The 121896-nt window shown below is 36.8% G+C and overlaps 13 protein-coding genes across 13 annotated transcripts; 8 read left to right on the top strand and 5 right to left on the bottom strand.

The window, feature by feature from the left end:
* The first annotated feature begins 299 nt into the window (after positions 1-299).
* On the top strand, positions 300-3961 carry ABCF1 (ABC transporter family protein). The gene is made up of 6 exons (XM_089629815.1): positions 300-485; positions 585-805; positions 1311-1384; positions 1503-1713; positions 1802-2036; positions 2517-3961. The coding sequence occupies exons 2-6, from the start codon at positions 599-601 to the stop codon at positions 3566-3568; spliced, it is 1779 nt and encodes a 592-aa protein (XP_089485941.1). The 5' UTR covers positions 300-485; positions 585-598; the 3' UTR covers positions 3569-3961.
* Positions 3962-7668: 3707 nt separating this feature from the next.
* On the bottom strand, positions 7669-8520 carry LOC149382154 (SAUR-like auxin-responsive protein family). The gene has a single exon (XM_089601903.1). It carries the CDS (start codon positions 8429-8431, stop codon positions 7988-7990), a length of 444 nt encoding a protein of 147 aa, XP_089458029.1. The 5' UTR covers positions 8432-8520; the 3' UTR covers positions 7669-7987.
* A 6580-nt stretch (positions 8521-15100) lies between these two features.
* Positions 15101-19409, bottom strand: LOC149382153 (phosphatidate cytidylyltransferase family protein). Its single transcript, XM_089601635.1, has 14 exons — positions 19080-19409; positions 18781-18893; positions 18443-18643; positions 18244-18348; positions 18054-18124; positions 17878-17952; positions 17581-17795; positions 17152-17341; positions 16976-17041; positions 16670-16758; positions 16463-16577; positions 16048-16099; positions 15860-15948; positions 15101-15616 (listed from the first exon to the last, which is right to left on the bottom strand). Exons 1-14 carry the CDS (start codon positions 19259-19261, stop codon positions 15503-15505), a joined length of 1677 nt encoding a protein of 558 aa, XP_089457761.1. The 5' UTR covers positions 19262-19409; the 3' UTR covers positions 15101-15502.
* Positions 19410-25801: 6392 nt separating this feature from the next.
* On the top strand, positions 25802-26452 carry LOC149382152 (receptor-like protein 9DC3). The gene has a single exon (XM_089601461.1). The coding sequence runs from the start codon at positions 25802-25804 to the stop codon at positions 26450-26452; it is 651 nt and encodes a 216-aa protein (XP_089457587.1).
* Positions 26453-27681: 1229 nt separating this feature from the next.
* LOC149382151 (uncharacterized) lies at positions 27682-32743 on the top strand. Its single transcript, XM_089601460.1, has 5 exons — positions 27682-28852; positions 29199-29304; positions 30021-31974; positions 32098-32298; positions 32705-32743. The coding sequence occupies exons 1-5, from the start codon at positions 27682-27684 to the stop codon at positions 32741-32743; spliced, it is 3471 nt and encodes a 1156-aa protein (XP_089457586.1).
* A 2661-nt stretch (positions 32744-35404) lies between these two features.
* On the top strand, positions 35405-37844 carry LOC149382150 (UDP-glycosyltransferase 86A2-like). Its single transcript, XM_089601944.1, has 2 exons — positions 35405-35998; positions 36518-37844. Exons 1-2 carry the CDS (start codon positions 35470-35472, stop codon positions 37411-37413), a joined length of 1425 nt encoding a protein of 474 aa, XP_089458070.1. The 5' UTR covers positions 35405-35469; the 3' UTR covers positions 37414-37844.
* A 526-nt stretch (positions 37845-38370) lies between these two features.
* LOC149382149 (mediator of RNA polymerase II transcription subunit 10b-like) lies at positions 38371-39956 on the top strand. Its single transcript, XM_089602047.1, has 5 exons — positions 38371-38720; positions 39039-39119; positions 39206-39308; positions 39399-39488; positions 39555-39956. Exons 1-5 carry the CDS (start codon positions 38527-38529, stop codon positions 39624-39626), a joined length of 540 nt encoding a protein of 179 aa, XP_089458173.1. The 5' UTR covers positions 38371-38526; the 3' UTR covers positions 39627-39956.
* A 1101-nt stretch (positions 39957-41057) lies between these two features.
* Positions 41058-44025, top strand: LOC149382148 (UDP-glycosyltransferase 86A2-like). Its single transcript, XM_089602046.1, has 2 exons — positions 41058-41653; positions 42927-44025. Exons 1-2 carry the CDS (start codon positions 41137-41139, stop codon positions 43832-43834), a joined length of 1425 nt encoding a protein of 474 aa, XP_089458172.1. The 5' UTR covers positions 41058-41136; the 3' UTR covers positions 43835-44025.
* A 42-nt stretch (positions 44026-44067) lies between these two features.
* On the bottom strand, positions 44068-48389 carry ABCG3 (ABC-2 type transporter family protein). The gene is made up of 12 exons (XM_089602045.1): positions 48138-48389; positions 46916-47510; positions 46754-46833; positions 46373-46659; positions 46088-46259; positions 45862-45975; positions 45614-45742; positions 45344-45535; positions 45158-45244; positions 44805-45077; positions 44615-44722; positions 44068-44524 (listed from the first exon to the last, which is right to left on the bottom strand). Exons 2-12 carry the CDS (start codon positions 47403-47405, stop codon positions 44267-44269), a joined length of 2190 nt encoding a protein of 729 aa, XP_089458171.1. The 5' UTR covers positions 47406-47510; positions 48138-48389; the 3' UTR covers positions 44068-44266.
* A 10147-nt stretch (positions 48390-58536) lies between these two features.
* LOC149382146 (uncharacterized) lies at positions 58537-60690 on the top strand. The gene is made up of 4 exons (XM_089601126.1): positions 58537-58684; positions 59954-60111; positions 60238-60386; positions 60499-60690. The coding sequence occupies exons 1-4, from the start codon at positions 58639-58641 to the stop codon at positions 60584-60586; spliced, it is 441 nt and encodes a 146-aa protein (XP_089457252.1). The 5' UTR covers positions 58537-58638; the 3' UTR covers positions 60587-60690.
* A 4656-nt stretch (positions 60691-65346) lies between these two features.
* On the bottom strand, positions 65347-67362 carry LOC149382145 (high affinity nitrate transporter 2.4-like). The gene is made up of 2 exons (XM_089630850.1): positions 66454-67362; positions 65347-66326 (listed from the first exon to the last, which is right to left on the bottom strand). Exons 1-2 carry the CDS (start codon positions 67344-67346, stop codon positions 65669-65671), a joined length of 1551 nt encoding a protein of 516 aa, XP_089486976.1. The 5' UTR covers positions 67347-67362; the 3' UTR covers positions 65347-65668.
* Positions 67363-84244: 16882 nt separating this feature from the next.
* Positions 84245-85938, top strand: LOC149382144 (high affinity nitrate transporter 2.4-like). Its single transcript, XM_089630839.1, has 2 exons — positions 84245-85153; positions 85281-85938. Exons 1-2 carry the CDS (start codon positions 84261-84263, stop codon positions 85936-85938), a joined length of 1551 nt encoding a protein of 516 aa, XP_089486965.1. The 5' UTR covers positions 84245-84260.
* Positions 85939-105366: 19428 nt separating this feature from the next.
* On the bottom strand, positions 105367-106546 carry LOC149382143 (5'-AMP-activated protein kinase beta-2 subunit protein). The gene is made up of 3 exons (XM_089600871.1): positions 106335-106546; positions 106090-106145; positions 105367-105992 (listed from the first exon to the last, which is right to left on the bottom strand). The coding sequence occupies exons 2-3, from the start codon at positions 106117-106119 to the stop codon at positions 105684-105686; spliced, it is 339 nt and encodes a 112-aa protein (XP_089456997.1). The 5' UTR covers positions 106120-106145; positions 106335-106546; the 3' UTR covers positions 105367-105683.
* Between the last annotated feature and the right edge of the window lie 15350 nt (positions 106547-121896).

Raw genomic sequence — 121896 nt, 5'->3', positions numbered from 1 at the left:
AGGTGTGATTAAAATATAAAACCGAACTCTCTGCTTTAGTTTTTTAAAGCCCAAAAGAAGTTCCATAGAGAAGAAGCCCAGCCAAGTCAATATTCTGACGTGTCAAGAAACGACAACGCATAGCTAAAAAAAGTGTTAAAATAAGAAACACACACGAACCGACCAGGCGGTCTGCCTTTTTTGACCTAACGAAATTGTGATAGCATACGCAACTTAACACCGAGAGCCCTAATACTCCAACCAAGTAATCGCCAATAACTGGACACGTGTAATCAACTATCTCATATAAATATATATCTCCTCTCTACTCCCAAAACCCTCTAGAACTCGAACTTCCATTGGGTTTTTTCCTTTGGACTTTTCTCGAGAAACAACCACAACCATAAAGCAGGGAAAAAAAAAAATCAGAAACCCTAGATCTGATAATTTGCTATCGCGCTAACTCTGCCGATCGCCGCCACTACCATCTCGAGATCTTTGAAAAGGTCAGATTAGATCCGATTCCAACCGATCGGACCTCCGTGTTCCTTAGATTTCGATTTTTCTCTGTTTCTGATTCGTTTTGTTTTGTGTTCTCGTTACAGGAAATTCTATAAGGATGGTGTCTGACGCGAGCAAGAAGAAGGCGGCGCAGAAGAAGGCTGCGGCGGCGGCGAAGCGAGGAGGCAAGGCGGCGGCGTCTTCCAAGGCGGCCGTGGCGGAGAACGGTGCCGATAAGTTGTCCAACGGAGTCGAGGCGCTTCAGATTTCCGATCGGAATTGCACCGGTGTGCTCTGTTCGCATCCTCTTTCTAGGGATATCCGCGTAAGTCTTAATATGCCTGTAGTTAGGGTTTGAAGTGACCTAATTTTTACGTTTGTTTATTGAGCTTGTGTTCTATATGTTAATATGTATCTGTGAGGAGACTAGACACCTATTTGGTGTTCGAAACATGTAAACCTCTAAACGGTATTTTTCACGGTTTGCACTTCTAAAATTGATTATGTTCTAATATTTAGAAAATATTTTTATCAATAGATGTAGGATTCAAGCGTGCGTTTGTATTTTTTATCGGTTAATGTTTGAATTCGGTTAATATGTTTACTTTGTCTATTATAACGTCAGATAATAGATCTTGTTTCTCGGGATGGTTTTTAGACATCTCCATTGATTGTCGTTCTGTTTTTTACTTGTTTTATGTTATTATTTCAGTAACGGTTGCGAATTGCGGTAGAAGTTATAACTTTAAGAGAAACAAATATTTCAACTATAAGTTTCCTGAACATTGAATTCAGTTTGTTTTAAAGCTCAATTGTTTATTCTGTTGCAGATAGAGTCTCTATCAGTTACTTTTCACGGGCACGATCTCATCGTGGATTCGGAGCTGGAGCTAAATTATGGAAGGTCTGTTCACGCTGCCTAGTTTCAGTTTTTTCATTAACACACATATCTAATTTTTTATTTTTATTTTATTATAATCTATGGTATTGGTCAAGTTAAATAATTTATCGTTTTAACTCAGGCGTTACGGTTTGCTTGGACTGAATGGATGTGGTAAGTCCACACTTCTCACGGCAATCGGACATCGTGAGCTTCCAATTCCAGAGCATATGGATATCTTCCACCTGACCCGGGAAATTGAGGCCTCGGACATGTCCTCGCTCGAGGCTGTGATAAGCTGTGATGAGGAGCGAATCAAGTTGGAGAAGGAAGTTGAAATTTTGGGCGCTCAGGTTAGTTAAAGTCATATGCTTTATAGAGGCATAGTTAGAAGAATAACGCACATTCTGAATTTTTGTTTTATTTTTGTACATGGTTTAGGATGATGGAGGGGGTGCACAGCTTGAGCGTATTTATGAGCGTCTAGAAGCTCTGGATGCTGCTACAGCCGAGAAGCGTGCAGCTGAAATATTGTTTGGACTTGGATTTGACAAACAGATGCAAGCAAAGAAGACTAGAGATTTTTCTGGTGGCTGGAGGATGAGAATTGCATTAGCCAGGGCTTTGTTTATCAACCCAACCGTTCTCTTACTTGATGAGCCTACAAATCATCTTGGTAAGCGCGTTGGCAATATTGCTGCATATACATATATATATATATATGTATATATATATATATATAATATAATAATTCCTGCAATTTAATGTCGAAAACAAGTGAAGTTTAGCTCAATGGTAAACACCTCCTCCTGTAGGTTTGAATCATGATAGTCTAGAAAAGTCTATTAATCTTTAATGTTCTTTGGTAATTTTTTTTGTATATCCTTAGAAAATATTGAAATCTTCGTCCATTTAATTGTCGTTAGCATATTTTAGGTCATGTCTGTTTTTCTCTTGTTTATCCTCCCTTACATGGGCAATGCAAATTTTCCTTGTGCTTATATCATAATCGTTTTCTTTCATTGTTTTACTCTGAAAAGATCATAACATTTATGACATCAAGTAATGGGATTTAGATCGCTCGGTGTAATCTCTTTGTTTTTTTATGTGCATTGTAATTCCTTGTTAGTAATGTAGTTAAACCTTTTTGTTGCAGACCTGGAAGCCTGTGTGTGGTTGGAAGAGACGATGAAGAAATTTGAACGCATTCTGGTGGTGATATCACACTCCCAGGATTTCTTGAATGGTGTTTGCACAAACATCATCCACATGCAAAACAAGAAGCTGAAGCTGTACAGTGGTAATTATGACCAGTATGTTCAGACTCGGTCAGAGCTGGAGGAGAATCAGATGAAGCAGTATAAATGGGAGCAGGAGCAGATTGCTGGTATGAAAGAATACATAGCCAGGTTCGGTCACGGGTCCGCCAAGCTTGCTCGTCAGGCTCAGAGCAAAGAGAAAACCCTGGCCAAGATGGAGAGAGGCGGCCTCGCTGAGAAAGTGTCGAGGGACAAGATTTTAACCTTCCGTTTCGTTGATGTTGGGAAGCTTCCTCCGCCAGTGCTTCAGTTTGTGGAAGTAACCTTCGGTTACACCCCCGAGAATCTGATATACAAGAACATCGACTTTGGTGTGGATTTGGACTCGCGTATTGCCTTGGTTGGACCCAACGGAGCTGGAAAGAGTACGCTGCTGAAGCTGATGACCGGGGACTTGACACCCAATGATGGCATGGTCCGACGCCACAACCACCTCAGAATCGCTCAGTTCCATCAGCACTTGACCGAGAAGCTCGACATGGAATTGTCCGCTTTGGCGTTCATGATAAAGGAATACCCAGGAAACGAGGAAGAGAAGATGAGAGGTTCGGTGGGTAAGTTTGGGCTGTCGGGCAAAGCTCAAGTGATGCCGATGAAGAATCTGTCCGATGGCCAAAAGGCTCGTGTGATCTTTGCCTGGCTGGCATTCAGGCAGCCCCAGATGCTTCTGTTGGACGAGCCGACCAATCACTTGGATATCGAGACGATCGACTCGCTGGCGGAGGCGCTGAACGAGTGGGACGGCGGTCTCGTTCTTGTCAGCCACGACTTCAGGCTCATCAACCAGGTGGCCAAGGAGATCTGGGTCTGCGAAAACCAGGCTGTGACACGGTGGGAGGGTGATATTATGGACTTCAAGGCCCACCTGAAGAAGAAGGCAGGTCTGTGAGCCCGCTTTTTCCAGGGCTTCCTAATGGTTTTGGTCATGTTCTTCGTCCGAAGAACACCCCAACGATCCAGGGAAATTGGCATGGCCTGTGCCTGATTCTGATTCTGGCCTGTGCTTATCGGTAGTGTCTTCTGGGTTGTGTGGATTATGACGAAATCCAGACTGGTAGGGTTAGCTTGTGACATGACAAGCCTATATATGAGCCAACATACAATTCTATGTTTTTTTATTTTTATTTTTATATGTTTTTTTTAGGGGAGTTTTTCTATTTTTCATTCGACTATTAACCAAGCTCGTGTTGCCACCGGCTTGGATCTTTTTGAATCTGTTGAACAATATATATGTACTCTAAAAGATTTGAGAGCATAATTACAACATTATCATTATTGTTTATCTCTTTATTTCTTTTATACTCGAGGTTGAAACATGAAGATAATGTGAATGCGTAGATGTGTGTATGAATGATATCTTATCTGGCGACTCTCAGTTGTTGTGAAGCATCTTTTGAGTTGGTCCTGCTAACTCTGAATGCTTTTGACTTTAATTACTAATGCCCGTCGATTATATTACTTTCAGAATGTACAAGTCAATTCGAAAATAGCAAGTATGAATGAGTGGTCGATTTTACAAAATCCACTTGTCAAACACCAAGATTACCTCTGTTTTCGGATTCAAAAGAGTACACAAACACAATGCTCTGATGATGGTAGGGTGTCAAGGAGATTTTGGTGGGCTGGGGCGAATTCAGAGGATCGGTTCCTTGCTCTCGTGGAGTGGGATTCCATTTGTCAACCTAAGAGCCACGGCGGATTAAGCATTCGAAGACATAAATAAAGCTTTTATTTTTTGGTTAAGTTAAGGAATTCGATGAAGGTGAACGCTATGCAACAACGCTACTGTACGAGCAGGGAGTTTCTTCATGTAGAGGTGAAGTCTGGGGTCTCTTCCGGTTTGGCGGGGTATTTTGTCCTCTCAAATGCTCATTAAGAATAGGTCTCTGTTCATTATCGGATATAGTGAACCGCAACTGGATTCAGAAAGAAGGGAAAGTGAATGGAAGCCGAAGTCTGTGATTTTCTACTTTCTCACTCTCGACATTGGATAACTCTCAACTGAGGAGCTGATCGAGAGCCTGAGAATTAGACTGCAACCGAATTACAGACCTTCTAATCTGCTCTGCCAGTGAAGATGGGAGTTTAGCACCAAGTCGGCTTATTCTCACGGGTGTGTGTGTACTAGATGTGGTCATGCAGAGGAAACTACTGCTCATTTGTTTTTCAATTCGATATTGGCCAGAGGGTCTGGTTCGGAGCTTGCTTTGGCAAGCGTTGCCGATAAGCTAGATGGTCTCATGATTGCAGAAGAAGCTTCTCAACGTCAATGCGAGTAGGAATCAGAAATAGGCTCAGCTTTGACCTTAATTGGATCAATAGAGCCAGGAATTCTGTGGCATATCACATCACCTATGTCAATAGGTTTAGCTCAGGCTTTTAAAATCTTTTTTTTTTTTTTTTTTTTGAAGGCAGCTTCGCTGGAGTGGGGATTGAAACCACGACCTACAGACAGGAGCACTAGGCTATCCTAGGTACCACCAGGCTTTTAAAATCTTAATGGAACTAGTTTTCTGTTTTTTTTTTTTTTTTTTTAAGAAAAAAAACAACAATATGTATTGCACTTTATCAGAGAGCATAGCAGGCCAAAATAATGACAACAGCCTAATTACTTACAAGCCAAGCTGCAAAAAGGAAAGAAAAATAGAGCAAAGACAAACAGTTTAAAAAAATCACTCTTTGTGTGGTCGGAAAAATGCTAACATAGGTACGACAAAACAATTTTGTTACAAAACAACATTATTGTTGATCAACGAGCCTTTTTTTTCTTAATTATACAATAAAAATATTTGTTTGGCTCTCTTTTGTAGCTCTGAACCATATTGGCGGTGGTGGGCCGGGAAGCAGAAGAAGAATCGTTCTGCATAGAACTATGAGTTGAAGGACTTTCTCTGAGTGTTTTGTGATTGTGACTCAGTTCGTTTGTGTTTTAACTTCTGTATATGATGTGCCCTATATATATATATATATACACGTTCGTTATAGGATGAGATTTAACGTTGGAATCTCTTTTTCACTGAGAGAGAGATTGAGAGAGAGAGAGAGAGACTAGAGTCAAGACCAGTGCATGTGAGTGGGTCATTATTACAAGTTATCTCCGACCCAAGTCCCACGAAACGTCTCTTCTATCTATAACAGAGTTTGTCGTTTCTATGATTTTCGTAATCAACATATATAAGATTAAAAAGAATGCGATGGTACTTATAGGATCGTTCTCATTTGTCAATATGATTTCTCTCTCTTATAAGATTAGAATGCGATAGTACATAAGTTCCATCACGTGCCCTAATTCCATCTTAGTTATTTAAATAACAAAATATTGTCTATATAGTACATATATATACTTAAATCTACATTATGTGTGTCGATAGGTAACAATAGGCCCAGCACATTGTAGCTAATAAAGTCTGGATACGAGTTCAATTCTCATGTTAAAACTAATAATCACAGTTTTTGTAAATTGAATAAATGTCTATTTTATTTTCTCATGAAATCTCTAAAAAAAAATGCATAACTCATGATATCTAAATAATAAAAAAAGTCACAAAAAGCACATCTTAGTCCGACGATTGAAAAGAGAAAAAGTGCAAAACAGTTGTGACCATTTGTGGGGTTTCGAAATTAGCTGTCACAGGAAACATATATTTCGAGAGAGAACATGTCAAGAAACGTATAAGATGCGTGCTCTTCCGTCTCCAACAATGTTTCTACTGCCTTCTAGCACTGACATGCATCGCTTCACTTAAAGTTGTATTTATAGTTTTTTTTTTATTTTTTTATATTTTTAAATAATTGTATTTATAGTTTTATTGAGTTGTAAAAGCTTTCCAAAAATTAATATCCTATTTTTAACAAAATATATAAAACTATTTGACATTGTACCTTAAAAGTCAACACATGTCGTTAAATAAGAAAATTTGAGAAACCAAGATGGTTAAGGACTAAAGGTACAACATTTGAAATTCATGTATATTTTGTGTATATATAAGAGAAATTAAAGTTGTACATCTCAAAGTACAAAATTACCCTTTGACATGAATAAGATTCGAGCAATTTTTATACAATATATATATATAGTTTATGTGAACAATTTATAGTTTAGATTTTTGAAAAATAAATAGTTTTGTTCGTAAAAAAAATCATCAATTTTTCAAACTCTTGAATAACTATTTGAATTTCTGCGCACAATTTTTAAAATTTTGCATTACATTTATGAACTCCATTAATAAACAAAACTTAGCAATTTTTGAAGTTTTTAATTTTTTTTTTGGAATTTTCGAAAGACAATTGCAACAACTGACTCCAAAAAGAGTTGCTGGTGCAAGTGAATAAAATGTCCGTAAATAAACTAAAAGAAAAAACAGGCTAAAACTCTGAAAATCAACTAATAATAAATAGATTCAGACTTCGTAAATGCTAATCATCTAGCAATTTTTTTTTTTTAACTTCAAAGATATAGTGCAAAATTACGAAAACAAACCATAAGTTTAACTACAAATTATTCACGAAAATGCAAAAAAAAAAAAAAAAGTGCTCTAAATTTTATTTATATACTAAAGAAAACTTGAAGATCATTAAAACAACTTCAAACCGTAGCTTTTCCTAGAAATCTTCATGAGTTTAAAAACGTAAAACATCATTATTTTTTAACCCATATTTTGAAAGTTATTGATGTACTTTCATATAGACAAAATTTTAGTTTCTTTTTAGTTTCTCTACAAGACATACATTAGTTCTCAAATATTACATCTTAACAACATTAATTTCTCTAGGTTTCCCTTAAACTCAATAGATATAAGTAATATAGTAAACGCAATACAATCATATTATGTGCAATATATATATATATATATATATATATATATATCTTTTATTATTAGATGAGACTAGAAAGAGAGCTAGTTTAACAACACTAGTGATGTCATATATGTACACCATATCTTAGTAAACATGATATCATATTGATAAACATCAGCGACATCTGCCGCTGATGTTTATCACCGCTCTTTAATACAATCCCACCATCGTAATACAATTTTATCGACCAAAAAGTGTAGGAAAAAAAAGATGACAACCCAAACAATATGTATTTTAACAAACTTTTTTAGACAGTTTATATACACACACACATATATATATATATATATATATATATATATACAAAAACTCCTCAAAAAGCCGTTGATGACATAGACAAAAAAAGAGATAAGATAAAAGGTTAAAAAATTAACTATTTTCTGGTCGGAAAAGTGCTAAACAGAAATTATTCTTCTGTTATAAAATTTATGATACTCTCATTCGTTTTGTTTTAGTAGCTTCGAACCATGTTGGTTCTGTTGTAATGGGTGGGCCCGGAGGAAGAAGAGTCATCGTCCGTGGTGGCGCATCGGCGGAGGTCGGCCAATATCCGGTGGAGTTCGGCGGCGCGGCAGGGAAGGGCGAGAGCACCGCGGTGGTCGAAGCCGTACTCGTCGGCGGCCATTTCGAGGAGTCGCCGGAAAGTTGGGTGTGAGAGGCACGCCAGTGGCATCACGAGCCTCGTGCCGTCCATGGCCGTCACGGCGAAGTGACCTTCCTTGACGTCCGCTGGCACCGACGCCGACTTTCCTGGTCTGGTGAGCGACAGGCTCTTATGGAGCTTCTCTGCCAGACTGTTCAGTTTTATCATCTTTTTCTTTCCGTGACCACCACTCGACGATGGTGATGATGATGATGATGATGATGACGATGATGATGATGAGAGCTTTGCCATTTCACTTCTGTATATGTTTCTGATAAGAAAGAGTGATATTGAGAGCTAGAAAGGAATTTCTTAATTTGAGTGTTTTGTGAGTGGGTTTGTTTGTGTTTAACTTGGAAATATAAGGTTTTTTTTAATAATATATATAGATAAATATCGAGAGAGAGAGAGAGAGAGAGAGAGAGAGAGAGAGAGAGAGAGAGAGAGCAAACTAGATAGGTGTGTGCGTTGAACTAATGATTATCTCCAACTCCTGAAATAATAATCAACTTAACCTACAATGTAAGATTTTTAATTTTTTTTTTATGGTAATATATATAAGAGTATTATAACTTATACCAGATCAATTATAGATGAGTTTATAATGATTTAACAGTTTTCGGTATATCTTGACACTATTTGGAGTTTATTTAGGAGAACTAGTGTCGGTATGAGATAGAGAATCACTCAAAATGACGATGATATGTTATGATTTTATCGACTTTCTTGTTACATTGCTGTTGGCGGACAAAATTAGTACAACAATTGTCTCACGAAAAACACTTGGTTTTGAGTACATAGTCTTGAGAACTTCTAGTGTCTAGACAATATTATCTATAAATACAAACGAATATAATAAAAGAGAGTAAGTAATAGAGGGTGCTAAATGATAGGTGAACTTTTGACATGTGCTTGTGTGTGCAAAAATGTGAATGACTCTTTCCTGCCATCTCTTCTTGTATTTATAGGCCTTGGGGTCGAGTACGTGAGATGATCAGTCTCACGTCTCTTGCGGTTATCAAGTCCCAGAACATGGGTAGTGGGTGATTATTTTCTCGCTTGCTCGGCACAACCGTCAAGGTGTGCGCGTTTTAGTAAAGTTTCAATTTGTTTACACATGTTTATATTTGGTTTGACTAATCTTTAACCTATCATCTTCTCTTCTTTTCGAAGTTGTGCTTGATAGAGTTCGTTCTTAACTTATGAACGGGTCGTCTCTTATCCTTAGTGAGCCCTCGGAGCTATTTGACTCGAGTTCGGTGCTGGATTTCTTATGTTCTCGGTGCCTTCGAGCTCATGCTCGAACTATGCAGATTATATGAGTAACATACGCCATTTGCAAAAGTTGGTTAGTAAAATGTCATCAAATATTATCTGAGTATGTACTTAAAGCAATTCAACCTTTTCATATAATTAATTTAAAACTACAGCAACTTAGGGATGAGGCTAAAAAAATCCTTAGTTTATGGGATGATGGGAATTAAGGAGGCGTTAAGCTGGATAAATAAAGAGTCGGATGAAACGTGTGGGGTGAATATCAAATATTTTTCCATTTACCTTACTTATCGCGTAGTGTAAAACTTTAAATATTTCATTTGTGAAACGCTCTATCAACTAGACGGCACATTTTGTTGCTCGTCATGGGCTTTCTTCATATTGCATTTTTCTTGTGGATTTTTTTAGTGTGCTTTGTGCCTTGTTTGGTAGAGGAGAAAAGAAAGAGAGGATTGATTTTTTTAGCTGATGTGACATGCGCTCTTGTTTGGTAGGAATGAGGGAAAGAAAATAGGAAGAATTTGGAGGGATTAATGATCATCGGGCCTACCATTTTTAATCCTTCCAATTTGGAAAAGAAAGAAAAGTGGAGAAGAAAATGTTTTTTTTTTTTTTTTTTACAAATATACCCTCAAAACGACTCCATCTTTTTTTACCAAACATAGTTAATAAATTATTTAATCCTTTCTTTTCTTTTTCATTCTTTTCCCTTGTAAAAGAATCTATCTATTTCCTCTTAATCCTTCCTACTAAACACCGCTGATAAAATTTTTCGAGTAATGAAGACAATTCTTTCCTTAAAAAAAAAAAAAAAAAAAAAATCCTTCCGCGTAATAATTTGCAACTTGTATATATCTTCATATCAAGAAGGTATACTTTAATGGTCGGTGGCCTCATTGCTAGGGTACACTATTTTTATGCATTAATTCACCTTTTTTTTCGGTGGTCCTTGAGGCTCTCCAGATCTTTCACTACATCTCAATCTTATTAAGAGTTCTATGTGCAATTGCATAGTTCACATTAATAGTGACAATTTTTTGGCATATGCTTGGAAATTTCATATCTCTATATGATCCTATAAATTCAAAAAGCGACAAAAGCACCGCTTAGTCGGATGACTGAAAAATAATTGTGAGCATTGTGGGGCTTAAAGAGCTGCCACAAAAAGTTTATTATCAAAACATATAAGATGTGAGCTCTTCCATGGGAAACATATAATATGCATGGTTACTTAATGATCGTTATAGATTCTCCAATATAATAAGGGAGTAATATTATGGTCACACGTTTTAGTGTTCAAGTACATATGTTTAAGCTAAAGGGAAACGGGCTTAAATAAAGCCAGCATTTGGAAAACTAGATGATGGAAGGTCTGGCAATAAATAATCCTGAAGGGAAAAAAAGGGTCATTTTGAAGGCATCCAAAGGAAGACTACTGAAAAAGCGAGATACATGAAAGATGGATATATATATATATATATATATATATATATATATATATATATATATATATAGATATATAGTCGCCTTAATTATGAATATAAGCAAACAATTGGTTTACATACTAATTAACAAATGAAACAATGTTGACTACAGACTGAATTAGAGACCAATGATTAAGACTAAAGCCAACTAAACAGAACCAATCAAACGTCCACGGAAGAATCCGAGGTCAAAATTGTCTCGTCAAAGCTCCGGCGAGCTGACCGAGACAAAAAGCCTAGTGATCCACTTAAAAGAAGAAACAATGTAGGATTAAGTGGGAACATTGTATAATTAGTTCAAAGAGAACTTTGATGCGCGATTTTTCTCTATTGGTTAGATCATGGTTTTTTTTTCTTCCTTTAGAAATTTGAGATCAAATACATCTAAACAATTCTCTTGAGATTAAATTGGACTCGAGTACCTCTAAATCTTATCTTTTAGTGCAATTATCTTTCTAACGCAAATATGTCTTCAAGTAACTTTTCTATAGATTATGAATGATAGAGAATTTCAAGACACAAAACAAAATTACTATTGATTATTAAAGGGAAATCGAAAAGTATGGTTAGTTTGGATCGTGATAGAACTAGAAATTTTTTAATAAAAACATTTAAGTAAGTTCATCACAATAAAAAAAAAAAGAAAAAAAAAAGAAGCCCAATCGCCAAAGCACGTACTTCACATGCTTTAAGGCGAGAAGACATTATCTTTAGAATTATTGCTCAATTTGATCGCTGGAAAGACTTCTTGGTTTTTGTTATTAAATATCCAAGTGTATAAAAATGTGACAAGACAAGACACTTGTGTTGCGATGAAGGATATCAACATGGAAATACTTGTCTCCTTCAGAATTGAAAAAAAGACACAGAAAAGGCCCTACTAGCTAATTGATGAACATTGCTGTCCGATATGAGGTAAAAATACTATATAATTACTGATTAACGTATCATATACGTACATATTAACACGTTATGCATGTATATACAAGCATACATATATTAATATATATATATATATATATATATATATATATATATATATAACTCTTACATTGATATATCTAGTAGTCAACAATTTTCCCAACTTAGGTTTTTGATGTATCCGTTTTTAGATACAAAAAGTAGACTCTATTCATATGTTTTTTTTTTTAGTTTTGTTAGAATTCAAACAGAAATTCCATATAGTATGAGAGATCAATACATAGCTTATAACATAGTGCGCAAAGTAGTGAAACTTTTATAAGCTGTCTATGAAGAGTCAATATAGAAATAAGGTCATAAATTATCTTCATTAGATCTATTTATTTTTGGCATGTTTAATATTATGTAATTTATAGGGGTACCCGATTCATGGGAAGATATATTTGGCATATGAACAAGTCAATTTTGAAGCCCTTCGATCTTCACTAAAAATGGTGAATCAAAGCTTTTTTAGTCTTTTTTTTTTTTAGATCTGTCCGGTTTCCCTTATGGTCATTAATGATCAAGACTAGTCACACACAAAAAACTGGCTCGAGGACCTTCAAAAACTGAACGTTTTATGAAAAAAGCTGTGATCTTATCTCAGCACTTAAAGCCTTGTTTTTGTGCATGGCGTGGCAGAACTGAAACTACGTAAAATGTGTGACCATCATATCTCCAAAGCCAGCGCTGAAGAATAATGCTTTGTTTGTTTTATCATGAACAAAAAAACGTTAGTGACACAACATAGTTATAAAGTCATGTCCGCATCATTATTATATTATCGATTGAATATAACACCGAGGATATTAAACTTGCAGCTAATTGGATTATTAGAAGTTGCTGGGGGACACTGAATACTATTTATTATAGTTATCTTTACAAAAAAAGTAAAATACCAAAAAATATCAATTCAAATAAAAACACGTTTACATGACTAACGAGTATGTATGGGTAAGTGGGGCTTAAGCAAAATAATAATTATTGACGTGAGAAAATCCTTCTTCAGCCACGAATAACTTTTGCAAAATTGGATTCATATAATTTTGTTGTGAAATATCTCAAACTATCATCTATAAATGATAACTTTATGTATAAGAAGGTAAATATTTAAATAATAGTAATCATCTTTAAGGAATGGATAATAGATGATAACCTTATTAATTGGTCGTGTATACTATACAGAGGGGTTGCTGATAGCTCAAAAGCTTGATAGATAAAAAATTGAATGGTATAGCTCAATACATGATGATTAATTGGATGCCTTAGCCTGAAAAGAATGCTTCTATGCTTAGGGATTTCAAGCGTCCAATCTCTTGTGTATTGCAGAAAACCCGTCACCATTGAAATGTTCCTCTTCGACCAATGCTTGATATGTGTCCTCCTTGACCGGACCATGGTCAATGATTTGTAATGGCCTCGGGTTTCACTTTAAGTAAAATATTTTGTGAGAATAGCTCTTCTTTGGTTGCTTCCTTGAGCTCGAGAATGAAACATCCGAGATCAGAAACAATTATTTTGTATATTTATCTGGCTAGTTTGTACATAGCAGCCAGATAAATATTGGACTAAAACTTTTAGCCACACACCGCAACAAAACATAAATTTAGGCATGTCTGAAAATAACCGAAAACTAAATCCTAATTAACAGCCGCGTCAGTTAGGATTTTATCCGCGTCAAGTCGTGGCTATTTGAAATAGCGACGATGCTTTAGCCATAACTTTTGTCGCAGCTGATCAAGTCCGCCATGACTTTTTAGGCTTTAGCTGCGACAAATGTCGCGACTAAAGCCTTTATTTCTTGTAGTCAACAATGTTCATAGGATGGCTAAAACATAGTAATAATTCTCAAGTTGCAGAACTACTCCCTTAATTAATGGATCACTTGGATAGGCCAATGTACAATGAACACGTATTTTATTTTATGAAATATTAATATTATTAAAAAAAAAGTCTCACAATTAGAGAAACACATGTTGCCATACATTAGTAGCTTTCATGTGTATCAACATTTATCAGTGTCGCGTATATAGCATTACGCATTTATAATTACTTGTTGAAAATATTAAGTTTGACCATGATTAACCACGATAAATAAATAGATTTACGTGACAACATGCATACACATGAGCAAAGGTTAATTACACAGTTTTAATATAATGTTTGTATTATGAATTTATAATAACATGCAATAAAATTGTTGAAAAGATAGTATTCGACGTACTATCGATGTCCTACTACAAGGAAAATTATTTATTTCGCACGCGTTGTGTAGTGTATCGTGATTTGTCTTATCAAAGCATCACAAAGAGAAGAAAAGAAAAAACGAAACAATTCAATATTTGTAGGCCCATACAAATATAATTTAATCACGTCTAGTCTCTATGACAACACGCGCACATACACACACTAGCTAATAACTGGTGAAGATATATATAATATATCACAGAAGCTGTATCGCCGGGGTACACAGTCATCAAGATTTAGATCCGAGTTTGTGAGAGAGGAAAGAAAAGCATTTTCTAAGAAATCTGACGTCATTTCTGATCATTAGTAATCGGGGAAAATATCAACAGTATCCCTCGTGTTTAATCGAAATGCGAGATTTATCCCCTCTATTTCTAGAAATATCAGACATATCTTTTCAGTTTAATATAAATGACATATACATCCCCTAAAAAATGTTATATTACAAATATCACCATTTTTCTTTTATTTTTTACAAAAAAATAATTTGAACTCCCCAAAATACCCTTAATGAAATAATTTTTTTTTTTTATTCTATATACAAAAAGTTTAAATTAAAAAATTTCTTTATTAAAAGTTAAGGATTTTTTTTGTATAAAGAGAGATTTTGATTTTTTTTTAATAAAATAGTAAATAAATATTTATTCTATCAAGAGTATTTTGGGGAGTTCAAATTATTTTTTTGTAAAAAATAAACGAAAAAGGTGATATTTGTAATATAACATTTTTTTAGAGGAGGTATATGTTATTTATATTAAACTAAAGAGATATGTCTGATATTTCTAGAAATAGAGGGGATAAATCTCGCATTTCGATTAAACACGAGGGATAGTCTTATATTTTCCTTAGTAATGGGAATGATTTTAGTATGTGATATTGGTTTATTAAATCTGGCTGCTTTGACTATTATTCGGACTGTTTGAAACAAATTGAAAGTAAAAGTAACTCAACAGGAGAGAGGTAATTGAATTCAACAAATACTACGTGCTTTGAGAAGATAGATACACGAAGCAGTGAAAAATCCCACAAGATTAGATGTGCTCTAAAGACTAAATAAAACCACCCGTTGCTTTGTTACGACTTGTCTACCGTTAGAAAAAACTTAAATTCAGGTAAGGTAATATGACACATATTTCTACATTCAACTCTTGTATACATGCTATTATGTTTACTCTAATCTTGTCAAAGATGAACTCATCTTAGCCTAAGGATGAAACAATGTATAACATGCTAACATGTCAGTATTGCTCTATCAGATTATTACTTTGTCCTATCTACTTGTGCGTATACCTACCAAACAAAGTAAAACCCTCGAGCCATCGGGTTTCTTGTTTGGCTAGGGAATGTTGGACTGTTCCTATAAACAAAGAAGAGCATAGAAAACAAGTGGAATGAAAGCATTATCGAGCTGGGCTGTGTACGCCTCCAATAAACCACTCACTGTCACGGCGATCATGAGAGAGAGCCAACGCTGCAAAATTATACCCCACAAACGTAAGAATATAAATAAATAAAACCGGCAAGGAACAACAAGCGCTTAAAACTTAAATCTTTTTCATTTTTTTTTTTTTTTTTGGTATGGAAGTCTAATTTTCTACAAGATAACAAGACCTTTTTTTTATTAGAGTAAATATCCTGAAGCGTAACACATCGTCATCACTTTCCACGTCGAAAATATACCATATCGGAATTAATCTAATAGGTGTACACATACCTCGGTTATGATATATCCAGTTAAGGCAAGGAGGGAGCAGATCGCCAAAACGGATATGATACCAGCTGCGGTGCCTTCAATGGTTTTCTCTGCCAAATGCACAAAGTTGATGTCAGCAAAATACTGTTAGACGCTTTAGTGTGAAAAATAACTAAAATAAATACATGGAACATGTGAAAGAAACTTACTGCCTGTTTTGCTCCATCTAAGGACTCCATACTTGTAGCCAACCAATGAGGCCTGAACATAAAGTAAGCATAAATATATATAAATTAATTGCCAACTACAAAATCAGATTGCATTTTGTATGCGGAATTCTTCATCAACATTTATCCAAGCAGAATCAAAGAGTTATCTAGCTATAAAGGTTTCCTTAGTAACAATGATCTATTTATTAAAAAGTCATTTTACACCTACTTGAAGTACATATGACCTTTTAACAGAATTCTATACCTTTGACATTAATGAATCAATATGATAACATAAGCATTTCTAAATTCATACCGGGACTTGCACATCAACAAGGGTGAGATAAAGATTGACAATTATGTTGTTGACCTATTCATAAAATTAATTAACACACACAAAAGCACATTTTCTCACAATTGAATCTCCTATTCCCAGACTCAAAATTCCAGCAAAAGGTGCAAGGGGACGATCATTGAATCCAGACGACATCCAAATGGGAAGTGCACATCCCAATAGAAGAGAGAAGTGACTGCATAAAGAAGATGTCATTTAATCAATAATACATTTTTCAAGCTACTGACCTATAAATTAAAACACTAGATCAGAAATCTTATCACACACCTGACAATCAGAATATCAGAATCCCGGTGATCCGTGAAGGCATTCATAAATTGATGCACAGGCTGTCCCAAAGGCCAAATTTTCCATACCTGACTATGAACACTATATTAATAGTACGAGATGAAGGATAGTGAAGTTTAACCAAGTTTTTTTTTTTTTTTTTTTTTACAGATTTTCGAATTTTACATGGTAGGCCGAAAACTTATGATCCTGAGTTTGAATGAACAAATTCATTAATACCAATCTTCTACTTGTAATCAAATTAGTCAATTATGCTGTATAGGATCGAGTTAATTTCTTGCTTACTCGAACAATTTCCAATGCCATGAACACTCCCAAAGCTGCCCCAAAAGCTAGATCAAGAAACTTTGGCTGGAAAACAAAATTAAGACACCAACACTTGTAACAATGCCGCCAAACAGGATGGATAAGTCATTAGCACAAAACAGATACTAATAAAAATAACTTCTTCAGTCTCACACCTGGCCGATAAGAGCTGGCAGAAACATAAAAACAGCCAAGACGTGGTAATACTTTCGGAGAAGAATCCTCTCAGTCTTGCTACTTTTTGAGATGTCATAGAATTTCACAATACATACAGATACCACAAACACCCAATAAAAGCATAGCGATAATCTTTTGATAGGTTCTGAAAAGACAAATGATAATACCCTGCAAAAAGGATATGTACGGAATATAATTACAAAGTAATAAGATTAGTGTAGCAAATTGGCGTAGTAATGATGCTTAATTCGTTTTCCAAGTATTAGTGTAGCAAATTGGCGTATACTGAAAATGTCATATATTCACTATATTTATAAGGTGGGATAGTGGAAGCCACCACACAAAAACTCTACAGTTTCCCGGTCTAAATGAATGTAACAAACTGCAAGGAAGAAGATGGGAAATACCATAGCAATGGATGCATTTGAAAATCTTGAACAAACTTCATCCACGCTGGAGCAATCACTATCATAATGAATCCGAGGGCAGAGAAGAATATAAGCGATCTCTGGATCTTGCTGTATGATCTTGATTCAGAATAAGCTCTAGTTATAGACCATTGCCATATACGGAGGACAAAATTAAAGATGGTTGGTAAAAGGAGAAGCCCAAGAACCATCCCCTGCACACAAGAAAACATGCCTTACTATACAGCTTAAACAATTTGTAAAATACTTTTCCATCAACAAAGCACAAATTTGTACCTGAACAATGATTCCAATCTCAGTTCTTTTACTTCCATATCTTACCACTTCCTCCTTAATCAACAACCTAGATGCCTGTTTGAAAAGAAACATTGTCATTGTAAATCAATACCTATAACCTACTTAATAAAGAAAGAAAAAGCAAAGTAAAAAAGAAAAAGAAGAAACGAACTAACCTTTGCTATGGTAAAAGCCAGCATATCACTGAAATAAAGAACGAGACCAGAGGTCACCAAAAGCGCTTCTCCTGAAATAGAATGAACATGTTAGTTTTTACAAACCAAATACAAGGACACATAGCAAAGATATCGCATTGACAACAAAAACGAATAGATAAATGACATAATACTGTATCTTGATACACACCAATTGAAGCGCAAGACGGAAAAGTAATAAGAAGATGTTGTATCAATTTTACAGCTGCGAATCCGTGAAAAAGCATCCACAACAACTTCAAAGCTGTGTTGAAGCCTGTAAACCGTAGAAAGAGTCTCAGCATACAAGCATTTAAACTCCATACAAATATAAAAAGAAGGTTGATAGCTGTTGAAACAATAGCACTCACCAGTTAGAGATATCGAGCCAAGAGACACACCACACAACACAATATACAATACTATACATGTAAAGCTGAATTTCACAAGCCAATCACTGTTAAGGGCTTGCTTGTTTTCACATGACCGCTGTATAACCACGCAGAGGAGTACAAGTACGCCTAAGCAACACGCCGAAGCAGCCCAATACTGCATCGTTAGGTGTTCAAACTCTACAGTGTGAACATCAAACACAAAATCATTACTTCATTCCCAAAGCATATCATATTGTTAAACGTGACAAGCTACATTTTCCAAATCAACCGAACATGATCAACAAGCACAAATCTAAATGTACTTGAGTTTTTACCTTCGATTTCAATTTCCTTCAAAGAAACAGCTCTTGACATCTGTGTTAACTTGGAAAGCATGAGAGCCGGCAAAGTAACCGCTCCCAAAAGTACGCCTGACGAAGCACCGGGCCTGAAATCAACAAAACCAGTCATTGAATCTTTCGCCCGATGCCTAATTCTCACGAAATAGTATATCTTGAAATGTGATTCAAGTCATGAAGCTAAATTGAATCATCAAAAGACATGAGAGAACTGAATTTCGCTTCTAGGGAACATAGAATCAAAATTCAGAGACAATGGAAGGAAGAATTAGAACCTGGTCTTGCAAAGGGAAAAGGAATCCGAAGAGTCGGCACGGACGTCGATGAACAAGGCGGCTAGGGCGAGGATAGAGAGAGCAACGCCGTGAGGGAGGAGAGAAGAAGAGAGCGCGAAGACGACGACGCGAGCCACAAAGAGTGTCACGACCGTCCTCTCCCCGGTCACCGGCGACGCCATTCTCGACGACGGCGATAAGAAATTTCTCGGGTCTCGCGATACCGATTCTCGAGGAGCCCCAAAAATTAATATTATTTTTATGATTTTGGTTGGGAAAAGGTAAACGGTTTTAATCGTTATTGAAAACTTGAAATCAGCCTGAGAGAGTCGGTAGTAAAAAAAGGCATTAGTAGGGATTTCTTTTTCTTTGTCGTTTTCTTATAGATAGAAATACCACCAAGACAAAAGACCAGTTGTTTATGAAGAGAGCGGTCTAAACGTCATATGAGAACGGCGTTAAATTAAGATTTCGACCATTGAATAACGCGTTTCGTTAGACAGTCCACCAAATACGAAAAGTACAATACAACTTAGCCTTGGTTTAGTCGCTTAGAAGAAATCAGGAATTGTTAAACGGTATTTGATTAAATGGAATATGGAATTAGTGTTTAGGCTTTAGCTAGTTAGGCAGGCTATCTAAATATGCTGATCAACGGAATTATGATGCGTATTAGGCAGCGATAAATTGGAGAGAACTTTTTTCTATAGCTATTTTCCAATACTTATAGTATTCCGTTGACTTGAGGAGATTACCGCAAAGAACATAAAAGTTTAAAGACATGACATTTTACGTCTAGAGTAGGGATGACAAAATACAATCTTACTTATTGCTAATAAATTTTACCATCTCTTATTTTCTCACATCTTAAGTTTATACTTCCAAACTTGGTGTTAATAGTACATGTCAACAAAGAAGTTGTCAAAAAGGTTGAACCGCTACTTTGAATACTTTGTTAATGATTAAATCATTTTTGGAGTCTGATCGGGCACGTTAAAGACTCTAATATGAGTTTGGAAATAAGCCCGCAGACCACCAAGCTCATGCCCTCTAAAAAATTCAATCTCGTCCTACCATTTTTATATGATATTGGGTAAAAAAAACTTAGGCTTCTAATGTTAAAAAATACCCGTTAGGGAATCAATTCATCGATGCTCCGTAACACCCCGAGGATTCTCTACAACTTGTTGTCGAGTCAACAATATTCTCGACCATTTTATCGACTCAACGAAGTGTATATACTTTTGAGAGATTTATTTTGCATTAACTCAGTGCATTCTTGGCCGGGATCAACCTAGTTTGTCCTTGTTCGATAGGCTAGACCCTGACCATTGACCGGGTAGTCTCGACCCCTGCTCTTCTGTAATCCTCACCCATATCCAACCCCATCCCCATTCGTGAGCGTGGTCTTGTTCGGCTAAGCCAGGCTGGATCTTAACTAGACTAGCCATCAACCAAGCCTAGGCTCCCTTGGCCCCGACTCTCCTCATGTCATAAGCCTCCAAGGTCCATTTGACACACTTACCCCTAGTCCATCTCAAGGAAATGAGGTTAGTCTCTCTCTCTCTCTCTCTCTCTATATATATATATATATATATATATATATATATCTTATAGAGACGAGGATGAGGCTATGGCCATAGGCCCTTCAGCTCACATTTTTTAACCCAACTCATGTTGAGTGCCAAAGCGCTTTATGAGAAACTCCCACTTACTCCAATACCCAACTCATGTGACAAAGGGCCAATGAACCGTTGTTTGGCAAGAAGAGAACGATCTAGCTTTTGTAAATTTGATCACGTTTAGATCAAGTGCAGTCTATGAAAGGTCCAACTCAAGCCTTAGCTAGATTAGACAATAGCTTATGGCCTCAAAATTTTGAAAAAAAAAGAAAAGCATAATTTCATAATTTTGATATTCGACTATTGAAAAATTGTTGAAGTTTAATTAAAAAAAATGCCCATGGTGTGTGTAAAATTGTATTGTTTGACTCTTTGGGCTCTTTCATACAACTCAAATTGTTAAAATTCAAGTTATATGGCCTTTCTACCATAAGAAATATCAGCAATACAAATGCGGAATATGTATATGAAAAACGAGTACGAAGATGGTGATATGAGGGCATAAAATCTAGAGAGAACGAAAACAATGAAGAACCCGGAAGATGTATATGAAAAACGAGTATGAAGATGGTGATATGGAGGCAAAAAGTCTAGAGAGACCGGAGACAATGAAGAACCCAGAAGATGTATATGAAAAACGAGTATGAAGATGGTGATATGGAGGTAGAAAATCTAGAGCGATCGGAGAAAATGAAAAACGCATACATTATTTTGATGAAATTGAAGTAGAAATAGATGTTAACATCAACATGAATGGTTTCCAAAAAAAAAAAATGCAGTAGTATGAATGCCAAGCCTACAAATATCTATAATTTGAGACAATAAAATGATATTGATAACAATTTTAGAGACATGCTAGTGAAAAAATATTCAATTAGATTTGATCAAGTTATTTCTTCACTAATGAATAGATTTGAGCAATTTCAAGCCCATTTTTGGATCTTTATTCAATAAAAAAAAATACTATAAAATCATTAAAGAATGTGTTGTAAAAGAATGTTCATAGAATCTTTGAAAACGTGTAAAAATGCAATAGACTTACTTAGATTGATGATTTTAGTTTTTTTTTTTTTATAAATAAAAATGCTAAGAGAAATCTTAATGAAAGAAAATAGTATATTTGATTGAAAGGCTTGATTACACAAAATATATGTGGATTCCTTTATGAATGCATGCACTACTTGTGGGAGGGTTTCACTAGCTACTCTAATGACGTGGCTTCTACGTAGAGGAGTTTGTAAAAGTTAAAATTAATAAAATATTCTCTAAGATCAACTATCTCACTCACTTTGAATCGTTAGCTAACTATGTTGTCTATTGAAAAAAAAAAATCGTAATTATTACTATTACTTAACCCAAGATAAAAAAAAAGTAAAATTTAGATAAATACATATTTTTAACTATTTATTTTATTTTGCATATGTGTTTATTATAGTGTTTATGGAACGAAAATGGACAATCTGAGGCACACAAAAATAAGATACGGATGAATATTTTTTGTTGTCTTTTTAAGATTATACTATCTTTCTAATATATCATTATTTTTGTATTTTTTGCTTAATTTTAGTGTTCTTCAGGGTTATATAATAAAAAAAAGTCATTAATATGCAAGGTTTTTGTTAATCGAGTCCCAACAAGGTACTCCTAAAGATGTATTGGTAACTCCTAAAGATCTAAGTAAGATATTCCCAATGATGTTTCCAAATATCAATTGGTGATTCTTTATAGCATAAACAATGCGGATTGTTCTGTTTAAGAAAGGTTCAGAAGACGGTTGCTTTGAATCTCAAATATAAAGCAAGTGAGAATTCACACATGAAAAAATATTGGCTAGCTAGTTTGAATTCATAGAGAGTCGAACATCTCATATCACGAGTGTCAAACAAGGCCACATAGGTTCCATGCGAGCAAATAGCTACGATATAACTATTATATATACACACACAAATCGAGGAGAAAACACGTGTAAAATAGAGTGAAAGACAGAAAAATCGTTGTTTGAGAGATCAAAATTTCACATGTAATGTCAGTGACGTGCATTATTTCACAGCCTGACATTCTACAGCTAACAGACGAAATAGATCAAACTACGTTGGCATCAGTGTAATATGTCAAATTGTTTTGGCATCCTCGTACAAGATACAGCCGCAGAGAAACACAACATTCTAATACTTGGAATTTATCGTCAGCGATGGGTAAATTTCTATTTATAAGAAATTAATAGTTTAGTAGAACTCATAAGCCGGTAAGATTAGACAAGTAACAGAGGAGATTGGCAAGGCTAGATGAGAAGATTAGACATCACTCAATGAAGGTAATAAACTTCGATACAACAGTGTTCGTTAATCCTTGGAAATGGCAATTCATTCAATGAAAACCGTTTTGATCACGGCAAGCTTATAATATACTGCGAAGTGGCAATTCATACAGAGTAGAGGACCCATAATTGAATAGCTACTATTTATACAGAGGCCACAGCATGTGACTATTTTACATATTTCACAACAAAACAAAAATTCTCAGCATTAAAGATACAATTATTTCCATTTCATACGTACCCGAAACTGTCAAGTTAATAGTACACGTGAAATGAAACAAATCACCAAACAAACAAATCACTCACTTTTCCACACATTCCGTGTCCCCAAAACACAACCTTGGACGCCGTAAAACTCCTTGGAAAATTCTTGCCACAACTATGATGATCGCCGTCGTCGTTTTGTCTCTTCTCTGTCACATCTCAGGCTCACAGTCCAAACCCCAACACTACAACAGCGAGCTCCAAGCTCTCATGAAGCTCAAAGCTTCTCTAACCGACTCAAACCACCAAAACCCAGTCTTCTCTTTGTGGAAATTCGATAAGAGCGGTGGTTCTTCAATTTGCAACAACTTCACTGGGATTTTACGCGACTCCGAGGGATTCGTGTCCGAAATCGACCTCTCAGATCGACAGCTCATTTCTGGCTCTCTTCCGTTCGACGCCATATGCTCTCTAAAGTCATTGAAGATGCTCTCTCTTGGCTCTAATTCCTTGCATGGAGTAATCACCGACGATCTCAAAAACTGTACAGTGTTGCAGTCTTTGGATTTAGGCTTCAATTCTTTCTCTGGAAGAGTACCAGACTTAAGTCCTCTGAGAGACCTAAAGCTATTGAGCTTAGACAACTGTAGCTTCTCAGGTCATTTTCCTTGGAAATCGCTGGAAAATATCACAGGCTTGGAGTTCTTGAGGCTAGGAGACAACCCTTTCGAGCCAAGCCCTTTTCCCCGGGAGATTCTCAAGCTCGACAAGCTCCAATCTCTCTATCTGAGCAACTGTAGCCTTGCTGTTGTTGCAGAACCTGGAAAACAAAGTATACACACATACGCACAGTAATATAAATAAACACACTGTGTTTTACTCACAAAATGAAATGGTGAGGAGAGAAATAAATATATCAAAAGATGGTATTTGGGACAATTTTCTTATCTATTTTCTCTGAATAAAAACGTACAAATGATAAGCTATTTATAAGAAAATAAAACATAACTTGAAAACCCTATATTTGCTCCATGATCTTCACAACACGTGAGACCATTTCCACTAACTAACTAACCCTAAAACCACTAACTACGTGATCCTATTTTTTTGGTGCATCAGTTGCACTTTTGACCACTCACGTTCCTAAAATCATGCACACTAATATGTGCTTTATTTGCTCATCCACTTGCTTGACCAAGTCGAGCTTATGGCTAACACTTGGTGGAGAATTACCTAAGGGTTTAAGAAACTTAACGAGGCTTGTGGACTTCGACGCGTCAACGAACTTCCTCTACGGGAGTCTTTCTGAGCTGAGGACACTAAGTAGACTTGAGTCCCTCGCATTATTAGAGAATGAGTTCTCTGGAGAAATTCCGGCAGAGATCGGCGAGCTCAGAAGCCTGAAAGATCTGTATCTATATAGGAATAAGCTCACTGGAGAGATTCCCCAGAGTATATCCTCGTGGAGCAGACTGGAATCAATCGATGTGGCGGAGAATTATCTCACTGGGAAAATCCCTCCAACAATGTGTGAAAGCGGAAAGATGAAATACCTCTTCATGCACCATAATAAGCTCTCTGGCATGATTCCGGCGAGCTACGGTGAGTGCAAGTCTCTGAAGACGCTGTCACTGGAGAACAACTCGCTGTCGGGGTTTGTTCCGGAGAAGATCTGGAGTTTGCCTAATCTCGAGGAGCTCATTCTCTCGATAAACGGTTTCGAGGGGCCAGTTTCGGCGGCGATTGAAAAAGCTAAGAGTTTAGTTTGGTTGCATTTGGTAGGCAACAAGTTTTCAGGAGAGATCCCAAATTCCGTTTGCAGCATGACATCCCTCTCATATCTTGATATCTCTGACAACAACCTGAGTGGAATTGTTCCCCAATGCATGGCAAATTTGAGTGAGTCACTGCAGAGGCTGCGGTTGAGCAACAACTTGCTGTCGGGGTTTGTTCCGGAGAAGATCTGGAGTTTGCCTAAACTCACATTGCTCGATCTGTCACTGAACAATTTCGAGGGGCCAATTTCAACGGAGATCGGAAAGGCCAGGAGTTTAAAAGCGTTGATTTTGACAGACAACAAGTTTTCAAGAGTGATCCCGAATTCCATTTGCAGCCTAATTTCCCTATCAGAGCTTGATTTCTCTGACAACAACCTGACTGGAAATATTCCCCAATGCATAGCAAGTTTGAGTAAGTCTCTCATTAGTATGAAAGCATTCAATCTAAACGGGAATAAACTTGAAGGAGAGTTACCGAGATCATTGATCAATTATACCAATCTTGAAGTTTTGGATCTCGGTAACAACATGTTGAGTGACACATTCCCTCACTGGCTAGCTTCTCTTCCGAAATTACAGGTCTTGGTCCTGAGGGCTAACAGGCTTCATGGCTCGATTGACAATCCCATGCCTGGTTATCAATTCCTCTCGTTGAGAATCATGGATTTTTCACACAATGAGTTCACTGGCGCTCTTCCGACAACATACTTTGAAAGCTTCAAGGCCATGCACAACAGTACAGAGAACGCCGAAAGGGGTTACATAGTAGGCATTTATTATTTCCCCACTGTAACATTGACTATGAAAGGCTATGATTATGAGTTGGTAATAATCCTAACCATCTTCGCAGTCATTGATTTATCGATGAACAACTTCACGGGAGAGATTCCAGAGCTGCTCGGGAAGCTTAAAGCACTTAAGGGCCTCAACTTGTCTCATAACATGCTTTCAGGTAATTTACCTTCATCATTGGGAAATTTGGGTAACCTTGAATGGTTAGACCTCTCTTCTAATGATCTTGTTGGGAAGATTCCTCTCGAGTTGGCTGATATAACATCTCTTCAAATCTTAAAGCTTTCACACAACCGTCTTGGAGGACCCATACCCCAAGGAAGGCAGTTCAATACATTTGAGAATGAGTCCTTCTCCGGGAATCCAGATTTATGTGGATTTCCACTGACAAAAACTTGCGGCGAAGACAATGATCAGCCGTCTCTTCCAGATGCTGACAAAGATGATGATGAGGATTCAAGCATCATAAATGGGTTGCTCAATTGGAAGCTTGTGATGATGGGCTTCGGAAGCAGGTTTGTAATCGGGATTTCCATCGGATACATGTTGTTGTACTCTGACGGGAAACTGAACTGGATCTCTGAAACAATCCTTGAAGAGCTGCAATACAGGACCGGATCGAGAAAGCCAAAGATATCAAGAAATGCTCGCATATCATAAAACACAAAAGCAGGTGTTTTTCTTCTTCTATATTTATGTAATGATAGTTTCCATATATGTATCTTGTTGTGGTCTATCATAAATTACCTTTTATTTTTGTTTCATTAATTACCCCTCGCCGGTGTAATTCCTAGGCTTACCAGGTTAGTCGTTTTGCTAGGTTGTAAGGATTCTCAGGCATTGCTAGTCCTGAGAATTTTCCAGCTTGTATCTCCTCTGTAACCTGTTCTTTGTTGGAATGAAATCGGTACTACCTTTAGCTCTAATGCGTTCATCATCATTTAAAAAAAAAAGAAAAAAAAAAGAGAGAGAGAGAGGTACCCTGCGGGTCTTCTGTTTTGCAATTGCAAGGAAGAAATGCTTAGTGATTTCGATGTATATCAACTCGGAATCAATTCTCCGCATCTTAGTCTAGTGAATGGTTTAGTTTAGTGATTGAACGAAGAAAGGAAGAAAGTTGGGGCTTTTTGCTGAAGCTAGGAATACATAAAATTTTGGAATAGAAAATGTAGCGTACCTGAGATTATGGTTAACGACGCTATGAATTTCCTCCGAAGTCTCAGGATCGTTCTGTTCCAATCGACGGCGTTTCTCCGGGAGGGAGATCGGAGATAGATGGACGCCGCCGTGCTAGTAGACGCCCGCCGCCACTCTTACGGTGCGGCCATCAAACACGGCGAATTAGCCTTTTTTTAGTTTAGCTATCGTTAGTGTTTAGATAATCGATTTGTTTTATGACGCTAAGTTGTATTTTTCATTTCATGATTCTTTTTTTTTTTTGCTCCGACATGATTCTTTTTTTTTTTTTGCTCCGACATGATTCATTGACTTGCTCACTGTTAAACAATAAAAACGACAGTAAAACACCAAGCTTCAGGCTATAGCTGTCGTTTTTATTCTTCCAATTCTCCCGCTTCTCCTCCAGTATTTCTTCCCGCTCAGCCTTCTTGGACACTGTACACGCGTCATCCTCACTCACTCTCGTACAAGCTACAACACTACTATTGGTGCACTCAGCTTGACGCGGATAGGAATCAAAAAGGAATATCCTATTGCAGCTGTCCTTCTTTATGCTTATCTTGTTACCGTTGCCCTACCATCACTGTATAAAAGACAGCTAGCCTATGTGCTTTCATTATCACAAATGAATATAATATAAAAAAAATCACTCCCTTTTATTATTGTTTATTCTGTCCAGCTCTCTTTTATGGTATCAGAGCATACCAGGAATGGCAGATTTACCAACCCCAACTGAGCAAAGCTCACAGACCGATGGACAAACCTCTACCCCACAAATACCCCAATCCTACTTCATAAACCCTTCAAACCAGTCTCTCACCATCAGACTTTCAGACTCAAACTATCTGGTGTGGAAGCAGCAAGTTCTCTCCAACGTCAGAGGCTATGGACTTGAAGCCTTCTTGTTCGGAAAAATACCGAAACCAGCGGAGTTCCTTGAGGCAACAGATCCAGTCACCGGCCGTCCAACTCAAGGCCAACCCAATGGTGAATATGCTATCTGGGTTAGACAGGACCAACTCCTAGCCTCTTGGCTGTTGGCATCCATGTCGGAAACGGTCCTCGTCAATATGGTCGGTTTCGAAACCTCCAGTGAAATATGGGATTCATTGGAGAAATCCTTTGCTTCTCAATCACGAGCTAGAATCATGCAATACAAGCTCCAACTCCAAACTCTCAAGAAAGGAAGTCTTACCATGAGAGAATATCTCACGAAGATGAAGTCCTACGCCGATGTTCTCGCCTCCGCAGGCCACAAACTCAGCGAAGACGATCAGATACTTCACATCCTCTCTGGGCTTGGCCATGAGTACGACCCAGTGGTCGTTCCAATCACCTCCAAGACAGAGCCTTTTCCCCTAAAAGATGTTGCAGCTCTGCTCTTAAGCTTCGAAACCAGACTCGACCCAAGCGGAGATGTAATAGCACCATCAGCCCAGTATGCTTCCCAAACTACGCACCAGCCACTGAAGAAAACTGTCTCTCAGCGAGGGGCTTCAAACAACTTCCAACAACCATCTGGCAGAGGAATCAGCCGTGGCCGAGGACGTGGCGGCAGAGCATGGAACAATGGGGGACGAGTTCAGTGCCAGTTGTGCGGCAAGATGGGTCACACCGTTCAACGATGCTTTTACAGGTTTGACTCATCCTTCTCTGGCTCTTCCTCAGCACCGCCGCACCAACCGGGCTCAGGCTCAGAAGGCACCTTCAACAACTCCTCAGCCTTTTCCACCAACATCTCCACGCCAAATGACTGCTCCGACAACTTGAGCTGGTATCCAGACTCCGGAGCCACCAACCATGTCACTAACGACCTCAGTAACTTCAATCTCGGCTCCGAGTACAATGGTGGGAGCAAACTTCTTGTCGGTAACGGTGCAGGTTTGCGCATCTCTCATGTTGGCTCAACTTTAGTCTCCTCTAAAAACTCTCCTACCTTTTTACTTTCAAACCTTCTTCACGTCCCTCATATCACTAAAAATTTGTTGAGTGTTTCACAGTTTGCCCATGATAATCATGTCTTTTTTGAGTTTCATCCTAAGTTTTGTCTTGTGAAGGACCAAGCCACGGGGGAAGTACTGCTGCGAGGGAGCCTTGATCGGGGTCTATACCGTTTTCACCTCATCACCCATCTAGAGTCCCAGAACATCGTTCCTGCCAAGTCACCCAATGATAGCTCAAAATCGTCTTTATTTTCAATTAAAAAAACTGGTCTATGTCTATCCAGTGTCGCTCCTTCCTTCCTCAAACCAAATGTCGACCCCAATGTCCAAACTCCAATGGATATTTGGCACCGACGTCTTGGACACCCAGCTAGCAAAGTTGTGCAACAGGTCCTTCAACGTTGTAATTTGGTCAAAGAAATGAAAAGTATTTTCCATTTTTGTGAAGCTTGTCATTTAGGAAAAAGTCACAAACAGCCTTTCTCAGCATCCACAACTGCCTACAATGAACCATTTTCATTAATTCATTCGGATTTATGGGGACCATCTCCGGTCACCTCAAGAAATGGCTATAGATACTATGTCAATTTCATTGATGCTCACTCCAAATTCACGTGGCTTTACCTCTTGAAAACCAAATCTGAAGTTTTTGACACCTTTGTTTACTTCAAAAAAATGATAGAAAATCAATTCAACAAATCCATTAAAACTGTTCAAAGTGATTGGGGAGGGGAGTATCGATCGCTACAACCTTTCTTCTCTAAACACGGGATTTTACATAGACTCTCTTGTCCTCACACACCGGAACAAAACGGCACTGCTGAACGTAAACACCGTCACATAGTCGAGTCCAGCCTAACCCTTCTTGCTCAATCAAACCTCCCTCTTCGGTTTTGGGAAGATGCCTTCACCTCGAGTGTTTTTTTGATCAATAGACTCCCGACGAGGACCCTCCGGCACAAGAGCCCTCTTGAGACTCTCTATAAGGTACAGCCCAACTACTCTTTTCTTAAAGTTTTTGGTTGTGCTTGTTATCCTCATACACGTCCTTACAACACACACAAATTACAATTCCGATCCAAACCATGTACATTTATTGGTTATAGCAATCAACACAAGGGTTACAAGTGCATAGACTCTCACAACCGCCTCTTCATATCTCGTGATGTCTCTTTTGATGAAAATACATTTCCATTTGCCAACACACCTACGGACCTTAGCAATCACCATATCACCGACTTTCTTCCAGCTCCCTCCTTAGTCCTAGTCCAACCTACACCACCATCTTCCGCTCCTATGACTATTGATGAGCTAGCCACTGAGAATGTCACTTCTGCTCCTTCCCAAGATCTTGTTCCATCTTGTACTAACACGGATGCCCACGAGGACATCGTTGAATCTGCTCCATGTGTACATGAACAGGTTGCCGAGCCCTCCGAGCCGCTTGTCGAGACACCTATCAACATACACAACATGACGACTCGCGCCAAGGCTGGGATCTTTAAGCCGAAGGCCCTTGCTGTTCATTCGTCGCCACCGACGCCGCGCGAGCCTCAGTCTCTCTCTGAAGCCTCTCAGTCCTCTGATTGGTCAGCAGCTATGAACGAAGAAATTCTGGCTCTTCGTCGCAATCAGACCTGGTCACTCGTCGAAGCCCCGGCAAATCGTCGCGTCATTGGTTCCAAGTGGGTGTACCGCGTGAAGAAGCGAGCCGATGGAAGTGTTGCGCGTCTCAAAGCTCGCCTTGTGGCCAAGGGATTCAATCAAGTTGCTGGCCTTGACTTCACCGAAACATTTTCACCGGTCGTGAAGCAAACCACTATCCGGGTGGTCCTCACAATTGCCCTCTCTTTCGGTTGGGATACGCGGCAACTCGACGTCAATAATGCCTTTCTCAATGGCACTATTGATGAAGAGGTTTACATGGCGCAACCCCCGGGCTATGAAGACTCCTCCAAACCGAATCACGTGTGTCGCCTTCACAAAGCCTTGTACGGGCTCAAGCAAGCCCCGAGAGCTTGGTTCGAGAAACTGCGGCTTTGGCTTCTCAACTCAGGCTTCCACAACTCGCGGTCTGACAATTCCCTCTTTCTCCGGTTTACATCAGCCTCCACAATGTTCGTCCTAGTGTACGTCGACGATATCATTGTTGTTGGAAGCTCCTCCTCGGAGATTGACTCCCTCGCTACTGTCCTTCACCAACATTTCGCACTCAAAGATCTTGGTCCCCTTCATTTTTTTCTTGGCGTAGAAATCACCCGCACAGCAACTGGTATTCATCTCAATCAGTCTGCATACATCTCCGATCTTCTCCAGCGTGCCGGTATGGACGGCGCCGCTGCCTCGCCTACGCCTATGGTCTCAAGTCTTCGTCTTTCGGCCTATGATGGTGATCCTATTGAGGAGGGCACCAAGTATCGCAGCCTTGTCGGTGCTTTGCAATACGCCACCATCACTCGGCCAGAAATCTCGTACAGCGTCAACAAACTCAGCCAGTTCATGCACTGCCCTCTAGACCAACATTGGAAAGCTCTCAAACGTGTCCTCCGATATCTAAAAGGAACGCCTAATCATGGTCTCCATATGACCCCCTCAAATTCTCTCAATCTAGTGGGTTTCTCCGATGCTGATTGGGCGACAGACAGAGACGACAGAAAATCCACGTCAGGGCTGTGCATATACTTCGGAGGCAATCTGGTTGCGTGGTCGTCAAAAAAGCAAAACACGGTGTCAAGATCATCCACGGAGTCAGAATACAGAAGTCTAGCCTCCACTACAGCTGAACTTCTCTGGCTCAAATCGCTTCTCCATGAACTCAAGGTCAAGCAAACACAGATCCCTGTCATCTGGTGCGACAATCTCGGTACAGTCTCCCTCTCAGCAAATCCAGTCTTGCATGCTAGAACGAAGCATATTGAGCTCGATCTTTACTTCGTTAGAGAGCAGATCAGCCGCAAAACTTTGTGTGTAAATCACGTACCAGCCACTGATCAAGCAGCGGACATATTCACAAAACCGTTGTCTGGAGCCTTTTTTGAAAAACTCAGAAACAAGCTCAAGGTAGTGCCGCTGGGAGCGTTAGAATTGAGGGGGAATGTTAAACAATAAAAACGACAGTAAAACACCAAGCTTCAGGCTATAGCTGTCGTTTTTATTCTTCCAATTCTCCCGCTTCTCCTCCAGTATTTCTTCCCGCTCAGCCTTCTTGGACACTGTACACGCGTCATCCTCACTCACTCTCGTACAAGCTACAACACTACTATTGGTGCACTCAGCTTGACGCAGATAGGAATCAAAAAGGAATATCCTATTGCAGCTGTCCTTCTTTATGCTTATCTTGTTACCGTTGCCCTACCATCACTGTATAAAAGACAGCTAGCCTATGTGCTTTCATTATCACAAATGAATATAATATAAAAAAAATCACTCCCTTTTATTATTGTTTATTCTGTCCAGCTCTCTTTTACTCACTAAGTCCACTCAAACTTATTGATTACTTGGCAATAACTCAGCTAGTATTATGTATATATATACGGACAGTTAATAATAAATCATGTCCAACTAATCATATGATTGTTTCTATCGCTGGAATAGTTTTTTTTATGAGAGATTTTCATCTCAATCTTGTATATGATATGTAATATGATACTAGAGCTGATTTTGTGTTCTTAAGATCAAACTGATTCAAGCTCTTCAATCTTTTTTTTTCTTCAGTTCTTTATGGGTTACATATACCCTGTTTTTTTAATTTTCATATACTCTAATTTTCATTCTCTAACGTTGTTTGCAGTGGTTTAGTTCGTTCAATTATTTTATAAAAGAGCTGTGATATGATGAGTTTTTTTTTTTTACATCTCAAATTCACATGAAGCTATTCTTGTGACGTGGGTTATCAACAGAGAGAATTACAAGTCTTATGGCCGATTAATGAAAATAGCTCTCTAAGTGAAGAACAAACAAGAGTTTGTCAATAGATAAATCACCAAACTTTCACCGCATGATCAATCTCTCAAGTTCTTGGAATTGCGACAACAACATTTTGATTTCATGAATTTTGAACTCGAGCAATGTTTCCAATAGAGTAGTAGTTCTCAAATCTTTTGTATAGACCGTCTTGTCTGTGGTTCCACAGAAAGCTGGCCAAATTAAAATATTTATTATGAGTAAATAATTTAGACTTCGTAAATAGACCGGCTTGATTTTAACTTGAAGCAATTGAATGAAAAAATAAAAATAAAAAATCTTTGATGTTATTTAGCTAACAAATAAAGTTCACCTTATTGTGAAATTAAAAAATTTAAAGAAATCACTTCATATAAACCTATGTAGTTCTATGAATTTTAATAAGTAAAAATGGGTCTTCATCCTCCCAAAAACTCAATTTTAAATTTTGGGCTTGTTTAGAGCTATAAAAATAGGTATTTCAGGAATAACTTTTCTGTTTTGGCTGTTATAGGAATTTTTTCTATAAAAACGTTATTTTAGGAATAAAACGATAATTAAGCTGTTATATTAGTTTTTTTTTACCGAGATTTCCATTTTTCCTTGATATCGTGGATATATCGGGATATATCGTTGGTATTTTGAACATTGCTTAGGTCTACACAGCTCCGCTCCTGCGTACATATAAGTGAAAAATATTGAAAGAAAAAAAAGGGAAAATAACACATTTATATCCTGTGTTTTAGTGAAATGTCGACTTTAACCTTTGGTTTTCAAAAATGTCAAGATCATACATTCTGTTTAACTAAAATGACGAAATTATACCCTGAAATGGATAATAGTGTCACAAATCTCTCTTTCATTGATGTTAACTCTTATATAAGAAAAACATAATCAAATCTAAAACAGTATTCTAACTTTCAAATTTCCAATTTTGAAATAAAAATAGCCTTAATTGAAATTAAATAATAAAATTCATATCTCCCAAGAGATGACTTCATTTTGTGTTTGAATTGCAACTCTGAATCATGGGTTCTCTGTTCGAATCTGTAATTTTGATGACTATCAACTATCGATTTTTACCCTTTTGCCTCTTTTTGCGTTCTTCACGATAAAGAGACTGTTGTTTATTTTTTTAGTTTTTAAATAAATTACATATATGACGCGAATGAATAAAGATAATTGGTGTTTACATATAAATATTATAGTCAACGTCAATGAAAAGTCAATAAAAAGAATATTTGTGGCACTGTTGTCTATTTCAGAGTATAATTTCATCATTTTAGTTAAACAGATGATATGATCTCGACATTTTTGAAAACTAAATGTTAAACTCGACATTTCACTAACACAAGGTATATATGTGTCATTTTCCCAAAAAATAATGATAGTAATAACAAGTATTAGTTACAATTAGTCAATCGTCTACTTCATTTTAAGCATTTAGTCCAAGTTTCATTGGATTAAAGAAATAGTTTATCAAATCGAGATTAATTAAATTAATTGTTCAATTAATTTTGATGAACTATTTTTTTAATCAAATGAAACTTAGGCTATTTTTTTAAAAGAAGAGTAGATTCTTGGATTAGGATTATTGGACTAATTGCCCAATATAACTATTATGACAACTCATGAATTCCTCATTTCATAAAATTTAACATTGCAAATAAAATGAAGGATGGCGATTTTTTTTAATTTAAAATTGAAAAATAAACAATTGAAGGAGAGCGTTTGAAAAAAAAAGGATGATTTTGAAGTAGTGTGATATTTTTTGATTGCCAAAAAAAAAAAAAAAAAAAAGCTCTGTCCTGTTTTGACTTTTTCAAAACGAAAGCTATTGCAAATTTTGTTTTGTCAAGCGACCAATTACTAGGAATAACATGACTCCACTCATATATACTTATGATACGGTGATCATAGCGAATGTGCATCCGTGTGTAATGTAATCATACCACATTTTGAGCAATTAGCAACGAATTTACACTTTGAGAGCAACTAGCAATGCCAATCTTAGGTGACAAGTTTCAAGGAATATATATAGAACCTTATAGGATCGAGATTTACCATTGGCTACAACGTCCTGACGAACTTATTCGAAATTCCATGCAATTAAACTCAAATGAAATTCAATACATTGCATTTGAATTTCATCACAGTCACTCAATCAGACCACGAAATGTGAATAATTTTATTTTTAACCTTCTATATATCGTTATAAAGTTTCCCATGAAAGTTTTAGAAAAACTTGAATAAACAGATATTTAAGGAAAAAATCAGAGAGATAGAAACTTTATAATATTCAATATAAAAGTTAGCGCTAATAAAATTGATGATTAAATAACATAAAATTCACAAAATCATTGCTGAATTCAATATTGCCCAGAATTTTGTACACTTGAACCGTTGATTTTAACTTTACTAATTAACTTCCCATCTATTAACCTCCGATCGACGACGCACATACATGTACACGATGCACGTGACTTGACTCTAATCTATATACTATTACTATCTATATATATACAAACAATACAGTGAAGAGTTATTATATTTGATACCATAAATACACACACACACACATTCTTTCTCTCTCTCTCTCTCTCCCTCTTAGCCATGGCCGATCATACTACTCCAACCAAGCCTCACGCAATATTCTTCCCATACCCATTACAAGGCCACGTAATCCCAGCCGTACACCTGGCAATCAAGCTGGCGTCGCGAGGCTTCATCATAACCTTCATCAACACCGAGGCGATCCACCACCAGACCGCCCGGGCCCACCCGGACTCCGGCGAAAACCCGTTCGCCCGGACCGGCCTCGACATTCGCTACCGCACGGTCTCCGACGGTTTGCCGGTGGATTTCGACCGGTCGCTGAACCACGACCAGTTCATGGCTTCGCTGCTCCACGTGTTCTCGGCCCACACCGAGGCCGCCGTGGCCGAGATCGTGGCGGCGGGTTCACGGGAGGGCTCGCCGGCGAGCCTCTTAATCGCCGACACGTTCTTCGTTTGGCCGTCGAAGGTGGCGAAGAAGTTCGGGTTGGTCTACGCTTCGTTTTGGACCGAACCGGCTCTGGTGTTCACGTTATATCATCATATGCATCTTTTGAGGAAGAATGGCCATTTTGACTGTCCTGACTGTAAGTCCAAACCCTTTAAATTATTTATAGAATAATTATACACATAAGCCGTTGCTCTATGTCAATCATTTACGCAGTCATCTGCGGAGAGCTTAATTCAGTATATATATATACCCACCCGGTATTCTTGGATTTCCCGTTACTTATTTATTTATTCGGCTCTTCGTACGTACAGCTTTTAGTCATATCTGTTAATATCATAGATAGTTAGTATAGGAAATCAATTTCATTATCAACATTTTTTTTATTCATTTATTTATTATACGAATTCTATCTCATCTCATTATGACACAGAAATAACTAAAAATGACATCCCAAGTCCCAACTATTTATTATTCGCAGACAAAATAAACATATATCATTTATAGCGTGTCCCAGTGACAGTCCAACCTTTCCCAACTTACCCTCTTTTAAAAAAAGGAAAGGATAAGGTGATACCATTATCATTCATTCATTCATCAACATCACTGCATGGTAATGTTGAAAATTGGATTAACATTTCATTTAATTAATCATCAGATCCCAGGAAAGAGACAATAGAGTATATCCCGGGCGTGAAGGCAATCAATCCACGGGACATGACGTCGTACCTCCAAGCCACGGACACGACCACCGTGTGCCACCACCTCATCGCCGCCGCGTTCGACGACGCCAGAGGAGCAGATTACGTCCTATGCAACACCGTTGAAGCCCTCGAACTCGAGACGATCCGAGCCCTCCATTCCGACGAGACCCCGTTCTACGCCGTGGGGCCCGTTTTCCCGCCAAACTTCGCGAAGAGCCCCGTGGCCACGAGCCTCTGGTCCGAGTCCGACTGCACGGCCTGGCTCGACAACCAGCCACGTGGCTCGGTCCTCTACGCCTCGTTCGGAAGCTACGCCCACGTGGCGAAGCCCGACCTGGCCGAGATCGCCCGCGGGCTGTCCCTCAGCGGGGTCCACTTCCTCTGGGTGCTCCGGCCGGACATAGTCAGCTCCGACGACGCCGATCCGCTGCCCGAGGGGTTCGCTGCTGACGTGGCGGATGGGGCGCTGATCGTGCCGTGGTGTTCCCAGATCGAGGTCTTGGCTCATCCGGCGATCGGAGGGTTTCTGACGCACTGCGGTTGGAACTCGATCCTCGAGAGCGTCTGGTGCGAGGTTCCTCTGCTCTGCTTCCCCATCGTAACCGACCAGTTCACCAACAGGAAGCTCGTGGTCGACGACTGGAAGGTCGGGATCAGCCTGAGCGGTCAAGGCTCGGTGACCAGGCACGAGGTGGCGAAGAAAGTCAACGCCCTCCTCGAAGGGGTTGACTATCGGAAAGCCGTTCGTGAGGTTAAGAGGAGCGTCGAGGAGGCCGTACGGTCCGACGGGTCGTCGGAGAGGAACCTTGACAAGTTCATTGCTGATATGAAGATGATGAGTCGGAAATGATTATTACTTTAGAAACTGTGTTTGTCCTAAATAATTGAGGAAAATAAATGGTCTAGTGTTTGTTTGCTCATTAGAGTCATTATTCATTATGAGAAAGCGATTCAATGGCATAATGATTTGTGTCGCTACGGAATGTGGGCCAAACAGCGTGGAGTGATTCTTCAGAGGTGTGTGTGGAAAGGGTTAATTGGAAGAAATAAACATGGACCCATGAAAAGAATAAACAGCCTTTTATTATTGTTCAATATTATTTACGTATAGCGATACCATATTATGAAAACTCTCTCTTCTGGCATATGCGCCTCCAAGAAAAAACCCTACTTTTTTCTTCTTCTCAAATCTCTGCCGCCACTCAGGGCGAAGCCAGGGTTTACTTTCAAGAGGACTAAAATATAAGTTTTCTTTTAGTGGGGGTGTCTAAATATAAATTCGTACAAGGTTAATTGCTAAAATAATTTTTTCTATTAAAAAAAACTCTAATACTAAGTAGTTTTCTTCATGCAATTCTAAAAAAAAAAAAAAAAAAAAATTCCTGTATAAGCGTATGTATCATGCATGCATAAAAAACAAATACAAAAATTGAGTTTTCGTTTTTTTGTTTTTTATTTTTATTTTCTATTTTATTAGCCCCTAGTAGGACAAGCCAAATTTAGTAGGTGGCAAAGGAAATAATAAAAAAAAAAAAAAACTGTATCCTACCCTATATCATTAATAATTACTTCACTTGATAAATTTTTTCTAATTTTTCACCAAAAACTTAATTTAGCTAAAAATATTAGTAAATCACTTGTACAGATACAATTTATCATCAACGTAATGTCAATGATTTTAAAATAACTTGCTATTTTGAAAAATGTGCCACCCTAAAAAACGCTATATCTGTAATTTTCTCCAAATGATATCAGCTTTAGATATGAGCCCAAAACTATTACCAATTTCAGTAATAGACCCATTATCGTGACCTCAATCCCTGTGTGATAATCTGAACTGAATTACAGTTGGTCCTATTGAACCGACCGATTGAATCCAAACCCTGTTTAGGTGTGCAATCGAGAGCGGCTTTGAAATTCTCGATTTCGAAAACAAGGTTTAGCGCGTTTGTGATTGCAGTCGATGGATTCATCGGGAAGCAGTGGGAATGGAATGATGAGCAACGAGAACGGCGCGTCGACGGCGACGGAGGAGCCGAAGCAGAATCTGAACCAGGTGATCGAATCCATACAGAAGACTCTGGGCCTTCTTCACCAGCTCTACCTCACCGTCTCTTCTTTCAACGCCGCCTCTCAGCTTCCGCTTCTCCAACGCCTGTAATTCTCCGTCTTCTCTTCGTCTGTGTTTTGATTCATAGGTTCTGTCTTGTTATTTGAATTAATCAATTAGGGTTAAGTTTTGAGTAGGCTATGTCTTTGATTAATAGGTATGTTATTTGAGAAATGATAAAGATTCTGGTTCAGGGATTGGCGAATTCTCCAACAAAACACAGGATTTAAGTTAATGAGAAAGATAGCGTAAAATTCGATCGCTAATAGTTTAGTTTCTCTCAAAAGAGAAAGATTGGCGAATTGTCATCACGAGTTTCTAAAGCTATCTTGTTGGATTGCTTATTTGGAAATATTGCGTTTCAGTAATTCGCTGGTTTCGGAGCTCGACAATATGACCAAGTTATCCGAGAAGTGCAATATTCAGGTCCCGATGGAGGTTCTCAAGTAAGTCCCGTGGATCGAATTCTCCTCTAATTATATCGTAGCCTCTTTCATTTGACTGAATTTTTTGTTTTTTTTTTGTCTTATAGCTTAATCGACGATGGCAAAAACCCGGATGAGTTCACGAGGGATGTGATAAACAGCTGCATTGCTAAGAACCAGATCACCAAAGGAAAAACCGACGCTTTCAAGGTCATCCCTTTCCATCGTCATCGAGTCTTTGTGTTACTATTAGTATTACTACTATTTTTTCGAGTTTCTAAATCGTACTTGTCTGTGAAGGGTCTACGGAAGCATCTTTTGGAGGAGCTTGATCAGACATTTCCGGAACAAGTTGAATTATATAGGGAGAGCCGAGCTGCGTCCGCTGCTGTAAGTTAGCCTCTGATTTGCCTAATGATTTTCTTAATCTCATAATTAACCCTCTTCGTTACGCAGGAATTGAAACGCAATGCACAAGCGCAAAACATGATACCGAATGGAGATATCAAGGTCAAGAGTGAGGTTTGACTAAATTCGTTGACTTATAGAGTCCTGCGTGGCACCACGGTATTCGCAAAGATGTGATATTGTATTACTAGTGATATTGGTATGGCTGAAAAAATGTATACTTTTGTGAATATGATATCCTTCTCACTTCTGAATAAAGTTCGTAGGATATAAGATGATGTTTCATGTTCTGGATTCAAATGGTATTCTGTTGATGTGGGCTTCCACGAACGAAACGAAAATGTTTATGTGTAGTCAAGAAGTGGAGGCCAAATATCTGGATGTAAAAGATCAGCTTTCAAACTTGGCTCTTTTTTTTCCCCTTTCTTTAATAGAGAACATTACTGAATAGAGATTGAAGCTAATAGAAGATTTTATACGTTGTACGATTCAGGAACACCGTAATCTTCGGACTTGTTAGTATTTCTCGAGGGCCCGAACATTCTCTTCGGTGGCTACTGGCTCTGAGAAAGCACCACATAGATGATATTGTTGCAGGAATTGGACATGAATATTGCTCTTTTGGATTTTTATATATTTATTTTTATGGAAAATTGACATCTATGAGAGTAATCCACTCTTGCTATTATGCCTCCCATCTACCCTCTTACTATGTTGGTTTTTCTTGATTCTTCACCGAAAATTTGAAATTTATTGAAATTTCAAGGTAATTATGGCAAATTAATGTTCTTCTACCCTCATTGACTGATGAAATCGAGAAGAAGAAGAAGAAATGGAGAATAAAGGGCTGATGACTCTTCGAACTTGCAGAATCTCGAGGAGCTTGTCAATTGAATGTTTGACAAAAAAAATTAATCGCATAAATAGCTTTTTTCAAATGATAAGTAATCACTTTTCTTTATTTTAGTTTTGTTTATTACTGTATATACTTTCATTTACAAGGAAACAAAAAGTTCACGGTTTGAGATATATATTATTTTTGAAATGATTTTAGACACTCTTTGGTTAGAAAGGTTTAACGTTTACAACTCTATCTTTTTAATTCGGTGAAATCAAATGTCAAATTTATAGCCCAAGCTCTAGAGAGAGACATTCTTTTCTTGAAAGTGAGTTTTGGTTCTTTTAAATCGGAGTGTCGTTTATCCTCTCTCTCTCTCTCTCTCTCTCTCTCTCTCTCTCTCTCTCTCTCTTCAAGGACTTGAGTTGGTTACTTGTCCCATAGACTATAGAGAACTCAACATGACCTGACCACTTATAAGTTATAACAACCAATTTTCGTATTCTGATAGATGATAAATTCAATTGGTTATAGGATCTCCTTCCCGCTGATAGACGATGAATATTGAACTTAATGATTAATAACAAGTTTTTATTTTTAGAAGGAGAAATAAAGAAATATTCGGATTCATTGAAAAGATACCGACTGATGACTTACGTTACGTATATAGTATACTATTACTATGTAGAGACGAGTTGACTCTAAGTCTATATACATCATATTCACACTCTGCATCGAACATTTCTTTTTTATTTAATTCACCTCTCTCTCTCTCTCTCTCTCTTGTTAGCCATGGCTGATCCAGTCAAGCCTCACGCCATATTCTTCCCGTACCCACTTCAAGGCCACGTAATCCCAGCCGTCCACCTGGCAATCAAGCTGGCCTCGCGAGGCTTCGTCATAACCTTCGTCAACACCGAGGTCATCCACCACCAGACCGCCCGGGCCCACCCGGACTCCGGCGAAAACCCGTTCGCCCGGACCGGCCTCGACATACGCTACCGCACGGTCTCCGACGGTTTTCCGGTGGACTTCGACCGGTCGCTGAACCACGACGAGTTCATGGAGTCGCTGCTCCACGCGTTCTCGGCCGACGCCGAGGCCGCCGTGGGCGAGATCGTGGCGGCGGGTTCTCGGGATGGCTCGCCGGTGAGCCTCTTAATCGCCGACACGTTCTTCGTTTGGCCGTCGAAGGTGGCCAAGAAGTTCGGATTAATCTACGCTTCGTTTTGGACTGAGCCAGCTTTGGTGTTCACATTATATCATCATACGGATCTTCTTAGGAAGAATGGTCATTTTGACTGTCCTGGTAACTCTCTAACTACTTTTTCTTTGGTTTTTATTTTTATTTTTTTTTATAAAATATCATTTGTGTACATCTAGTATACATCTAAGTATACACTATCGCACATAACCGCAGATCTATCTTCTCATTCATTAACGCAGTCATTTGCTGAGAGCTTATAGTAAATACTGACCCGGATCCTGTCTTTTTTGGGTGTGTGTGTGTGTTTTTTTTTTTTTTTATGATCAAAACAAGTCATGTCATCATTTTATTTAGTTATTAATTTATATTTATTTAAAAATAAATTAAAATTATTAAATTGATTAATTTTGACGTGAGAGACAAAAAAGAACCACAAAAAAAGATAGAGGATCTGTGTATTTACTATTTAGTAAGTACCCGGTATTATTGAAATTTTTCGTTGGTTTCTTCCAAGAACTTGAACTTTTATCGTCGTGGTATTTTGTCCCAGACTTTTTTTTTTGGCTCTTAAACTTTGTAGCGCTACCAAAAAACTTATTTTTTTTTTATTTGATGAAATTAAACACGACAACTTGAAACATATTTACAATTAAAAATGACTTGTTTATAAAAAATATTACTCTAATTTTTTTATTTAGTATAATTAGGATTAGAAATATGTATTTAATCTTTTTTTTATTATATAATATTACACGGTATTTGAGTTTGTAAATATGTTATAAATTGTTCCGGTACTGAAATTCATAATGAAAAGAAGATCCAAAAGCTAAAAAAAAATCTTATGTTTGAGGACTAAAATGTTTGAAAAAAAAAACATAAATGACACAATCATAAATTCAGAGACTATTGCCAAAAAAAAAAAAAAAAAAAAAAAAAAAAAAAAAAAAAAAAAAAAAAAAAAAAAACTTCTCATTAATTGTTTTGATATATGTTTTTTGTCCGTTAGCAATACAAAACGGGTCATCACTATCAATTCATAAATAATTAGTGTAGCAACATTTAGTCATATTTATACAACTAGATTAAGATATGTAGCTACTACTCAGTGAGCACTAGTATCAATATACTATTCCACTACACACGTAAAAAAATAAAGAAATTGACGTTCTAGAATAAAACAGAAACATGCCATTCATAGACTTGTCCCACACCTCTTCCAATTTCCAACTTATCATTGTAAAATGTCATCACCTTCATCGCTGTTTTTCCAAATGGTCCAAAACAACATTCTCAAAAACTGCGAACGAAGAATGGTCAAACAAAAACAAAAGATAAAGATAAAAAATAACATTTTATTTTATTCAAAATAAATTAGATCCTGGGAAAGAGGCAATAGAGTACATCCCGGGAGTGAAGGCAATCAATCCACAAGACATGACGTCATACCTCCAAGCCACGGACACAAGCACGGTGGTCCATCGGATCATCGCCGCCGCGTTCGACGACGCCAGAGGCGCAGATTACATCCTATGCAACACCGTCGAAGCCCTCGAGCCACAGACGATCCGAGCCCTCCATTCCGACGAGACCCGGTTCTACGCCGTGGGGCCCGTTTTCCCGCCAAACTTCGCGAAGAGCCCCGTGGCCACGAGCTTCTGGCGTGAGTCCGACTGCACGGCCTGGCTCGACTCGAAGCCCCGCGGCTCGGTGATCTACGCCTCGTTCGGGAGCTACGCCCACGTGGCGAAGCCCGACCTGGCCGAGATCGCCCGCGGGCTGTCCCTCAGCGGGGTCCACTTCCTCTGGGTGCTCCGGCCGGACATAGTCAGCTCCGACGACGCCGACCCGCTGCCCGAGGGGTTCGCTGCTGACGTGGCGGATCGGGCGCTGATCGTGCCGTGGTGTTCCCAGATCGAGGTCTTGGCTCATCCGGCGATCGGAGGGTTTCTGACGCACTGCGGTTGGAACTCGATCCTCGAGAGCGTCTGGTGCGAGGTTCCTCTGCTCTGCTTCCCTCTCCTCACCGACCAGTTCACCAACAGAAAGCTCGTGGCCGACGACTGGAAGATCGGGATCAGCCTGAGCGGGCAAGGCTCGGTGACCAGGCACGAGGTCGCGAAGAAAGTCAACGCCCTCCTCGAAGGGGTTGACTATCGGAAAGCCGTCCGCGAGGTCAAGCGGAGCGTCGAGGAGGCAGTACGTCCCGACGGGTCGTCGGAGAGGAACCTCGAAAAGTTCATCGCCGATATGAAGACGACCACGAAGACCAAGGCCCGGAAATGAGGGTATATGATATATCTAAATAATTGAGGGGGAAAAAAAATAAATGGGTAGTAGTGCTTGCTTGGTCATCAAGAGTCATTATTTCAATCAAGTTGTCGATGTCGTTGATTTTGTGTACGTTTTCTGAGAGTGTCGGAATCTTATGCTGTAAGATTGATTATTTAAAATATGATATCACTGATTCAGTCTTCTATGTGGGTCAGCCTAGAGAATGACAAAGTTGACAAATAATCTCCTCGAAGCTTTTCCAATAATATGTCCAAAACTTGCAATAATAATAATAATACAATGAAGATACATTACTAAAGCCTCAAATTATACACTTTTTTTTTTCAAGTCATTCGCAAAATTTAGCATGCCAAATATCAGCACTACAAGGGAACAGGGCAAAAAAGAGAGCTCAGTGACACTGAGGTAGATTTTTTTTTTTTTTTATCTTGCAGTTTTTGCATCCTTATTACAGCCTAGAAGTCTATGTATGAATGTGTTCTTTCCTAGTTGGGAATATAGCAAAATGAAAACGAAGACCCGATAGCTTACGGCCATGATAAACAGTACCAATAAGTTCTCCCACTTGGAATTGCTGTCAGGCGAAATATCATACGCGCTACGAATAGCCTGAATCCCAGATATCGTCCTCACTTGCCCAACCGCAAATGTAGTTCCGATGTACTCGTTCTCAAGAAGTCCCTAAAAAAACCCATTAATATTAAAACAGCTCAATGAGACGACGATTCGAGAGCAATTATGTTTTCTTTCGATGATATAAATCAAACTTGCCTGGATAGAGTATGTGTGAAATGCAATATAGGAAACTGGGTATGTCCACATTGGTCCAGGCAAAGCGTTTCGAATTCTAAAATATCCTGCAGAGAGCATCATTACGACCTGAGAAATAGAAAATAATGTATGTCAGATTTCCGAATTCGATTCATGGATTTAGGTCATATATATTTTATAAAGAGCTCACTTGAATGGATACGAGAGTGAGGACAGTCCAGAAAACGTCCTTCCACAGAGAAACGACGGCAAGGACTAGTCCTTCGTTCACCAAGAGGCACATGAAGAAGTTGAGCACGAAGTACATCAACAAACCGAACTCGTCTCGCAACCCGACTAAGAAATAGAACACGAGGCTCGAAGAGATTGATGTGAGGATAAGGAACGGGATGCTTGAGAGAAGCTGCCCGAACAGAAACACCAACACCCCCGAATGCTGGTTCGATTCTTCGCTCGCGCATACCTACGAAACAGCCAATAGGAAATTCTGGGTTAGAGTGTGAAGTTTAAACAATGAAATTTGGAGAAGAAAACACTGTAAACCTTGATTTCCTTCCTAAGCGCAGGCACTCCAGCAATGCTCAGAAGAGCCGTAAAAGATACGAAAACGAATATCGCGGCGACTCTTGTCTGCGATTGTATGGCCAAAAGAAAACACACCTTAGCAAATGAATTATTTATTTCTTGAAAAGGGAATATCAAACAAGATCGAGCTACGAGACGCTTTACCACAACCGAAGACAAAGAATGACCTAAGCCAGAGAACACCGTGCCAATGCAAAGCGCGAGAAGCATATAGAGGATGAGACGAAGCCAATAGTATTTCCATTCCCTTGACATGATCAACAATGATCTCCAAGTCAACACTGCTATCCGCGTAGCACTGCTTGGTTTTCCCTTGCTTTTGAGAACTTGACCTTCCTATAGAATCCAATATCATAAAGTCAGCATGATGTTAATAAAAAAAATAATTCATAAAAATGAATAACAAAAGCAAACCCTCTCGGTGAGTCTGAGAATCATAGTTTCTACGGAAGCAGCATCGGCTGATGATTTATACGTTGCTTCAAGAGTGCGTATTGCTACTGCGGTGTCCATATTCACCGACGAAAAGTCCCCATTGTCATCCTGTTCGTAGTTTTTGGTTCAATACAAATAAATAACATGTCCACCGAAAAATTGACAATTTGGAAGGAAACTCAAGCCTATTTTCACAGAGAAATTGCACTACCGAGTGCAAGAATTACCTGCCAGTTTTTGCACATCGCTATGATTCTGTCAAAATCAGTGTTTATCGCGCGTAGGAAATGATCCGAAGGACTTTGCATGATCGGGCACGGAAATCCAGCATTTGAAAAGTGCTTCATCACCAAAAAAAATGTCAGTGATTTTTTTTCCTCCTTCTACTTGAATCAATTAAAAATTAAAATATAAAAAAACAGGAAAAAAAAAAGAACATATTTGCAAATGTACCTGCAAGCAAGACAATGTTTCCCCAAAAAACAAAGTATTTCCATTTGACAGCAAACAAATGCGGTCAAAGAGCCCAAAAACTTCGGTGCTACTTTGACAAATGGTGAACAAAAGTGTGCATCCCATGCTTGCAAGTTTCTTCAATGTAACCATCATCAATAATGCAGAGACACTGAACAAAACAAATATATATATATATATATATATATATATATATATATATATAATTAATCCTTCAAAGAATTAAAAAAGGGAAAGAAAAAAGCTTTCAAAAGAATACCTCACCTATCGAGATGATAAAGAGGCTCGTCAATGAACAACACGTGTGGCCTCATCACCAACTCCCGAGCGATACTGACACGCCTTCTCTCGCCGCCCCTAAGGCCTTTCATGTAACAATGTCCGCCGATCAGCTTGTTTGCGTAATCACTGAGTGACATGGCACTGATGGCATCCTCGACCACACTTCTTTTCCGACAAAAAAATCCCGGAAGCTGAAGCAACGCCGAGTAATACAGAAACTCCCGCACGGTGAGCGAACCGATCAGAGTCGTTTCCCTTTCCACAAACCCCTGAACCTCAGAAAAAAAAAATACATATGAACTTCACTTACTATCAAATCAAACACGAGATAAAGCGTCACGTCAATGGTCATCTAGAACTCACATACGATCCATACGGCATTTTCAGTTTCGCCCCATTTACAAACACTTCACCGTACATCTTAGCCGAATGATCCAATCTTCCTAAAAAAAAACCATTAAATTCTCAAGAAGTACCAAAAAAAAAATGAAATACTTAAAAATAAAAATCAGGGCTTGAAAATACCCGCAAGAGCTCTGAGCAGAGTCGACTTCCCGGACTTCGGGGGACCCATGACAACAGTCATAGTTCCCGGTAAAGCGTAACCCGTCGAGCTTTTCACGACCTTGTCAGAGTACTTCCTCTTCCCTTTGATCGTGACCGTCAGATCTTTCCAGACAATGGAAGCTCCGGCGATCTTCCTGGCGGTGGCGGTGGCGGAGGCTCCTCCTCCTCCTCCCTCGGGAAGCCGCGGCGGCGGAGACGGCAGCGAAACGCTGCTGTTGAGCTTCGAGAGCGACGGAGACGCGGCACCGATGGAGTCGGCACCGTCGTCGAGCCTCACTTCGACGTCAGTGTCTCCCCAATCCGGAGAGTCCTCGAACGAGATGGGCTGAGTCAGAGAGCCGGGTTTCCGTAAATAGAAGAAGTTGCTTGATGGGACACGGCTCGTCGGGCTACTAGCCGAGGACGACGATGACCTGTAGTTATCGGACTGAGACTGGATTTCTTCCATTTTTTTTTTTTGTGTGTGTCTCTGGGTGAATTTCTATTCTACTCACAAAATTTTACTTCATTTCTTCTCTAGCTTTTGACTCCAAAGATCAAAGCTTTCCCGCGGCTGAAAATGGTTGTACATAATGGAAGTGTTTATCATTTATGAGATTGTATAAAGGGAAATGTTATTTTGCAATACACTCTGATAAGAAGCAAAATATCAGTACTCACGGCCAAGTACCAGAAAAGGAAATAAAATAACCAAACATGAATAAGAACAGCCCTCTGATTTTATTACCGTTTTCATCATTTTACAATATAATCCGGTAACTGGGAACTTTAGATAAAATTAGACAATTGAAAACGAAAAAAAATAAACCCTAGCTGATACAGACAATGAAAGCATTAAATGCACAGAGACAACAAAAGGTGAGAGGAAACAAAAGAAAAAACCCACTTAAGTTTGTCTTTCCGGTACAAAATGTCCCAATTTTTCTTTTCGGTTTGAGATAAATACAAAACCTAATTTCAGCAAGTGAGAAAAAAAAAAGATAAGAAACAAGAAGAAAAATCACAGCTTTAAATCAGAGTTCTATTTTTATCCATTGGGGCCCTAGAAAAGGAAAGGACTTTGCATTACACAAAAACTCATAAAAGCTAAGCATTAAAAACAGGCTTAAGTTCGGTCTTCTGTATGACTAATCTCTTCTCAACAACCATAAATGTACATAAACGAAGTTGATAGACTAACCTCGTCGAGAGAGAGTGCTGTGAGTTCAGAGCTTGTGACAAATTAGAGCTGTTTCAAACCCTGGATCTGAGACTGAGTAAGGAAAAAAGACTGAGCTGATTAATAATATTTCGCAGAGTAGTGAAGTGAATAACGCGAAAGCACTCAAGCAGTGATGGAGTAATGAGTGAGAAAGAGAAGAGAGACAGAGACAAAGACAGAAGAAAAGCGATGACAACAAGCGAGTAAATTCGATGGCTTTGATAAAAATAAAATAATATAAAAATAAAAAAATCAATGGCTTAGTTTAGTGGATTATTTGACCCGCTTTCCCCGGGTTATGAGTTATAATTTTAACAATATCTACTTTTCTGTCTTTTTATTTTAACTTTTTCTTTTTCCGTTTCTCAGCTGTTTTTTTCTGTTTAAAAATAATTATCTGTACCGTAATCATTTTCCCTTGCCAATACGGCATACGGCAACGGCATAGTTTTCTTCTTCTTCTTTTTTTTTTCCTTTTCTAAAAGAGGAATAACTAAGGCCAACAAGCAAACATAAACATTGTACCTCCGTTATTGGAATTTGGAACTCCCTTTGGAGAAAAAAAAAAAGCAATTTTTTTTTAAATGTTTGAGTTTTAATTTGCTATAACTCGAGCTTATATCTTCAATTAGTAGGTGTAAATATTTAATACTTATTAAGTCGCTCGGAAACAATGTTTTTAAGTATATTGAATAATGAGTGTTTGATTATTATTTATATTTAAACATAAACACGAATATGATAATTGATTTTTTTCATTCAAAATTAATTTTTTATAATATATTTGATTTCATTGAATAAATTTGGAACTCCAACATAGGGTAAAGGTAAACCACTGCCTCAGAAGTCAGACCGAAAACAACTTTAATTTATGTAGGTTTATTTTTTTAAAACTATTTATTAAGGCTTATAGGTCATATGTGTTTACTTTATTTACTTTACAATGTTTTGATTATCTGTTACAAAAAAAAATATGCTTCAATAGTTGGTATAACGGGATGAGTTACATAAATCCATTATTTGAATATGCTAATTTTCTGAATATATCAAAATTTGAATCAAACTGTGAAAAACAAAGAAAAACTTAAATGAATTGCAGAAAGTAAAAATAAAATTAAATGTTTGAAATAAAATTAAACAAATAAAAAAAAAATTAGTTATTTCCGAAATAAAATCATAAATTAGATGTTTGAATAATTAAGTTTAAAAATAAGCTACTCGAGGTAAAGTTGTCAGAAGATTTGGGTTACGCTGTGGTCTGTCCTCTTTTCTATGGCTTTGAGAACTGGGCTGGGTATGAATTACAGGCACCCAAGCCCATGTCAATTGAAGAGCCCGGACTGAGTTTGGGGTACAGGCCCTTCTTTCTTTCTTTTTTTCCTTAAATTATAACACAATTAGTTGGGTGGGAATATTTGTAGGGGCATTTATGTACAAATTAGGAAGTTAATTAAAACAATTGATTAGTTTCTAAAAAAATTCAAAACGTTGGCTAAAATGAAATTTCAACGTTTCAATTTAGCTACTTTATTAGAGTGTTTTCTTGTTTTTAATAAAAAAAATTTATCAAATTGAAAAATGTCTACATCCCACCCAATTTTGTCATTGTTAATTTTTATATTTTTTTCACCGATGATTGAATTTTCGCTCAATATCAACTTATATTTTAAACATCAGTTATAAAAAGTTACAAATGACCCATGTATATATCAGGTCAAGACTATAAATAATTAATAAATGGGCCGGCTAAAGAACTAGCCAAAATGACACCCCTACTTTAAAATTATAGCCAAACTATTAACATATTTAGGAAAATAGCCAATTTATCATGACAACATTCCAATATTCCAATTATACCCTTAGGTCAATATTCTTAACTATCATAGTAAATAATATTAACTATGACAAAAAAATTAGTAAATCTAATTAACAATAACAAAAACTATATTAAATCTTATTTGTCGTAACAAGAATAATAGTAAATCTTATTTACCGTAACAAGAACAATAGTAAATATTATTTACCATAACAAGAAAACAATAAATTTTATTTACCGTAATAAGAACAACAGTAAATATTATTTACCGTAACAAGAACAAAAGTAAATTTTATTTACCGTAACATTTTGTAATTAATCTAACAGGAAAAGTATCAGAGATGAGGACTTGGTTAATCTAAAAGTAAATACGATTTACTAATTATTTCCGTGAACAATCGAGGGCTAACAATCCGACAATAAATCATATTAATCATTGAGTAAATCATTCGTTTCTATAGTAAATATGACTAGTTAATCTAACAGTAAATACGATTTACTAATTATTTCTGTGAACAATCGAGGACAGTTAATCCGACAGTAAATCATATTAACCATTGAATAAATCATTCGTTTCTATGGTAAATATAACAGTAAATCCGATTTTATTTAGAACGAGATACCTACGATATACGTAACATTACAATTCTATTTTTCACAAAAAATTCTAAATATTTTCTCATATCAAAAGATATATATATATATATATATATATATATATATATATATATATTCAAAAGTGGTTCGGGTCCCTTAACCTCCCTCGACCGTCCGAGCGTGTAGCACGTGGGCATGATGTGCTGGTAGTTAACGATCTTCACGAAAGCCTTAACCTAGATTTCTTAGCCGTCTTCTTCGCCGATTCGCGACGAACCACCTTGGCTGGGTATTTCTTGATCCCAGCAACAAAGCAGTGACCGTATGGACGGTCGCGAGTTCCATCGTCGAAAGTGTGTAAGATCATCTTAACCACCTCGCTCTCCTCCGTTGCCGCCGAGATCTCACCGGAGCCGTCGCCTCTGCCGATATCCGCCGGTGCGCGGTCGTAATTCTGCTGCGGCGGCGACGGAAGACCAGGAGAATCGCGACTCCGACGATCTCCGCAGCGACTCGGCGGAGGAAAAATCCAGACTCGACCGGACTCGCGCTGAGAAGACGAAAACCGCCATGGAACACTTCTCCATCTCCGTCTCCGAAGACGCCGAGACCATCGATGATTTCCTCCGCGCGAAACGGAAGCGGTCCAGGACAGCAGTCGCCGCCGCTGCGGCGGCGCCGCCGGAGAAAGCTAAGCCCGACGATGGATCGGCGGTTGATCAGCGGAGGCTGTGGGTGAAGGATTGATCGAAAGCGTGGTGGGACTAGTGCAACGGACCGGACTTTCCAGAAGAGGAATTTCAGAAAATCGTTCAGAATGGGGAAATCGTCGTTCGAGCTGATCTGCGAGGAGCTAAACTCGGTGATCGCCAAGGAAGACGGCGATGGAGTTTATGACCGATTGCTGAAGCCCCGCGATGGCGATCATCCAGATCGGGTGGTCGTGTTGGTGCTCCGCCGCCGACAGAGTTCTCCAGCGAGATTGGGCAGAGAAAAAATGGGGGGTGAAGTTAGAGAAAGGGGCATTTTTGGTACTACGTGTAATATTGGCTATTTAGCTAAATAAACTAATAAATTGGCTACTATTTTAATATCACCCCTAACTACGGGCTAGTTATTAACAAATCTCTTAATAAATGGTCCTTATGGACTAGACCAAGGCGTTCGATCGGAATTGCACTTTCAATTCTGGTAGAACTCCCTTTTTGGTTCCTAGGTGGAACAAAATGTTCTGGCGGAGAAGGGCCAGAAGTTATGGTGTTCTTAGAACGGAAAAATTTTGGTTCAAAATTGGAAATCTCCAATTCTAAAAAAAAAATATGGCAGAAAGAGCTTGACACTTAGTTGGACGACGTGGATGAGAGGACGTGAGCCTTTGGAATACATTTGGTGGCCAGTAACTCTGTCTCTGATCCTATTTTTTTACCGCTGCCCTCGTCACTAAGAGAGAGGTATGCCTCTCCTCGGCCCCATACCTTGGTTATGGAAATATGTGTTGGGTTGGCGCTGATTGGTATAGAGAGGGTTAAGTGTTAGTGGTAATCTGTTTGTGTTATGTAAGGGTTTGAGTTAAATTTATTTTTAATGGTTTAGATTTAGATTTTTGTCTTAGTCTTTTTGATAGTGAACTGAGTCTTTTTTTTCTCTATAGTGCGTTTCTCCATCAAAGTTCATCTACAACTTTCGGCGCGTTTAATCGAAGCGAAGATGTTGGGTTGGTCGCCGACCTCATGCTTTCAAGCTCCCACCACGAAGGATCGCTCAAACTGCGGGAGCAAGGTTTGAGGAAGTGGTCCTTCAGTGGGAGGTTTGGAAGGTCTATGGTTGGTTGCCGCTCGAGTGAGCGACATCCTTGGTTATGTAAAATTTTATCTCCGTTTGAGAGACAGGGAGATGCTTCGGCAAATCTCAAGCAGACCTAGTCGTGTATGGTTGTCTGGTTGGTTCTTAGGCGACACATTCGGCTTGTCTAGTCGGTTTAGTTATTATGATTTTTTTATTTCGTTGTATATCGCTCATTAGTAGCATTTTATTTTGAATGAAATCTCAATGATATAAAAAAAAGGAGAAAAAGGTTCTACCCCTTGCACTTTATTCCTCTCTAAAATGCAACTTAGGGAGGTGTCAATTCATTTTTAAGAGCAAATTCTGAATTAGAACTGTAATTATGTTGTTACCATGAACCATGAATCAATTGAGCATTACAATTGCTTAAGAAACAAAATGTAGCTGATTAATAATGTAACTTTGCCATCGCAATGACTATCATAAGGAAGCCTTAACCCCACACACACCCTTAACAACACAACAACAACACACACACACACACATAATTTTATTTGTTTATCATTTATATTTAGGTACGTAGAAACGTTATAATTTCACGTAGGTTGGGTCAGATTGGTGTGCGCGCTCTTGTGCTCACGACTTTACTTCAAATACGTCTCACTCGTGATATAAATTGTTGAGGCACAAAACTAACCCTCCGCGTTTCTTAAATTTGGTTGGTGAATATCATATACCATTATTCAATTTCACACGACAGCCTGGTATATTTTTACTACATTTTTCATAGTTACAAAGAATTTACTACAAAGAAAAGAAAATAAAAATATAGAGAAAATGGAGTCATGTAATTACCAAACTATATATATATATATATATATATATATATATATATAATATAATATATAATATCATATGACAATTTTCTTCTTTTTCATTTATATAGATCTTCCTTTTTCCATAAGACATATGTGATTTATAAAAGCCAAAATACTTTTAGTTTGGCACGTAAATACAAACACATAGTTATATTGGGGTCCGAAAAATTGGCTCCATCCAACACACCAACAAAATTAATAAACCAATATCAGTAAAAATAAACAAATATCCATTGGTCATCTAAACAATAACCAACGAGTTTTAAACTCTTTTTTTTTTCTTTTCTCTCAACACTCCTATAACAAAAACACTCATGTAAAACCTCACTCTCCGATGGAAATTGCCATACGAAACCCCATATATAATATATATTATGAAAAACAAACAAAAAAAAAAACAAACAAAACCCAAGAAAACAAAACCATGTACAACGGGTAGTATAGGTAAGGCATGACTCATATGATCAGGGTTTCTTGTGACGCACGGCATCGGAGTTGCAGCCGAGGGAGCGGAGAGTGTGATAGTTCACGAAGCGGCTCGGGGCGGAGGCTCGCCGGAAGCCCTTGGGCATGCAGCCGGTGAATTGGGCGGCGCCAGGTGTCGGGCGGTTGAGCCGCGGCCTGAGGCTTCCGAAGTGATCGCGGTCGTCGATATCCTCCGCCGCCAACGGCCTCACCACCGTGCTCGGAGCGCTCGACGGGATCGACCTCCCAGCGAATGACACGTGGCAACACGATTGGAGCAAGAGGAGAGCGCACAGTAGTGCAACGCAAAGCGAGTTGTAATAGTTCATGATGATATATGAGAGAAAGGGAAGTGGAATAATAATAATAATGAAAAAAAAGAAAGATATGGTGGTATGTGTGATATGAGAATGTGAAGAAGAGAAGGGTTTTTATAAGGGTAGTGCAAGTGTGAGCGTGAGGTTGTTTAATGTTGGAGGTGAAAAGGAAAAAGGGATTTTGATCTCTTTAAATAGGCTCGTGAGAGTTGGGTGATGATATGGCAGATTTGGGCACAAACATATAATCAGTGTTGGAGGGTGTGGCGGGTATTTATTTATATAATTTTGGGCAACTATGTCATGGTAGGAATGGAAATGAGAGAGAGAGAGAGAGAGAGAGAGAGAGAGAGAGAGAGAGAGAGAGAGAGAGAGAGAGAGAGAGAGAATGCCCGTGAATGTGTTATTGCAATTTGAGGAAAACACACCAAGTTCACGTCCATATTAAATAAACTCCATTAATTGTGTATAAGCTTCGGAGCTGTGCATTTAAGGAGATCATCAAAGGGGTTTTAATCTTTGCCAACCGAGATGTGGTTGTCTTCTATTATATGATTTATACTTTATATCCTACGGTTGGTTTTGTATTAGTGCAACTTGTTTAGGTATACTCATGAGATGATGGTGATAAAAGAACGAAAACTAGTACGTACGTAGTGTCTAATAATCAGATGAGGTGTTGAAATTATTTCACGCTATATAGAAATAGGCGTATGCGTGTCTCTATGAATTATTGACTATAGAACCACCCTCAATTAAGAGATTTTATGTATGATATGGACGTGAAAAAGCTTGAGATTTTTTTTTTTTTTTTTTTTTGTATACGGAATTATGCATGACTAATTGTAGAATGGTGACAACAGACATAAACATTTTGTCAACATTTTATTGCGAATTGTGACGTCGCTGAGTTCGAATATAAATACTTGTCCTTGTCTTACTATATAATCATATGTACTTTATAAAAATTTAATTTATCAGTTTTAAAAAGATAATTAATACCATACATGAAATATTTCCCCTCTAATTATCAACCAACATAAGATTATTATTTTTTTGTCTACTCAGCTACGCAAAAAAATAACCAGCTCCGAAAACTGAAATAAATAATGTTTAAGATAAAGAAGTCACGCATTGTGAATTTAAAAAATCTATAAATTATGAGTTGAAGTGCTGAGCAAAAATGTCAAGCACATTTTGAATAGTTAAACTAAAGCGTAAAATATGATTAGTCAATATAATAAAGAAAATTAACCATAAAACACTCAAATTAATCACGATATCAACAAATAATTTTAAAAAAAAATTGCGAGTCTGATTGACCAGCATGATAAAAGAAGAAGACGGTTGGAGAAGAGTAATAGGATTACATGTTAAGAATGCTACATACTTAATTCACAATGTTTATCATGTTAGGGGGTGTTAATCTCATTGCCGAATTAGCTAGTTTTGAGACGAGTTAAAATAGTATCAAAGCTCACAAATGTAAACGACTGCCTAGAAAAAGAAAATTACGGACGAATAAGTCAAAAAAATTGCATTCTTGAAGGACATGTTAAGAATCTCACTTAAAAAAAAAAAGAAAAAAAAAAAAGATCGACTCAACAGTATGTCCTTCAATTCACGTGTTATTTTATTTTATTATTGTGAATTAGTTTTGAGATATGACCGGGATACTTAACAAATAAAGCCTCATCATATCTAACTCGTATTGGGGGACATAAAGCTCAAACAAACAATGATATAAAAAGATAATGAGATGCAATCGGAGATGAGTGATCTCCTAAAACTACCATGTTGAGAAAATCCCACGTCAAAATGGAAGTGGAACTTATAACACAAGATTCATACACTCCCACTCGTGAATTAGCGTATTCTCATTGTCAATAAACCAAACAAGATTATAACTAATGTTTTGTTTTAATTTGTTTTTGCACATGAAAAATAGGAAAATTGGTATGAAAATGTAGATCATGGTGATTAATAACTTCTCATTTTTCATTTAATTTTATGCCATAATGTAAGCCTTATGGGGAAAAGTAGCTTCTCAAAGAGTGATCGTTTGGGCTCAAGTCTTTAATGCTCATGATGTTCTTTTATTGATTGGTAGGGAAACATAAACATTTACTTGCAAAATAAATACTAGTATACGTAAAAGATTTTATTATATAATTATATCTACCCGTGAAAAATGCTCTATCTTTATCAAATAAAATTTATAGCACGCAGTTAATACGACCTTTCCATGGCATAAAGATATTTGAGTTGTGCACGATTTATATCACCATGTACAAACGACACTGCAAGGATATATTCATGCATATTGTGTACATATTGAGGTGTGCACTATTTATTACTACCATATTTTATTTATTGCTTACATCTTATAGATATTGGATATATATATATATATATATATATATATATATATATATATATTGCTATATTATATCATATATATTCGACACATTCCTTGAAGTAAATCCCATTGTACTACCGGATATGTTCGGTTGTGTACGTTAAAACCGAAGTAGGAATATCCAACGTATCAAATTTATATAAGAGAAATATTTATAAAAAAAGTGCATCCTTCATAATACATATCTTTGGTCATATTTAAGTTATTTTAAAAAAATACTGATGGTTTATTCTCATTTTAAATATAAGTTGCCATGCTAATCAAGTAGCAACCATTTTTTTTAATGACTTTTGAGTTTTTCATGACTCTAAAACCCATCTCCTACTCCTCATTTTTAAGTAGGAGTGATGTGCTTACCGCTACCATTATTAACTTATCCATACTTATCAAATATGGTTTCCTTTTAGATATGCAAATATCAATTTTTCTCGCTTCTTGAAATGTCAATTAACACGTGTCACACTCACACCACGATATATATTTGTTACGGAAAGTCACATCTTCCAATTTTATTTGTGAGAAACTAGAAAAATAATACTGAAAAAAAAACTATTAAGACAGGAACATTTCCTCTCTCTCTCTCTCTCTCTCTCTCTCTCCTTGTCAAAAATGAAAAAAATTTTAAGAAGGCAATAACAGCTAATAAATCGATTGCATTAATATCTTAGTTGATTCAAGCTCACCTAACGTTTTTTTTCTTCTTCATTCTTCATTATTGAAGACTTTGATGCTACAATATTTAGCATATGTATCCCTCAAAAAAAAAAAAAATGGCATATATGTAGTGTCATACTCATTCAAATACATATAGTAGCTCATGGATTGTGCTACACTTCTAACGCTGTCTTGTTTATGAAAGCTAATGATATAAAAATATCTTCACAATTAATCCATAGTAATAGTATGTATGATAATCCCATAGAGCTATTTACGTTAACTGTGTTATGTATAGTACAGTAGCTGAGTAATTTTAGTAAGCATGATTCTTTACTAACAAACATTAATTTTAATATCGGAATTTACATTTGAACCGTTTTAATAAATTTCTGAATTTTCAATCCAGCTCTTAAATTGGCAATATAAATATTTTCCAATAAGGAACTAAGGCATGTTAGCTCAGTATAACAAGCAGTAGTAATAGAGTGCTTTATATCTATATTAAATGAATGAACAGTTAATATTATGGCGCACTGGTTTTACGTTAGCTCAGAGGCCTTCTTAAATGATACCACTTAAAATCTATATCTATATGTTTACAGACCTTAATTATTTCCTTGAGCAACTGGCTTTACTTTTATCTACAAATTGTCCCGGTTTAATATGATCAATACGTAGGTTATATCACGAAAAAATAAAATGAGCGAAAAGAAGAAATCGATATTAACAACAGAGAAATTGAGGAAATTATTGACTTCATAACTAAATCTGCGTCAAAAATATTCTGGCCAAATCCATTTAGGCCTTACAGGAATTTAGCTCTAACTATAACAGAGCGTTATGGTTGGAATAGTATAAGAATTCCGGCCAATCGAAACTAAACACCCTATACCAATAATTCCGATATTCTTCAGGAATTAAATTTAATAAATTAAATATATTCTAATATTTAAAAAAAATTGTAGAACCAAAATGATATGTTTAGTGAATATTACAAAAACACAATTATGGTACCATGTTTTGGCTGGACCATAAGAAATCATACTCCGTTTTGTTTCGAACTCCCGAGTATATTCATATCCCAAAATGTCATAAATTAGAAAACTACAATTATTTGGACCAAAAAAGACTGAAAAGCATCGGTGCCCTTGTAATCTTTCACCCAACATGATCAATAATTGGATGGGCGTTACGAAGAGTTGATAGAAGGAGTACAATTTCACTAATGCAAGATTATAAGAGCACGGATGCTATTTTTAGGACTTTGAGGAGTGGGCAGTTACAAGCGTAAGACTTGAGGGGGAATTGTAATTAATCCTTAAAAAAAAAGAGAAATAGAAAATTATAGTTTTTTTTAAATAAATTAAAAAGTGGGGGTTATATATGTAATTATGTATAGAGCTGTAGGCAAAAGTGACATTCGCGTTAACATTGTAGGATAAGGAAACTGGTACAACCGGAAAAAAAAAAAAAAAAAAAAAAAAAAAAAAATCTAATGAATACTTGAGAGAAACAGTCCGCGAGTTCGTTAGTAAGAGAGTAAATAATGAAGCTCTCACTTCATCTTCCATCATTCCCTTCGCTTCCAATGAGTAAGTTTTCGTACAAAATGTATGTTCATATCATTACTTCTCGTCTTTATTTATTACCAGAAAAATTTATAAATTCTCAGCCGTTATGTAATCTATAAGTCTTTTTGGTCGGAAGTAAATTTTCATATCAATTTTTTATCTTTCCCTGGTTGTTGTTACATGCGTGCGTCTAAAGAAGTGGGTTTTCGTGATTGAGTTATTTCAACTACAATCATTCATTGTAATATTTAATGGAGAGGAAGGTTTGTTCTGGGAAGGAATTAGTTTCTTCTTTTTATTCGTTTATGATTTCCTAATCAAATTAAAGTATTGTTGTGGGCGTTGGAAATACTAAATAGGAAAATATGGGGGAATAGGAAATCAATGTTGAATTCAGTGCATTTACTGATATATTATGGTTTCTGTGTGTGTGTGTGTGTGTGTGACATGGTTTCATTTACTCAAAATATAACTCGCTTGGTATAGTTCAATTGGTATTGGCGGCTTTTAATGCCGAGAGAAATCTGAATTAAAGATGCGAAGGGTATGAAATTGAAGATGATGTGAGTTTTTTTTAGGTGGGAATTGGCGTAAATGCAAACATGAATTGAAGTATATTTGGTTTGTCTGATTTCACATGGTTGGTTTGGTTGGGCCTTTTGGGGGTTGTGAATCTGAGATGGATATTGAATCCAATTCACATGTGTCTTGTGGGGTTTTCTGACCTTACAATACAACATGTGAAAGAAGAGGATCTCATAATAGTAACTGGATGTAAGTGAGCAAGTACAGCTGTGTATCCGTGTACAGATCCTGTGTCTTTTTCGGGGATTTTCACGAGGCTAGTTCTCAACTTTTTTTTTTTAATGTGTTTTGATCAATGATGTAGTTGATAAAATGATTTTTACCTCTTCTGTTTGTAATGGAAGTATCAAGTGACTGAATCAAGTTTTATCATCTGTGCTTATTTGTCCAAGAACAAGACTCTGTTGCGAAGTTCTTAGAATCTTGGTCGGGATAAAATTTGATATTCACGAGAAAATAGTTTTCGGTCAAGAGGTTGGACTTTTGTCAATCTCCGAAATTTGTTTGGTTTTTTACTTGTATCTGTGTATTGTTGGTGTTTTACTGGTCATCGATTTCAAACAGATACGACAAATTCATGGAAAATCCCATAAGCTAGGGAACTAGTACACTGATTTCCTAACCATTAGCATGGTTCACAGAAACAGAGAGAGCTCTACTCAATGAAACTAGCTCATCTGATTTGACTTTTTATTGGTTGAATAGCAAGCGCGAAGTGTGAAGAGCAAGGAAAGCGATCGTCAGTTTCGGTGGTCACTTGTGCTCTGCCGGAGACAGTGGCTTCCGTGGCAATCGCCGCCACAGTCGTCGGCGCAGCCGCGACTCTCCTCGCCCAGAGAAACAAAGCTTCAAAGGCACAAGAGGTTTGATAATATCTGCTTTCATTACGTCGTTTCGCAATGTCGATTCAACAATCATTTAAAACATAGGATTACACTCGACGAGAAACAGAAAACTTGTGAGATGATTGTGTAGCGAATTGTTTTAAGGTGCCTATGAAAACGTGCGAAGCTTGTGGGGGTTCTGGGATATGCCCGGATTGCAAGGGCGAGGGATTTGTGGTCAAGAGATTGTCGGACGAGAGCGCGGAGAGGGCGAGAATGACAGCTAAAAACATGGCTACTCGATACACTGCTGCGTATATTTTACTCTCTCCCTATCTCTCCTCCAGAATTCGCATGAATAGGTTAAAAATCGTTACTTACAAGTTTTTTTTTTTTGTTACTGTTGTCACTTTTGAAATATCTCAGGCTTCCAAAGAAGTGGAGCTACTGCACAAAATGCTCTTCTGCTAGATCTTGCAGTGCCTGTGCTGGTCTTGGAAAGATTAGCCTCTAGTTTTTACGCTCACAATCTTTCACTGATGTTCCATAAGAAGATTTGTATGTAGTGATTTCGTGTTTAACTGATATCATGATTTATCAAATATGCATATAGCTATGTTATAAATTCTAAAATTAATTAGACATTTTAAAAATAATAAAACTATAAAAAAACGTAACCAACTAAACAGATTGCGGAGTTAAAAAAAAAAAAATTAAAAAATGAGCTATTTGTGAAAATTTTGGAAGTTGGCAGATTGTGGAATTTCCCCTGAATTAAATGTGGGGTTTATTTTTGCTTGGTTTATAAGCCCATCTGTAATGGGCTTTTGACTTCCCTACTACACAAACTAAACAGGGAGTTCAATACTAAAAGCAAAATGGATGTCTCAAAATACGTAGATGAAATTCCATAGATACCTTGTTTGAAGATAGTAATTCTTTGAATAGCTTATTTTATTTTATTTTATTTTCAGATGATTTTACATAAACTGCAAACAACTAGTAAAAATTAAAATGAAACTGTAAAAATTATAAAAAGCTAAGTCTATTAAAATTTTAAACAACGAGAAAAAAATTATAAAAATAAAATATTTTCAAAATAAAATGAGATATTCTGAAAATAAGAATGATAAAGGATCTCAAATTTTTTTTTTTTATTATGAGGCTGATCAGGTAATTTTCACAAGTTTTTATTATATACTAGTTGTGTAGCACGCGCCAGCGCGTCCCTAATATCTAAATATTACATTGTTATTATTATTATTATTATTGTGCATATTTTCGTTCAACAGCATATATAATTATAATTCTACTTCTACAACATCGTTAAAGGCTTAGAAACAAATGTGTGTTTGATAATGTATATAAAAACAAACATACGAAATTCAATAAAAAAAAAATATATCAATTATCTCATAAACAAAGTTAAAATATGATAGAAAGATAAAAAATTAAACTTAATTATAAAATCATACTATTTTACATTGTTGTTGTTAATTAATCCTTATATTTTAGAATTGTAAATGAATTGACCAACAATTCATGGGCCTCTCTGCAAAAAAAAAAGTTATTTAAATTGTTATTTGGTAGTTTCACACAAATATACTTAACAAAATTTGGATTGGCGGTTGTATTTCTATAAATTAAATAGATGTATTTTGAAAGCATATATAGTATATTGAAATAAAATTTGTGCTATTTCCCAACAATGTAGTTTTCGTTATTATTTGTATTTTATGATATTTTTTCTTCGTCTTTTTATATGTAAAATTTATTAATAATATGTAAGATAATATATTAGGTAAAATGAACTCAAGTTTAGTATTGCAATGGGTATTGTTTAAAATATTATTATGAGACCCAAAACATTAATGTCTCTTTGTTAAATTGCAATCGGCAAGTAATATATCAGTTTATTTTAAACGGCACATAATAATGCGTATAATAAATACGGGGTACATGATATAAGTAAGAGAGAGAGACAGAGGAGGATATGGTAAAAAAACAAAGAAAGGAAATAGAAGAAGTGGGCTTAGACTCAAAAGAGAGAGTGAGAAAAATAGTGGGCCACGTGTCAGCCTTGTTTTTTTTTTATGACGAAACGTATTTTTTTAAAGCTTCCCTGCTTTTAAAACAAGTAATAGATACGCTGTCTAAAGTCGAATCGCCTGCTAATCTCTATTTATTTTAGGGTCCTTTATTTTATTTATCAAGCACTTTAATACTCGGCAGAATCGTCCTCACTATCTTACACCTGTCCACTTCTTTCAAGAAAGATACAAATTATATAACAAAGTGTACGACTCTTCTATCTCTACTCCGATTTGGGAGGAAGCGACAAAGCACATTGATATCGTAAGCTACCAAGTATGAAATTTTCAAGAAAAAAAAAAAAAAAAAATTCTAGAATCAACTTGGGTTAATGACCAAAAAATTAAGTATCGACTTGGATTGATGCCAAACTAAAAAATAAAAAAGCATCAACTTGGGTTCAAACATTTCTAATGTCAACAATATGCTCCGTGATATCTTCAAAAACCCATGGCCGTACAGCTGGAATACGATGGAAATAAGATTCTAGAATCCTACTTTGAATATTCATGCATATTCTTCTTTTTCTTCTAGGATTGTTATCACCATCACCACGTTGTGCATGTCTGAACTTTTAGATTGGTGATTAGTCAAACCTGTGTATGTGACGCAAACAACTTGATTATATCAACTTGTGAGTTTTATTAAAAAATAAAAAAAAAGTTGTGAGTTGAGTTGTTGTCTTGTACTTGTTGTGACAATAAGATGTATATTTTCTTTGAATACTGAAATATATGCCACATTATTGCGTATGCTGACTTGATTAATCTATTATTTTCAAATGCCTGCACTGATGTGGCAAATAAAATTTGTCACCTAGCTGAATATAGTAATTATGCCGACTTTAAAAAAAAAAAAACAGTCTAATTATACACTCTCACACTCAACAAATTGTATATTGGTTACACTAATTGGACTCTGCAAGGATTATATATTTCTTAGTTCTTCTTGCTTGTTGGGTTGTATTTCTAATATAGTATCCATAAGCAAAGTCAACAATCCATAAACGTCGCTTAATTATACAAATAGCTAGATATTTGCATTTTCATTTGTATATTTTTTTTTCGTGTTTATGCACTGACTTCGAGACAGCTACATATGACTCATTGATTTATTTATGTATGCGTTTATGTATTGCATCTCATGTCTTCAATAACACTTTAATAGTAAATATATTCCAAGATTAGTAGATCCCGAGCTTGGGTGAATATACGATTATATTCTCCAACAACTAAAAACTATATAGAATCTTAGGTGTGGATGTGCTGTATGGATTTCCCTAGGCAGACATACAATTAATCTTTAGAATTAGGACGAGTAATAGGTACGAATGTAATTGGGGTATATGATGCCTTTATTAGAATTTAGAAGTGCAAAAAAAAAAAAATTAAAAGAAATCAAATCCTACTGACGAAACCCAAAAATTATACCCGAGACAAATCTATTATGTAAATATCCGTAAAGAGATTATACTTAGCATGAGTTGATCGTAATCACGTCATATATGCGTGTCCATATAGATTGAGTCTCGTGGATACGTGGATCCACACGCAAATTCTTCATCCCCACTTCTAAATAGTTTATTTAGCACTTAGATTAAAAAAAAATGAACAAGAAAACGAATGAACTTTTGGCCGAGTTGTTTTTTCTTTCTTTCTTATGTGATTTCACATTTTTTTTTGGTAGAATAGCCATGGACCAATTTTAACAAATTGTTTAAATTTATATATATAAATAAAAATATCTAATTGATTTTTTTTTCCTTTCAAAATTAACAATACTTCACTACCAATATATATATATATATATATATATATATATATATATATATATATATATATATATTCTGTAGTATTAGAAAATAGGTTCGCTCGTTTTAAATTTTAATAATTAATCATAAAAATAGATCATATGACTAGATTAATAATTATGGACTTTTGTTTTTTATTATTATTTCATAACTTAAGGCGACTTGTTGAATGGTACTAGTAGGTGCAAGATCAATTAACCATGGACGAAAAGTCAGAAAAAGCTTCTCTAATTAGCTGTGGTTGAACTTACCATGATTCGGCGATTTGAATTTAGGGCCGATTTTATTTTTAAATATTAATTCAATCTCTAATTTCAAACTTCTAATTAATTTATCTCATTGGCTGAGATTTTTTTTATTTTCTTATTTTTTTATTTTCATTATTTTTTTTCCTTTTTCTAGGAGTTAAATATAACACTATTTTCAACTAAACGTGCGCCACTGGCAATCCTCAAAAGGAGAAGATATATAATTTGGTGTTTGCCGTCCAAAGAACTTGGAAAGTGCTCACCAAAAAGTAAATGGAGGTCATTATCAATCACTTTTCCTGATACGACAAATGCTATATGATTGGTCATAAATCTCGTTGAAACTTCCAACTTTGGCCGTAGGCTAAATAGCAAGGCTGCTCCAACAATTGATTCAACACTTTCAACGCTTTCAGATTCATATGAAAAAGAAACTAATAATAGCACCATTGGCTAAATTCCAAATGAGAACGAACCTTATTCATATTTATCAAAACGAATCTAGGTATGAACAGAGTATATAAATGAATATTTTTCTGCCTAACCCAGTAAGCCCTAATAATATATGCTTACAAATTTTTACACGTTATTGTCACTGTCGCTGACGCTTATTGTTTTAAATTTAAATGATGATATATGACTAAGAAAAGCCAAGTGAATAACTTTTCCGAAAACGTATACCTAATTAATAAAAGACTACACTCCTCGTATATATAAAATCCATGGTCTAATAAATCATGTTTGGTGATTCATCACTTTTTGGGGTTAAATATTTCAAATAGGACTTGTTGTCACACACATACATATTACATACACGTATATAATTACATATTTGATATTTTCAATTAGCCTATTATGATGTCAGTTGCTAGTGCCTAGTACTACTTTGTTTATATTGATGATGAAAGCTACTAAAAATATAATTATAAAAAATGCGTATTAATTAATGATATTAAAAAATGCATATAATTTTATGAATAAATTTAAGAGCTCTTGCTAAAATATGTGGTAATAATATCTTTAAACATGTAGCAGTAGTACTTGATAAATAATTTAGAAAAAAATTCAAAGAACAAAAAAATTACTCACAAAAAGCTCTGGGTTCATATCATACAACACAGCAGATGTTTTTGGACAAAACTAATTGTTTTCAAAATTAGCACCAAACACCTCATATCACAGCCGCAAAATTATAAACAGACGATCAAATGTGGAATAAAATTATTTCCTTCATTAGCACCGAAAACCTTTAATTTTATATCCTTTATTCAGGATATATACAGTGGTGAACGTGTAACTCCAAACCTACTCTAAAAGAAAAACTCCGATCGGAATTTTTCATCATCATCATCATCATCATCAGCACGACAAAATCAAACGCAAAAGAAAAATCACAACAAAAGATATACATAGATATATGCCGAAATATATGGTACAAATTAATTTCTCAGACGTGATTCGGGGTGGCTCCCGGCGGGGTTGGGGCGGATCCGATGCGGCGTCCGCGCTCGGAGCGGCTGTTTTCAGCGAACTTGATGCTGTTGTTGTGGAGTCCCTTAGACTTCTCGTCGTCGGTCCACTCGGAACAGTAGTAGGCCTCTTCGGCGACGTCCTTGGAAGGCGGGAGGAACATGCTCCCCCACTGCGGGAAGTGGACGAACGCGACGGGAAGAGTGCAGGCCATGATCATGACTCCCATGAGAGACAGCCCCGTCCCCGTCGAGAACTTTGACGTGGAGAAGAAGACGAGCTGCGTGAGGCCCGACCCGAAGTTCCCCCCCGCCCCGGTCAACCCGGATATGATCCCGAGCGAGCGGCGCGAGATGAACGGGATGATCCCGAAGGTGGCCCCGCACGCGGCCTGGGCCCCGAGGGAGAAGAGGATCATGGAGAAGACGGCCATGGGGAGAGTGTCCGCGCGGCCCAGCCAGATGCAGAACGCTCCTCCCGCCGTCTGCACGATCCACAGCACCCACAGCCGCCCCCTCATCCCGAAGCGCTTGGCTGCCACGTCCGACGCCCACCCTCCGAAGGGCCGCGCGAAGAGGTTCGCCATCCCGAAGGAGGCCGCGATGATGCCCGCTGTGTGCAGCTTCAGGTCGAACCTGCACGATCAGATCAGATGTTATTGGTTTTGAGATGAAACCTCATGATATGATACAACTAGATCAGATGTAATTGGTTTTGAGATGGAACCTCGTGAGATGAGAAGAGATAATGAGTAATACGCACCTGTCGTAGAAGTACTCGGCGATGACGTTGTCGGTGGAGAGCTCGACGCCCATGGAGTAGCCGTAGAGGAGGACGAAGATCCAGGTGCGGTAGTTGGTGACGGCGTACCAGAGGACGCTGGAGAACTTGTCCTTGGCGACCTCGCCGGTCTTTTGGAGGGCGGAGAGGTTGCCGTCGGGGAGGTCCTGGCCGAGGGTGAGGACGAGGATGCCCATGATGACGTGGAGCCAGCCGGGGATGAAGAAGGCGATGCGCCAGGCGGCGAAAGGGGTGGCGCCGCAGCGGCGGATGAGCTCGTAGACGACGGGCATGAGGAGCTGGGTGGCGCCGCCGCCCATGTTGCCCCAGCCGGCGGCGGTGCCGTTGACGAGGCCGATGATCTTGGAGTTGAACATGGTGCTCATCCAGTACTGGCAGGAGACGAAGGTGGCGAGGGAGAAGCCGATCATGAAGCGCACGGCGATGTAGCCCCCCGCGTCCGCCACGAAGGACATGCAGAAGACGGTGGGGGCTGAGAGCATGATGAGGAAGGCGCAGCCGTAGCGCGGGCCCAGCAGGTCGCACACCGCCCCCATCACCAGCCGAGAGAATATGCTCCCCGACACCGACGCCACCCCCGCGTTCCCCACGTCCACCTTCGTCAGATTCAGGTTGTCCCTTATGATCGGCACCAGCGGCGCCGCCGCGAACGTCGACACGAAGCACGTGAAGAACGATATCCACGACAGGTGGAACGTCCTCATGTGCGGCGCCCCGAACGACAGCAGCTTGAACACCGTCGCCTTGTGCTCCGAGTCCACCGGCAGCGAAAACCCTGCCGTCTTGTCCCTCGTCACCGCCGGCGACGCCACCGAGAACGCAAAGCTCTGCTCCCGCCCCGTCACCCCGTGCATCGAGCTCCCCGGCTCCCCCGGCCCCGCCTCCTCCCTCTTGCTGTGCACCATTTCTCCCTCTGATTAATTACTGATTCTTCGGGTTTTGAAAAATATAGTACAGTAAGAGATATGTGTGTTTACTTTTTTGTAAGTTTATGAAGATATATATTGGGAAGAGCATTGAGGTATTTATAGTGACTCGGTCACCCACTATAAGCCGTTGACATTGTCCGTGTGAGATTCTCAGCTTGTGCGGGAGTGAAAATATTATTAGATGATCCCTGATTAACTAACAAATTAGAATATTCATTTCGCCGCATACACACTCCGAAATGACTCATCCTATATCCCAAAGGTTGAAAATACTACATGTTAATATTTTTATTTATTATATGGACAACTGGTTTATGAACGTTTGACGGAGTGATCTGGCGTAATTAATTGGTGAAACAGAAGCGGTGTACGTAGTACATTTCTTTTTAATATACTGATTTACAATAGTGTTTAGGTGTCTCTGGAGTAAATTTATAGACTTGTTTTTACTTTTGATTAATCTTCTCCGTCAAATATAGTGCTTACAAATACGATTTACATATATAGAATCTATACATCACAGATTATTTTACTTTGCAATTAGAATTAAATGGAAGTTGAATTAATCAGTACAATTCTTTAATCCTATTTGATCAATTTTATTATTATCTTAGCCTTTGATAGAGGTCTAATTTTACATCCTACTTACGTTTTACAACATGCCGTTTACATGGATATTACTATTTAGGGTATTATTAAGCCCCGAGCCTCCTTCTTCGCCCGAGCCTTCAAATCCCACGGTGCGGTGATCAATTTTATTTTATTTTATTTTTTAAACCGGTTGTTTCTACTATTTATTAATTAAAGGAATTAGATTTGTTAAGGAAAATAAAAATTTGATTGTAAAATTCGGCAGGTATTCTTATTTGAGCCTATGTGTTCAATTTAACGGAATGAATAACAATTGCACTATTTTTGTGTACTTATAAGGGAGTTTTACTATAAAAGAATCTCGAAGACATAAATAATACAAATTGTTTAAGTTATAAGAGTTTCCCCAAATTATCAGTAGAAGAATACTACACGCATACCCTTTCATAGCTAGTATAATAAAGTATTTTTCCAAGTTATCAATAGTATATGAACTTCATAGGGCTTTGAAATAAGCAAATGTACATATTGAAGATTCCAGAGACTTGGGATAAGCAGTAGTGCACCACAATTTAAAGCCTTGTCTCTCTTCGCTCTCAATATATATATATATATATATATATATATATATATATATATATATATATATATATATGTATAATTAGGCCTTAAATACCAACGAGGTTTTACCCTGGAGACCTGTTCTGGCATATTAGTTTCCATTCATGTATATGTATAACAGCAAATTAATTAAGATATAAACACCACTTGCCAGATATTGAGGAAGAATCGTCACACTTAACTTATAAGCCTTACACTCGTTATTATGTACCTCAAATATCTTCAGGAATGGTTACATCTTAAAATATATTGACAAAAAATTATAAGTAAATAATTATTTTATATGCGTGATCAGTGTCATTCACTTCACGTGTTATGAAATAGTTAAAATTGTAGCTCTTTAGATTCACTCAAATCTGACCGGATTTGACATCACATTCAATATTTGGTAAGTATATTATGTGATTTAGTAAAAAAAAAAAAATTGATAATGATAATTATGAGGCACTACTACAAATGTTGGATTATACAACCCACTTTCTACAACGCTTAAAATAAGCGTTGTAGAAACTAGGGATTCTACAACGCTTTACATAAGCGTTGTAGAAACATAGTGTTTCTACAACGCTTATGGCTAAGCGTTGTAGAATCTCGGTGTTTCTACAACACTTAAAGCTAAGCGTTGTAGAAACTTAGTTATTCTACAACGCTTTTGTTAAGCGTTGTAGAAGTACATAAATTTTAGATTTTCCACAACGTTTACACTATCCGTTGTAGAATCCTCGCCGCGGCACCACGTGATTTATGCCTCGGCGAGAACTTTCTACAACGCATGGTAAAAGCGTTGTAGAAGGATGGCCCTCGCCGCGGCACAATTTCAACATCGCCGCGGCGAAACTTTCTACAATGCTTGTTACAAGCGTTGTAGAATCTATTCGCCGCGGCGATAAATATTTCTCGCCGCGGCGACATAATTTCGCCGCGGCTAGAAGTATCCTTTGCCGCGGCGAGGTGGATACCGTGGCCAAGCAGTTTTTTTAGAAACTGTCTCGCCGCGGCGAGTGAGGATCCTCGCCGCGGCGAGACTTTCCTACAACGGTTATAATATCCGTTGTAGGAACACCTCGCCGCGGCGAAGACATATTTTCGCCGCGGCGAGGGTTTTTAGGTTTTCACTATAAAAGGTCGATTTCAGTTTTTTTTCTCATTTTTTCCAATACACACACACGAGACAACCATTTTCGGCCGCATCTCTCCAGTTTTTTTCTTTCAAAATCCCTCGCCACGTCCTCGCCGCCCCAAAATCTCGCCGTCGCCTTGTCCTCGCTGCCATCTCTCTCTCGCCTTGTCCTCGCCGTCACTTTTCTATCGCCGAGTCCTCGCCGTGCTTCCTCTCGCGCCTCTCTCTCTTGCCGCCTCATTGTAAGAGAGAGAGAGAGGGTGAAGAGGGGGAAGCGGAGCCCTTCCTACAACGCATAATAATCCGTTGTAGAATAATCTCGCCGCGGCTAAGATTTGACTTCGCCGCGGCGAAGTGTAATATTCGCCGCGGCGAGTTGATTCTACAACGCTTCACAATCCGTTGTAGAATGTTATCGCCGCGGCTCGGAATGTACCTCGCCGCGGCAAAAAACTCGCCGCGGCGAAGTATATTTCTCGCCGCGGCGACGTGATTCTACAACGGATTGAACATCCGTTGTAGAATATGTCGCCGCGGCGAGAAATATACTTCGCCGCGGCGAGTTGTTTGAAAATATATAAAAATTACACAATGGATTCAAACCGTTGTAGAAGCTTCTACAACGCTTAAAAATCCGTTGTAGAATCTTAGTTTCTACAACGGATAATTAAGCGTTGTAGAAAGCTGTTGGATTCTACAACGGATTTTTAAGCGTTGTAGAAGCTTCTACAACGCAGGATTCTACAACGTTTAAGAAGCGTTGTAGAATCATTCTACAACTGTTTTTAAGCGTTGTAGAATCCTATTTTTGTAGTAGTGAGGTCATAATTTTATGCCTTATTACGCTTATACGTAGCTTTGGGTGATATCAGAATTTTTATATCAATTAATTGGCTGCGTAAGCCACTCAATGTCTAGCAATTTAAAATTGGCCAACGTTTTGTTAATAATCCGTAAATAGCCTAGATGATGACGTGGAAGCTCATTTAATAAGGTTTTTTTTTACTTATTTGCCCTTGTTTGACCGATTTTGGAAGTTTTTTTTTTATGCAGTTTTTTTGTTTGAATTTTGAAAAAAATTCGGCAAGTTTTAATTACTGAATGTGCAAAATGGCAAGTTTTAATTTCAGCAAGGTTTAATTATTCAATATTCAAAATTTCGGCAAGTTTTTAGGAAGTTTTTTTGTTTGAATTTTGAAAAAAATTTCGGCATGTTTTAATTATTCAATATTCAAAAATGGCGAAATTATTGAAGAAGTGGATGCAGTTCAATATTCATATTTTCCAGAATTTTCGTGCTCAAAATATTTTCAGAATTTTTATTTCAGTTCAAATATACTGTAAATATACTGTAAATAAGCTTCTTATTTACAATGAATATACTGTAAATATGCTTTGTTTTTACAATGAATATACTGTAAATATGCTTCTTATTTACACGAATATACTGTATATATGTTTTCGATGAACAGCAACCAAAAAAAAAAAACTGTTCTTCTTATTTAATCATGTTTGTCTCTTCCTACGCGGACCTCGGAGGTCACCGGCAGCGAAGGTGACGTGACCGCTATCAAAATGGACCGACGATGGTGACTCGTTCGCGGCTTGGATCTTGGATCGGCTCGTGGTCGCTCAACAACGCTCGTGGACGCTCGGATCTATGCTTCCCAGCCATCGCCGGTTGGATCTTCTTCGCGCGCGCTCTCCGACGGTCCGACGTGACTCGATCTCCGCCATCGTCGGTCGCGGCTTCCCTCGCGTGCGTCGCCAGCCACTGCAGCTTGACCCGGTTGAGGATCTCCTTCTCAGGCGCGGCTCGAGCACCAGCCTCCATCTGCGATGGACTCGTCTTCGAGGTCTGCAGAAATCGCTGCAACAGATTTGGAGAGGATATTATCGTTGCAGCGGTTCTTCTTCTTTTTTTTATGGAAATTAATGTGGGCGGTTGTGTGTGAACGCATACACACGGTTTTAATTTACTTCCTAGATTTTCGCCAGCATTAATTACGAAATTTTTGTGCTGATTAATAATGAAACTGGGCGGGAAAATGAAAAGGGTAGTCTAGTCAAATTTTGGCTGTTAATAAATCGTCCGGGCTATTTACCACTTATTTACAGAACGTTGGCTAAAAATAAATTGGCTATTTTCAGGAGGCTACTTAGCTTAATTACCCTTTTTATATTTAACTCCTGCGAGCGTTATAACATGTTAATAAAAAGATATTATTTCGTAAATTTTTAGTATATTTCTTCTTCTGAGATATCGGTCAATATATTCGATGGCAAGTTGTACAGCTATTGATAACAATTTCTATGACGATATCAGTAATTCAGGTATTTGATATATTTGTCGATATATCCGTTTGATAAGCGATACATATGTAAAATTAAATCACTAGCATACCTATTAATATCATTGAAATTATTTTCAGTTACATAAATGATAAATATGAAATTCTTTAATTTTAAGTTCGTGGTTGAATCGTGTGTATAATAATTCTTATAATTCGGTTGAAATATTAATAATGTTTATATATGTGTTTCCAAACCGAAAAGCCTCTGACTCTGAATAAGTCTTGCCATGTCTCCCTCAATAATATCAATACCAAATGCTCAAACTGCTGAAATATGTTTTTTAATTATATGAACATACAACGTCATACTACTAAAAATGTAAAAGTCAACTTAGAGCCAAATAGATCATGGATCAGCAATCCCACTCTCTCATTAAATATGTATCTTTCTTTACAACCCACTTTTTTTTTTTTTTTTCGTTTGCGATATGGCCCACAAAACTTCTAAGTCAATCATTATTTTCCCCCCTATAATTAATAATTAGATTTAGAGGAATGATGATTTGAGAAGTAAAACAAAAATTTAAAATGAGCTAAAATGGAACAATTACACATAATACGTATTTGAATGCAATTATTCAAATACTGCTGGTTTGTCGACTACGGAAATGTCTACGGCCTATAGAAAAACAAGCTGAAAAAACACAGACGAAAACACCCTGCAGTGGATGAAACTGAAGACTAAACTTATATAAAATGATCATATACTTGTAAATACATGTATATATGCATATACATATATATTCAACTCTCTCTATATATATAACTATTCATATACTAAAATTAACTGAATAAATTAACTCTCTCTCTCTCTCTCTCTATATATATATATATATATATATATATATATATATATATATCATGGTGAATTTCTTATAAAATATGCAACTAATGTTGTGGCATAATTTTGGATGACAGCCGCTTGTAAAAAAATGACGACTAAACTCGTATTCTTTTTTTTTTCCACGAAAAATATACATTGGTTTTTAACTTGTCAAATATGGAGTTCAAAATGAATGAAAAAAACGACAATCATATTAGTTTAGTCAACAAATATAACATAGACTTGTGAACGAAAACCATAAAACTCAAGTCCAACATCGAAAAAGGTAACTAAATATGACACACTTTTTAAGGAAAACCCTAAGTGACAACCATTTGAAAGCGAATAGATTCTATATCGCGCACTCTTAAAGTGTAATTTTAGATTTGCGTACTATTATGTGCTCCCGCACGTCTTTGAATGTCGGACTGAAATTGCTGTTAAATAATATAAAAAATCTCGGGATGAAAGTGAATGTTGAAAATGAATGACAACTAATAAATATTTATAAACGTATAAGTTCTCATTTCTCATTGTCAATTAACTTTAGGATGAAACCCTATGGACTTTCGATATATATTCCGATTGCTGTTTTTGTGGTATTGTAAATGAGCATTACTATATATATATATATATATATATATATATATATATATATGTTGATAGACAAAAATGATACAATAATTGTCTCAAGAAGAATAGGTGAGATTATCTCCAACTACAAATGAATTTAATAAAAGAGAGAGAGAGAGAGAGCAAATGAACACGTTAAATGATAGGTGGAGCTTTCCAATCTAGTGTTTTTTTTTTTTTGTTTTTTGAAAAAGTGAGTTTCGTCCAGTGGCTAGTATTTGGGGTCGAGCATACCCACGTCTTCGGTGGTTATTGGATAACTGTTCTCAGAATGTGTGTAGTGAGTGGTTATTTCATCGAGCGCTCAGAAAAACCGTCTAGGTGTGTGTTTTACTTAAATTTTCATTTATTTACATGTGTTTCATTTGTTTGACTAGTCTTTTGACTTATCAATTTCTCTTCTCTTTGAAGTTTTCCTCGGTAAAGTTCGTTCTTGTCTTGTGAACGGGTCATTCTTTGTCTTATTTTGTGCTGGATTTCTCCTGTTCTCGGAGCTTTCAAGCCCATACTCAGAGTGTACAAAATATATGAGTAACAATATATATATATATATATATATATATATATATATATATATAATGACGTATGTTCCATTGATTAATCAAATTACACATGCTAACCAGTTGCTGAATCTGATGATATTATGACGATTCTTAGTTGCTTAGAAGAGCTGATTGCGATTCCACGAATATGTTATGCGTAATAACACACCTATTACCCCTTCAAATGCGCTTAGAGTTCTTTTGAGCATTATTTAACGAAAGGGTTTTGGAGAAACATGACTTGGTTTATAGCTGGCGTTGATTTTTCTGAAATGAACGGAGGGAATCAGCCGTACTTCTAGGGCTTTTTATTGTTTTTTAAAAGCTCGTGCACTGTACTTGTTAAAGAAAACGATTGTTTAGTTTTATGCATTTGACTTATGCATATCTAAGAGTATTTATTTATTTATTTATTTTGATAATTAAAAAAACACCACTATATATAAGTCCTTGTACTGATCGATTGGCAACCATGATGACGGATACGAAAGATGACATATATATATATATATATATATATATATATAAATAAATAAATATTGTGGTTCATATATTTTCAATACTCGGGGTAAATCCTGATAGATATTGTCAGCAATTACATGCATTAGATTCCAACGAAATAAAGCTGCATGTTATTTTGAATTTGTTTTGTCTGGCATAATTTTCTGAAGTACATTCTTCCCAAAACAGCAATATAAGGTCTTTTTGAAGATCATGAGATAATTTTTACTTTACATATAGAGGATGATTTTCTGAAGTACATTCTTCCCAAAACAGCAATATAGGGTCTTTTATATTTTTATATATAGGACGTTTATTTTTACAAATTTACAGGATATAGAGCTAAAAGTTAATAGACTATCATGCTAACGTGGCAAATTCTACTTTAGCTGTACATATGATAGAATTTGATAAATTATGAAAAGCATTTCTGTTTATTTGACCAAAAGTAATAATGAACGAAAGATTATATTAATTAAAATTTTAATTAAAAGCGGCTTAGCAATTTTTAATGCCATGGTTGTCCATACATATGCTACCGGCCAATTTTTTTATTAATTTTTTTTAATGAAGTTTACGAAAATGTGTGGCAAAATTGCCGATCTAGAATGTAGTAATACAACCAACCCACTGTTTGGCAGATGATGATCTCATGGTCCTCAATTTTATATCATTGTTTCAAATTTAATAAGATTAGCTGAGAGACTATTCATTAGAATATAAAATATGGGCTATAAAAAAATAAGCATGTTCAAAGTCTTCGCTGTTATATATTAGAAAATCAGCGTGGAAAGCCCGTACTGATCTGTACTTATCGTATGGCGTTTCTAACATTTATTTTCAAAGTTATCATAAGCAAGAATATAAGCAATAATTAGCATCCCGAGTTGCACTCACGAATATCCAAGTCTCTGGTAAAAAAAAAAATTGTAATTACATACATATATCGTAAAGCTCTTCACATATATCAAATTCACTTGATCTTTGCTAATCTGCAAGGGCTTAGTTATGAGCGTTATGGCAGATCAATACATACGTACACTTATAAATCAAATCTTGGATATGTAATTCCAGTCACCATGGCTGAAAAATGTTGACCAACTAACCCTAGTTTACAGAAAATGTTTTCGTACTAATTTATTTATAAATAGTAATACATTAATAAACAGACAAACCTATATGGACAAACGAGTATTATTATTTATATGACATCATTATATCGTGAAATAATAGATCTTTACAATTATCTCGAGGGACCATGCAAAAATTCGTTGCATTGACTTGCACATATTTAATAAACAATTTGTTTATGATATAAATTTCTAAATCAGATATTCTTCTTTCACCCACCTTTTTTTGGCAGGATTACGCATATAGAGTACCGTACTGGTTGACCAAAAATTCATTATTTTTTGAAAAATGCAATAATAAAGTACCGTACGGCTCTCGCGTGAAAAATTCATTATTCACGCGAGAGCCGTGCGTAGGAAGTCTCGAAACACTATCCGTGGGATCCAAAATGAAGCGGGAGAATGGGTTACGTCGGAGCGGGAAGTGCGAGACGTCTTCGAGAGGTACTTTTTGGGTATCTTTAGCTCAAATGGGGCGTCGGAGGAAGAGTTCCGCATGATCACTTGCGAGGACGTGCGTTCGCTCTCGGAGGCGCAAAGAGAGCTTACGTGCGAGGAGTTTTCCGGAGAGGAGGTGGAGAAAGCTCTTTTCTCTATGGGACCCCGGAAGGCTCCGGGCCCCGACGGTTTCCACGCTATATTTTTTCAAAAATTTTGGAAGATTGTGGGACCGGCTGTGAAAAGAGAATGCTTGGGAATTTTGAATGGGAGGGCTAGCGCTAGAGCTTGGAATGCAACAAACATAGTCCTTATCCCAAAGGTCAAGAACCCGACGACGGTGAAGGACTTCCGACCGATTAGCCTATGCAACGTCATTCTCAAGATTGTTACGAAGGTGGTGGCAAATCGGGTTAAAGAAGTTCTCCCTTTCGTGATTTCCGATTCCCAAAGTGCCTTCGTCCCCGGTAGGCTCATCACGGACAATGCCGCGATCGCTTACGAGCTACTTCATTCGATTAAGATGAGGACTAAAGGCAAGAAGGGGGTTTTGGCCCTCAAGCTTGACATGAGTAAGGCGTACGATCGGGTGGAGTGGGGTTTTATTCTTGCTATGTTGAGAAGAATGGGGTTCGGGTCGAGAGTGGTGGATGTCGTTCGAGATTGTATCTCTTCCCCGGTTTTCTCCGTGGTCATCAATGGGAGGATTGGTGGGACTTTTGCTCCGAAGCGGGGGCTTAGGCAAGGGTGTCCGCTCTCACCGTATCTTTTTCTCTTGTGTGCGGAAGGCTTCTCCGCCCTCATCCGGGGTCAAGAACGTTTAGGCCTCTTGAGAGGCTTTGCTTGTAGGCCCGCGGCGCCCTCGGTTTCTCACCTACTCTTCGCGGACGATAGTATCCTTTTTTGCGAGGCGAGCGACGTTTGTTGTCGCGCGATTCGCTCCCTTTTGGTGGTCTACGAGAGGGGGTCGGGGCAGGTGGTTAACATGGATAAATCGGCGATGTGTTGCTCGCGCAACATCACGGAGGGTGTGGCGGCCAACTTCTCCAACGTACTTCATATTCCCATGGTGGACGAGCTTGAAAGCTATCTCGGCCTCCCGGTCCATGTGGGAAGGAACAAGGTGTTGATCTTTAGCAACCTCACTAGCCGGGTTCACAAACAACTTCGGGCGTGGAGAGCAAAAAATTTTTCGGCGGGCGGTCGTGAAGTTCTCGTGAAAGCAGTGGTTCAAGCGATCCCGACGTACACCATGAGCCTTTTTAAAATCCCTCCCACACTCATCGACGAGCTTCACCGCCTTATCGCACGGTTTTGGTGGGGTGGTACGGAGGATAAAAAGAAAATCCATTGGAAGCGTTGGGAGCTCATTGCTAAGACCAAGGCGGAAGGGGGGCTTGGGTTCAAAGATCTTGGCGATTTTAACCGAGCCCTTGTGGGCCGGCTCACATGGCGCATTATACAACACCCGGAGTGCTTGATGGCCAAAGTTCTCAAGGCGAAGTATTTTCCGAACTCTTCGGTGCTTGATTTTGAGTGTAAGGACTACTATTCCTTCTTGTGCAAAAGCCTATGTTGGGGCCGGGATTTGTTACGTCGGGGTATCAGGTGGCAAGTTGGAGAGGGGAACTTGAGGGCCTTCTCGCTGCCGTGGATCCCGAGAGCGGGGGCTTTCTCGTTGGTGACTGCGGAGCCGGACGACGGCTATCCCTGGCGAGTTGCAGATTTCATTACTGATGGGAGGTGGAACCGGGGCCTTGTCACTGCTATGTTGTCTCCCTATGATGCCGAGGAGGTTTTGAAAATTCCGTTGGGAGCTGAAAATAATCAGGATCGGCTGGTCTGGCACTTTGAGGAGGACGGCAATTACACAGTTCGGTCGGGTTATCGGCTGGCGAGGTCGGGTGTCAGTGGGGGACCATCGAGCTCGGCCAGTGCCGAACCGCGGTGGTGGAAGATGCTTTGGGGTCTCCATATCCCTCCCAAAGTCAAGCACTTGGTTTGGCGAGCGTGGTTCGACACTCTACCGACGTACGGCTCTCTTCGAAGGCGGGGTGTTGAGTGCCTGCCCTTTTGCCGCTTCTGTGGGGCGTTGCCGGAAGACACCCTACATGCGGTGTGGGGCTGTGAGCGGGCTCAGGCGGTGTGGGGGTGCTCGTCTTTGCAGCGGTGGGCTGAGAAGGCGGGTGAGATCCCTTTCCAGGAGTTATGTCTGCGTGCGTTGGATGGGCTCTCTAAGCCGGACCTCGAGCTTTTCTGCGGCCTCATCTGGGCGGCGTGGTCCGATCGGAATCTCCGGCTATTCGAGCATTGTATCAAGACGCCGGAGGCCTGGGTTGGTGAGGTGGCCTGCTGGTTTGCGCGCTTTAAGGAGTGTGCCCGGAGAACAGAGTCGACCCCGGCGGACAGACCGACGCAGCAGCCGGTGTGGATTGGGCCCGAGCACGGCGGACTCAAACTTAACGTGGACGCCGCGTGGGATGAGCGGACCGGTCGTGCGGCAGTGGGCGGTGTGGTGAGAAACCACCGGGGCGAGGTCCTTGGCGTGGCGGCCTCATTTTTCGAGTCCGTGGACTCGGCGTTGACAGCCGAGTGCAGAGCCATCTGGTGCGGCCTCCAGTTCGTCCAAGCTCGGGGATGGGCGGTCTCGTCAGTGGAGTCCGATTGTCTCCGAGCTATCCAACTAGTTAATGGCAGACATCGTAATGGCATTCAAGGACCGATCGTTGCAGATATTGGAGTCTTGGTAAAAAAGCTGGTAACCTTGGAAGCGTGTTGTTGGGTTCCTAGATCCTGTAATGAGGCAGCTAACTGTGTAGCTAAAACTCGTCTCAATTTCCTGACCTCAGACTTTTGGTCGTTTTGTTGCCCAGAGTGGCTTGTTAATGTTGTTCAAAGGGACTCCAGTTCCCTGGTTTAATGAAAACTCTCTTTTCCTCAAAAAAGTACCGATAATGTCAACTCGATTCATGTGTCCATTATTGACACATCGAACATATAATCGGATAATAAGGTGCTGGGATCGTATATGCCGCGTGTATACAGTCAAAGAGTGTTCTTTCAGATAAGATTGCCAGTTACAATTTTGAACTTTTGTCGACTAGAGAAAACCAAGGCACTATCATGGTTCATAGTCATGAATAAGGATACCCAACTATTATTTTATACTCTATATTATTGCTACGCATATGTGAATCAGCTACACATCATCAGGATAAAGGAATCTATGAATTTAACACATATCTTACGCATATACTGGAATGATCAAAGCTGATATTCAATAGAAATGTTTATCCAATTTATTTATGTCACATATTGAAATTGGATGAAGTGATTACAGTTATAGGTTGGATGAATCAATAATAGAAATATTCTCTATATGCTGAATTTTAGAATCCCAAAGGACACATTTTTTTTATACTATTTTAAAGTAATTTTTTTAATTGCTTTATATATTGTACTTATTAATGTATCATTTCAATGTGGTTTAGAACTATTTTGCAATATAAACGACAATAACCATGGACAACATTTACTTGAATGTATGACTAATATAACAACATTTTCCTAAAAAAATCGCAGTCTCCATCTTGGGTGACAGACGCCGGCACTAGTCGGCTCCGGTTTGGGGTGGGGAAACTTTGAATGTCTCTCTTATGTTCTTTACATGAGTTTTCTATTCTCCTCCTCTCCTCCATGGGTCTTCATCGCCGTGTTTGAGTTTCGCCGGCTCTCCTTAAACTCGCCGGATTTTTCATAGGTCGTTAGGGGAAAGAGAGTCTCGACGTTGTCAGTGCTTTGGAACGTGTCTCTTGATGTTTGGATCTGGAGATTTTGGATGGGAAATGGCTTCTTCGTCGGTGCATTCCTCGGCGTTTTCAAGCTTCGTTGTTCCCGTACTCCAGGTGCGCCAAGGATGGCTCAGGTATGGGGCCTGTTGGGTGGGTGGTTTTGGTTGTTTATGTGTTGGGTACAAGAGAGATGTAATTTTTATATATGATTTTATTTTCCTAAATGTAAGTTTGTTTTTTGAATTTCTTGTTTGGTTGACATATCGTGTCTTTTGCTATCGTGTTGTGCTTATTTTGTTTTGGATTGGAGAGCTAGTCGTCTTCTACTTTTTCCAATTTGGGCTTCGTGTTAGATTTTTATCTATACAAGCTGAAGAATCATCTTCTTCATAGTCACTGGATCGCGGTTGTCTGGATCTATCCACCCACCATTGTGGGAATATCGAGAGAGTCTTATCATGAGAACTCGAATTTTATTGTGTTGTTATTCTCTCCCTATGTCGAGAATATGCACAAGCAAACGAATACATGTACTTAGTGTTAGATTTATTCCGATCTAGATTCATATTGTGTTTAAGATGTTATTTACTTGTATTAATGAATATTTTATCTCTATTTTAATGAAGAGCCTAGTGCAATTTTTAAAAAAAAAAAACAAACAAAAAAAAAAAAAACGACAATAACCATGCTAATGCAGATGACGAAAACAAGGTAAATAGAGGGTTAATAAATGTATATAAGGTCGGACCATCGATTATAACAGAAGTTATAGAATACTAATTTATTGAAGAAAAAAAAATGAGACCGGAGGTAGTTTCCTTCGACGTTGATTAAAGTTGCAATGAATTTGATCTAGAGACTCACAAAATTCTCCGTAAAAATATAATTGATCTCATGTACGATGGCATCACAATTCATAAGTCGAGTAAAAACTTTTAAAATTTAATTTCCACGTACTTTGATCTATTAAATCTCGATTTTATATAAAAGTTTAAACATTGACATGTTGGAAAATGATTGAAACAGACAACAGGCACAGCAGGGAGAATATAAGTTTTAATAAATTATAGTTGCATGTGCTGATGCCTGATGTGAATCCTCATTCCCATAATCCCATGCGTAGCTTCGTCATCGAAAGTATCCCTTGACCACGCTTCACACAAAAATAATAATCCACATATGACGTATAATTTTTATTTTTATTTTTTTATCGGAACATATGACATATAAGTCGACAAAATTCTAGTCGTTTATCAATCGTTCTAGTATATGTGGTTGGGTAATAGAGAGAAGGTCAAAAGTAAAACCATAAAGTTTAAGGTAAAATGATTATTCTACTCAGAAGACTTTAATAAATATTCCAGGTCAATTTCTAATTTTAAATTTCCAATATTATTACCTTTTTCTGATATAGGATTTCCTGTATACATAATTTTTTTTTTGAAGATTTATTGACATATTAAAATTTATTGATAAATATGTCAATAAATCTTCAATTTTTTTTTTAATTCATTGACATTTAAAAAATTATTGACAAATATGTCACTAAGTCTTTAGACGAAAAATTTCATATTTGAAAAAAAAACATCTCTAATTATATTTTTAACTTTACATACCACTTAATTTTAAATATAACATATATTTAAGGGTCCATTAAGTATGTAATCATATTTACAGTTTCACATTGCTATATAGTCAACGTTTCGTAAATCTTAAGTAAATAGTCGCGTTCATATATTGACACGCGTAAATTGACGTAAATACCCCACCATTTTATTTCAATGAAAGGGCAAATCAGGAATGTCACGTCATGTTTGTGGTTATTTGCTTAAAATTTACGAAACGTTGGCTATATAACAATTTCAAACGTTTTAGTTAGCTAGTTACCTAATTTTTTTTTATATTTAATGTAAGCTCTAACTTTTAAACATTAGTTTAACTGAAAAATTGTACAAAATAGCCATTTGAAACTTATTGATTAACAAAATAGTCAAAGTTTTAACTTTTCATTAAAGTAGCAAAATTTACGTTTTTAAAATTTTTTTGACAGCCAAGATTAAAATTTATGACGATTATTATAAATAATTTATCACTTTCAAACAAATTAATCTTGGGGTCAATTTTTTTTTTTGAAACCAGATTACTACATATTTTAGCTATTTCACTAAATTAAGATAAATCTTGGCTATTTTGCAAATTCATAACTTTAAATTGGCTATTTAGCTACATCATCCTTGTTTAAATGAAGAGCAAAATCGATATGAAAAATAAATATTTACGAATAACCAAAATGAACCCGACTTATGCAAAATCCAAGAGAGAGAGAGGTATTTTGGTATCTAAAAATTTCTCAATTATGTCATTATCATAACTTTTTATTAAAATAAATTTATAATTATCCCTAAATTATTATAATTAAAGTGATTAAACCGACTTTAAGACTTGCAAAGACTCTACATAAAATTTAGACCATCAACAACAATTAGCCCTAAATGTATAAAATTTAACGATGTTATCGGTGCAATTAATTAGTAATAAAAAAGATTCTAACATAATTAAGAAGTTAATGGTTTTTCTATCTTACTCTCAATTAGTTTCAAAATAGATCCCAGTGTTATTAAAAATATCAAGAAATTAGGTAACTAGCCAACTAAAACGTCTGGAGATTGTTATATAGCTAACGTTTCGTAAATCTTAGGTAAATAACCATAAAGATGACGTGACATTTCTGATTTGTCATTTCATTGAAAAAAAAATGTGTTATTTACATCAATTTATGCGTGTAAATAGATAGACGCAAATATTTACCTAAACTTTACAAAAAGTTGGCTACATAACAATATAAAACTGTATATATGGTTATATACCTCCTAATGGACCCTTATTATATATCGAAAATATATAAGCTAAAACGAACACTAAATATATCTAAATAAAGTATGGCGCGAGAGGAACAATGTCATTCATGCTCGGTTACGAGGATGTTTGAAACCCTCCGAGATTCTGCATTCTTATGTCTGTTGGAGTTTCAGAAGGTCAAGACAACGTGCAAACAACCACGCTCATCGATCCATTGATATCGAGCGCGTGAAGTGGCAGCCTCATTTGAAGGGCTCTTTCAAATTGAACGTTGATGTTTCGGTGACAGCGGACGGGAAGGGCACTGGATTCGTAGGCGTGATGGGTGAGGTGGTCGGTGCGTTTTCCAGTGGCGCCGCGGTGTCTTACGATATCCGAGGCTTTTTGTGGGAGCTGGGCAATTGTAGATGCCGTTTTATTCTGCGTGAGGGTAATAAGGCTAATGAAAGTCTAACTCCAACTTAAGTTGGATTCTCAAATGTCCTTATATTCATTAAGTTGTAACTGCGGATTTTCCACCTTATTAATGAGAAAGATCATTCTTTATTTAATATATCTAAATAAATTATCGGACTAATAGGTGAATATATATGATTTTTTTTTATATATTCCCATATCAAAACTTGAAAAGTGTCTTAAATAGATGGGCTATATATATTATGAAAGACTTAAATATAGATTGGTATTTTTAAATATTGGGGCTTGAAGATTTGTCTAGGCTTAATTGAATTTTGAGTCCTTGACGACACAACCACATGCAGAGATTAAATGGAACATGGTCAATTATACTGTATTAAAAAAAAAAAGGTTAAAGCTTAAACGAATTACGCCCAACATGTAACAATGTAATCAGACTGACAAGTGAAACCAAATCAGGAGACATATATGCTGCGATTTCCACATGAAAAAAAATATATATATATATTATAGTTACAAAACACTTTCATTACCGCCTAGTTTCATTATAAAATTAATATACACGAAACTAAAGAATTGAATAACAATCAAACTCATTCAACTCAATTCCAAATGAACTCCTCCTTTGGGATCTTCGATGAGGTTATGTGCCTGTTCACAGCAGATGCGGCGAAATGGCTTACATATATATTGTTATAATATAATTCCATCCACAGAGGAAGCGTTGAGAATATTCACCAACTTGGCTCTTGTTGGCCGATTCACACGATGTCAACTCCTACACATACGTACCAATTATCCCAACCCCACCACAGCCATATATATATATAACACCCATATTCATTCCCTTCAATCCATCCCAACTCACTTCTTTCATTTCTTCATCAACAATACACACACAATATTAAACTATATTTTTCAAAACCCTACTAATCAGTGATCAGAGGGGTAGAGAGAGAGAGAGAGAGATGGTGCACAGCAAGAGGGAGGAAGTTGGGCCCGGGGAGCCGGGGAGCTCGATGCACGGGGTGACGGGGCGGGAGCAGAGCTTTGCGTTCTCGGTGGCGTCGCCGGCGGTGACGAGGGACAAGACGGCAGGGTTTTCGCTGCCGGTGGACTCGGAGCACAAGGCGACGGTGTTCAAGCTGCTGTCGTTCGGGGCGCCGCACATGAGGACGTTCCACCTGTCGTGGATATCGTTCTTCACGTGCTTCGTGTCGACGTTTGCGGCGGCGCCGCTGGTGCCGATCATAAGGGACAACCTGAATCTGACGAAGGTGGACGTGGGGAACGCGGGGGTGGCGTCGGTGTCGGGGAGCATATTCTCTCGGCTGGCGATGGGGGCGGTGTGCGACCTGCTGGGCCCGCGCTACGGCTGCGCCTTCCTCATCATGCTCTCGGCCCCCACCGTCTTCTGCATGTCCTTCGTGGAGGACGCGGGGGGCTACATCGCCGTGCGCTTCATGATCGGCTTCTCCCTCGCCACCTTCGTCTCCTGCCAGTACTGGATGAGCACCATGTTCAACTCCAAGATCATCGGCCTCGTCAACGGCACCGCCGCCGGCTGGGGCAACATGGGCGGCGGCGCCACCCAGCTCCTCATGCCCGTCGTCTACGAGCTCATCCGCCGCTGCGGCGCCACCCCTTTCGCCGCCTGGCGCATCGCCTTCTTCATCCCCGGCTGGCTCCACGTCATCATGGGCATCCTCGTCCTCACCCTCGGCCAGGACCTCCCCGACGGCAACCTCTCCGCCCTCCAAAAGTCCGGCGAGGTCGCCAAGGACAAGTTCTCCAGCGTCCTCTGGTACGCCGTCACCAACTACCGCACCTGGATCTTCGTCCTCCTCTACGGCTACTCCATGGGCGTCGAGCTCTCCACCGACAACGTCATCGCCGAGTACTTCTACGACAGGTGCGTATTACTCATTATCTCTTCTCATCTCACGAGGTTCCATCTCAAAACCAATTACATCTGATGTAGTTGTATCATATCATGAGGTTTCATCTCAAAACCAATAACATCTGATCTGATGGTGCAGGTTCGACCTGAAGCTGCACACAGCGGGCATCATCGCGGCCTCCTTCGGGATGGCGAACCTCCTCGCGCGGCCCTTCGGAGGGTGGGCGTCGGACGTGGCGGCCAGGCGCTTCGGGATGAGGGGGCGCCTGTGGGTGCTGTGGATCCTGCAGACGGCGGGAGGAGCGTTCTGCGTCTGGCTGGGCCGTGCGGACACGCTCCCCATCGCCGTCTTCTCCATGATCCTCTTCTCCATCGGGGCCCAGGCCGCGTGCGGGGCCACCTTCGGGATCATCCCGTTCATCTCGCGCCGCTCGCTCGGGATCATATCGGGGATGACTGGGGCCGGGGGGAACTTCGGGTCGGGCCTCACGCAGCTCGTCTTCTTCTCAACGTCAAAGTTCTCGACGGGGACGGGGCTGTCTCTCATGGGAGTCATGATCATGGCCTGCACTCTTCCCGTCACGCTCGTCCACTTCCCGCAGTGGGGGAGCATGTTCCTCCCGCCTTCCAAGGACGTCGCCGAAGAGGCCTACTACGGCTCCGAGTGGAACGACGACGAGAAGTCTAAGGGACTCCACAACAACAGCATCAAGTTCGCCGAAAACAGCCGCTCCGAGCGCGGACGCCGCATCGGATCCGCCCCAACCCCGCCGGGAGCCACCCCGACTCACGTCTAATTACCATTTTTCCAGTCGCTTTATGCTATATTAATCAGTTTATGAATAATTAAGTACATCATTTCTCTCTCGGTCACAGCTTGTTCACTATAAGGTGATCAGCAAGAGCATTACACCGATACAGGGGTTCACGAGAGTATTTGAATTCGGAATGGTCTGTACGGGGATTGAAGAACGTGAATGTATTAGGGTTTTCTGTATTTTCTGTTCTTCAAAGGGAATGACTGAGAAATTCAAGTACTCAAGTCAAAATCCTATTTTTCTATTATTGGTGTAATTGTATCAGCTACTCTCTTGTTAATCATATAAATGTTTGTTGTTATTTGACGTATTATTTACTACTTTTTTTGTTGCTGAATTAATCGTGCTCAAATCTTCATCAAGCATACTAGGAATAATTACAAACAGATTGCGCCAAACTAGGATCATTTGCTATTAATTAGTTTTTATAGGTAATTGGTTTTAATGTAAGCCTATATCTTTTTTAGAAAAATTTGGCAAAATAGTTATATTGGACACTACTCTTAGCAAAGTAGCTGAAGATTGCTTTATTATTTATAAACTAGTTATAATAACATACTAAAACGGGTTGTTCTAGTTTCATATATATACTGCGACTTATAAATTAATATAGAATTGGAAAATAGTCATATTAAATTAGTAAAGTCGCAAAAACTTAGTGAAATTTTAAACTAACAAGTATAAACAAAATTACGTAACATGTTTATTTTATTTATCGGACTTGCAAGCAATATACGGAAATAAAATATATGTAAACACAAGATACTTTTGTGAAGGTATGAAATTTAAACTTTATCGCAAAAATAGTACGTTTAAAGTTTTATCAGGAAATAGTTTTTTTAAGTGATCAATAATAATTTTAACTTAATTGACTTATTTGGATCGCCACGACGAGAGATGTGACTAATTTCTTGAGTTGATACATTTTGCAATCGATTTACATATTAGCTTTCATTTTAGAACGACTATGACTAATTATTGATCACAGTGAAATTAACGACGAAATGAACATACGAATATCCATTTGATTTGTACATAAAAAAAAAAAAAAAAAAAAAAAAAAAAAAAAAAAAAAAAAAAAAAAAAACTATACATGCATTCATTTATTATGCATGTATGTATCGTAATTATAAAATATTGAAAATCTCGAATTGCTAAGTTCAAAGTTATATTAATCGATCCTTTGTGTAAGTGGACATTATATATATGGTTTAAATGACAGATTCAGTTATATATATAACAATACTATGACATTATATATATATATATATATATATATATATATATATACTATCGATGGATACTACAGCTTGGGTCAGTATAAGGTTTAAATGACAGATTCAGTTATGCTTAGTCATAGGTGTACCTTTTACTTTTATTTTGTGTCCAAAATTGAGAATCTAAGACGTTAAATATATGGTTTTTGTTACGGCACTGGTTTGGTTAACAGATCAAACTCGGAGACTGAGATGTTCTTTCTCTATGACGTTTATATTAAACAACTATATATATATATATATATATATATATATATATATATATATATATAGTTGTTTAAGTAAATAGTCTTCAGATCTTAACCACGCAATTTCTATATATTTGCAGATTTGATCTTCAGGAGGACTAGGTTATAGCTCCAGAGACTTGTGGCGCGCTATATTTTTACTTTTTCTATTATTTACATCATTAGTATCTTTCTTTACCCAAAACAGTAATTGGCAAGTTGCATAAACTTGAGAAAAAAAGAAAAGCAAATTCCACTGCTAAGAAATTTATGGTTGAATTTGTGTAATTTAAATTGATTGACGTTTACGATTGAGTTATCTCAAAAGCTGACGCGTATTACATTTAGTTTAAATTTTCAAAATGTAAATAAATAAAATATTGTTATTGTTACAAACGTTCACCACAACTCAGTATCAAACCAGATACCTTAAATCGCACGCAACCACACAATGCACAACAAAAAACCAGAAAAATTGAAAACGAAAAGAAAAGAACGAAGAACACCGGATTGTTATCGAGGTTCGGCGTTAACAAGCCTACATCCCCGCAAACTCCTTCAGATCAAGGACGTTTGATTTGCACTAATCTTCAAGCGAATACAACCAATCCAATTACAACTCTTCACCAAGAGCACCTCAGACGAAAACTCACAATCACTCAAGAATTTGGCTTTTCCAGAGAATCTCACTCAATGCCTTTTTCTTACAATGAATTTTCGATCGATATGACCACACTCTAACTATCTCTACTTATAACAAAACCACGAGTACACAAACCCGGGTAGATACATTAAAACAGAAATAACCGCCTAGATCTACTAGCGTGAATCTCAGCCGTTGACGATCTCTTAATCCTGCTCACTCGTAGGACCACGTCAGCACGCCACTTTAAACCAGCTCGCTTAAACTCCTTAGCTCGCTCAATAAACCAACTCGCTTAACTCCTTAGCTCGCAGCTCGCTCAACTTAGCTCGTAGTTCGCTCAACTTAGCTCGCAGCTCGCTGATGACATGTCGCGCAAGGTAACTCTGGAGCTGAACTTTCAACAATCTCCACCTTCTGCTTCAGACACCAACCTTGCTTAAACCTTAGTGCAAATATTTTCCTTTCATTTCTGAAATCATTGTTCGAGACCAATCCCTGGCTCACATGGCAAGAACTCTCACCAGTTTAAGACAATGTTTAAACTTGCCTAGAGTTACCACCTTGGTGCCAACATCAGCCGGGTTGTCATATGTGCTCACCTTGTTCATGACAACCTCTCCATCAGATATCCTTTCCCTGATGAAACGGTATTTGATGTCTACATGCTTTGTCCTGTCATGGAACACAGGATTCTTGCACAGATGCAAGGCACTCTGATTGTCTGAATAGATGCTCACAGAGCCCTCATAAAGCTTCAATTCCCGGAGCATTCCCTTCAGCCATATCCCTTCTTTTACTGCCTCAGTAGCAGCTATATACTCAGCTTCAGCAGTAGATAAAGTCACCACGGGTTGTAACTGTGACTTCCAGCTGATGCAATTTCCACATAGCAAGAAGAAATAAGCTGTTGTAGACTTTCTTGTGTCTCTATCACCAGCATAATCTGAGTCCACATAACCTTCAACCTCCAATTGTGTGCCTGTCTTCAAGTACCTCAGGCCAACATTGGTTGTGGTTGCAATGTATCTCAACAGCCACTTCATAGCCAGCCAATGTTCTTTGCTTGGATTAGACATGAACCTGCTCAGGGTGCTGATAGCATGGGCCAAGTCAGGTCTTGTGCAGATCATGGAGTACATCACTGATCCAACAACACTTGAGTAGGGCACTTTGCTCATGTATTCCTTGTCTGACAAGGTACTGGGACACTGAGCACTTGACAGCAGGAAATGAGAACCAACAGGCTGTCTGACAGGTTTTGATCCCCTCATAGAGAACTTATCTATGAGTTTTTCCAAGTAGCCTTGCTGGGACATCACAAGACTCTCATTAGCCTTATCTCGGATGATGCTGATTCCAAGGATCTTCTTTGCTTCACCAAGATCCTTCATATCAAACTCTGTACTTAGGAATTGTTTCAGGGCTAGGATCTGACTCATGGTCTTGCTGATGATCAGCATGTCATCCACATATAGAAGAAGAAACACACAGTGATGAACATCATGACCCTTGAAATACAAGCAGGGATTATAGGAGCTACGATTGAACCCTTGCTTCAACATGAAGGTATCAAAACGCTTGTACCACTGTCTTGGAGACTGCTTGAGTCCATATAAGGATTTCTTCAGAAGACACACCTGATCCTTGTCTTTATGAACCTCAAAACCTTCTGGCTGCTCCATGTAGATAACTTCTTCCAAATCTCCATGTAAAAAAGTTGTCTTTACATCCATCTGGTGTAGCTCAAGGTCAAACTGAGCCACAACAGCTAGCATGATCCTGATGGTCTTGTACTTGACTACAGGAGAGAAGATCTCAGTGTAGTCAATGCCTTCTACCTGAGTGAACCCCTTTGCAACCAGCCTAGCCTTGTATCTCACAGGTTCACTAGGGCTGGTTCCTTCCTTGATCTTATAGAGCCATCTGCAAGAAACTGGTTTCTGATGCTTTGGTCTGTCAACAGTGATCCAAGTGTGGTTTCTATACAAGGACTCCATTTCCTCTTTCATGGCTTTGACCCACAGCTTTGACTCAGGACCACTCACAGCTTCTTTGTAGAACAAGGGTTCCTTTAACTCAATTTCAAGTGCAGAGGTAAAGGCATAGGCAAGGAGCTCTGAGTAGACATGATATCCATATCTCTGAGTAGGCTTGGGGACACGCTTGCTCCTATCTCTGACAAGCTGATATGAGTGTTGTGTGTCATGATCATCTGCTTGACAGTCCTGGTCCAGGCTTCTTTGGTCTTGATATTCAGTTTCTCTGTCCTGATGACCTTGACTGGGAGGTGTGGTTGGGGTACCTGAGTTCTCCTGATGCTCCGCCTGATCCACATCATCTTCACTAGGCTCCACCTGGCTAGGGACATCAATTCCTGTTTGGAGCTCAATGACAGTTTCCATGGTTCTGGTGGTGTTGCTAGCTGTACCTGTCTTATCACTTTGTCTGAAACAAGGAAACTCAAGTTCATTAAATACCACATCCCTACTGATAATGGTCTTAAACTCGGAACCTTCTCTCATCCACAACCTATAGCCCTTGACACCTTGAGGGTAACCTAAGAAGACACACTTGATGAATCTAGGTTCAAGCTTACCTATGCTTTGGTGTGCATAAGCTGCACAGCCAAAGGGCTTAAGGTTACTAAGGTCAGGAGGTTTGTTAGACCAAACTTCTTCAGGGGTTTTAAACTCCAAGGCACTAGAGGGGGACCTATTGACTAGGTAAGCAGCTGTGGCTATGGCTTCTCCCCAAAAGGATTTAGGCAAACCTGGGCTGAACAACATACACCTAGCTTTATCTAGCAAGGTCCTATTCATCCTTTCAGCTACCCTATTCTGTTGAGGAGTCAACCTAACAGTCCTATGTCTTTGGATTCCTAGCTTGGCACAGAAGCTATTGAACTCCTCACTACAAAACTCAAGACCATTATCAGTTCTAAGGGTTTTGACCTTTCTATCTAGCTGGTTTTCCAAAAGAGTATACCTCTCCCTAAACTTAGCAAAGGCTTGACTCTTATGTTTCAACAGATAAATCCAAACTTTTCTTGAAAAATCATCAATGATAGACAGAAAGTAGAAGTTACCTCCATGTGTTGATACCTTTGCTGGTCCCCATAAGTCAGAATGGATGTAGTCAAGGGGCTGCTTTGACTGATGCTTGCCAATGTTGAACTTGACCCTGTGTTGCTTTCCCAAGATGCAGTACTCACAGAAATCCATTTTGCTGATCTTATCCTTGCCCAGCAGGTGTTGATCACACATGATTTGAAGACCTCTAGCACTGATATGTCCAAGTCTGTTATGCCACAGCTTGGCATTCTGATCTTCAGGGCTTGTGGCCATAGCAGCCTGGCCAGTGAGAGTCTCACCTATCATGTGATAGAGACCAGAGATCTTCTGGCCTTTGATAGCCACTAGAGAGCCTTTGCAGATCTTCATAGTACCATTCTTGATGCTGTTGGTGTAGCCCAAGTCATCAAGAACACCCAAAGAGATCATGTTTCTTGATAACGTAGGCACAAGCCTCACATCCCTAAGGATCCTTGTAGCTCCATCATGCATTTTGAAACTGACTGATCCCATGCCAGTCACTTGGCATGTTTCATTGTTTCTCATCACAACCTTACCACCTTCAAGTCTCTTGAACTCACTCAGCCAGGTCTGATTGTTGGTCATGTGGAAAGTGCACCCTGAGTCAAGAATCCACCCAGAATCCCTATCACCATTTGTGACAGAGAGAACTTCACCATCACTTCTGTAACCTTCTCCAAGATTGGCAGAATCAGTGGTCTCTTGAGTGGATGTGCTGGGCTTGGAGGAGTTCTGATTCTTCTTTATCCAGGAGTAACATTCCTTCTTTATATGACCAATCTTGTTGCAGTGATAGCACTTCTTGTCAGCATTGGGATTAGGGGCCTTGTTGGGGTTAGCTAACTTTGATCTGGACTTGTTCTTCCCCCCTTCTCCTTGGTAGATGACCTGGTCTGACTTCTTCCCCTGGCAAGGTGGTTCTCACCTTCACCTTGTTTGTCTGACTTTATCTCCAAGGCTCTTGACTTGAGTGCTGAGATCACCTCTTCAAGGGTGATGGCAGATCTCCCATACTTAATTGCAAGCTTGACTTCCCTGTAGGTGTCTGGGAGGGAATTCAAGATAATGATGGCTCGGTTCTCATCACTTAGTTCCTCTTTCTCACCAGAATTTGCCAACTCAATGTTCATCTTCAAGAACTCATCAAGATTCTGCTCAAGGGTTTTTGCAGAATCCATCTTGAAACCAAAGAGCCTTTCCTTCAGGTAGATCTTGTTTGAAAGGGACTTTGTCTGGAACAGTTCGTCCAGTTTCTTCCATATCTTGATTGGAGTGTCTTCCTTGTCAATCAACCTGATGACTGAGTCTGAGAGATGGAAGATAATGGTACATGTCGCTGTCTCCAGCATCTCATTCTTCTGATCTTCAGGGAAATCAGAAGGCCACGTCACCGGATCTGTAATCACTCGGAGCAATCTTTGTTGCGCGAGCAGCGCAGAGATCTTGCGCCTCCAGATGCGGAAGTCACCGGTGCCGTCGAATTTGTCGATGTCAACCCTCATTGCTGCAAGTGGATTCCACTGCACAGGGTTCTCAGAGGTTCTTGATGTGTGAGTCGACGCCAAGGGATTTGTGAGATCGATTCTCGAATCTGATGGCGATAGAGGTGTGAAAACCCAAACCTAGCTATATGAAATTTAGAATTTTGTTATGTTTTTTTTTAAATTAAATTGTTTATTATGTGTTACGCTTTATGCTTGTTTTTGGTGATTCGAATAGTTTAAATTTCAAGATTAAGTTATGAGAGTTATCTCCCTCGAAAAGATATTTCTAAACCAAATTTATGTCCTATGAACATGAAGATGTTTTATGGTGTATAATATATATTCATATATATATATATATATATATATATATATATATATATATATATATATATATGTGTGTGTGTGTCTGGGTTGTATTTTAATTTAAAATCATGAATATGTTAGAGGGAAGCTATATATATATATATATATATATATATATATATATATATATATATATATATATATATATCAGTTATAGCACAACATACGTTACCAAATTAAAGTAATTAATATTTTATATATTAAGTATGTCAAAAAGGTAAGAGTAAATTATCCGATTCATATTTTGTATACCTATAATATCTGTAGAATAATTGGTTTTAATATCTTTATATATATGACACAGTAAGATTATTAAGGAATAAATACAAATATAAAGTTCCTCATGTGTTCTTGGAATTTTGTGTGTGAATACATTTAGTATATGGTTGTACTACGTGTTAATTATAATTATAGGTATAGCTGTTATATAGGAATTTAAATTACCTTTAAAGTAGGCAAGGCTGTTTTGAATAAAAGGAAAGTGTATATATGACATTAAGTATGGAGTGAATTAATATATGATGGGTAAGGAAATTTTTTTAAAACCGTCTATGAATGGCTACGTTCAATTCAATAGGAGGTATTTAGAATTCTTCTTTGGAGATTATTTGCTGTGCAAAATTTTCCTTTTTCCAACGTAAAGAAAAAAAATGATAGAGAATCTTTCCTCATTCTCAAACTTTCGTCAGTCATTTTTTTTCTCTCTATCTTTTACCACACTCATATTCCAAACAAAATTTTCACAACTATCAAAGATCCCTAATTACTAATTTTTGGGGTTCTAAGAAGCGAAGCGCATGAAAAGATTCTTTCGACCTTTTGAAAGGTATTGCTTTCGTTAGTATTTCATGTTCAAGATATATGTTCATGATCATAATTTTATTTATAAATTCTTTTATTAAAAACAAAAGATTTAAATATTTTATTCTGGTTTATCTATTTTTTATGATCAACATGTTATATGATTTTTATTTTTTTAAAAAAATGTACGTATATATATATATATATATATATATATATATATTACTTTGAGCTGAAATTTTAATAAGATATTATTTTATGTATATGAATTTTAATATATAGTAAAACACTCTTTTTAACGTTGTTCTTATGGGAAAAAAAAAAAAAAAAACTGTTCCGAATATTAGTTTATGTTTTCTGAAATTTTTGCAGAATTTATCCCAATGGTTTTATTTTCTCGAGATTCCATAGCTATGGGTATTTTAGTAATTTCAATTAGCGATTGATTCTGAATTTTTCCAAAAACATCTTCCGTCCATAATAGTATTTTTTTAGTGAGTAATTAGTGATATCTTAATTGTTAATCATTCCTATTAGGTTTTGAACCGAGTAGAGCGTTTTAGCCGTTCACGATCAAAGAACGTAATTTCAATCCTCAGGTGAGAACAATCTCACTACAGCACATATTAGTTTTAAATAAAATTATGATGAGTTTTGTGATCCATGACGTGGTTGTTTGATAGTATTATGTGGTTTTGTTAATAGTTATAAGCCACGTGATACATGTTATGGTATGCTTAAGTACGATGATATGATTTATGAGTTGTTATATATTATGCGATAATTACATGTCTACGTTTATGAATTTTAGCTTATGATATATTATGTTATGATAAATGATGATGATGGAGTAATAATGACATGTTTTTAAATTTATATGACATTATGTATGTTGATGTTTGCACATGTCTTTATGCTAAGTAAATTTATGTATGATGTATGAGAAGCTAGTTAACGTTTTCTTGTTGACCTAGTTATGTTTCATATGCATTGGTAAGATATGCCATGTTATTTTTTTTAAGTTAAAATCATGTCACGTCTAATGTTATGTATAATGGTTATCTATATTACATGTCATATTCGCATGTCACCTAAATAACAAAGTGAAAAGATAAGTAAGAGAGTCGTACCGCCTCGAGTTACGGAGGTCTACAAGGAGAATTTCCCGAGCCGACTTACGGGCCCAAATGGGGAAATTTCTCATATGTTATAAGTTTATAAGATGGAGCAAAGTATGGGACCTTGCAACCCCATATCTTTGTTTCCAAAGTGTACACTGAAATTGGTACGACTACTCTAGGGGAGCCCCGAATAAAATATGATAAGATTTATGTTAAGAAAGACCATTTCACCTTTAGAATGAAAATACTAATAACCGGTTCATGCATTGCATTACTCATCTTGTTTTGTGAGTTTTATATTGTTCTCGCTGAGCGATAGCTCATTTCCACGAAAATTTTACGTATGTGCTGTAGGTAAACAACTTTCTGCTAAGTGATGAGTATGGATCAGCGGCGTCGATAGCAAGAGGGTCGGGTTATGGTTGCAACTTCGTAAGAAAGACTTCCGCTAAGCATAAGATAAATTAGATTTTATATAATTTCTAAAATAAAGTTTTTAATATAGATTAAGTAGTATGTTATAGTATTGTATAATTTTATCCTTAGCTTGATTAAAAAATTTATTATAATTTATTTTTTATTAAGTTGGTATTAAAATTCCAGTTTTCAAATAAATGTCAAAATATTTTCAAGTCAAAGATTTACCATGATCAAAGTTTAAAGTTTAGTTTTTATTCACTTATTTGTTATACTGTTGACCAAATTATTTTGATAAGGACTATTATGGTTTTATTGTTTTATGGTATTTGAGAATGTATGTATTCGAAGAAAAAAATATATAATCCGCGAATTTCCAAATTACGGTTTTGTAAGAGTATTATATGATTTAAAAAAAAATCCTCATATTTTTTATACATAATTTTGATAAGTAAAAGAAGTAAGTAAAGTAAGACGGTTCGAAAAGTCGGGTTGTCACAAGAGGTACGACTTGTTCTGCCTGTTCTTGATTCGAGCCTTGCGTGTCTTCCAGCGTTGCGGTTCAAGAGGATCTTCGAGTCCACGAAGATCACCAAGGGAGCGAGTTGTTGGAGAGGAACCAAGCTCTGATACCACTGTTACAAACGTTCACCACAACTCAGTATCAAACCAGATACCTTAAATCGCACGCAACCACACAATGCACAACCAAAAACCAGAAAAATTGAAAACGAAAAGAAAAGAACGAAGAACACCGGATTGTTATCGAGGTTCAGTGTTAACAAGCCTACATCCCCGCGAACTCCTTCAGATCAAGGACGTTCGATTTGCACTAATCTTCAAGCGAATACAACCAATCCAATTACAACTCTTCACCAAGAGCACCTCAGACGAAAACTCACAATCACTCAAGAATTTGGCTTTTCCAGAGAATCTCACTCAATGCCTTTTTCTTACAATGAATTTTCGATCGATATGACCACACTCTAGCTATCTCTACTTATAACAAAACCACGAGTACACAAACCCGGGTAGATACATTAAAACAGAAATAACCGCCTGGATCTACTAGCGTGAATCTCAGCCGTTGACGATCTCTTAATCCTGCTCACTCGTAGGACCACGTCAGCACGCCACTTTAAACCAGCTCGCTTAAACTCCTTAGCTCGCTCAATAAACCAGCTCGCTTAACTCCTTAGCTCGCAGCTCGCTCAACTTAGCTCGTAGCTCGCTCAACTTAGCTCGCAGCTCGCTGATGACGTGTCGCGCAAGGTAACTTTGGAGCTGAACTTTCAACAGTTATCTTATTTTTTATTTGTTTATGATATTTATAATGATATATTTTATCAAAGACATCATATCTATATCCTAACTTAGGTTTTTGTTTCGAGGAAAAAAAAGCCGATGCGACCATCTAACCACTTATAAGTTTAGTGATGCAGCGGAATTTTGTTGATGAGATAAATGGTAATGTAACCGGATAGTCGAACTTAATCGTTGATTCGCGCACGAATAACCAATCGAAGAACCTTCCTTCGCTTATTGATTCGCTCGTGAATGCTAGACTCGGGACATCCAATCACCGTTGATTCGCGCACGAATACCGGTTTTCGGGCATCAACTCGGAGCTCGCTCACGACGCTCGGATTTGGGAGAAACACTCGAGTTTCAATTTTTCATTTCATAAAAAAAAATCTCCATTACCAAATAGGTGCTCATGATTTATAGATGCATCAAGAGACTTTTCATAATCCAAAACTGAATATTAATGCATAAATTAAATCTACTTAACACAATAATAAAAGCTATAATTAAATAAATCAAGAAGAACACAAAACGTCATTTTAAAAGCCAAAACGTCATAATTCGACTTAAATCCCGAAACCCCATTTTGTGGGTCTTGTTTACTAGGTCGATTCCACTCAGAAAACACTATTCTTTTGTCCGTTTCGGTGATCCCAACATTCTTGAAACTATAGCCCAGTTTGCTCTGCATCATTTAGTTTTGACAAAATAGCTCAATTTTGTAAAATTGAAGCAAAATAGCCTAAAATTTTAAAATATCCAAAAACACCCGATCACCACACCATAGATTCACCGCTTTACCATCTTTCTCATCCAACGCTTCATCGCTCAGATCCATATTTCCGCTATTTCCCTCTGCGCCACAACCTTAACCGATTTCTCTACCAAATCCCTCTCCGGCACTACCATCATAGTAGGAAACACCCTCACCAATGCTGTTAGAATCTCCGGGACCGACCATGACGGCCGAATCGCGTCCGAGATCCAGCATATCGACGCGACCAAATCCACGCCGAAGAAAAACTCCGCTAACGCGAGAAAGTGCAGCAGCATGCAGATCGCTCCACCCATATGGATTCTCTGAAGAGAAAGCGAGGGAGTTTCTTGAGTTTTTCCAGTTCGATTAGGGTTTGGAAGAAGGCGAGACAGTGTTTGGTGGCAAGTTTTGCGTTGCTGACGAATGCGGGAGGTCATCGGATCAGACGTGTGAGGGGAGATCGACGGCATAGCAGGCGAAGCCGTTTTGGGCGAGGAGGATCAGAGTGGTTTGGAATGTACTCTTGCTCGTGTCGTTTCTGTAGCCGTGGACCATGAAGATCAATTCTTTTGGGGGTTTCTCCGGTCGAGGAAGCCATTGACAAGTGAAGAGGCGGAGATTGGTGTCAGGGACGTAGAATAAGGAGGAGGAGCTGATGATTTCTTGTTTCCGGTAGTAATCTTGCTCTCCCCAACTCTTTGAAGATCGAAAGTCAGAGATCGAAGGTTGGCGTCGATCGTAATCATCACCGCTATCGTTGTCTTCTTCTTCTTTTTTCGGTTTTGATTTTTTTTTTTTGTTATTCAACAGTGGATTAAAAATTTTGAAAGCATGATTCAATGTTTTGACATCTTCTTCTTATTCTTCTAGTTTATCGAAGAGAGGATTACATTTTTTGAAAGCAATATTAGATATTTTGACACTTCATTACTTCTCGTTGTAGATGACTATGAATTCAAATATTGTGTTGCTTGTTTGGATGAAGGATGAAATATTTTGAAGGTGCGATTAATTTTTTTGAATCTATTTGATATATACATAAAATGCGGTGGATAAAAATTTTAGACACTTATATTAATTATTTTTGAAAATAATTAAGGGTATATGAATATTTAATTTATGAATAGGTGAGCATTGTAAAAACCTTAGTTTGTTGATGTTTTACTCATAAAAAATAACCACACCAATTAAATGCTATACACATAGTGTTGGAAAAATGTTGGTATTTAATACCAAGTTAATGACTGATTTGTGGCAACAATTTGAGTGAGGTCCACTCATCGGATTTGAATAATTCCAAGTGCTACATATTCCTCGTAACGAGGGTATAAGATTGAATATTTGTTTGCCAAAATCGGACCTAGGATGAATGAGAAATTGATGATCAAAGAAACACATTTATGTTGTGTTGTGGAAGTGGAATTGCAAGAGTCCCACATTGGTTGGGGATGTGTGTTGTGGTAGTGTATAAATACTATTATTTAGCGGATAAGCAAGTGCGAGAGAGGAGAGTGTGGGTGGGTTAACTTAACCCTTCACGCGCGCACACACACACGCGCGGCCCGCCGCCGAGCCGAGCCGGTTTCAGGTTTCGGAAATGTCTCGGGGTCGGAATCGGATTGGGCTTGGGCTTGGGCCTACGCACCATGCATATTCACGTGGAAACTTTGCATCAGAGGAAACGTCTGACCTTTGAGCTCCATTGTAACCTCTGACCCTTCAGAGTTGAAACCTCTAATTTATCTGAGGCAAAGAGCTATTATGGACCTTAATTGTGGACGTTTTTTGGAGCTAAAGCTCAGGTCTCTATGCCTATAAAAGGCAGAGCCTTTATCTCATTTGAACACACCTGAAGTGATATTTCCTTCTTATTCCCTACTGTTCCCTCTCTCCGATTGTTCCCAGAAAAATTTTATTTCTTCCTTTTGTCCGAATTTGGTGATAGTTCTGCTTCGGTTCTAGTTCGTTGTTCGACGTACTCAGTGGTACCTTAGTTCATCGAGATTGTCGTTGTATCCTGGAAAGCCTTACTCAAGTGTTCCAGTATCGGTGAGAGATCAACAAAACTTCAAAGAAACTGTTCAACAGTCTTCGACATTTTTCCTCTCAGTTTCATCTTGTTTTCGATGAACGTTTATTAAGTTGTTGTTGTTCATCTTCATCTGATCAATTTGTAATTTTTTGTTAATTTATTTTCTTCTAATAATAATAATCTGTCTTTATTCTCGAAAATATTTTGTAATATTTCTAACATATAGAACCAGCAATAACATAATTAGATCTCAAATATAGCTTCAACAATTAAACCTTAGACCAAGTCTTGATCATTTATATACCTACTTCCGAACGCAGCAGAGACAATTTGGTGTTAATGATGACACAAATTGGTGAAAGTCAACCAACAAGCTGAGCCACTATGATGAATTAATGATTGCTTGGATTCAGTGTTTCTCATTGTTTTTGTTGATCAATATGTATTTGATCCTCACTTGCACTGAAAAATTATAAAGTAAAAATAAAAACAGAGATAACTCTGTGGTTGAACTTCAAGTTTTTTTATTAATCTTCTCAAGTCAAATACATGCTTAGAACTATATACGCTTAATTGCGAGCCAACGAGATCATATATACGCTTCTGCAGGCTCTTAGAGTTGTTTTATCTATTATTTTCCACGACTTAGTTTTTATGGACAGAGTTTCTTTCACTTGCGTCTGAATGTATAGAAGAAAAAGAAGCCGCACAATTTATAATATTTTCTTGAAATCCTTAAGATAGATGGCCTGTGCTGTGTTTACAAGTAACTCGGAAGAAGAAATAAGTACATATATATATACATACATATATTACTAAGCAAGCCGTAAAAAGTCTGTGATTATGTTTTTACTTTTTAAAGTATTTATTTAGAGATGGCTCGGAAAAAGGCTGTTTGATGATGTTGATTCGGCGAATTCTTTGAAAGACCACCAATCGCAGTCATGTCTATTACTATACATTCGTAATAACATCAAAATTCAAAACTAACAGAGCAGGGATATTTCGTACTAATAATGTCATCATTACGATATATGGCTAAAAGTCAACCCTTAAGATCATGCATACACACATGTGATGAATGAATCCACATGATTTTCAACTATTTGTACTCCTTTTTTTTATTCGTTAATCAAATTGTTCGTATTAAATTATATAGTTTATCAGTCTTTCCTTGTTTTAATTTTTCTTAAGTCAAATACATGCGAATAATTACTAGCTAGTTGATGGATGACGAAAATTATTGCAAGTATAGGTTGCTTGAAAGAACTGATCATAATACGTAGAGAGCTACAGTATATTATTCTTTTGCAAGCTTGGAGTTGGTCAATGGTAGAAATTTAGGAGTTTTTTTACATGTAATACGACCCATATACCTTTAAATCATAGAAAATAAACTTAAAACTAATAAAATTTCTTTATCTCTCTCGCTCCTCTAAAGTTGTAGATTTTTAAGAGATTTTCATAACCTTTTTCATGTGGGTAAGTAATTTTTTTTATTAGTTATATACTTTTAGTACGAGCTTCAATTTGTCATGTATTGTCAAATCTAAATTTTAGGGTTTAGAGTGTTTTTTTTTTCAAATTTTATGTTGAAAAAGACACAATTTTTTTTTATTTTACGGATTAGTCACCGCATCCACATTTAGACGCAAAAAAATAATTGAAATATTAATTATATTTTGTTTGAAATACTCCTACACCAGCTCACAAATCGAATTTCATACAAAAATTACACTTCTTGAAATTTCTTTGGAGACCAAAACAAGTATTATTATGTTGGAAATGTACTTTAGTATCTATCTATTAATTTATTTATTTTCATCAAGTGCATAATATCATTAATTTATTTACATATATGGTTTTATAACTACTGAGTTAAATTAGGTCATCAAAATTGTAGAAACTTTAATCGATCCACGTTAGTTTGTATTAAACTTTAATAATCTAACTGATGTTTAATTTTGTTATTTTAGATTATAATTCAATAATCTAACGGCATTTCAAGAATGAACTGGCTTTGTTTATTTTATGAGGTAGCATGTCTTACTACATCATTCAATTATTCAAGTTGCTTATCCAACGTCATCGATTAGGATTTATATATATGCTTGATCGTGTAATTGAGTAATTAAGAAAATTCCAATAATTAATAACTTTTTGATCTGATTGATAACGAAGAGTATATTGGCAATAATGATGTACACAGTAACCACAGTAATTATGTATATTGTGTATATGCATCTTTGTTTATTACTGACAGTAACCACAGTAATTAATTAAAATTTATATGGGTGACTGTGACCAACGGTTATCAGTTAACCTTAACCACTACGGGGAAATATTGACTATAGTGCAAAATGCTCTAATAATAATACCGCACTATGCTGAGTATAATTATTTAATTATTTTTTTTATATTATTTGATGAACCACCAGGTTAAACTTAACTCATTTAAAATTAATCCCCTAAAATTTAGTAAATCCCAGGGGGTATTCATTAAAAAAAAGATTAAAATATATCTCGGTAGTTAGTATAATCGGTGGATGTACCATTATGTTATTGAGATTGTAAGAGGAAACTAAAAAATATGTTACAAAAAGTACTTCGTTTGTTTGTAGACTGCAATTAACGAAATACTTCATATTTCTAAAAATTATATACTAAGATTTTAAAAAAAATTATTATTCTAAATTAAACTGTTAACAGAGAAAACTATATGGAATTTAAAATAGTTTAAAAAAAATCAACTAAAACTGTAGATAACACGAAAAAAATACTAAGAATCATTTTATGAAATAAAACTGGTGAACCAGGTATTTGAGAAATTAAGTTTGAAAAGATTATATATGAGGTAACTTCCACAAAAACTAATGTAAAAAATAAAAGAAATTATATAAAGAGTTTTCTAAATAACTAGGCCATCTATAACGTTAGGTTTGGGATCTAGCCTATGTTTGGAGATTTTTAGGGAAATAGCCAAAAGTATTAGGTGGCAAAATATTTTTTACTTTTTTGTCCTTCAATAATTAAAATAGTTTTTTAAAATCACGTTATTTTTTTCCTTTTTTGTGCATGTTAAATTCCTATTTCGTAGAAGGTAGTTACCAAATATTTGAATCCACGTTCTCTCTCTCTCTCCACAAAATAGATATGAGCTGATTTCGTGGTGGTGGACTGTCGCCGGAGAGATTTCGCCAGAGCTCTGAGATCGGCGGAGCTGAGCCCCAGGGGAGCTGTGCTGATCTACAAGAACGCCGCGGCGAAGAGCGTCGCCGGATTCCGGTGGCGGAGCGTGGTCGAGGGAGGTTCCCGGAGAGTGGTGAGGTCTGTGTTTTTGCCGGTCGGAAATGGATTGGATATCGCTCACGTCGGAGCGATCGGAGCTGGCGGAGGAAGTTCTCCGGCGGAGGCGAATAAAGAGGGAAAGTGGATCAAAACACTTTGATCGGCGATCTGGTGAAGAACACGTGATTAGAAAGTAATTTTAATCTCTGTTTGATTTTCTTTTATTTTCATGTACAGACTAATGTAACCAAGTATTTTGTAACTGTAGAAGAAACTATGCTTATTCTTTTCATTATTATTTTTACTAAATTTTCAAAGTGTATTTATGATAGTACGTTTGTACGGTATGTTTGTTCTAGAGAAATGTTCCAGAGCAAAATAACAAATTCAATTACAATTAATGATCAATCACTAAATTCAACATACACGTGATTTAGAGATCTCGTCCGTGAAAGGGAAGAGGAGGCACCGGCTCTGGCTCGAGCTCTGCGATTTGCTGACGAAGCGCGCCGAAGAGATCTCGGGGCTTGACGTGGACGCGATCATCCGCGGCGGGATCAGGAAGTTCACCGACGAGGTACAGATGATTTATTTATAATTATTTCCATTTATTTCCATTCAAAATTACTTAAATGTGGAGAATGAGATAATTTTCAGTAATTTACGTTTATTATCTGTGTTGACAGGTTCCCAACAGTAACGTCAGTCTTGGTGAGTCATTCTAGATTAGCGCGCCGCGTGATTAATGATATCTTTGATAAAATATTCTGTTGAGATTTGTTAGAGGTTAAAGGCTACGTATAACAATTTTGAAATTGTCTGTTATTTTATATTGTTATTGTCTATTATTTAATATAATTATATTCATTATTTCCATTTGATTAAGTAAAAGGGCAAATTAGTCTATTAATTATTGACACCTAAGCACGTTGGCTATTTCCTTAAAAGTTATGAAACATAGGCTAAAAACAAAATCTATAGTTTCAAATTGGCTATTTTGCTACAGTGCCCTTATATAAATCGTGTTTAGACCTTACAGATGTAATTTCCTGAATATTCTAAAAATTTGTCCTTGTTTTTAATTTTTAAATGATTTTTCCATGAAAGATGAAACTGTAAATAAATAAGAAAAAAGTTAAAATTAAACCATAAAACCCGGTATAAAGGGGGAACAAATGTTAAATAAAACTGGAAATATAGAAGAATATGCTATAAATAAGATCTTCTCATAATATGAAAAGTGAAATATTCTCGGAAAAACGTTTAAAATAAGGTAGCTCTAATTTCCACTAAAAAGTAATGGATAATCATAGCAGTGGATTATATATTACCCAGCCATTTTGGGCTTGTACGCCTTTGGGATGAGCCCACAAAGTCCCTTAGCCCAAAGTAATACCGCTTTGGGATTAGCCCACAAAGTTCCATGATTCTCGTTCAGCAAAGAAAATTGAGCTCAAATCTATATCTTAATTAAGGGACGTGGATTATAATTTTACTATCTAACAAACTTTAGTCATTATGGCATTTTAATCCACTTATACTATTAAAAAAAAAAGATATATAACAACCTAAAACATTATATATTTTCAAATTCTTAAATTACCCTCTAACATATAACTTATTCATCGTGTACTCTTGGCCCATCACCTGATTGTTGTCTAGTTTTCAACCACTCATCGCCGTCCTCAACTGTTTGTAGTGTTGAGAGTTTGATAAGTTAATGAATAACTTTAAAAAGTGATGATATTTAATTAAAGAGGGGGCTAGCCACGTAGACATGTTCATGAAGATCTTTAATTTAAGAGAGAATTAGGCATATAGTCCATTTGAACTCTTTAAGTTAAAACTACATTTTTTCTATCCAACTAAGAAAATAGCTAAAATTAACCCAGGATGCATCTTATAGGAGAATTAGATATGAATTACATTATTTTTAATATATATATATATATATATATATATATATATATATATATATATATAGTTAAACTATATAACTTAACTGAAGACAACCATCAAGCTATTTCAAACCTTTTTTAAGGGTACACTAATAATAACAATAATAATGATAATAATAATACCTCAATCTTTTTCTTTTTCTTATAAAAAGTTTCTTCTTAATTTACTATAAAACAATCAACACTTAAATAAAGATATAAACAAAGTAGATATCTATCTTATTTTTATTTTGAAAAGCCAAATGAGTACCTGGGTCCATCTCTTCAAGTAAATTTTGGCAGCCCAACTAAACATATATAAATTAGAATTAGTAATTTACTACTAAAAATACGAATAGTCCATCTCGCCGGAGAAAATCCATCGCGTGGACTAAATATAAGAGAGAAAAAACCACAATCCAGTGTCCAAAATCTTCAGCACAAGTCTCCTCTCGGCCGTTGAGGGATAGAGTACAATTGTACAATTCGACCAAATGTATAAAACTTATACAGTACGAGGCTATAAGTGATAATGTCAAAGACTCAACATGTAGATTATCCAACTAGCAATGGAGGCAAACAAAGATTACCCCCATTGGATTACAGCTACAGAACGAACGTTTAAGCAGATTTAAGACAAGTAATGTAACCCATCAATTTTATAATTTTCATCATTATCATCAACTAACCAGCAGAATCACACTCAAAACATGATTCACCAGTTTAAATTTGTATAAACACATAGCAGACAGACCAGACCCTCATGAAAGAGTAAGTATTCTCCAGAAAGTCAAGAAATGTATAAATGAAAGGAGAAGAAGAATAAGAAAGGGTTTCACTCAACTCGAGTTCTTCTGCATCTGATTCTTCGGTGGCTGTGCACATAAATATTCCATTTTCTCTGTACTAAATATTTATCACTGCTAATTCCTCTCACTATAATCCAAGCAAAGTTGTGTCCTATTTTTAGGTCCCTAATACCTCCTCGGAATCGGCTTGTAGAGCACGACGGTGACGTACTTGGCACGGAAGCGGTGCGTGAACCCTAGCGCCACGACGGAGCGCGGCGCTTCTCGATTCTCGATGTAGAGATGGTTCAGAACCGCGCTGTGGGGATTTGGAATCGAACCCTCGGTCTCTTTGCCGCCGAGCACGGGGTGTTGGAGATGGGGAGGGATCGGTGGAGGGTCTCGTGCCTCGTCTTCGGTCCCGGGATACGCATTGTTGTAGCTCGAATCCGGCGATTTCGGGACTTCGAATCCAAGCACAGTTGGTTCTTCTTCCTGCAAAAGCACAACGATAGTTCGTTCTTTCGTTCGTCAATCGTCAATGCAAGGGCTCGGAACTCAGAAATTTAAGTAAACAGAAATGTTGCCTAACATGATCTTGTTGGCCGCGTTGGTTGTTCATCGTTGAATTCACGCAATCGATAGAGTCTGAAAAAATGGAATTTCTTCACAGTCAGCGTTGCGATTTTTGACTTCAATAATACTGCAATCTTAGGCTGCTATAAAGCCTAGAGAAGTTTCTACAAGTTTCGAGTCGAGAAATGTTCGAGAAGAGCTACAATGGAAAATTGTAATGATGAATGATATGATTTATCTGCAACAAAACTAGTGACTTACAGAGGAGGTCTGAAAGGGAAAGAGCGAGATCCTGCGGCGAGGAAAGAAAAGGATAAGAGAGAAGCTGTCTTCCCCGGAGAAGAGAAGCTCGCCGGAAGAAGAAGAACCGCCGCCGGAGATGAAACAGAAAAGTTCCCAAATGGAAAAAAATCGCGCATACCCGCAGATGAAGTAAAATTGCAGTAAAGTTCAAGCTTTTTTAAAAAGTAAAAAAATAAAAAACCAACAAGAAAATATTGGCCTAAATTGAAATGGGCAACAAAGCCCTAGCGGGCTTGGGTTGAAATTTGGTATATGGGCTGATTTCTACATACATCCCTCTTTACTCCACGATCAAACCTGGCCAAACTTTTGTATTTAGTAGTACAGCATCATTAGTTTTGTGGATTTTATTTGAGATTTCATTACTCAGCATTTTGCACCAAAATCATAATTTGAACAAAAATACTAATAAAAAGAAGAGGGAGAATTTTTTTTATCCATTTTTACCCTCTTCTTTTATTTTCTTCACTTTTTTTTCTCCGAATCTCGCAAGAAATCTGAATTTTTTTTTAATATGGGTTTGTTTGACGATTTGTTGACAAAGCAAAAAAGCTCCAATTTTTTTTTTTTTTTTTGGGTACAGGTGAAGGTGAAGGTGAAGATGATAAAGGTGGCGAGAGCGAGAGTGAGGAATTTCATAAATTAATTTTTTTAATATAAATGAAATGGATCAAACAAATGGGTATAATAAAAACAAGGGAAAAATAATAATTTATCTTTCTAAAGTATCACATGTTGAATACATGCATATTTAACAGAATTTTTGACGAAAATATTGATGGAAGGACCGAATATGCAATAAATAAATAAAAACAAAGTTAAAGCATGAAAAAAATCGTTTTGAAAGTTCATGTATTAACTTGAAAAAGTAAAATAAAAAAGAGGTAAAAATGTCATTTATTCATAAATTAAATCTTTCGTTATTTCTAGTAGGAAATCGAATATTTCATTGTAAATGTTGTCTCACAATTATTGATGTCTCGTGCAAAATTTAGTGCTATTGATCAAATTATTGAAGTGTAACGTAACAGAAGTTTGGAATAAGCTAGTAGATAAATGAAAGGTGCCAGATAGCTTCACAAAGTTTCCCTTTCTATTGAATAAGATAAAAGATACGTGTCATAAATTTGCGATGGTCGGGTTGGTTAGCGTCAAAGACAGCCAATTTGGCATTGAATTACATGAAGGAGTTCTAAAACTGAAACAAGCCATATCCACGTTTATTGTACAAATAATATCTAGATTAGGTGACATCCTTCTCAAGCCAAGTTTGTTGCAGTGAGTATTGATGAAGTGATATCAAATGATGACTTGAAGTGTTGAGTGATATGTTATTTCAGCTTTATGTCGGGAGCGGTTCTATACTCTTTCATTGTTGCGTTTGATATGTATAATCGCTCACTGGCGGCATAGTTTTTGGTAATTCTTAGAAGCTATATGTGAGGAAATGAAGGATCTCAGTGTGAATAAGATCTCATTTTAGTTCGATTGCAAGACGGCTTTCTTTTTAAACTTGGTTATCAAATAGCTCTTCAGACTCAGAGACTGATGTTTGGTTAGTTATTGATGATATTTTTGTTATTGATATTCACTATGTTGGTTTTGAGATTAATTTTCATCCTAGAGGGTGTAACACTATCACTCGCAAACTAGTCAAAAAGACCATTTTTATGTTGCTAAGGCGTGGAAGAATTGTTTCCTTCCGTATATCTAGGAGCTTTCATGTCGATTTGTCTCACTAGTGGAAAGTATTTGTGATTTTCTTGTAAAAATTTTGTGGGCTAAAGTAAGGTATTACATTTGCGAAGTATGAAAATAAGCTCGAAAGACAAAAAAAAAATTCATAGAGAATGAGACTTAAATCGGTAGCCAGCGACCGGTCTTGCTTGAAGAAAGAGACCACATATTTGAAATAAGATTGGACTTAGTAGTACCGTGAGAGTGAGCTTCCACCAGGGGTCATGGTCAGGGGGAGAGGTAAAAGTACAAGATGAAACCTTCGATATTTCTGAGCACACCTCCAAAGCCACGTTGGAGGCCATATATGGAGAAAATTGTGTCAACGCTAACAATAATGACAATGGATCTCGGTTACGACCACTTAAGGCACGCCGTCTCCTTAATAGGAAGGTTTGGAGCTTTCACCGCACATATCTCCATATCTCAACGAGAAAATTAAAGACCCAGCTGAGGCAGTCAGCTGGAGATATCACCCGATTATTGTAGAGTTCCTTGTTTTCATCGGCTCCAGTAGTTCTAGGCGGTGATGAGGAACACATCAAAGTCCTAGGGGCTGAGAGGTCATTTGATATGTATGAAGAAATTAATTATATTCCTCTGAGCAAGCAACAGGACCAGAGTCCACCAGCCTACCACTTTCCAAAAAGGTTTGGACGCCGGGCAAACCCATATCGCATGGAAAGACGACTACCAAGCTTTGGCACATGTCGGATCAACGATAAGTCCACGTGAAGCCAAGTTCTCAAAGGTAGGAGTGAACAAGTAGATTTATTGTTTATTGTGATGTTTCTAAGGATGTTGTAACAAGTTAAGAAACAACTTATCAGTTTAGCAAAATAACACAAGCATATAAACTGAAAGTAAAGAAACACAAGAGATGGTAACCCAGTTCGGCCAATCGTGCTTAGTTCTTGAGGTATGATACTCTCATTGGAAAGAGAACTTCACTATACACTAGACGGTAGAGTAAGTAAAACGTCGGACAACCATGAATGATGATCTTCCAGGTTTCCTATAACTTCAAACTATCCTTGCCATTTCTAACCCAGGTTCCCCTTGTGTTTGAGCTCCACTCACTTTCGACTCACACTCTTCCAATTTTTCAACAACGTTTATAATAATACGTGTTCTACAATAACCTAAATCAACACACAATTAATTATGTTATAAATCTCTAACAATGGCTGTCAACAAAAATAGAGTATAAAGCACACTTAGGACAGGATATTTCGGCGATGACGACTGCAACAAAATAAGAGACAAACAAGCGTAGTGTCCTTGGTTTGGGGTTCCTAACGCACTTAGAGAATGCTCATTGGACGATCGAAAAAAGCACGGAAGCGAATCAGACAAAAAAGCTTGTCAGCAATAATCCATGTCACGTGTAAAGCATACACCTCGTGCTCTAAGAGGATGTTTCCAACATCACAGAGTACAATAATTTTTCCATAACAAAAATAGCCAACTCATCGTAACAACAAGAAGGTCTGCTCTTTACATAGTTTCTAGAGAAGAAAATGAACCTTGGGCGAAAGATGGTGTTTCCAAAGAGTGTTCCACCAAGACTTGGAGGCTTGCGGGTCATTAGAGCAGATGGTGTAGTGTAGGCCGTGAGCAGATCGATATCCGCTTTTAACGGTGAACTTTGTGTCTACAGTGAAGTGCCAAAGGAGAATGTCATCAGTCACGAGTAAAGGCCTTGATAATTTAGAACTTGAATGACATAATCCGCACTAAGGAAAGATCTAGATCATGCCATGAAACTATTTTGTTAGATAATTAGTTTCGAGATGACTATTTCTTATACATTCCCATGTTTTGAGTTGCATTGCAAGTTGGAGATTCAATCCCTTTTAAGTTGAGTATTTATTATTTGATATTCATATACCTATGATTTTTATAGAAATTTTACAAAATGTTGAATCTTTAAATATGTTATGATCATCATATATCATATTATTCATCAATAAATGTGCAAAGGTAGATTAGTCGTCTATTCGTTTTCTATTTTCTTGGTTTATAATCCTTAAGACATATATTTTATTGAGTTCACTTTGAAATTGTCCTTATAGTATTGTTCACATTGAAATCCCTAATTTACTCTATTAATCAACAAAATAACAGTGTACAATACCAAACTATATAAATCAAGGAGGTCCATTCTCTAAGGGGCGTGTAAGAAAAAAAAATACTCAAAATGAGTAAATATGAAAAAATTATATAATTATTTTGAGAGAAAATATAAAATATTAGAGTAAAATATATATTTTTTTAATTTAGAGATAAAAATATAATTTTTAAAAATTATAAGAGAGGCATTGATCCACCTGAGCCTAAGCTACTTCCGGCTTTGCATGCTCGTCTAATATATGTTGCACTCCAATTGACAGCTATGTATAAATAATTATCCAAAAAGATATAACACATGATCATCCATTAACATTTAATGGAAAGATATCCGAGCTTAATCATTGCAAATCCTCTAAGATCAACTAGGTACAGTCTGAATCTACTGTAAATTGCATATTGAAGAAAAATGTTAGCTTACAGTAGAATATACATAAATTGAATAATTAGCCGATTAAAACGTTTAAAATTGTTATATAAACAAGGTTTCGTAAATCTTAAGTAAATAACTATAAAAATGACGTGACATTTCTAATTTATCATTTCATTAAAATACAAACATGTGATATTTACGTCAATTTCGCGTGTAAATATATGGACGTGATTATTTATCTAATATTTACGAAACATTGCCTATATATTAATGTGAAACTGTAAATATGATTATATACTTAATGGACCTATAACATAGCTTATTAACTCGTGATTAGATATCAAATAAATAAGTAAATGAATCTAACCCCACTAGTATTCGCTTACTACTTTTATGTGTCGTTATTGGTTTGTCTCGTTTAGCTATAACTATTGGTCAGATATCTAATCCAAATCTAACCAATAAGATAAAATAATAAAAATTATATAAAATAAAACTGCATCATTCAGAGTAAACTTTGAATAATTTTTTCAAAGTAAAAGGAATAGATTCGCCGTTAAAGAAAAAAAGAAAATAAAAACAGATTACGGGTTCCAATAAATTATTCATATAATGTTTAGATCGCGATTTATAAAATAGAATTTTGGGATTAAAAGGAAGTACTATTGCGAAGTAGAAATGGATCCCGAATGTGACAATTTCTCTTTACATCGATCTTGTTGTAAGAAAAATTAAATAAACAAATAGTTTGATTTGATCACAGGTTTATGTGACTAATTGAAAATTTTAAAGTAATCGCACACACTTCATCCATCTGATGGAATCTCTCATATGCACATAGTTGAATGTCGAGGTTCGACTAATTTATTATTTTCATTGGAATCTTCTTATGCCTCATAATAAAACAAATTTATTTGTAGCTTTATTTTGACTGGGTGGATGAGAGAAATGCGACTCGATTAAAAATATGAGAGCACGCTATATATGGTATATGATCATATGTTCGAAATTTGAACAATTTGACTAGTTAAAAAAAAACTAAAAATTAATTAAAGGGGAGTAACGGATACTTGAATGTGGTTAGCGTATATACACAAAATAATACAGAATATTTGTGTATTTGCTTTATCTCCGATTAGATAAATATAAATTTATCATTTTCTCACACAAAACTATTTTCATTGCTTCTAATTTAGTTTATGAGTGTTAGCAATATTATATTAATATTGACGAAAAATACAAGACAATTTGCAGGAAAGGAAAATAAAAATAAAAATTACACATAAAACCGGCTAAACCTTAGAACCGGAAAAACGAATCGGAGAAGATAAAAGAAACAGTCGAGGCCCGTTGGACGATTTTCTTGAAGCTTTTTATCGCCATCCCACAGATGCTGGAATACGTGAGCGAAAGCCTCCCAGGATACAACGACTGTAGAGGCGAGCTTAGCACCAATAGGCTTGACTCTCGACGAACTAGGACCTGTGCGAATCTACCACCAAAAGAAAAAAAAATTATGGAGAAGTGAGAGTTCGGAACAGTGAGAGAGCTGAAGCCTCCTTATATAGGTCAAGACTCAGCAAAGGTTACGGTTTTGAAACATCAAAACCCACCCAGCCTTAAAGGCATTCAACGCTCATAATGAAGCTGTTACAACCGGCCATTAACGCACTGTTGGTTTAATTCCCAAAATAACAAAAGAGTTATTTATGGAATTAAAACATTTTTGGAAGTGAACTTTGCAATAAAAAGAAAGCCCGAGACAATTCCCTAAACTCGAGCCCGGCCCGGCCCAGCTCGGCGGCGGCGCGTATGTGCGCGCGAGGGGTTAAGGGTTAACCCACACACACTCTCCTCTCTTGCACTTAGATATTCACTAATTAAAGATGATAATATTTAAACACTACCACAACACACATCCCCAACCAATGTGGGACTCTTGGTATTCCACTTCCACAATACAACATAAATGTGTTTCTTTAGCCTACTTTGAGCATCAATTTCTCATTCATCCTAGATCCGATTTTGGCAAAGAAATATTCAATTTTATACCACTTGTTACAAGGAATCCGTATCACTTAGAATTATTCAATTCCGATGAGTGGACCCCACTCAAATTGTTGCTTCAAATCAGCCATACACATGTAAATAAATACTCTTTATTTACTTAATTTCCAACAATGAGAAGACACGGAGTTCCCTTTTTTCCAAACAAAACCGAAACAGGGTAAATATTTTCCAATATGTGATTTTGTTAGTATAAAATTATAACGAAACTAAGCATTTTAACAAACTATTGGAGGTTTTCTCATTTTCATTTTTTAGTATATCTCATTTGAAAAGTGAGAGTATTTACCATAGAGCTAATCCCCGTCGTCAATGTTTCTCATTTTTATAGTGAGCTAATTTTTTTAGTATAATATTTACATGATGAAATTCAAAATAAGGAAGAGAACAAATGATAGCTAATTCTGACTATTTGTCTAAGCGTTATAAGAATTTATTTAAAATTATATTTTTAAATTTTTTAAATACTTGGTCTTTCTTTTGTGTAGAGTGTGACGGCGATCATAATAATATAGTACCTGTATTATTTGCTCAAATATTTAGATCCGAATATCAAATTTAAGTAATATATATGGTCCTTTTATGAGCGTTGATAACAATCGCAAAAGGAATACCCTAAAGAAAGAAGACCCAAGAACGCAATTTCCAACCTCCAAATGTGTAAGTTTCTATTGATGATACATGTTTTCTGAATAAATGGATAATAACTCGCAGTTTTATTATTTATTATTTTTTGTAATTTAAGATTAATAACTCACAGTCTATTTTAATTGTGCTTGTGATCTATTTATTTTTGTATAGGGAGTTTTGAGTTTTAAGTTGATATTTTTTGGAATTGAAGTTATTTATTTATTTATTTATCAATAGCAGTTATTCTAATGATTAAATTGATTTCGAAACTTGAGTAAAAAAGAAAATTAATCTTAAGCCATATAGGTAACTTTAACATATAATGACAACATTCATGGGGGTGGTGGTATGCATGAGAATGATATTCCAGCATATTGTAAATCCAAGATGACAGCTCTGCTAAATTAGCATATATATATATATATATATATATATATATATATATATATATATATATATATATATATATATATATATATATATATACGGTTGATGAAGGGAACCCAATTATCCGATATAAAATTGAATTTTGAAAAGTGTCATCCCAACTAATCCCAAGTTAGTTAGATTAGACCAAAATCTAGCAAATAACTTATATGCTTATTATATTGCCCCCGCTGATCATAATTCATAACTAAAGACTTTCACCGATTATTGTAAACTAAATTTCGATCTCTGTCACAAAGGTTTAATGCGGTCAAAATATTTGATATATATATATATATATATATATATATATATATATATATATATATATATATATATATATACGGTTGATGAAGGGAACCCAATTATCCGATATAAAATTGAATTTTGAAAAGTGTCATCCCAACTAATCCCAAGTTAGTTAGATTAGACCAAAATCTAGCAAATAACTTATATGCTTATTATATTGCCCCAGCTGATCATAATTCATAACTAAAGACTTTCACCGATTATTGTAAACTAAATTTCGATCTCTGTCACAAAGGTTTAATGCGGTCAAAATATTTGCTGAGGTGACGAGATTATCTAACGATGATGTCATGCTAACTTAGTACACGTTGCACAATAAATGCTGTTGAAAATATTAACGATGATAATGATAAAAAAATAATAGTGTTGGAAAGCAACGCTCGCGCACATATATTTATTGAATCGCAGAACCAAAGGGCTCCACTACAATGCAATTTCTTTATCGTGATCAAATTAATATTTCACAAAGCAAGTTAGCCATCTGAAAAATATAACTTTATATCCTTATGTTTTAATTGTAATATCTTGTCATAGCGTTCTCGTTTGTTTGCTAACTTTTCTCCTCTCTTTTTCTGCACGATTGTCACCGTCGACAGTGGCGGAGCCAGGATTTCAATTAAGGGGGGGCAAATTTGAGAAATATTTTTGAGGAGGAGCATTATTGAAAAAAAAACTTACAAATTTGAGTAAAAAACATAATTATTAATAAAATTTAGGGGTAAAATTATAAAAAAATATAAAAATTTGGGTCTAAAAAATAATTTTCAAAAATTGAGGGGGGGCATTGGCCCACCCTGGCCCCCACCTGGCTCCGCCTTTGACCGTCGATATTAGTTTATTATGGTTATTGATCAGCGTACGTAAAACAAGGTTATACAAATTTTAATTAGAGAGCTTGAGAAAAGTAACTAATCAAAAACATAAAATTATCAAACTACTCAATGTTTGATTTATTTTGCTAAATAGTCAATAAATTACATTAACTCACTCGATCAGACAAAAATAATTTTCATTAAAACAAAATGTTACCAAATATAAATTAAGCAACAAAAATAAATAACATTACAATAAATAATTATTTCATTAATAAATTAAAAAAATTCTCTTAAAATATTACTAAATCTTCACCGTCGACCTTCACCGTAGAGTTAACTTTCCATCCGTCTTGAGTCGTCAATTCTCCGACCAGAGACACAGAGCCGCCAACTCTCTCACAAATAAACCAAAATTAATATGAATAAACCAAACTAAATGGAAATAAACTTGATTTAAAAAAAAATAAACACAAATATATTGATTCGAATGTAAAATTCCAAGACGGCCATTCAAACCATTGATTTTCTGCTCGAAACCCTTTAGTTCGCGGTGCTTGAGCTCTAGCCATTCCCGGAACGCAATTATTCTGACCTAGAATAAACCAAAATAAACAAAACTAAACTGAAATAAACTTGATTTACAAAAAAAAAATAAACACAAGTATACCGATCCGTAAATGGAATTCCAGGACGGCCATTCAAACCACTGATTTTTTGTTCGAAACCCTTCAGCTCGCGGTGCTTGAGCTCTACCCATTCCCGGAACGCAATTATTCTGAACTAAGGATGATGATCTTCAATCCCTCTCGGTCGCACTCTCTCTTTTATGCCATCTTCGAACGGCCGGCCCTGGAGGTCGTCGTCTCTCCTTGTACAAGCTCCCAGAGCTTGTCGCCGAGACCCTAGGACGCCCTCTCCGTCGCGGCCGTCGCGATTCCTTTTGTCAGAACTGTCTGGAGGGAGGGAGGGAGAGAAAGAGAGAATAAATCTGGAGTTATTTAATTATAAAATATGTTTATATTAATCCCTTAAATCATGCAATATACGTGGATAATCATATGTTGACTTATTCATATGATTCTTTCTTCAAATAGAACGAGATTGCATTAGGGGTATTTCCGACATAAAAATATTGGATGAAACGCCACGTCAGCGAAATTGGTTATTTTTCAAAATAAATGTAAACGTTGGTTAGTTTGCAATATCAACAATTGAATTTAGCTAGTCCGTCTAATTATTCTTTTAATTATTTCACAAACCGAATATATAATTATAATAAAAAAAAACATTAAACTTGAACACAAGCAATATTATATATTACTCTTATCTTTAAACTATATTGGACAATATATTTGGTAATGGGAGGGCATCGCGTCTGATAATGTGTTTGGTGTTGCTACTAGGTTAATAATCATATCATATGGAACAAAGAATAAAAAACAGGGAATATTGATTCCCATTGTTTGCCATGTGATATCCCAATATGGTCGTTGGGTTTTGAATGTGATGAGTACAACATGTTAAACAGCATTTTGATTATTCTAATTCGAATGGAAAAAGGTTATATATTGGAATATATATCAGCAATTTCCAACAATATGTAAGATAATTAGGAATTGATGAGGAATATATTTGTTATTATTTTTCATTTTATGAGTGGTTTATGATAATATCTCCTAATAAATACAAGGACAAGTTAGGGATTTATATTGGGATATTTTTTTAAGGCACTTGTAGCCCTAAGTTTCATAGAGATTGTGAGATTTTTTATTTTTTATTTTTGCATTAGTAATTTTTTACTTTGAAATTTAGTATTCATGGCACTTCATCCTAACTTCTGTCAACTATTTAACGGAATCTATGGTGTGAGACGTAGTGACTATAATTTTAGGGTGATGGTCGCACCTAATTCTGACCCTCGAAATCGGAAGAAACCAAAATTTTCGGTTCCAATAATTCAAGTTAGATCCACTATAACTTTGTTTCGATGGATTTGCTCGACCAAAAGATACATTTCCCATTGCGAATCCGAAGTCAAAGGTACTATTCTCAAGGCATTCCTTCAAGACTGTACCGTTGAGCGTTTAGGATTTTTTTTTATTTTTTATTTTATTTTGGGTTGTTGGAGATCCAATAGTCCAATTAATTTGTAGTTTTTCATACTTGCATTGGAGCTATGAGAGAAAAAAATAGGAAATATTGGGATATAGGAGAACTTTTTATGGGTGTTTTCATGTACTTTAGACCCCCTAATTAAATTCGAGGGGTTTCTAAACTTTTTATAATACTTAAAATATTTTACTGGAGAGGATTTCCTCACACGATCATAGTAGGGTCATGGAAGATTTTATGCTCTTTTTCAAGACTTATTCAACACAACAAGATCATCACATTATTCAAATCTCAAAATTTTGTTTCATTTAGGCAAAAAAATCTGTATGTCTGATAACGGTGGAGGCAACTCAAAAACATGTTCCCAATCTTATCAAGAATGACTCGTGACATAATCACTATCCGATATCGACTATTTCATCTGAAAGCCGCATTTATGGCTCATTACCATTTTTTATTGTATTTTTGTTAAATTTTTGTAACTTTGGATCATTATAAATAAGATTTTGAAGCACTTTTTCCTCTGTCGAGATTTATCCTAATCGGCCACAAATCCAAAAATTCAAAGACTGCATCCAACTTATTCTTTTTTTTTTTTAAGAAACGTGGTCGGGGCCACGAAATATCATAAAAGCCCTCACGTATGGCGGAGGAAAACCAATAACCTATGTTTTATCTTAAAATCTAACATATAATTTTATACATGTTTAATATGAGTATACCAATAACTTATGTTTTATCTTATAATCTAACATATAATTTTATACATGCAACTAAACAAACCTCACTCCCTACTACAAATATTACATTTTAAGACATTAAAAATATGATTACAAAAACATTTAGAGTCATACTAAAAAAAAGACTTTTAAGTAAGTGACTTAAAAATTCCTTATTTTTTATGACGTATAAAAAATATATTTTCAAATCTCCAAGAAAAACGGCTGCACATCATAAAAAGACGAAAATCCGTTCTATTAAAAAAATAAAAATAAAGAGTCCACGTAAGCATATAAATGCTGACATGGACACGTCTATGAAGTCGTTTATAAAACCTCTCCAACCACTGCAAATAATCGACTCAGCTCGAATGCCTTTTAAGAACGACTTAAAAGCTTGTCCATGTAACCAAAAAATCTTACGTGGACTTCATTACATGCTGATTGACTGTCATGATCTAAATGCTTAGAGTCGGTGTGCTTAATTAATTAGTTTTTTTTTTTTTTTTAATTCAACTCCTATCCGATTTACAAGCCAATTACTTTACTCTCCTTTAGGGTTTTGATCGTTTTTTTTTTGCTACCTTGCAACACCAAAAGTTTTCTGCCAATATGTGTTCAAAGTTTTGACTTTAAATTTATTTTAATACTGATATGTTCATTCTTATTTTAGTTTCAACGATGAGTTCCCAATTCAGATTGGCTTCTATCCTTTCCTACATTTATAACTAGTTTAAATGTACAATTATCTTTCCCATGTTGTTCAAAAACTAGGTCAAACAAAAAATAAATTCTCTTACTGATGTGTTCTTCAAAAAATCGAAATAATAAAGGATCTCTTGGTATACTTCTTAAGACTCCAAAATTTAGAGAGAAAACTAATTGATGGCTAGGGTTTTTTTTAAGCTGAAGAAGAGAGTAGCTAGCAAGGGAGAGAAAACTGTGAGAATATGTGAAAAATAGACTATACAAAACTTAGGTTAAAAACCTATAATACATGTCATGAAATCTTATTCCTAATATCTAAACTTCATTTATTTTTTCTCTGATGGAGCACAGACTCTTCGTTAACTTATAGACTAATTGTCTTGCTTAATTTGACACCATAAGTATATATTCATCACTTATATACATATATATGTACATAAGAATATAATGTGGCAGCGCTAATCTATATTAGAATATTGATTCTATGAAAAATAACAACAAGCTGAGAACATCCAATCATATATTGAAAATATATACTTGGTCTTTTGAGAAAAATGAAAGTAGATGTCATACTATTCAAATCAGTTTTCTAGTATATACACATGGAATTTAATAAGATAAGTTAAAAGTAGGTTTTTTTTTTCTTTTTTTACTGATTTAACTGATAAACTCAAATATTACCTATCTACCAGATTGCGCTGAGCTGTTAATTTCATCATTATGAGTGTGCAAAATCGAGTACTGGTCCCAAAAGAATGTATCATTGAAACGAACAAAGAGCAACAGCGTGTAGAAAATAGAAATATATATATATTACATGTTACAGACTTAGTTATGGGTGATATTTCAAAATAAATTAATAAAGAATAATATAATTTTTTCAATAATAATAGTAAAAATAATTAAGAGCCATTAGTCGTCATTATCCATTTTCAAGTTTGAAGGTAATGATAATATTTCCTTTAATAAAAGAACAATGTAATGATTCCGAGACCTACACTTGCTAGAGTTTTAGTAGTATTAAGTTCAGTCAATTGAAATCTTAACTTTTCAATAAAACAAAGGAGGAACAGACTTCTTGAGTCAATAAAACCATCAATTAGATAAGAATATATGATTGTTGTGAATTATAGGTGGGGGGGTACTACTGAGAGATGCTTGGAGTATAATTGACTATATATCTTTTTTTTTCTTTTCTTTTTTCATATCTCTAGCGACATTATATATTTGACATATAATTATTTGGATTTCGGTGGCCTTTCAATCGTCTCAAAAACCAATTCTACAATTTCAAGTTGATCACCTTACAAGATCACTAAGAGCCATGCTTAGTAAACATAATTACAATCAGTCAACTCATGAAAATTGCTTAACAAGATGAAAAATCTCAACCACGGTATTTGGAGATATGATAATTAACTAATTTCTGAGGGCTAATATTATTTGTTCTCATTTTTAATAAGGAAAATTTTCCACAATTACCGTATCTTTTTATTTTTCCTTTTTTTTGTCTAAACATATTTTTCCTTCTCTTTAATCATGGATAAGCATGTAAATTAATAAGATTTACTAAAAAGATAACAACAAATATCTGAATAAGATTAGGTTATTAACTATAGGGATTTTTTTTGGTGGGTCATACACAGAACAAATCCATTCAACCTTACCTTTCTGTGGTCATCCTACATCAGAAACTCTTCATTAGTAAATTAATGGGAATAACTATAGAGACTAAATGTAATATCTTAGAGAAATGGAATATAGGTTTAGTGGGTCTGACTTTCCAATTAACATATTTAATATGGAATAGGTGGATATCATTTGAAAAAATCTGCGACTATATGATAATATGACTACTTGTTTAAGTTTTTTTTTAATAAAAGACTGTTTATTTCTTTTATTACCTCGCAAACGTATATAGTTTTAGATGGTATATCATATATATATATTTATACTTTTTATAATGGATATATTTATACTCTACAAGTAAGGTGTTATAGCTAAATATATAGCCAACTAAAATTAATAGATTAAAATAACCAAAATTTGTCTAAAATTAATGAAATAGTCAAAATTGGACAAAAAAAGTACAAATATCTGATTTTAATTATTATTTAATACTCTATAACTAATTATTTTGAAAGGCGATAAATTTTTTATATATAGCATCAAAATATTTAATAATTATAGTGTAAAAAAAATTGACACCGTCATTTTAGTTATTTTATCGAGAACTTAAAATTTTAACTATTTTACTATTTAACTATTGTACTATTTAACTTGCTTTGATGGGAGCTGAAGAGTGTAACAACAGTCGTGTAAATAATAATAATCACTTATGATAGTAGTCCATCATGCCAAAAAAATCAGCGTGGATCAATAGACGAAGAAGCATACACGTATCACATCTTTTGAACATATAAATATACATCACGGAGTGCCAAAGCCTTTCCGATATTTTCTGAGCAAAAAAAAAAAAAAAAAAAAAACCTCTCCGATATATACCATATCTTACTCTGTATTCGACGATAATTTTTATTGGTTCGTGCCCTTGAGAATTGAGAGGACGAGGTGAGGCTATTTTCGTACTATGCACAGACCAAGAAAGCTCTCGTCGATAAAGACAAGACTCTCTGTTTTACGTAAAAGAAAAAGAAATTAATATAAAAAAAAAGGACTTCTTTCTTTATAGTCATTTGCGACTGGACTGGTGGAATTTGGGGCCACAGAGCACAGAACAAAAGCCACACATGTAACATGTTCACGTGGCACACTGGCCCGTCCGTACACATTTTTTTTTTATTATTATTGAATTGGCAAATTTAATTGGTTCCACAATAGTAAAACTGCCGTGCCTCCCACGTGAAAAAGCCGCCCAATCCTCTCTCCCCTTCCCCACATACACCTGTGTAAATAAATGTATTTAAAAAAGGATCATCAAAGTCTTATTTTTTTTTTTTAGATATTTCTCAATCTTACCTCTCAACTCATAACACAGTCAGTCAAGGTTAAAAATAAGCTATTGAGCTAAAATTTACTTCTCAGTAAATTACAGTATTTAGGCGATATATAGTTAATTTTTCAATTTAGGCAAAGACATAAATATTTCTCAATTTATTATATATATATATATATATATATATATATTTATACAGTTTGGATAATACCTCATATACTTTTTTATAAGAAAATAATATATTAATTGATAAACTCATCGATCTTTCAGTTTGGATCTTATTTAAAAATCACTAATTAGTAAAAATCATCATTTTCTATAACTTCTTTAAAAAAAATAATTCCAACTTATAACATTAATGAAAAATAGATGAAAAATTACTTAACATTAAAAAAAATTATAATAGAAAAAATGATATTTTTGACCATGACCTCGTAGGAATTCATATTTAACCTCCTAAAAAAATTATATTAAGCCGTCCCTGAAGATAATCATGACTTCGTCTTTGACCATGAGGTATCGCGATATTTTAGTTCTT

This window comes from Urtica dioica, chromosome 11, assembly GCF_054948205.1.
Source record: "Urtica dioica subsp. dioica isolate 48M chromosome 11, U.dioica_male_clone48M_v1_H2, whole genome shotgun sequence".
In the NCBI taxonomy this organism is placed as follows: Eukaryota; Viridiplantae; Streptophyta; class Magnoliopsida; order Rosales; family Urticaceae; genus Urtica; species Urtica dioica.
This window is presented reverse-complemented; position numbering and strand designations above follow the sequence as displayed.

Coding starts and splice junctions, on each gene's coding strand:
- ABCF1 (XM_089629815.1), top strand. CDS start 599: ATGGTGTCTGACGCGAGCAAGAAGAAGGCGGCGCAGAAGAAGGCTGCG. Junction 806..1,310: donor CTCTTTCTAGGGATATCCGC/GTAAGTCTTAAT, acceptor ATTCTGTTGCAG/ATAGAGTCTCTATCAGTTAC. Junction 1,385..1,502: donor CTGGAGCTAAATTATGGAAG/GTCTGTTCACGC, acceptor GTTTTAACTCAG/GCGTTACGGTTTGCTTGGAC.
- LOC149382152 (XM_089601461.1), top strand. CDS start 25,802: ATGAAAGGCTATGATTATGAGTTGGTAATAATCCTAACCATCTTCGCA.
- LOC149382154 (XM_089601903.1), bottom strand. CDS start 8,431: ATGGCAAAGCTCTCATCATCATCATCGTCATCATCATCATCATCATCA.
- LOC149382149 (XM_089602047.1), top strand. CDS start 38,527: ATGGATTCATCGGGAAGCAGTGGGAATGGAATGATGAGCAACGAGAAC. Junction 39,309..39,398: donor GAAAAACCGACGCTTTCAAG/GTCATCCCTTTC, acceptor TTGTCTGTGAAG/GGTCTACGGAAGCATCTTTT. Junction 39,489..39,554: donor GCCGAGCTGCGTCCGCTGCT/GTAAGTTAGCCT, acceptor TTCGTTACGCAG/GAATTGAAACGCAATGCACA.
- LOC149382150 (XM_089601944.1), top strand. CDS start 35,470: ATGGCCGATCATACTACTCCAACCAAGCCTCACGCAATATTCTTCCCA. Junction 35,999..36,517: donor CCATTTTGACTGTCCTGACT/GTAAGTCCAAAC, acceptor ATTAATCATCAG/ATCCCAGGAAAGAGACAATA.
- LOC149382143 (XM_089600871.1), bottom strand. CDS start 106,119: ATGAACAACCAACGCGGCCAACAAGATCAT. Junction 105,993..106,089: donor AACGCGGCCAACAAGATCAT/GTTAGGCAACAT, acceptor GTGCTTTTGCAG/GAAGAAGAACCAACTGTGCT.
- LOC149382145 (XM_089630850.1), bottom strand. CDS start 67,346: ATGCACGGGGTGACGGGGCGGGAGCAGAGCTTTGCGTTCTCGGTGGCG. Junction 66,327..66,453: donor GCCGAGTACTTCTACGACAG/GTGCGTATTACT, acceptor CTGATCGTGCAG/GTTCGACCTGAAGCTGCACA.
- ABCG3 (XM_089602045.1), bottom strand. CDS start 47,405: ATGGAAGAAATCCAGTCTCAGTCCGATAACTACAGGTCATCGTCGTCC. Junction 46,660..46,753: donor AAATGCCGTATGGATCGTAT/GTGAGTTCTAGA, acceptor TCTGAGGTTCAG/GGGTTTGTGGAAAGGGAAAC. Junction 44,723..44,804: donor TCACTCTCGTATCCATTCAA/GTGAGCTCTTTA, acceptor TCTATTTCTCAG/GTCGTAATGATGCTCTCTGC.
- LOC149382153 (XM_089601635.1), bottom strand. CDS start 19,261: ATGGCGTCGCCGGTGACCGGGGAGAGGACGGTCGTGACACTCTTTGTG. Junction 16,578..16,669: donor TCTGATATTCTGATTGTCAG/GTGTGTGATAAG, acceptor TTCTTTATGCAG/TCACTTCTCTCTTCTATTGG. Junction 15,617..15,859: donor CTGGATATATCATAACCGAG/GTATGTGTACAC, acceptor ATAATTTTGCAG/CGTTGGCTCTCTCTCATGAT.
- LOC149382144 (XM_089630839.1), top strand. CDS start 84,261: ATGCACGGGGTGACGGGGCGGGAGCAGAGCTTTGCGTTCTCGGTGGCG. Junction 85,154..85,280: donor GCCGAGTACTTCTACGACAG/GTGCGTATTACT, acceptor CTGATGGTGCAG/GTTCGACCTGAAGCTGCACA.
- LOC149382151 (XM_089601460.1), top strand. CDS start 27,682: ATGGCAGATTTACCAACCCCAACTGAGCAAAGCTCACAGACCGATGGA. Junction 29,305..30,020: donor CTAGCAAAGTTGTGCAACAG/GTCCTTCAACGT, acceptor TATTGGTTATAG/CAATCAACACAAGGGTTACA. Junction 31,975..32,097: donor AACTCAGAAACAAGCTCAAG/GTAGTGCCGCTG, acceptor CTTCTCCTCCAG/TATTTCTTCCCGCTCAGCCT.
- LOC149382146 (XM_089601126.1), top strand. CDS start 58,639: ATGAAGCTCTCACTTCATCTTCCATCATTCCCTTCGCTTCCAATGA. Junction 58,685..59,953: donor ATTCCCTTCGCTTCCAATGA/GTAAGTTTTCGT, acceptor TTGGTTGAATAG/CAAGCGCGAAGTGTGAAGAG. Junction 60,112..60,237: donor AAGCTTCAAAGGCACAAGAG/GTTTGATAATAT, acceptor AATTGTTTTAAG/GTGCCTATGAAAACGTGCGA.
- LOC149382148 (XM_089602046.1), top strand. CDS start 41,137: ATGGCTGATCCAGTCAAGCCTCACGCCATATTCTTCCCGTACCCACTT. Junction 41,654..42,926: donor TGGTCATTTTGACTGTCCTG/GTAACTCTCTAA, acceptor AAAATAAATTAG/ATCCTGGGAAAGAGGCAATA.